Source organism: Chrysoperla carnea, chromosome 1 (assembly GCF_905475395.1).
Source record: "Chrysoperla carnea chromosome 1, inChrCarn1.1, whole genome shotgun sequence".
Lineage (NCBI taxonomy): Eukaryota > Metazoa > Arthropoda > Insecta > Neuroptera > Chrysopidae > Chrysoperla > Chrysoperla carnea.
In genome coordinates, this window is record NC_058337.1 from 95937954 (window position 1) to 96082132 (window position 144179).

Genomic DNA, 144179 nt, shown 5'->3' on the forward strand with positions numbered 1-144179 from the left:
TCGAAAGTAAACGGGGAGGGATGGGACTGTGATTAATTTTGTAGTTTGGTATTCCCAATAGTGCACTTCACTGGGCAATTTCAGATTTTAAAACAAAGATTACCGCGTTATATCTTTCACTAATTCTCTGGTCGACACATTCATTTGTCTGAATTGTTTGGTGTGGAACGCTAACCGATTTGAAAAAAAATACAGCCCAAGATATTCGATGATAATGTAGCTTTCAAAAGGTTAAAGAATTTTTAAAATCGGTTAACTAGGTTTCGAGTTTTATAGTTCGAGTTCCTCTTCCTATAGTTGCTCTCCTAGGGCAACTATATTCCTAAGATTGTCCATCTTCTCTCTTTTTTTAATTTAGTTTTTTTTTTGCTAGAACCAATTGAGAAGTAAATTGACACAACTGATGACAAGTTTATAAAATTTAATTTTTTACTTTAGAGAATTTATGGCATTTTGTAGTTAAATGGGCCTTTAATTGTTCCAGCACCTTACGTGGAGTTGAAAAAATTTGTATGTGAATTCCGAGGGTTTTTCGGTCGTTTTATAAATGCTTTCCTTTTTTTCCAAAAAACGATGAGGCCAAAATCTCATTTCAAAAAAATAATAATAAAAAAACATTAAATTATGGGGGAATATGACTTTAGTGATGGAGCTCTAATGCTCATGAGTTTTTTAATGATAAGTAACATTTATTTTAATAAAATTCATTAGTTATCACATGGGCATTGATTATTGATGACTGTAACAGATGTTTAGATAAATAATGTTTACATGTTGAATTTATAAAACCTAAGAAATGATTAATGAAATTTGTATTCTTGTTTAACCGGAAGGAAAACAAATTAAAATTTGTATGAAGGACAAACAAACAAGTGAACATCAAAAAAGTCATTCTTCATAATAGAAATATAGAAAAAGCATGTCACAATAACATAAAAAAATTATTATTGACATAAATTTTATGAATTTTTTTTGTAAAATATATGCATATCGTGTTCAAATACATATAATAAGGCCAATAAGGCAATTTTAAGTGACCACCAAGTGTGTTTGTGGTAATATTTAACAATAATTCGTCATGGATTTACAATAAACATACAAACTATTTTTTTCTTTTATTGTTAAAAAAAAATAAACATTTTTATAGACAAAAATAAGTATTATTTTGTACAAACAGGACACATACATGAATGCCAAATCAACTACCTATGAATAAGGCACCTTATAAAAACATTAACTTTTTGAGCTTATTATCTTCAATAACAAAAACATTTCATTTTCAAAACATTATAAAGAAAATTTTTTTATTTATTTATGCCGGCTCCACAATACATCGTATAGGGTCTATAATCAAATATTTTGAGATATGTGAGAATTTCACCATTTTTCTATCACGAGTTTATTTAATTTACTGAGTATGACTTATAATAAGCTAACGAAAGTACATGAACAGGCCGGAAAATTTCCGAAGGTAAAATTTTTTGCTTAAACTTTTACATTCGTGATCAATTTGAAAAAACTTCCAAAATTCGTCATTCTGTAGGGTTAAAAGTTAAAAATTAAGACATTTTTGAATTTTCAACAAAATCAAAAATTATATTTCAAAATATTACCTACATAAAACAAAATATCTTCGTTCAGACTGTTCAAGAACTACATGTGTCTCAGCCATTATTTACCTACTAACCTTGTGTATTATTTTATAATGCATGTTAGCTTGTACCATGGTGTTCCAAATAAGCTTAAGTTCTTAGCCTTTTATTATAGTCTAAATATCATAAATCACATAAAAAATGTATTATAAAAGAATAGAATGCCTTGTTTATTGTTGTTGAAATATCTAGTTGACTTTTGAAGAAATATGACTTTTATTGTTCAAGTTATCTTGTACTTACACCTACGTAATCGAAGTTCCTCACAAGAAATCGTCTTGTAAAAGTAGAATTTTAAAGTTTCTTATACATTGTATGGCAAGGGAGAGTTTAATTCCTGAAAATAAATTTTGCATAATATGTGATTTTGCATGGAATTTCTTTTGGATATCGCTATGTCAGTATCGGTGTGATCGCCTTTCTGTATAAAGTATTGAGAGAACAGTAACATTAGCAATAGTTGTGGCGGACGAGACAATGCAGTATGGGTGTCAGGCCCATACCGGCTGGCGATACCCAAAATACTTCTGGTGGATAGGCCTATTCAATACTTTACTATTACTTATGCTAACGTAGATACTATATATATATATATATATATCTGTATCTATGCCATATTGAAGGAAACACCATTTATTCATTCTACAAGATTTGGGTACCATGTTATAAGATTGTAATAAACTATTAACTACAATTAAATGTACTTTGAATCTCCACCGATTGCACCTGAGAGCGCTGTCTTTGACCTGTAGTACAGTTCACTCTAATAAACAGCATCGCATAATACATGTGATTGAAACATTGAAAACCCTACACGTTTCTATTATAGGAATGCTCTTCTATGACCGGCAGATTCAACTGGTACTTTTATTGATTCGAGGTAAATGAGACTTCTTTTACAATTTATCTAATAACACTGAAACCCTCTCAAAATCCTCTCTGATGTATGTGCGTGTACTTTTGTGTGCATTACATAATACAAGAAAAAAGTAACTACCTTCAAATCAAGTCTGCCTTAAGAAACAGTGTGAATTAAATTTTCGTTAGAAAATCTATCTTATAGTTATCTTGTGCTCATAAAAATCTCAGCCACTTATCTTGAACAGTTTGAAAGTAGCTTGAGGGTTGCTAAACTTTTTCCCGTCACTGTACATAAAACTCCAAATTTTTCCAGATTATAGTTCATAATTCTTTTATCCTTTCCAACATAAGTTGTAACTATCTTACAATTATGGACGTTCAAGCCAGTGTAATATATTTATGACAGTACCATAAATGTTTACTTAATTTTTATAGACTTCACACTAAATTAACAAAAATATACTTAAAAAATGGTCTCAGTAGTTGGTGTGTATATATTGTTTACGATTACAATCAATCCTTCTAAAAGTCAGTGACATAGCTCACAACCTATATATTTCTTTTATATTTTAGTAGGTACTCTAGTCCATAAAAAAATAAAAACTATTCAAAAACTTTATTAGTATGTTCACATCAAAAAAGGCGATCTTGTTACAAACTTGGATACATTCTTGGAGCGTATTTGTCAAAACAATTGAACTTTTTTCGTTGATCTTAATAACAATCAATCAGTCGAGTTGGCTATTTCGTTCTTATCCAAGCGACGACAATGCCTGGATTCGAGCCCGGAACCTCTCAGGCAGTAGTCAAACGATTAAAGGCGATTGCGTCTTTACTCACTGTCCCACTTAACCGGTGAAGAAAGAAGACTTCAGTGTTTAGCCGTCTATATTTCGATATTCTAAATTACTTACCAGGATGCTGAAGATTCGACTGATTACGGGGTGACTTCCTCTGCTGACGATAGGTGAAGAAAGATATGTGGTATTATTTGACTATTTCGTATCTACAATTCACTCAGTTGAACGACAACGTCACTTGGCGCATAGGATACTGAATGTTTTGAGAAATGTGATTTAGGTCCCTAGAAAATAATTGCGGGGAAGGATCAAACATATTTTTGGGAAATTAAAATGTTCTAAAAAAAATACTATACTCCATTATTAAGATTTAATTAATGGTCTTAATTTAGTAGTAAAAGAAAATTCGTAGCGCAGGAGCTACGTTAGCTAAGCGATTTCCTTCAGAGATTGGAAAAATAACACATTTTTCTTAAAATCGAATATTTTAAAGTTATTAAAGGATTCATTCACGAACTGTCCATTTTGTCACTATAACCAATTTGTTATTATAAATGATGTTGTTATTTCCGTTTTTGACTGTAAGTAATCCTAAAACAAAATATTTATGTCGATGAGAAGATAGTTTTACTTAAAATATTATGTTGCCGAGATACTTCAAATGAGTTATTTGGAAACTTTATAGAATGCTTCCTTAAAATTTCAAATGTATAAATATTCGTAAACTTGTTTTGGTTTGCGGAGACCTAAAAAAAAATATTATTTCGATGTTCTCAAAAAGAAAATATCGATTTAAAAAAAACTTAGTTGTATAGACAAGTAGTATACTTGAAGTAAAATAGAATAAATTAGAATTTGTGTCTTCGATTTTCGAGATGAAAATAAACTCTATTTCATAAATGAAAAAAGTATCAACAAAAAATAACACGACCATCGACTACCTAACAAACCATAAAATAAGTAACCACATACGTGTTGAAATTCAAAAATATAATACCTAATTTAAAATCTATTTTTAATATTTAAAAAAAATATTTACAAAATTTTGCCTAAAGTGAAATCGGCATTGATTTTTAATTTCATGGTATGATTATTTTTTAATAACATAATTATAAATATGTAAATCCGGTTCTGTAAAATTACCTTCCAGGCTTATGGACATTATTATTATTATTTTTATGGTGGTATTACTTACATATCAAAATATATGTTGTATTTTTTTTCAAAATTGTTTTATTATTTTATTCAAATGTTGCTTCCAGTCAAATTATTAGTAAAACATTTAACACACAGCAACAACACAGAACATTTTAAATGATTCTTAAATATATGTTATTATGCTAATTATTTATTTATGAAACATTTGGTCGTTTATTTCATGGACTATTGACAGATTGTATTAGTATTAGGTACATAAGATTCTTTTATTTCATAGACTATAATAAGACTAACTGTAGCATATCCATAAACTATACTGCTGCAGTTAAGGTAGTTGTTCTCTTCCAGAAGTCCATTCTGAAATTATTGCCATATTATACGTTTATACATAACTAAAGCTATGAACAAAGTTACTGTTACTGTACTATTATTACCATACTATCTCACGCAAGACTTATTCTTAGTACACCTATATACTAGGATGAATACACACATACTTCCTTCCATTAAAAATATTCCTCTAAATTTAATAATTAATTTACTGTTTTAGGAAAACTAAATGGTGAATGATTTTCTTTTTAATGATTTTCCAAATATTATTTGATTGTCAATACGGTCTCCTTCACTGGAAAATATTAAAAAGATTGCCATGTTCGCACGCTTCTATCTTCGTGTGTTAAAAATGTCATTTTTAATTGCAATTATCTCATGTTAGGCGTGGTCTTACGTAACAGCATGTATACTCAATGTCACAAAAAATGCTCGTTTTAAAACATTCTAAGTGTTACTATTATAACATAACATATGATGCGTACGCTTAGAATGTTTTAACTGTGGCACTTTTTCTGACAGTGAGTGTACATAAGACTTTTAATTACTTACTTTTATTATAAATTTTGAAGAGGATCCGATAAATTTTAAAGCCCTTGAAAAGCTCGTTTGAAAAATTCTTCAAATTTGACTTGCATGACCACATTACCTTTAGTTAATATAGGCTTGTACTGTATAACCAAACACTCTCTTACTTAGATCCTAAATTAATAAGAAAGTTTATATCGCACCAAAGACGTAATTCCCGTTTACACTTTTCAGTATATTTTACCGAAAATTTATTGACATTTGATTTGTGTGGGGAAAATAAAACCTTTTTTGATTAAATCGTTGATATATTTTAAATTAATAAGAGAGTTTATATCGCACGAAATCATATCAATCTCTGACCAACATTGTAACATAGGTGAATTGGGATGAATGATCTCTCATAGGAATGTCATTTATTAATAGGATTCCTTATAGTTCTATAAATATCACCAGCTAATTTCCCCAAGCATTGCAAAAACTTTCCAAAGTGGTTCGCTCATAATACGGATGCCTATCGTAATAATATTGGGAAGACCATCAATAGATGTGCTATATAAACAGTTTTTTCGATAACGACTAGCTAATTAATTAATTTTTTGAAAAAATGATTCCAATAGAAGCTAGTAGAAACTTCATGCAGAATAGTTTTCTCCTTTGAAGTGAAATAACCATTTCTCTGCCTCTTATCAGTAACGAAAATTTTAATTGAATTTCACGCCAAAGACAAAACTCTCAAAAACTTCTTTGACATATACACAACCTCTATACAGATTTTTTACCCTGTGGCTCTATTTGGAGAGGCTGAAAAAGTGATCAAAGCGTTATATACCGCAGAAATACATGCAATTTTTCATTAAATGTGGGAGAGGAATTGATACATTGAAGTTCTCAAAATTCACTATTTTACAATAACTTTACACACATTTAATCTTGAAGCTGAATTTGAGGAGACTCTGGAAGTACGCAGGCTTAAAAACTGCGAAAATCCATTATAATTTACCAAAAAAGAGGGAAGTAGTTTGGAAGTTAACTTCTTAAATAGCCCCTTTATATATAGTTAGTATATCGGGTTTTTAAGCTTGGCATTATCCAAGGACTAATTCCGTTAATAATTAAAATAAAAATTATATTTTTGGAATGATTTTCTTAGAGGCTACAAATATAGAGTATCGAATGCCTATCTTGCTTTTAACATTTCCTATTTAAGATAGGGTTTAAAAATGAACATTGTTAGCAAACCATAAATTTAGATTATTTACAACATTTATTAAGGATTTTACAATTTAGTTTGCGAAAAACAAAATTTTAACCTAATTTTTTACAAAGACCTTGAATTGTTTAACCAAAGTACTACTTTAAAGTCGTAGCCTCCTAAAATATCGTTAAATTTAAAACCGTATCAAAAGACTCTATAAAATACGATTCCATTTAAAATAAGCAAGTTAGTGTCATTTACGGGAGAACCATAAACGATATTCAAACTTTTTCCTTTTTTTTATCAATTATATTTCCAGCCTGAAAATGAAATTTGCATTTGAATTATTAACCGAATTATCCTACGGACAATGAATCGATAGCAGCCGGCTTATATAAATGACATTCAAACCACAAGGGCTACCGCCTAAATACTTTGTAAAAGTCCTTTTTTGGCAAACCATTCTCACTTTATAGGTAATGTCGCTTGCTCCAACGTATATCGTAGGGGTAGAAAATAGAACAACGTATATCGTAGGGGTAGAAAAATCATTTTATATTACTGTGACAGGTTAGAAAGCTATAGCAAAACAATTTTGTTTACATGAAGGCAGTTTTACGGAAATACCTATTTGGCTTGAAGATCGGAAAGGTAAGATAAAAAATAAAAACTAAAGTAATTTTTATCATTTTTTTCTTTAATTAATTTTTTTGTTGTTGACAGAAATGAGATATTTTTTGTAACTATATAATAATAATAATAATAATAATATGAGTTTCACAATTATACAATTCATTTATTTTTTATTTACTAACAAATCTATTATTTATTTATTTATTTATATAATATTTACATAAACGATTAAATAGAGAAGAAAATTACATACAATCACATTATTATATAAAAATCAATCCCTTACAAAAAGAGATGAATTATATTATATACTTCTATATATTTAATATAGTACTAATTTCTTGTATCTTTGTGTAATTTATGTTCAAATGTCTCCTATATATTCATTGGTTTTTAGAACGTGTAATGGGCATTTTAACTTCCCAAAAATTGATGAAGATGCGCACTAGTGCAGATTCAACATTTTCCAGACAACAAAAACCTTTTTTGTTTTAGTAAACTAGTTAATCGCTAAAATCAAACTTTTCGAAGTTTTCAAGGCTGTACTTGTAATAAACCATAGTACAAGAGACAGTATAAGGTCAAATTTCACTTATCTGATGAGACAGATTTTCTGTGAAATTATATTGATTTTTTAAGATTTGTATCATAGTTGCATGAATATTTTTGATTTAATTAATTTTAATCAATTTTCTCCATGAACGGTTTTTATCTTTCTTCTGGTACCAATTTTGATTGTTTAAGAACCCGTGTAGATTTTATACCATATGAACTGGTAAGAAAATATAGATAGCTACACCGATCTGTTAACCAATCGAAATTGGTAGTATAAGAAGGATAATTTAATGGAAAAATTGATTAAAGTTAATTTAATTAAAGTAGCGATGAACACTTTTCGATCGAAAAACTGTGGTAAGAGTGCTGAAAAATGAATAAAATTTCATAAAAAATATGTTCCATCATGGTATCTGTGAAGATCGACCTTATACCGTCTCTTAGACCACCACTCTATTGGATTGTGTATTGATTATTGCATTACTCACTTGTACAAAATTGTAATCATCATTTCTCATTTCTGCACAATTTAATCAGAAAAACTTTTCTGTTTGCACTTGTACAAGTTAGTATATTTGATGTACTAAAAGTGCCCATTTGGTCAAAATATTTTTTGCTCACTTAATGGAAGAGTTTTATTACCACGCATGTGCCAAACTAAAACCAAACATACGAAAAAGATTGTAGCAACGTATTTTTTCTAATGTTATTGAAGATAAAAATTATATGAAATATTTTGAGACACAATATTTTCACGAAACATATTTTACTCCTAAAATACTTGTGTTTTTTTTTTCAGTTCAATTCAAAAGTATTTCTTCTGAAGTAAAACCGGCCGAATTTTATTTTCAAAATGATCGATATATTCCTACGAAGAAGCTAAACGAAAAACGTTAGCAAGGCCAAATAAAAATACTAAACAATTAACTACGATTATATTTCAAACAATATCCGGCTTTAATGACCAAGTTCCTCATATGATTATTTAAATCGACCTAATATTAAAATGGTATGGAAAAAATTAATTAAAATAAATATGACATAACATTTATTACAATACAATAATTATTTAAATTATTATGGACAGAAAAAATAAAAAACAGCTTCTCCCTATAAATTTTTATAATACTATGTACACGACTTTAGAGATTAATTCTTTTTTTATTTATATACAAATTAATATTAATTTAATTAAATTAACACCATATAATTATATAATTTGATTTATTATAAAGTTTATACAAGACGCCGCTGTATCACACCGTCTGTTCTTCAAAAATAATTCATATTCAAGGTAAACCTGCATTTGAAAATTAGGATCAATTAAAAATGTTTATTTACACTGTGTTCACCGAGAGAGTTGTTTGACAATAATTAAAATATTTAAGAAATACTTAATACTGATCATTAATAATTGTTTGTCGTTTGATAAGTCGTTATAATTATTTGATTAAATATTCGAGCAAGATTTAAGTCTAACCCCTGACGGATAAAAATAGTTTTCAACAGAACTCATAGGCATTGAGTTTTAAAACTGCACCTATTTTAAGTTGCGAGGAGTTATGAGGCAACAACCAAATTATTTCTTTTTCATGATAAACGTCAAAATAACTTTATAAAACAAAGAAACTCCTTCTATCAAAGAAAGTAAGAAAGTGGAAAAAAGAGTGAAAAAAATGATTCATCTTTCGGTGAACACAGTATATATATTATTTCAGAGACCATAAAAAAAATTAATTTTGCTCAAGGAATGACTTTTTTTTGTGTATTTACAGTTCTATTTAAGTCTAAATTGAGAAACTTCTTTGGTTTTTCTTTTTTTTTTTTTTAAATTAATAAAATAATTTATGAAATTAACAAAATATCACAATAAAAATTAAGAAACAAATTCCATTTCAGCCACATTGAATTTATTTAACGCTTAATAAATAGTTGTTTTAGCAATGAATGTGTTAACGTGGTCTGGGACTTCCTGATCCGCCACCTGGTGGTGACATTTGCCTTGACTGGGCTTGGGCTAGTGAATACGGACTATATCTATGCATAGAACTAGGAAACACTGCTTTTGGCATTCGTAAATCATTTGAACCCATCATGTTTGATGGAGATGGGGAACCAGATGAATTTGGTGTTGATACAGGAGGTGGAGGAGGCGGCGGTGGTGGCCCTAGTAATCCGGGTGGAAGACCAGATGAAGGTGCGGCACCCCAAGGCCCGCCAGGTCCTGGCGGTTGTTCGTTAGGTGGATGATTCCATAAATGTGGAGGTGGTCTAGGTGGTTGTTGGCCAGACGCCGCAGCTACCGCAGCTGCTGCAGCCATATTGTATAAATGTTGATTTTGTGCAGCTGCACCAGAACTTATAAGCATTGCATGTAGTTCTGCTGGTGAATAACCACTTGCGGTTCCAGCGCGACCCCATAACTGTAAATGTGCACGAGCTTTTTCCATCATAGCAGCAGAAAATAATGAATTTGCCGCATTGTTGTTTTCATTGTCTAATGGATCGGTTGAATATAACCGTAAAGGTGATCGCAAGAAATGTTGATCCATAAAAAAACCATCCATTGGATCTCTGAAACAAAAAAATAAAATTATTATGTTTTGTTTAAATAATGCCAAATTCAGAAAAAACTCAAAATTTAAATTGTTTAATAAAGTAGTAAGAAATTTATTTTCAAACATTCTTTGGCGATTATCGATAAATGAAATATCTAAGTTCCTAATTCAGTACATTCAAAGGACTTATAGGTTTTTTGAAATGATTTAAAATATTTTCCAGTTTGTTTTTATTTATTACGAACTAATTATAAGTCTCAACTTGACTTTAACATTAACTTAAAATTATCATAAATTATCAAGAAGACTGATCTTTCATGATAAGAAGCTCTCTAGTCGCTTCAACCTTTTTTTAACTACATTTAAATTCTTTTCTTTTAAGTTAAAACGTGTTAAAAATGTTTCTTTTATATTATATACGAAGATTGATCTACAATCAGATTACAAAAGGAGTTTAACACTATTACAGCACACTTAGTGGTTATATTAATTTTGTAGTTGAGAGTATTAACTGCAAATATATTTAAAAAAAAAAGCAGCCATCTAATTTTATATGCAGGAGCTATTATAATATTTTATAGTTTAACTTTGTGTGCAAGGCCATTCTAATGCATGCGATTATAGCTATCACACATTATAAAAAACTCATGAGTATCAGGGATTCATCAAAAAGTTTTTTTGAACCAGGTCTTCTTGAAGCTATCATTTGATTTGAAACTTTAATTTTAGGTTAAGAGAATTTACTGTTCTTCCAGACTAACGACTGCAAGAATAATACAGGGAAAAAGTTTTCCAGGCAAAAGTTATTTGTTTTTCAGGAAAAATAAGAGTCTATATCCCTATCCCTATCTTAATATATATATTTCTTGTGTGTGTCTGTATGTGACTGAACTCCTCCTAGACGGCTGGACCGATTTCGATGAAATTTTTTGTGTGAGTTCAAGGGGATTGGAGAATGGTTTAGATTTACCATTCGGTCCACTACAACTGTTTTTAAGGGTTCCACACCAAAAAAGTTAAATCTCATTAAATGGTGGGAGCGCATATAAATCATATCACATTATGTATACTATGTGTACTATGTATTTTTAATAGTATTCAGGTATTGTCAATAGGCATTTATTAGAGCCATATGCGATATCACATTATGTATACTATGTGTACTATGTATTTTTAATAGTATTCAGGTATTGTCAATAGGCATTTATTAGAGCCATATGCGAGCGCAGCGAGCTCTACTATCAAAGGTCAGGCCAAAGGTCGAAGGTCAGGCCACTCCAATAAATAGGAGTTAAATTGGGGTTTAGCGGGATGGGTTTAGCGGACAGGCTAAACGTAGTATAGGTATTCATGAATTGGAGTTACGTTTTTACGGGACAACGTCCGTCGGGGCCGCTAGTCCCTATATATTATAAATGTGAAAGTAAGCATGTTAGTTTGTTTGTTTGTTTATTTGTTTGTTATGCTTTCACGCTAAAACTAGTAAATGGTTTTTAATGAAACTGTACAGCAATATAGCTGATATATCAGAATAACACATGAACTATAATTTATAAAGAAATATTTTTAACCATATGATCATCATTTTTAACCATAAATTAAAGAATTCTGTGAAAATTTAAAAAAGCTAATGTCAAACAAATCATGGCCAACTAATCTCAATGAATTATGACTATTTTACAATTAACAAAATTGAAAACTGTGTATATCAAGAGAAGGTGAAGCGGCGGGTATCAATCTAGTAAAGAATATTATTTTGGTAATTTGATGCTTATAAATTTTCGTGATGGAAAGTTTTAACCTGTGTATAGCTGAAATAAGGTGCAAACAATTGAGATCTAAAAAAACATTTATAAAGAAGTTGCTCCAAAGGCCAAATCTTTTTTTTTTTTTCAAGAAGTCTGCTCTTGGTTTTTTAACCCCCGAAGCAATATTTTTACGGGGTATTATAAGTTCAACCGCTTTGTGTGTCTGTGTGCCTAAACGAATATACCGATATGGATTATTTTGTTTCGTTTGAAAGATAATTGAATGCGGAGTGTTTTTAGCTATGTTTCAAGGGCGAGTTTAGGGTTCCGTACCCGGAAAAACTACAAAAATTGTCGATAATCCCCAATATCGATTCAGTTTGGAGAAGGCTCTTAGGAAAAAGGTAATTTAATGGATAGTGTTCTTAGATACGTTTCAAGTACGTGTTTAGGGTTCCGTACCAGAAAAAATTTCTCGGGGGTTTCTTAAATTTCGTAAGTTCACTTTTTTATATAGTAAGTCACAGTTGAATGTCACAATACTAAGTTTCACTTAGAACGACCATATTGTAAATTACTTAATGATTATTACAAACGATATTTTATGTTTTAAAATATGCCGGTAAAACAGGTAAAATATACAAGAACAACACACAGCATACATAACATTATATTATATATTAAGTATTATATATAGCAAGAGCAATTGGTTGAGTTAATTAATCAACTCAATTACAATAATTATAGGTTATTTAAAAAAAGAAGTGTTAAAATTTATGAATAAATAATATATTTATATATATATATATATATATATATATATATATATATATATATATATATATATATATATATATATATATACCTCTAACATAAAAAATAATATAAAATGAAATAATTTGTTCTATGAATATTTAAATAAAAAAAGTCAGACTACATAATTTAATTTACACAAAATTGATTATAGCAATATTATTTTTGTGTGAACATTTACATATTCCGGAAAAGAGCAATCCTAATTTAATTTGTAGGTACCTCATATTTCTTCCTTGAAGACAAAAAGAGTTAATCATGAACAGACTTTATATGTTAAAATGTATTATAATAAGTCTAGGTGCTGGCCTGCATATGTTGTCAATAATATGAGTTCATCTATTCGTTGTGTGCGTAGTCATGGTAGGGACAATAAAATCGATGCTAGCGCTTCCAGTGAAAAATTTTGGCGTTAAAGGGGGCTGTTATTACTAATTTGCAGTTCTTTACATGTTAATGTTATAGAAATGTCAAATTAAAATTATTGTAAAACACGAATTAATTAAACTTAATGCATTAAAAATTGTGAAAATAAGAAATCAAATTGCACAAATATTATTTTTCAAATGTAAATTATCATAATTATTTATTTAAATTTGTGAGACAATAATATTAAATTTTCAATGTAAGTCTTAAATGCAATCCATACAATTATATATGCATCCATACAATTCTATAATTAAAGTAGTGTATCGTTACCATGGAAACGAAACTCACGCACGGAGCGAATAGAAATTATTGTGATATTTCATTGTGTTCAGCCTGATAGCTCTGTTTCCTCTATGAAACGTCTCATAGAAATTCTCGAAAGCGGACTAGCAAAATCGATGCAATATCGGCCTTTTCGTTTTTATAACCGACTAGCTGTAAACTATTCACCCTGCTGGGAAACATACCCACTTTAAGCCCCTCTACCGATATCCTCTTGCATAGGGGTTACAGTTTTGTAATAATTATACCACTTGGGTATATTTGAAATTATTCGATTATTCATCCACACTCCATCTTTACACCCCTTCCCTCCGAAGGTTAAACATAGATAAAACAATCCTTGAAGGTAGTCATTATATCTCGTCAATATTTGAGCTTCGTCAATGCACAACTTTTTACGTTTTTGAAGCACATCCCTTTCAACTTTTTATTTCAACCCGTACTCTACTATATTATGCATGTATGATACATTAAAACCTTCCTCTTGAATAACTCTATCTATTAGAAAACTGCATCAATATCCGTTGCGTAGTTTTAAAAATCTAAGCATACATAGGAATTATGGAAAGACAAACGGAAGGGACTTTGTTTTATACTATGTATTGATAATTAAATAAAGTATTATAGAAGCATGATTATTACGTTTACCAAGATTATATTTAGATTTTTTTTTTCGATCGATGATCTTCCTAAGTATCAAAAAAAAAACTATAAATATGTATCAATAACAACGAGCACTGGAAGTAAATCTTGTATTTAAAATGTACAATTCAGTTCCGCTGTCACTTACTTTTATAAAATATTAACTATATTTTTATTGTTCTAAATTGTAGATTATTCTTGTGTCTTTAGATTTGAGCTGATAATTAATAATTAATAATTAAATTGCAGTGCACCAAGCAATTAAACTTCAGTAGCCAACCAACAATTTCGATTTTATTTTCTATAAAAAAAAGTTTATACACTTTTTGACACCCTTTGACAGCCAAACCCGTTGAAATTTAATTTTTAGAACATCATTTATAAGAAACCCTATAAGAAAGACTAATGTATTTTTGGGCCTTTTTAACTTTTTTGATGTCAATTCTCGAAATATGAAGAAAAGTACACGCGGAGATAACAGAGTTACAATATAGAACCACTGCAAGTAATCGAAGTTTAAATAGCCGTATACAGTGCTTCAATTATTGTACATTTCGAGAGCTCAGTTGAATCGGTATTCCACTTATTGTGTAGAATTCGCTCGATTGTACTTTTCTTTAATATAATCTTTATATCTAGATTGATGCCAAATATGTTAAAATATTTCAGACGACATATTACTTGGTAAAGGTGTTGGTATTAGACCATTGGAAATGTAGGATATATATTTACGCAACAAGTTATTTTGTTTGATATACAACACTGTCAGGAAATTCATCTTAGACCATTTTGATCCTAAGCCGATGTATATGGAGGCTACTACGGAAACATAAAATGTATCAAAGATTAAGGAAATATTCCATAATTTTTCTATAATTCCTTTATCCTTAGAGAATGTATGAATTCTATTATAATTTATTTAATTTTTTTTTTATTTTCAACACCACTTCAACAGTTATTTATATTACTGGCTTCCATAAAGACCAGGTTCTGGAGGTAGCCGTGGAAATAAAAAAGCAATCTTACAGAACCATTGAGCTATCACTAAATCGAATTTAAACATAGTACATGGTTAATTGTTTTTGTGTTATAAGTTAGATATTTCTATTGTAAACTCGACATCGACTTTTTTCGATCAAAAAATTTTCTTTACTTTGTAGAAGGAAGCGCAATGAAAAACAATTCAGCCTAATAACACCAAAAATGGCATTTTTATTTTAATAGATCTATTTATGATATCAAATGCGTATAAATCACGTATTAATTTTCAATATTGAAATTAATATTACTTCGATATTACAAAATATTAAAATTAGGTACCATGTTTCATTGTCGGTATATTTTTTTTTTTTAAATATTTATTTCGTTTCAATACATTTTTGTTGTTGATTATTAAATATATTCTGTTTATAGTGTTTTAATAGGTGTATAATTAAATACGAAACAACGTACAAAAAAAAAAATTTATCATGAAATCATAATATACACAAAATTATATACCTTTTAGTAACTAATAACTTTAATCAGTGGTTTTCAAACAACAATGATTGTTGAAGTCAATAGTAGTATTATCATATGTGGATTGTATATATACGTTGGTACTATGTAGATTTGACTATAATAATTTACTATCCTAAAGGGATATATCATCAACATTTTTATATTAATATTATTACAGGGTGTCTCTAAATGGCTTGTACAACGCTCTACTAGATATAAAAAAGCTCAAAATAAGTGTATTTTGAAATCGTTTTATATACCTTAACTACATAGTTTAAAACAAAGTCGCTTCCCGCTGTCAGTCAGTATGTCCCAATGTATGCTTAGATCTTCGAAACTACGCAACGGATTTTGATACGGTTTTTTTAAATAGATATAGTGATTCAAGTGGCTGGTATATATGTATACATGCAAATGTGATGTCGTAAATAAACACATTTTTGTATGTAAAGACATTCTGTAGAATATTTAGTATAAGCAAAGCACCCGTGCGAAGTCTTTTATTCAAATGAATGGCAGACTGTAAAAAGTTTTTCTCTGTGTTTCATACATTTTTATGTTGCTTGTAGTTGTATAAATGCCCCCTTTCATTGCTAGGCTTTAAAATATTAATGATATTGTTCTGTCACGAGCTGACCGTCTATTACCTAAAACACTTAAACATCCTAGCCTGGGTTTTTCTAAATATAAAAGAGGAGAGAAGTATATACTTAACTTCTCCGATAAAATTGGGAGTAAGAAATCAAAATAAATAATTCTTTCATATGCGTGCGTTAATAATGCTCTTATTCCACTTGTATCGAAAAATGATATGCATTATCCTGTTGGGAGTCAAGGCACGAAATATTAAGTATTGATTTTAATTTCTCATATACAATTTTATAAAACTAGCGAAATTTTATCAACTTTTTTTTGAACTATTCCCTTTTTTTGGACTTTTATTCACTTGGTTATTCGAAATTTCATTCCGGCAATTAATTATATTGTACTGTCTACTTTTATAGAATAACCTAGGTTAGGTTTGGTTAGGTAAGAGTGGTTGTCCTAGGATGAGACACACCAAGAACTTCGATACTTGTTCCCGAAGAGAATAGAACGTAGTCGCAAGATCCGTGCATGACCAGATGCATCTCATTCCACTGTGAGACCAGATTTATCTTGAGAGCCGCACCTGTAACGCATTTCTCTACAAAGAGGTTTACCATAACCTAATTAATTAAGAACCCGAGTCAAAGCTCAATATACCTCTGTTTCACAAAGTTGAAAGTACTCAATTTTTTCACCTTAACCCTAATACATACGTGTGTTTATTTCACTTACCCAGTTTGTGTATTTCTGCGTTGTAAGTTTAGCAACTCCTACTCCGATCTTCCGGACGCATCAAGCTTAAAGCTTTTTTGGGGAGCTTATATTGCTCTTATCTTTTTTTATCTTTATTCATGATATTTTTTAAAATTTGTTTTTTGGTAAATAATTTATTTAGGATTATATTACATGTTATAAGTAACAGTCGCTGCCAATGTCAAAAGTAATAATTTACATATATAAAAAATAGAGATCGTTCGATACACCATAGCCATTTATACAAGAATCCTGTTACAATTAAATGTTAAAACAAAACTAGTTATTTATGATATTCAATTTAAACATAATTTTAAAAGTCGATACTTTTCAATTGAAATAATATGATAATTTTCACATCATTCAAGAAAAAATATAATGATTCTATTGAACGAAATGAAACATAAGAACGATCTAATACTTTGATACTTTTAAAACAAAATACAAAAAAAAATGGAAGAGAAATCAGTACTTCAGTAAGTAACTTCAGAAGAAAACTTTATGTACATATTAAAACGAGTAAGAAATAATTAGATTATAATTATGCTAAACAAAGATGAAAAAAAAATATAATCATTTTTACCACACACAGACACGATTATTATTATTTGAAAGGCGGTGAAAAAATATCTGAATTCTTAAATAAAAAAATAAAGATAAAAAATCATTATATGAAACACTCATATGACATCCATGTAGAAAGCGATATATCGAGTAATAAATATACCTTATAAAATTAAAACCGTCCCTGAATACCATAACTACATTTATATTTTATAATTTTTCCACTACTTAAAAAGCAAAGTTTTATGAATAGTTTTATAGTTCAACATCAAACTTCAAGTGGAAAAAATTTTTATTCGGCGTGTATTTAAAATGAGCTGTACTTTTCCGTCGAAACATACAAAACTACATTACAGGCTTGATGAAAGGAATGAAATCATGGCAGTAGCCTATTTCCCGACTATAATTATTAACTTACTTTAGCCTATACCTCTGCAGCCAATGACTTTTGAAATATCATGTAAAAAAATATGACTGAAAATATGGTTTTTAACGCTAACATATTTACAAAATTATATTATTGACTGTGTAATTTTATAAACATATACCTTTTAATCCTTTTATTCGATATTTAATCCGTCAGCACTCGCGTTATGAGATTTGAGCTCACACTGGATTTAAAACACAAATAACTTATTTTTAAAATAGTGTGTGTGGTTGCAACTTTTTCTTTCTTAAAATTTTATCCTTTTTTAAAAACATCTTTTTTTCAAGCCCTTCAGAAATTGTTAAAATTTCTCTCACCATGAAAGTAAAAGTGTAAGCAAAAAAAATATTTTCTTCGGAAATTTTTGGACCTGTTCGTGTAAGTTCTTTCGTTAATTTAATAATATCTGGATGACCGAGCTTCGCTCGGTTATTCGCCAATGGATGTCAGCAAGAGTCATATTTTTCACTTTCATCATTTTTCACTCAAACGCCTCCTTTTTGTTATGTTATAATTTGCATTGTATTTCATTAACTACGTTATACACCAACAGATGTCTGATGAATTTTTCATGAAAAGACGGATAAAACGACATTTCTGATAAATGAAATTACCTAGCTAGATCGACTTATCGCCCCAAAAAACCCCTACATACTCATTTTCATGAAAATCGTTGGAGCCATTTCCAAGATCCTTGATATATATATATATATATATATATATATATATAAGAATTGCTCGTTTAAATATATAAGATACTCAGTAAATTCAGTTAGTTTGATATACTTGTTATAGAAATTTGATGAAATTAGTTAAAATGAATTTAATTATATAAATTATGTCCCGGTTCTAATGTTTTCACTCTCAAACATCATTCAATCACGTAATCAAACAATTTTTAATTAGCTAGGGCATTAAACAAAATAAATTGACACAAAAATCATGAAGATGTTATGATTTACAAAGTTAAACAATATTTAACGCACGTAATATATTACGCTTGTGCAGAACGCGTAAGAACCTCTCATCACGTTACTTAAGACTATCGAATGCTTCACGCGAGGACTGATGGATTAAAATAAATTCCACAAGCATATTAATAATCCTGAATCGGCCAAATTGATTGAAAATTCGCTGTGCAAATCCTGATCGGGAAAACACAAATCTTAATTGGCAAGAAGAAAATGATTCTACAGATTTAATTTTTATTCAAAACATTAATAAGGCTTGATTCATTGTCATATTCCTTCAAAAAGACATTCGTTCACAAAACTCTTGCTACTAAAACAAAGTACCTTGCACATAGAAGTGAATATATTAACAGCAACATACACACATGCACACTTAAGCCAGGTTATTATCAAGTCAGAGAGCTGCTAGCCTAGCTAGCTAGCTGACTGAGTGAAGAGTATAAGGAAGGTGTGAGAAAACTATGTTTAGTATCATTAAATCGTCAGCGGATCATCATCGAAGACAACGATTGCGTTAAATTATAGAGCGGTATATGTTTCAACACACATACATTCACAAAAAAAAAATACAAAACAAAATCTTTTTCTCTGTTTAAAAGTGTTTTAAGATGTAGGTACATCGTACATAAACACAGAAGAATAACACTTTAGGTGTTGTAAACATCATATTAAATACAATACTATTTAAAAAAATAATTGCCGATATATTATTGATTATTATTACACGCAAATATTAATTAAATTATGGTACTTTGTTGCTGTGTTTACCCGCATAAATGTACCCTACTATCTAGGCGATGTGATGCATATCAAATTTTGGGCTTAAATGTGTGTGACATGCTGGAAAATTAATTACGGCCTTTATACTTAAATTTTTTTGATTGCTTCAAAAGACGTTCGTTATCGAGCCAAAACATCGAGCGAAATCTATGAAAAATCAAATAAAAAGAAAGTAAAATAACACTCGGTGGCGTCGTTACCTGCAATTGCCATAGAGATTGCATAAAAAGAGTTGTTTTGCCAGATAAGATAGAAAATACTCTTGAATTGCTTATATTTTTTATGTTTATCAATCAAGTTAAATTTTTATTTGTCATCTATTATCGAACATTTTCATTTGACATCAGGAAAAAAGGCATATTATAGTAACTTCACAGACCGATTGATCTTAACAGAAACAATGGAATGGCAGAATACCGGTTACCCTTTTGAATACCTACAACAAAGCAGAGATAGTTCGTAATTCGAAATGCGAATTTTATTAACGGTAAGAAATTTTTTGTGCGTATCACTATGTCAGTAACGGTATGAACACCATTCTGTATTGGTTTGAACGCAATACTGTATACAGTTTTGAGGGAAAAGTAACATTAGCAACAGTCTTGGCGGACGAGTCAATGCAGTTTGGGCGTCAGGAATAATACTGGTTAGTGATACCTGCAATACTTCTGATGGGTAGTCCTATTCAATTCTGAAATATTATTTTTATGTTTGATTTTTGCATAATTTATTAAGTTATATTGAGCAGAAATAGTTTGAGTTGTTTGTTCTTGGATAACAAATACCGTATTTCCATTTAATATTATTTTTTATTCGTAATAGAATATAGAACTGTCTCTATCCCTATATTATATTATACATGTAAAAGTAAGGATGTTTATTTGTTTCTTTGTTTGTTACGCTTTCACGCAAAATTTACCCAATGGGTTTAAATGAAACTGTACAACAATATAGCTCATACATCAGAATAGTAAATAAGCTATAATTTATAAACATATAATCTGACATTTTACTGCTCCATCTATGGTCATCATTTTGAACCATAAATTAAAAATTTCTGTAATAATTTTAAATAGTTAATGTAAAACAGTTCATGGCCATCGTTTCTGAAATACACAATGAGTTATGACTTTTTTTCACTTTAAAAATTGAATCTAAAGTATAGCTTTGAAAATATTATATTCAATTATAGGTCATTAGTTCACTTTTCATTAAGATTCACGATAAGTTGTTTTTCGTCAAAATCAAATTTATAAAGGGATAAAATATTTTATATTAAAATTTATTTGATTATTGTTTGGCCTTCATTTATACACCTGTATTATTTTAGTTGTTTTTTTAAGATTTTTAACCTTGTTTTTAAAATTATATTTACTATAATACTCCACATAATTTAATTAAAATATCAACACTTATTTGAAATCAAATTAAGTCCCCTACCACAAAACCATCAACAACAACAAAAAAAAACCATAGCAGTACTACAAAATATTAATATCCAAAAAAAATGTCGGCATCTTTATAACTTACAGCTACTATAATTTTACATAAATAATTCTAACGTAGATAAATTTTGTAATAATAATACGAAAAAACACTATTAATTAATATTATATCATAATTATACTGTCTTTGTTTCACACACATGTTTAGTGTACATTTTAAATACTTTAAGAAACAAAGAGATCAAAAAATATAATATTATGAAAGTTTTGCATTCCTTTTTTTACGTGTATCATAAGTTAAATGAAATTAAGTTTGTTCTTTCTCATTTAAAAATCATAAACCTGCAAAAACATTAATATGGGGATATTATTAATTTAGGTACGCTACGTTTTTCTTTTCATTTTCAAAGGGAAATTCTTTTTTCCTACGGGAAATGTCTTCAATTGAATATGGATTCGGATTAGAAGCAGTTTTCTCTGAGCAAAATATCTATCTTAGCTGAAACACTGAAAGCGAATGTTTGTTTTTGCTGTTAACATTTTTCCACCAGTGAGTTTCTTGTAGAAAATTTGCCTTTACATTTCAAAAAAGCGCTTCTGCTCTCTATCTTCACCTTCAATTTTTATCCATCTAGAAAAAGTAGGCAGTCAATTGTTTATTTACACTTTCAAATTGAAAAAAATACGTTGTAATGCAGAGAATGATCTTTCTGACGTTATAGAGAGGATAAAAAAGCAAGAAAAACAAGTGAAATCTAACAATTGACTGAGTTAATTGTTGAAAAACCATGTATAGTCAGTGTTGATTACGCAATCGTTTGTTTATTTAAGTCAGGAAAGAAAAGAAAGGAAGTCACTCTTACATACAAAGTTATAAGAGTTTCTTAGTTCTCACTTCTTAGTGGATATAGTAATAAACAAACAATCATATACATAATATATGAAGCGTATAAATTTAAAATATATACAATACCTGTATACATACTATATAATGTTCCTAACCTAAGCTGTGTTCTCGCGGGTAGACAGTGAGGTCTACGAAAAAATGTTTCACACAAAAGTTGTTTACTTTTTTATAAGGAACATTACATTTAAACTTTTGTTCTATCTATTACGGTTTACAAAATGGGTCCTACGTACCCAAGACCCAATTGACCTAAATAGGTCAATTGGGTCTTGTTTGTTGTTGTTTATGCAAAATTGCTCATTTAGGAACTCGACCTCACTTTTTTCTTCCTTATCACCCTATAATCTGTCGCATCGTATTTTTGAAATTCGTTATGGTATTGTTTTGTCATCATAATTGCAAATACATATCAAAATTTCAAACCGATAGAGAAAAATAAATTCAATAATTTGTTTTCAATTGAAGTAAAAAGCATATTGCAAAGAACAAACTTATATGAATGTTAGTAACATATAGAGTATAAATCTTCAAACGAAACAGCATTGATGTATTATATTGGTAGGCAGAAAAGACCTTAAACGAAATGTAAAGAATATGCCTTGAAGCAACAGGCGGACCCAAATATGTGTTACTCTGTTATTAACATAATACCGCGGCGTGAAAAAAAACTCCTTTAGCGTGATTTTGTCGGTCAAAATATTATTATACATGGTATATGTATAGGTACTTTCAATTTTTTTATGTTTTTTTTGTTTTTTGTTTTTAATATAGAATGTAATATATATTTAAAATTTTCACAGGTGAGTAAGCGAAGACAGATTCATCTTTTTACATTTTGAAGTAACCTATAATACTACGTATTATTTTTGAATTTTGTTTTTGTGTTTATTGATAAATTACGGTATTATTCCTTAATTATATAATTAGTTTTTTTTGTGTTGTTTTTTTAATTTTTATTTTTTTAACGCCCATTTTTTTTACCGAAAGGTATGCTCTCTTTTTAAGTTTTTGCGGATTAATGTAACGATAATTTTGTTAATAGGGAAAAGAAATTATAAAATACAAATAAAGAAAAGTAATTATGATTAATTTCGAAGTATAAAACATTTGATCCGTAATTTTTGTCTCATTAGCGCTTATAAGTTTTTTATACTTCTCCTGGAAAACTTTATCAGTATTAATATTATTTTTGTAAAATATATTTCTTTCGCCTCAGAGTTTGATCGTTTCATGAAAATAAAGTTAATCTAGAGCGATATATTTTCAATTAAGCTTGATTTTCAAATTTTATGAGTTTGTAAAGTAAAGTTATACTACCTATACCATTCATTAAATATGCTAAAAAGTGAATTTTTAGTTTGTAGTAAATTTAACACATAGTTTTAACGACTCGGAATAAAGTTTTCCCATTTGACTATCTAGGCGGACTACACAGTTATCGTTAGACACCTTTATAAACACTCCCAAACCATAATTCTACAGGAGTTTCATAAAAACTTTAACGACTAATAATAAATCATATAAGATTCGTTTTACGTGCATTTCAAATCAGAAAGTTGCTTCTAAATTTTCTTATTGGAAAAAATAAATATTTCCCTAGCTACGAAATAACTCAAATTTCAAACAAATACAAAGGTAATTACTAGCCACAAAGGTATCACAATTTTAAAATATCATAAAGAACGTTTTTGATTATTATTAATGTAATTTACTTATTAGGTAGCTATTATTATGCCAATTCCAAAATACTAATGGTTTTTTTAGTTTAAGATTTAAACACTTTTGAAAATATTAAACAAAATATAAATCATTTAACTTAAGTAACTTATCATTTAGTAAAACTAAAGGCTTAGTCACATATACCATGTTCAAAATAAGAGAGTCACTTTATGATAACAAATCAATTTAAAAGGATCGCAATTAGCCCTCTAAATGTTAAGATCAATTTAATCTTTTTTTTGCCAGAGAGAGAAGAGTGAGGGATCAGGATATTATACCTCTTTAGCCCCATTTGACCCGTTGTATTCTTTTTTTTATTGAAAACAAATTCATTTGTATCACTTTCTTGGTATTATTATAATGATTTTTAAAAGCATTATAAAATGATATAAAAGGTCAATCATTGTAGCTCAGTTGGGAAAGCATAATTAATTTCGTACCCAGTATGCCTAGGATAGCTGGTTCGATTCCCACCGCCAAAAGAAAATATAAATTTAATCATTGATAGTGATGAGCAGATGATGTAGTGAGGACCGGAAATTATCAGCGGAGTAGATGTTGAAGCACATACATGCCATATCACAATGGGTCCTTTGGCCCAAATGTATCCCTCGTGGACAGCCATTATAATCTAGCCAAATCTGTGTTAAAAAGAATCTTAAGGATGCCGGATCCTTTGAAATCGTCTTATTTCGTCTTGTTCCAAAAAAATATTCATTATAAAAATAGGAAATAATAAAGTTTAAACAATTTTTTATTAATTTTCAAATAGAATATTAGTCTGCTTAAATCATTAACATGCTCTATGCTGTATCAATTCAAATCTTTATCAGGTTTCAACACATTTTCTAAAATTTTATACTAAAAAAAAAAAAAAGAAAAGATTTTTACCCATAATTTACACGAAATTTATGGATTAACTCTAACTACCAATTTTACGTAAGCTGTCTGTTTTAAATATCTTTAAGGGTACCTGTTTATAGTGTGTAGTTCCCTTTATTTGTAAAGAACGTATAAGCTATTAAGATGACCATATAATAGAAGCCGAACATGAAACAGTATAAAATAAAATTTGAGATAAATTGTTTTTGACTTCTATAATTAGTTCGAAACTGTTTAAATACCTTGAAATATAATTTCATAAAAAATAAAACAATCTTTAATATAACATTCTCCATGATTTATTAAATTGTTTATGCAAAATAGCTATTAGTTACGCGTACAATGTTAGGGAGAAAGCTTTGATGGGCTATAATTATAAACAAATATTGCAAAAATTAAAGTCTGTAAATAATTGGGTCGATATTACGGACTAATACTTCAATAAAATTAACTTTGTAATTTTCCAGCTGTGACAATTTATAGGCAACTTTCTTTAGAGTGTCAGATATAAGTATAGCTATCTTTATGAGATTGATACAGTTTAGACCAGAAGGTTTGTTGTAGTTTTAAAGGTTCACTTAAAACTACGAGGGATCATTTTACTTTGAGAAATCATTTTATAACACTTTGCCCTGCCACTGAATGTACTGTTGTAGAATCTTTTAAGAGAGCTTTTTATTTCTTATGAATATAAAAAAATCAGAAGTAATGAAACTTACCTATCAAAATCAGTCAGTCTTGATGAATCACGGAAGCCCTTTGCGAATGGATTTGAATCAATTTTTAATTTAGTAATTAATTGATTTTGATATGCAGTGACTGCTGTGAATACAGTCTCAGGAAATATAAATGTACGATACTCTTCTGCTTCTAAATCGGTGATTGGATGTGTATTTGATGAATGCTCCCGCCATTTTACTAAATGTATTCTAGGTTGGTAGCGATGCATTGAATTCAAAACAATCTGAAACAATATTAGAAATATTTTTATTGAATAATATTATTTAAAAAAAAAAATATATATATAAAGCGTTATCGATTTAATTTTTATTGTTTATGAACAATTAGCCATACAATAAATGGATAAGTTATATATAATTATTATGTTTAACTCCTCCCCCTCAGTCATGATATAGCTGCATTTATTATTATTGGGAAAATTGTTTAACCGTGAAAAATTATAACACAGCTAGAAAAATTTTCACATGAAACACTCATTCTACGTCTCTCATTAATCTACAATTTTTCTCATGACAAATATATTAAACAAATAACTAAGAAAATTCAAATTTTGTGTTTCCATTCTTTTTAGAAATACATTAAAAAAGTAGCCCTTTTTGTCTTTTTTAAATATTTATACACATACTACGAAATTTTTGGATTTGATTCTCAGAAAATGTGAATAATTGTTTAACACCAATCATTTCTGACAAAAATCTATTTATCTTTTCTTGCCGACAAGTAGACAATTTCTAACTAAACGCGGATTTTCGTAATATAGAATTTTATTTTCTAAGTGTTGTATTTTTATTGTTTCAAGGTCTCATAATGGTAAGAACTTGCGGACAGAGGTAATAAAGTATACCGAAAATTATTTTTAATTACTGCAACACATACAGTCAGCAATTATAAAAATAATACGTATTGTAACTTGTCAATACGTTAATTATCGTATTTTTATTGCGATATGTATGTTTTTTTTCTACATTTTCTTCCCATTATTTTATTGGCACGTGCATTAATATAACACCCATTAATTTTCTATTTTATGGAAAAAAAATTTTTTTACAAAAAATAAGATATCATGAAAACATCCTTTGGTACATGAAGCACTTTTTGAGGGACCAAAAATCATGGCCTCATCAAAAAACTGGCATCATCGTGTGTTTGTAATTGAGCTCTTCCTAAACGGATGAACCGATTTTGATATAATTCTTTGTGTGTATTCAAGTGGATGCAAGGATGGTTTAGATTCACAATGGTGGATGAGGGTTTCAGTCCACTACAAAATGTTTGAAAGGGTTTCATACGAAAAAATTAAAACCTTAAATAACTGGTGGAAACGCATATAAATAATATTACTCTATTACATCTTACTATTCAAATGTATTTATTTGCGCTCCCACCATATTTATCTAGAATTGACAACAGCTATTTGAAGAGAGTTAAAGTGTTATTTATTATTATTCAGGTATTGTGAATAGGCCAAGGGCCAAAGGCCAGTTATACCATAGTGTTAAGTTTTCACTTCCGTCGACAATCCCCATATTTATAAAAAAAAAAACGTGTTTGTATAAATATTATTATTGCATTAATTATGCCAATAAATACAACTAGCTTACAAAAAGCTCTCTAAAGCTAAAACGGCATTATCCAGTTCATTAATATATACGCTGGACGAAATAATAACTTTTTTATATGGGTAAGTACGTACTAAAAAATGGGTCAAATTTTGTATGATGGATTGGAATATTATGGTCTTATAGCACACTCAAATCGTTGATTAAGTTGTAAAAGTATACTAATCGTATAAAAATCAAATAAATTGTATTAAAAGAAATAGTGTAGGATGTAATGACGCTTTCCTATAGAAAATTGTCTACTAATATAATTTTATCGCCGCTGATCGCAATTATTAGCATAATTTAGATTCCACAATACCTACAGTATTTTATAATATATGGGTAACAAATCATTGAATATTCTCGATATCTATAATAAAGTCCGAAAGAGATATTTGTTTAAGTTCATGCCAACTCTTGTAATAATGATAATAGCTATTCAACTTCATTTCAATACAAGTGAACCGTTTTAGATTGGACTTAGCTTGACTGAACTAAAATATGTATCACATATGCAAATAAAAGAAAAATTATGTTGGACAACTACAAACTTGTCACCATATAAAAAAATTTATAAACACGAAGTGAGTAGTATGTTTTTATCGTGCATATTTGAAATAATACAGATTATAAATGATAAGTAAGTAAAGTATTGTTTAATATACATACAGTAAAGTTTTTACTTCAATTATTTCAGTTAAATTGTGGTTAGACTTACAGTTACGCATAAAGGATTACGCAGCAAATACCAACGCTTTCATTCCAGTTTTTTGACCTAACTAAGCTCTGTTAAAAAAGAGCAATACTTAATTTCATATTTAGATACCAGTTATGCCTTGGCCGAGGCAAGTAAATGCCCTCATTTTACTTGAGTACTGAGTCCTCATTTCACTTGAGCACATTTTTGATGTCAACAGCTCTGGAGGCCCACATGGTGATTATATCAAGAATTTTTTTTTTTAAGTTCAATTCTTCCTAAGGGCTGGCTAAGGCTATTTTCAATAAACACAGCAGATATTTCGCAAAGTTCAGAAGGATTTCTAAGAACTCATAATTGGAAAGACAGGTTTAAACTCTTAAAGAGAAGTTCAAAAGAATAATGGACGAGGAAAAACTCTAATACGAATGCATGGACTTTTGGTTCACCATTATTCTTCACATATTTTGTCATTTTTAAAGTTAGTTTTAAGAACCTTGAGTTACGTCGTTTATTGAAACTTTGTAAGTAAATGAAGTAAAATTTTATATGGCCCCAAAAGTTTTAAAAACAGCACCATATACTGTTATAATTTGTGTGTTTAAAAATCACACAGAGTATCTAAAATAGGAGAAACTATCATAAAAAAAACCAAAAAATGCGTGACTGTCCGTAGATTATAATGTAGTAGATTATTATTTGTCCGTGTGCGTCAATCATTTAATGGGCTTTTATTTTCTAGCTAGCATATATAGTCTACAACTTATATCACTTCAACTTCCATATTTGTCACCACATACATATTTTTTGTATTTGTAAGATTTCTTTAATAATACTAGTGCTTCTGGTTGTAATGGATAGCGATTGTAATTTGAAAGGTTGAAATTTCAGCTAGTGTTGACTAGTGTTGTAAAAACATTAAAAAATTACTATATTATCAAAAAAGAATTTTAGCTAGCCGTACAGCTCGAGAATAGATTGAGGTGCAAATATTTCTGGATTGTTTTTAAATTGCCTTTTATTCAAGTTACCTCGCATTTTAGTTTAATTTGAGGAATTTTTTATTTCTAAAAAATATTGATTTGTCCTAGGTATACAGGGTACTTGACTAATTTTGAGCTCTTCGATTTAAGATATGCGTGAAACTTGAAAACAAGTTTAATCGAGGAAAATGTTTCAAATGAAAAATGTTAATTTCAAAGGCACACATCTTATGAGGGTATTGAATTCAGTATAAGTTTTCCGGTTCAATTAAAACCTTCCTTTAATTGATAACTGGCAAACATTATACGAACACAAATAACAATTTGGCTTATTTTTTATCAGAAAAATGTTGATATACATTGGCTGCAAGATGTAATTTTAAAATATATATTCCCTCCAAAATTAATGTACCTACAAAATATATTATCAAATTATCACTAACTATTAACGTTTTGTAAACTAGTGGCTGGCTAAAAAAAGCTTTCTCCTATTTAAAGAACAAAACAAATAAAAGAGAAGATGATAATTTTTTCCCCAAGCTCAGATTTAAAGAGTATTTAATGATGCTAAATTGTTTAACAGCACTCAAAATAAGCCGTAAAAAAAAATTGCACAACAACCTTCTTTAAAAACTTAAAACTAACAAAAATTCGTTTTAAGATAAAAAATTGCTAAATTGAATCTGTTAGAAACTAGGAAAAGTAATTAAAACAAGAATAATGAAGTAAAAATAACTAAGTAATGAACATTAAAGGTCAATTTCAATGACTTATGGGAGTAAAGAACTGCAGTATTATCCTACCTAATGTGAATTAACATCATGACATGCTATTGGAGAGTAGGTAGAATTTTATATAAAAGTTGCAAAAAGGAAAAAATTTATATAAAAATTGAAATGTACAGAAAAATCATGTTGTATGACCGGACATTTATTAAACGAAATAGGTGGGGGTGCACTAATATATTATCCTACACACAAACATAATCTATATCATAACACGTAAGTATTTACAAAAAGTACTGTGTGTCCTAAATTAATGTGTACCTATTACATACGCATTATTAATAACTGAAGTATTCCCAAAGGATCAATTGGAAGGAAACAAAAGTTATACATATGCCACAAAGTTAAATATAAAAGTAACTGTAAAGTAAAAGTAAGAGGAACTGGAAAAAATTCAATAATTGAATTTTATATTTAACTATTACAGAATTGCAGTAAAGAAAGCATTAATTTTTTTTATATTTACATATTTGGATACATTAACAAAAGACTTTCAGGCATTCGACTATCCTTACGCTAAAATTAAACATCAAATGTTTGCCTATATAAACGTCAAAATAAATCTTAAATTTTCGAATCCAAATTTTGTAAGATAATTGAAATCTAATTTACAATAAAAACATTAGGGTTTTTTTAATGAATTTCTTTTTTTTTTAATGAAAACTCTCATTCAAATCTTCTTTATTTGATACTCTTGTAATACCGATTATGTTTACAGAGGTGTATTTGGTACTTCCTGTAAGAAAAATAATGTTAATAGTTTGAGGCTGATTATATATTTTTTATTTTACTACATTTAAACATTGTGTTAGAATTTTTAACATGCTCGATGAAATGTCAAATTTAATTTGGTTTTATACATATATTTTTATTAATTAATTTTTTTTTTCATATATTTTCTATACCTATGCATGTAGAAAATTAGTTATGTAGGTATATATCTGGTAAATAAAATACCTTCTGATAATTATCAAATCGAGCATTCAAAACTTTTCAAAAAAATATTGAAAGATCAAATCTTTCAACTACGACAAAACTTGTCAACAGGGGAAGCAATTAGATTATTTTATATTGACTTGAATCTTGAATCTCACATAAGATAATCAAAATTCTGGAATGTGTTTCAATTCAATTAACAATAATTTTAATTACAGTTAATTTTTTGAATGGTTATTGCTTCGACAAGACTATCTGAATACATTTTTTTAGTAAATTCTATTTTTTATAATGCCATGAAGAACAACCTATGATCTCAGAACAATTGACGATAATCTTTACGAAAAACTATACATTTGTTTGTTTGTAATCTACTATCTTCAAAAACGAGTTAGAAAGCTAAAATTTAGCAGCTTATTGAAAATAAAAAAAGACCTGTTGTACCCGACTAATTAAGGATGTATGAGCACGGTCGTAGGAACCCAAATTAAAAAAATTTATATTTTCAATTTTGATGGTGAATTATGTTATAACTTGGCAATATAAGACGAAAAGTAATAATAAAACTTTTCGAAACCTGGAGTAATTTTCCAAATATCGAAAAATTTTTTTAAATATTTAGCTTTCAATATTTCAAAAACCAAGGCAGATATTGAAAAACTTTATTGTTATTTTTCGTCTACATTCATAAAGTTATAACAAAATTTATCATCAAAGTAGAAAATAAGGTACCAATAATTCCAGTCACCAGTCTAAGCTTGCCTTGGTCCAAGTACTACTTTAAAGGGCTTTTTAACACGATTTGAGTTATTCGCTTTAAATTTCCAAGAAAACATTTTCTCCATCTTTGAAATAACTTTCATAAGCCATTTACTATAAAATATCTAGATCGAGGAGTGTACTATTAATTCTTCAACGGGGTTTTGGCCTATAAATTCTTAACATGTTATTAGGTTGTAGTAAGAAAGAGTAAGCTAATATCCGTTACAATAGGTAAAAAAAGATGTATACATTAATAATAAAATAAACGATTGTTCTTCACACATTTATGAAAGCCTCCTCATCATGTTCGTTGTAGGTATATATATATATATATATATATATATATATATATATATATATATATATATATATATATATATATATACATGAAGATAAAATAATAACTAGGTGTAGGAAATATGGCAGAGGTCGTCCATTGTGCTAGTGTGAACGACCAATCATTATCACGTCGCCAGGAGATGTGGTTACCATAGAAACCCAGAGTTACTAGCTCTTCTATGTACTATATGTATATACACATAGTAAAATATAACGATATAGCTCCCTGTGTAAATGTCTCCTCTCCTCTATTCTATATCTAATGTAGCGACGACGCTTTCACATTTACGATAACAGCACAGACGTGTTTGTTATATAGACAATCAACCAACCCGGGCGGTGGCTTTTTTTTCTATGTATAAAAATGCAAAACAAATGTGTTTTTCTTTTTATGTAATTTTTTTGTTGTCTTCAGTAAGATACTAACAAACAAAAAAATGTAATAAAATTTCACAACATAATTCCATACCATTTCTGAATTACGTTTCATGTCATAAAATTCTTTATGATTGTGACTATTATTCGGTGTTTACTTAACTGCCATGGCATTTGACACTGAAGTATTTTATAATTTGTGTTTTATTTATTTTAATTATCTATTTGAAGCGATAGACCTCCTTAGAATTTGGAAATCAAAAAATTTTTCAATAAAAAGAATCGATTATTTAATAATATGAAAAATATTCAATAATAAGATCTGATTTTTCTCTAATACTTAATATATTGTTATTATCATCAGTATTTAATACGGCTCTATTATGACCCACACAAAAAAAAAAGATGGTCAGTCATGAAGACTGTCGACGGAAGTGAAACATAAAACTTTGGAATAACTGATTTCTTCAATTTTTTAATCAACTGTGGTATAAATAATGAGAATTTTAAAGAATTTTAAAGTTTGTAAATTGAAATTATTAACGTTTGTATAAAAAAACTATTATAAATAATTTTAAAAAATCCACAACGGACAGTGTTTTCAAGCGGTCACCCATCTATCACTTCACTAAGTTTGCTCAATGTTGCTTACCATCAGTGATCGGGAGAAAATCGTAGTTTTCAATGTGTATGTATAGAGCGTGTCGATGAAGCTAGTTCCATGATTTTTGTTCATGGCCGCAGAAACGATGCAATGAAGTTCGAAAAAATTGAACAGTAAGTCAGATTTGAAAGCAGCTATCGGCATTCGATTCGTTAGGGCGTCAGGAAATTTTGTGACCTCAATTGATTTACAAGAAATTGAAAATATTCAATTGGCATAAATAATATGCTTTTTATAATTGCATTTTAAATTAATCGTAAATATAATAAATTCACAATTCGGTTGGCAATGATTCCACAGCGATGGCAATGATTCCAAAATTTTAAGTCGGGGGGTTATTGAGGTCACTGAAGACCAATACCGCGACAGAAATTATCTCTGAGGGTACCAAGGCTACCTCCCCCAGGGTATTTCGGTGACCGTGCGTACCACGGGTATCTGGTACATAGTGTTCGATTCTATCGTGACATTCGTGTTCAGCACCCCAAAAACCTCCAAGCAACGAGTTTAGACCGATTATTTAACGAATTAACCGAAAACTCGGGATACTGTTTACCCTGGGTACGAGGTTGACCAACGAGATCAACTTTGAAGCAATATTCGTGTTCAGCGACCCTTTCAAGTTTGGAATCATTTTCATCACTATTAACCGAATTGTGAATTTATTATATTTACTTGATTATCTCAAAACTCTCTCTGAAAATCGCATTCAAATCCGACTTACTGTTCAACTTTTTAGAAATTTGACCGTTTTTAGCGTTTTTTTACTGCGAATATCACACAAAAGTGCTCAACGTGTCTAAAGAAGTTTTTACTTCAAAAAAACGATATAAAAACCACATACGACATAGTTGTTGTTTTATGAAACCAAGAGAAATATTTGCATCTATGAGAAATTATGTCATCATTTTAATAATTTCGGTTTCGTAAGTAAATATTACTTGATTACTTGATGAAATATTCAAGTTAATTTTTTTGCATGTATGATTATTTAAAATGTATAAGAAATGTATAAGAGATGTATTTATATTCGCGCAAGAGATATTGAAAAACTATGTTTTTTTGCATAAATAAATATTAGTATGTAAAACCGTTAACATTTGAAAATGTTAAAAACAAATTTCAGGTTCATGTATTTAATTGACTTTGAATAATTAGCACATTATGTAAATCGTAAATAATAATTATTATAAAATAGTATATGTTTCTTTCTCTCTCGTTCTCTCTTTTTAATATACACACATATATAGGTAATACTGTGTGAAATTTAAATTTCACTCATATATATTTTATAAATTTATAAAATACACGAAATATTTGTTAGTTTGTGTGTGTTCGATTAATAGTGATAAACGCACGCCCACAATTAATCAAAACTGTATATTACTTCTACTATATGGGTAGATACTAACACCATCACATAATATGTACAACAGTTTATTAATGTTACTTTTCTAGACTTTAAAATTATTATTTATAGACATCCATATTTTATTTAATATTATAGGTACATGCCGTGTTCACTTAGTGAAGTTGTGCATTTCATGAAAAACACATTTTGTTCTGTTGATGTAATATCATTTCTTTTCACCATTTCTATATAATGTCCATTTCATGAAAAAGACTAAAATAACCATTGATTTGGTTATTTTGGGAAAAATCCCGAATTCCACCCTCTCAATTTTTTCTTTTTATTTTTTGACTCCGTTTATTAGCTTGGTATGTATCTAAGTAATCTTTCAACGTGATTTTCACTCATTTCAAAATCTCAGATTATATTGAAACTGTGCACATTTATAAAAGACTGACGACAATACAAACAATTTATTAAGTTTGTCCGGTCTTAATCAGGATTTCAGGATTCCATATATGAAAATATATATATTTATTTGCGCTCCCACCATATTTGTATATTGTTTAAATAAGTGAAAACAAACAATTGACTGAGTTAATTGTTGAAATATTCTGTATAGAAAGTGTTAAATATCAGTGCTTGCAATATTTTTTTTATAAATTAAGAGAGTTTAAAATACCAACACAATAGTGGCGGCATTTCAGCCGCTATTTTTTTGGCTTTTTTTCAAATTTCGAAAGTATTTTTATTTAGTAGATCTAGAATTTTTCGAGAATATAGAATTTTTTGAAAATGTTTCACAAGACCACTAGTTGAAGTTACCTGGAAATTTTCAACTCTCTATCTTTTACAGTTTTGGAGAAAATGGATACCAAAATTTTGTCTTAGTTTGCGCCTGCACGGATAAACAGGCACGTTTACGAGAAAATGATAAAAACACGCTTTAGTAATTAACAGAACTCAAAAGTTGGGAATAATTTAGTTAGTTCCAAAAAAAAAAAGGAGCGATTAAGAAAAAAAATCATTTTATTGTAAAACAGCGCGGGATGTTGTTAGATTTCAATTATTGAAAAAATTTTATTGACAGATAAGTATTGGGAAAAGTATAGTCACTATAAAATATCTCAAAAAGTACCTGACGTTTTAATTATGGAAAGTTATCTGAAATTATAAACTTATTCAACAATTTGACGACAACAATCATTTCCTAGATTAAAAGGTTTTTTGTGATACAATAACTGGAAACTATACAGTGCCTCAAGATAGTGAAAAGTTATTAAACTTAAAGAACAAGAAATAAACAAATATTGAGCGTATTGCAAAAATTTTTCCTGCTATATGGGTGAATAAATTCCCTTAATATAATATTCGAATGAGGCTGTTTATTACCAATCATTGAAAGGGAGTTTTCAAGGTGAAAAAATGCGATGGTCTATTGTTATCCCAAAGTCAATATAATTTTGGACTATTTTTGTCTAAATCTAACGATTCCCAATAAATTTACATACTTGATTAATTTTCTATTAATTAGCACCTTTTTTCAAAGAAGTGCGTTGACATTGAAAACCGTTGTGAAGACTAAAAGAAAACATAAATACAAATTTAAAAAACATATTGGATATTGGAAAACTGAAACCATTATTATTTCAAACGTTATTGATTACTCACAGAAAAAAAAATCTATTTAAACATAAAATAATATAATAAATTTAGTAATAATGTGTGATATTAAACAGTCACAGGCAGTATATACTTTACAATTCAAAATTGTGTATTTCACATACTAAACTAAATAAAATTACACAATGTATTTTATTGAAACACTTAACACGTTTTTGACAACAATATGATTGTTATAATATATATATGGAAAGCATTTTGTTATTTCTTTAATATCTAAATCGATTTGATATTTATTGTATACCTTACCTATAATCAAAATGAAATTATCATTTCCTTTTAACATGAAACATCTTAATTTACACAAATTTATATGGAAAAAAAACAACCGAATTAAACAACTCATTTAGTTTATATTTGATCATTTCTACATAAAAAAATTAACTAGTTCCCTTATTTTTATAGTTTTACCAAGACGTAAAACATGTTAAAAAATCAATGGTATACTACTCTTTAAAGTTAAGAACTATTACACACTGCTTTTTAGTAATTTTATGAAAACATTCTGTTTATATCTTACAGTTTTCTTTAAATTTAAGTCCTTTTTCTTTACGTCAAACAGTTGACAGTGCAATTTTATTAGAGATTGAACAAACCGCAGTATTAAGCATCAAATAAATTATATCACTAGGATGAAAACATTTTAGTTTTCGTCAAACCAACTCATCAATCTTTTGCAAATTGATTATCTATCATTATTTCATAAGTTTCCATATAATATCTCGGATTGGATTGAAAAATTATAGAACGCCAAATCAACTATCGGCTCAATTTTTGGGGGAATAAAAATACAGTATTTCTTTTTTATAAGGGGTGCTTTCATGATCAAACATAAGTCTTTGTTCTAAACGGATTTACATAACTTTTGTAGTACATTCTCGTTTTTTGTTGAAAAAACCTCTGCCTGACCATGCAAAACTCAACAACAACCAAAATACGAAAGAGTACACGTGCAAAAGTTTAATCTGGAGAATATTGTGTTCCATGTTTGAAGTTTATCAAAGGACTCATAGGTATATCAGATCCGCAATTGATGTATCTATGAAGCCATAAGGAAAAAAATTTTATGGAAAAGATTGTAAATTTGTCAAAACCTATTACTTGAGACATTTATTCAATATATTTCCAACAATATTAGTTGACTGATATCGAATTTGCTACATTACACATAAAAATGTAAAAATAGAGTTGATACCATAACAAAATTTGTAACTTAACTTAAAATTATTTAAAAAACAAACAAGTTGTAAGCATTCGAAGATTGTTGCCGGTCTTTTTAAAGTAAAACATAGTTTTTTATGTAATCTCTATGGGGATACCGTACAATGCCATCACTAATCTAAATCTTCCTCTTTGATTAAGTAGGAGTGCATACATTGTATACTTCAAAGATTTTCAAAAACCAGCTTCATTTTTCTATCTGCGCAGTGAGAATTATTCTCCCGAAGTGATTAAAAAAAAAATAGTCGTCATCCCCAATGCACCAAAATTGTCAAATCTGAACTATGTCTTTAATTTAAAATAAACGGTTATGACTACCCAACATAAACTACTTATATCCATCTCAGTATATACAATGTCTTTAAATAACTTACTCTGTTAATTATTATATATTTTGCTTATAAAGCTTATACTACATCTAACTAGCAAAGAGAAAATAATGTATAATTACACAACATTATTATTCACGTGTACAAAAAATATTAAATATATTTTTTTAATATAAACACATATTTTATAATATTTATTTTAGTGCCATTTTAACCAAATTTTTAATAAAAACTGTCATCTCAAATATTAAAATTAGCTTTTTTATTTATATATAAAAAAATTCCATTAAAAAATGGAAGAAAAAAAAAAGAGAAACAAAAATTTGTATTTCTTTCAAAAGAAAAATATCAAATTATGAATGTACAATGTGTTTATAAAAACTATTGAATGAATACGAGTGAGTGATGTGTATAATAATATAAGTATGAAAGAGTGAATAGGTAATATGCATCATATTTGTTAATTTCAAAAACACACTGTATATAGTATGTGGATATATTTTTATGAAGAATTTTTAAAGGTTATTTGACAAGAGTTGATCATTCAACGCCATGGGATATCCAACAAACTAAATACTCTTAAAAATCAGTGACACTAAAGTCAAGTCATTCCATTCATATATGACCAAAGAGTATTTAATACATAAAAAAATACATAAGACCTGCTGTTTAAAAACCCCCCATTGAGGTCCAAGCTTCTCCATAAATTCTTCTCATATTAATACTGAAGTATGTTCAAGTAGTTGTTTAAATATACAAGGTGTTCTATAATTGATTGCAAAACTCTTGACTTCCTAAATAAGCTTATAGAAACATACGAAAAAGCTCTTAACAAAATTTCGAATTGAGGCTTTATTTCCGAGAAAGTTTACCAAATCAATGAATAAATTTATCCACAGACTGAAATAGAAGAATGTCTTTATCGTGACTGAGTGGGGTTTAATAAAAATTAAAAAAAGAGAAATAAAAAATTTTTTAGTTAAATTCAACGATAAGGATAACAACAACAAGACAACAATTGCTGTCTTGCTGTCTTTATCATTTAATTAGCAACTTCTCTGTCCTACTTTTAAATTTTTACTAAACCTACCCAGTAATTACCATGGTATGTAATTACATGCATAGGTTACTGGGAAGGATTTAATAAAAATTTAAAAAAGTGAGATAGATCACATGATAATTAAATTCAACGATAAAGTCTCTATCATTGGGTAAATTTATAAATTGATTTGGTTAATTGTATCGGAAATGAGGCCTCTATATGCCTCCTTAAAAGCATATTTAGGTTACGTGAGGTTATATTGGCTGTCCACGAAGAGCACACATAATTTCATTTATCAGCTCCTCATTTATTTTCAGAAGCTGAGTGCACCTCCTTCATGGACATACCATTCTCTACACCAGCTACATCGAACTCAAAAATTCTAAAAACACTCGCTCAAAGAAATAAACATATAGTTGTAGAAGGAATTGCCACAAACAAAGCAACATGAGCCCCTCATATACATTACTCGAACCAATCTAAATAATATTTTATATTCAAATCATATAATAAAAATTCTTTCTACCATTTAAAAAAAAAAAAATCAAATAAATAAATAATAATTATTATAATTATGATTGGTTAATTAATTTTAATGTTTATATTGTGATGAAAATTTTTATCTATTAATTATTAATATATAAATTTAATATAATAAAAAATATTTTTTGTTATTTATATAAAGTATCTTAATGAAAGAAAACTGGTTTTAAATATCAAGATTTAAGTAATTATTATTTAGTGGTATATAGAATGACAATATTACGAATTAAATGACAACTAAATTTTAATTAGACTCTTCAGTTTTTTATAAATTTAATGATTACATCTGAAGAACCAAATTTTTTATATGCATTTTAATGATAAATTAATTTATCAAAATTTATAATTAATAAGCCATTATACATTTCGAAGATATTTCACCGGTCAACTGTAAGTATATCACGTTTTTGTTATTGATAATAACGTAGTAATAAATTTTATTATGGAAGCAAAGAAATCTCTGTAGAGTGTAAACCTCTGTAGTAAATATGCCAATTATGCTTTAAATTTCTTTTTACAAAAATTTTGTTGCCCTCACCTCCCCCCTCCCTTTTCCGAGGATTGTTCGTTCATGAATGGTAATATTTTTCCGTGTGTCGATACTCGGCGAACCAAATATACTATACAAAATACTCATATGAGTGATTTCTTTTAAGCCCATCTTAAGGGCATAAACGAAGTAGCCTTAAAAGATTTAGAAAGAGATTATGAAAATGTGATACGATTGATATGTTCAATACGTTTTTTTTATTAATTGAATTTATATTTGGTTTTTGGTAGTACATACTATAATACAATAAATAATTAACATATAATTTTATTATTTTTCGAACTTTCGTTCATTCCCAAGAGATTATAGTAATTTATGTCAATTTAATGGTTTTCCTTGCTTTGTTATGTTGCCTGCCTGCCTAAAAAATATCTATTTTTCTGGTTAGCTATGATACATTTGCCAAATAGCAAAATTTGTCATCCAATTTTTTTTTCTATTATTTGAATTTATTTGAAATGTGATAATTTTGTCGATTATACTTTTTTTTCGATTAAAAAACATAAAAATTCATTTCGATGTAATCAACAGTTGATATAAAATATAAACATAAGAATTATTAATAAACACCTGGTAATAAATAATGAAAAATACGGTTTGTATATAAATTTTCTGGTTCATGACATAATCTGTTAAAACCACCGATATTGGTGGACATTTTTTAAGTTGTTGACAATAAATGGTTTCAAATTTAAAATCATTTGTATACACAAATGACAAATGAAGTATTTCCTGATTCAGTTAAAATAATATACCGTAGGTACTAACTACGGATTTTTTTTTTTACTTAATATTAGGTACCGATACGATAGGAATCTATACGACAAAAAAATGAAGGTATTTAAAATTTTCAAATAGTTTACGTGTGTTATTTAATATTTTGTATTTACTACTGATTTTATTTTTAGATAAAATGTATTATTAAAATGGAGATAAATTGCGTTCATGTAAATTTAGACATAATTTTTAAAAAAATATTCAAGCACACACTAAATTAAAAAACTATAGGTACTATAAATTTTTTAGTACATACAAATTTCTTTGACCTAAAACGTTGATGGAACGATTTGTTGTGAGCATGATACTTAGAAAGGAAACCATTAACTTTATTATTGTTTTTACAGCTTTATTTTTAACGAATATATCTAAATCAGCCATGGGCGAGTTATTTTAAATCAAAGCCACCATTGCTATAACTTTATTGGGTGCCATAAACTTTATTGCTGTCCCTTCATCCAAGACCGCATTGCTCATGGAGGAGGAAGCGAGACGGGTGTACGACCCGTCTACCTATCTCAATTTCTCTTATAGAAATGAGATAGGTAGAAAAAAAATGTTGTCTCTCTGTTCTACTCGTATTTTTGGTTGTCACTGCTTAGATTGTAATTGTCTTACACGTATTTTAGATACATAAGGATGACTGTCTTCTCTAAGCCACGTTTGCCCATGGCTGATCTAACAGGAACAATAAGATAGTGACCATTGAATCTTTAAATATCGAATATTCAGGAAAAAGAAGTAATTATTACAACACAAGTTAAAACTTAATTCGGATGGAAATGATGTATCAACAAATTTCAAATATTCGCAAATTTTTTACCGTGAGCATAAAAATTCAATCAAAAACGGACACGTAAGTACATACAAACATTTTTTTAAATCGTTTAGATTTACGAAAACGTAGAAATAATATTTAAATTTAGATTTTTGGGACAACCACAATAACTTTATCGTAAAGTTAAAAATTGTTGATAATTTGAAAGCTGTTTGCAGTAATTTTAGCAAATTTTTATGTTTCTTTTTTTTAGGATTTTAATCTTTTTGATTTTTTAGTACTTTCTTATCGTAGAGTTTATAAATTTTATGTTTATGATTTTTTTTTGTGTAATAAATTTTTTTCGTGACTTAAATCATTAAGTTTATGATAAATATTAGGTAATCATTAAATTTTTCTGTTTCTTTCTATACAAATTAATTTTTTTCTGTTACTTACCTCATAGAAAATTTGTTACCTAATTATAGAAACAATATATTTATTGTTGAAATTATTGTGGGTGTCACTGATTAAAAAAATCGTGTTACCTTACAAAACGCAAAAATTTTTTAACAAATTTTCATTCTGAATTATTGTTTTTGTAACCCCTGTATACCCCTCAAATTTCTATAGTTATTTTCTTGAAAATTTTAGCAGCAAATTACTAAACGAACTGAGTAAAGCAGTCTATTCTACAACTCATTACTGTGACGGTAAAGAGAATAAAAAACATTTATTATTGATTATTATGCAATAATAGTTACTATTTTAAAATATTTTCCTTGAAAGTTGAAAATTTTATCATGATTTGAGGAAAAATCTTACTTTCAATACGAAAAAAATGTATTTTTCGATTGTTTCGTCGTTACACGCAAGAGTGGGGGTAAGAAATCCATAATCCTGAATTGCACGGGTCAGAAGTATAAAATTAAAAAATTTTTTAGTATATGAATGTGGTAATTTGTTTACTGGAGGAATGTGGTTTTGTTTCAGCATTTTGAGAAAACGGAACCCTAAAAATTATTCTTTATTTAGCATCAAAATGACAAGGTATTTAGCGTGTTGACAAGATACAGGTACATATATAATATAAAATATGATTATTTATTTAAATCGCCCGCATATGAGACGTCAATCACAAATATTCGATTTTTTTCACATGCAAAAAACTTTTTAATCAATCATCAATTTCAAAATATTTGAAATTCTTTCTTGTGAAGATATTTATCAATGAATTATTATTATTTCTTTGATGAAAATATTTCCGAAAGGATTAATCATCTGCTGCAAAAGTTAGAAGTAAATAAATTGTTTTATTTGTCAATAAAATGCGCAAATTATCTGAGTTCAAGATTTCACAATAACATAACACAATTCACGGTCGTTTTGAGTGGGAAATTTCTCGATTACAACTCCAAAGGCATTTTGTAAACATGTGGGTTAAATTTCAGGTCATTATGCATTTGTGAGTTATCGTATTGATGAGTATAGACACACAGGCAAAAGGACAAACTCAAAATAAGGTGATTTTATGACAATCTTTATCAAATTTTGTTTCGCCGATCAGTCAAGTGTTGGAAACTTCAGATTAAAATTTGTTTCTGATATATTTCAAAATATGCATTGTACAAGAAACAATAGGGAATCGGACTAAATTTTGTTTATCACTTCAGATAAAATTATTTACTAGTATGCGAGATATGAACGTTTAAAATTCCTAATTAAACAAAGAGGAAGATACCCACTAGTGACGTCATACGTATGGCCATAGAGATAACATATAAAACTTTGTTTTGGTAAGAGGAGATTGCAACCTTTGAATGCAATCTTTGATTGCTTATAGCTTCTTCGCATTTTAATCAATTTTAATTTCATTTTCAAGTCTAGTTTTACATTTTTATGGGTAATATGGCCAATTCGTCATCAGGATTATCCCCTATTTTAAATATTTTAGAAAAGACTTTTTTTGGACTGTAATTATTGAATTTTACATCCAGTTATTAGCTAAACTATCGAAAATATTCATTATACATTAATTTTTCTCTACTTATATTCTTTCCAAGCGAAACAAACACACATACAATCTAAAAATCATTTTATGTTCATACAATCCAAAGTGTCATATTCCATACATAAAATTTTATTTAAGATTTAAAAGTAAAAATATTTAAATGCTTATTTGAATATTTCAAATATTTCAAGTTCGACCCCCGACTGTTCTAAAACAGTTTTGACATTGATTTTATTTCAACAAGAACTTCGAAATTTAATAATAATAAAAGAATAACAATAAAATTTTTTTGAAGAACCACATTCTTCAAAAATGAGAAACAAGTACTAAAAATTTATCAAATATAAATAATAATAAAAAATCATTCAACCGAAATTTAAATCTATCAACGCTCCTTCTTCATCATCATCATCATATCTCTCGTGTATCATCTCATCAACAACAAACGACACGAATGAAAGAATCCGTTTTTATATTTTTAGCGAATTTCTTGTTCAAAGATAATGAGCCATTGGCTTTGTATCGAATTTTATAAGTTTAGTGGCCAAAATTTATATCCTTCACACAATTTAAGGTATTTTTTTATTATCACTATCAGAAAAGAATTTTAATTGTATCCTTTAATTATTTTGCTTCAGAGTGTATGATCATTGCAGCTTCAAAAATGCTTGATTTTCGGCTTATACTTAGTCGGAGTGCTCATAAATTAAATTTTAAGTGACAGACAAACAAAGATACAGCAGAGGCTTAGAATTTCGTCTGTTACTTTTCGGGTACGGAACCCTAAAAATAATCTACGCTTTTCTACTTTAAATTTAAAATATTTTTTAATACATGTTTTAAAAAGAATTCTATCATAAAAAATTGCTTCTGAAAATTTATTCCCTTAATAGTGTGTATGTATTTGATATGAAATTATAATTCACCATTCGTAAAAAATTCGAAAACCGAATCAATCTATGTTTCTCGTTTACAAGCTCATAGACAAACTTTACGTTCTGAACACGGTATTCAAATTTCAAACAGACAGATGGACAAATGAAAATGTACTAATTACGTGATTTGATGAAAACCAATAACAAAATTTTGTGTCATCAATATTCCAAAGCGTTATAACCTTTGAACTAAATTTTATATAGGGAGGGCAGGTTAATAACTGAAGTTTCAAAGTTTTAAAATAATTTATAGTTATAAATATTACAAATAATTCGCTTGACTTACGCAGCACCTACCTAACGAATTTTTTGTTTTTGTACATGTCATTTAGTCAAGTTACATCAATTAGTCATAAAGTTGTTTATTTATATAATTTTTTTTAAACAAAATGTATTAAATTACAACAGGGTCGACATCATCATAGTCATTGGAATATTGTTTTACTCGCAGGTACAATACTTTTCTTCGATGAACGTCATGGTATTTCCTTTTCTAAAAGTCGTTTGTTAACAGTTAATTAATTACTTTTGAAGAGGCGCCACATTTATTCTGAATTTAATTAAATTTCTGCATATCGTTAACCTAGTGAAAGTTGAAATTAATAAATCTTGTATATTTGTGTACAGTAGCATATCACATTATTATTTAAATCAAGGCAGAGATAAATTGTATCATGAGACAGTCAAGGTTTAATATTATTTATGATTAGCAATGTTGTAGAAAATCAATTTTACTTGGCTATAATTATCCTAAATTCTAATACTCAAACTTTGATTACAGTTGGCATTAATAGTGAATCAACAGCTTCAAATTTACAAGTTGTAGCAATTATTGTTAAGTTATCACCAAATCGTTATTTTCACGCTTTCGAATATCATATGAAAATCTTTAATTAATTATTCTATAAAATTTTAAGGCATTCTATCTTCGTATCATGTTTTGTTTTTTGTTAACTTCCCAGTGTAGGAAGTAGTAATAATAGTAATGGGTCCGATTTTCGAAATCGAAATTTTCAACATATCTTTACGTTTCATATTCAGAACAAGGCATTAACACCAATTTGGAGAAGAAGAACGTGTGTGTGTGTGTTTATGTGAGTGTGAGTGTACGTATCTTTGTGGTAATTCTTTCCTGATCGATATCACTCGAAAAAACAATTATATCGACTTTGAGATTGAAGTGTCGATCGAAGCATATTAAAGGCAATATGAACCGAAAAAATTTCATAACAATTTTTTATAACTATTTATTATGGTCGGAAGTAATTCATGTGGATCTCAAGGATTGCACCAGACTCTCAGACCCACTTTGCGATTGTAATACCTCCCAGTAACGAGTCAAGCCTGCAGTACCAGAAGTCACCTGGCCTCTGCATATCGAATTACTTTTGCATTTATCACCGAAACTAGAGTGTTGTGATTGAATTTATTGATAATGACAGTTTTCGAAGATGATACTATTGAGTTCATAGAAAATAAAGATTTTTTTCACAAATAGATTTTCAAGAACAAATAGTATAATTAATTTTAAAAGAAATATTTGTAACCTTTCGAATCACTTACCTGTCCATTTTTATCCATTTCATTATTTGTTAATTTCACTTTCTCAAATGATACAACTTGTTTCCGTAGTTGTTCCCCACTGAATGGTGAATCTGGATGCGCATATAAACGACATGGTGCTGGAGGATCTGCTTTACCTGCCACCAACCACGATGATCGATGATATGCATAACGATATCGTTTACTATCGACAGGTACAATATCTAATAACACGGCATATCGTTGTTCTGGTCGGATACCAGTGAATGATACACGTAATGTCGGAAACATCCGCCTGCAACAAAAACAAATAAGATGCACAGTTGTTAATAATATTTTACAACAAAAACACGCTTAGAAATTTCATAGAAAGCAAGGGAAAATTCTTTGTAAATATGGATACCATCTAATATAATGATATAGAATGATTCTATAGCCTGAAGGGATTTCTTTTTCACAGTTTGAATCAGTAAATGAGCTAGAGGTTAAAACGCGGATAATTCAAAAAGTGACAAATATAGTAGATTTACCAATTTAAACACCGCAAATTCTACGATGTTAGGAATTTTCATATTGTTACGATAATTATGTCTTTTCAAGAGTATTGGATATTATTTATGTGATAATTGGGGTTACGTAATTTTATTCCTTAATCAGGGGTGGACTATAGATAAGCTATGCCAAGAACGCCATGGCGTAGGGACGGCAATATATTGTTCTTTTACAAACATTACGTAAAAGATCTTTTCCTGGAACCAGAAAAATGAAGGTGAAAGAAGTCCGAACAAATTTTTAGGAAAAAGGTTCCCCATACGATAAAGTGATCGCAGGTAGATGTACAAAGACTAAGACCCTGTTTACAGTCTGTGGTCTCCACCAAAATTGAATTCTAGATTCATGGATGGGCAATAAACTTTGACGAAGGGACGGAGTAATAGAAAGTCCGCCTCTGTCCTTAATAATAATAATAATACAAATGAAAATGCAGAAAGATTGTAACCAGAAATACAACGGGTTTTAAATGGGTATAGATATAAAATAAATGATTATGTTGTCAACAACTTAAACAAATAAATAAAATTAGTCCAAAACCCATAAAAAAATCCAATCAAAAATAATAACGATTTTTTGTTTCGTCCATTTACAAATTTGAATATCGTAAAAACAAACATATTTTATTCAACATCATAAAAAATATTTTACACAAAAAATAAATAAACTTAATTTGTTTAGCTAAAAAAAAGGCTTAAATAACTTTTATAGACAAGTTTCAAATAACACTTTTTAAATTTGACTTCATGTCTAACAGCAACGATGTAAAAATTTCAACATAAATTTTAAAAAATATATTATATACGTGTAAAGTAATTTCATTCTGTAAGTACTTTCATGTATTTTCTGTATGGGTCGTGAGAAATAAGCAAAAAATTCGAGCGTGATACGTCAAGATTTTAATACTAGACAAAGATACTGTCTACAAGGCTGTTTTGCTTCAAAATCCGTTCTCGTAATTTCAATCAGTCATATTATAATTTTTTTACAACTACGAAAGCGTATATATCCCCGCCGATGAAGGATAGCAGAACGAATTTGATGCTAGATAGGTCAATCGCTATTTATCAGTTCATGATTCTTGATGCAGCAATGCCGTATAAACCTCTTCGGAATTAGTTCAATTTTAAGGATCTATTTCTCCCCCCAAGTCTTGGCTACGAGCTCGCGTGATGGTGAATCTCGAAGCATCCACATTTTCCTGTTCATCCAAAACATCGTCGCCCCCACCCCCTAAAGACCATATATTTTGCATTTTAACTAGTAATTATATAATGCAAACTGTGAACTACCCGCTTCGCTGGGCAACTTCAATTTTAAATACAAAGATTATTGTGTATCTTCACTTCATATGACGTTACTTAACCTCTTTTCGTTTAACCTCTAAAATCAGTGTGTCTCTAATATATTATATATGTAATAAATAAAAACCTGCCTCTTGAAATCACTCTATAACTCCATCAAAATCCGTTGCGTAGTTTTAAAGATGTAAGCATACATAGAAGGACAGGCAGCGGAAAGCGACTTTGTTTGATACTATGTATTAAAGTAGCTTCTTTATTAAAAAATTTCCATGCGCGTATCCTCTTTTAACCCCCTCGCATCTACAAGCATGTCCCTACTTTGGCTTACGGATAATCTGCCTCTATGTGCGTCTCACAGTCCACAATATTTACCGTTTAAAATTCTAAGGCCTATCATTCAGACTAGTCTCTCTTATACATAGGTGTTTGTTCGAATCGAATCGAACTATTTACTTAGGCAGCACTGTCATCACAGTCTAAATAAATTGCCTTTGAAATCCAATCAGAAATAAAGAATTAATCAATTTTTTATTTGAGAAATAAAGCTATCAGTAAGAATTAATCTAAATTAAATTTGAAAGGATATCAATTTAGATAATATAATTTTTTACAACAAACAAATATAATAATAATTTTATGTTTGATTACTGATGTTAAAAAAATCAACAATGACTAAAGACTATCCTATGGTGTTTGTGACATTTGATTAATGGGACATCTCATTACCCTATCACAAAGTTCATTCTTGACCTTTCGTCATTCTCTACTGTATTATAAAATGCATGTAAATTGATCTTCACCAACTGAATAAGAAATATTAATAAAGAATACATATTTTGTTTAAAGTAAAAATTATCTTAAATGTCGTCTACTTGATAAAATTTTAAAATATACCGTCACATAAAAATATGCTTTTAACCAGTTTTTAAATGTCATTTCAACTGGTCTAAGAGACCATATAAAGTCGATCTTCACTAATCTGGTAGCCAGATGAGACTTAAACACTCTTATCATAGTTTTTCCATCGAAAAATGTTCAAGGCCATGCTTAATTAAACCTATTTTTGCCATGAACGGTTTTTTTCAGGCAAACCTATAGTATTATTTTCGTAATTAAATGATCATTCTTCTAATATCAATTTCGATTAGTTAACAAATCGGTGTATTTACCTATATTGACTTACTTGTTCATATGATATGAACACATCTTCACCGATCCGTTAACCATTCAAAATTGGTTTCAGAAGAAAGGCAATTTAATTACGAAAATAGTGATATAGGCTAGCCTTTCGTGGAAATATAAAGATTGAAGAAGAAGAAATTGATTTGAATAAAAATGACCATGAACACTTTTCGATAGAACTATGATAAGAGTGTTTAAAAATTAATAAAATTTCATAACATACGTCTCAGATGGGTGAAGATCGACCTTATACCGTTACTTGTACTAAACAGAATGATCAACAATGACTCGTATGATATTTTAAGATTGGAAAATCCTCTTTGAACTTTGATTAAAACGTAATTTTTCTTTAGCATTTAATTAAGTTTTGTAAATTCTCCAATGGATATCAAATTCTTTTTGAGACCGTTTCAACAAAATGCGATTTCCTTTTAACTAATGACTTGAGCAGGACCATTGATACGTCGAATTTATTGAATACCATATTGTATTCGAAAAAGTAATTTTGGGGTAAGATTTTGATTCTGGAGCCCATTACAAATTTTTCCATATTGAAAAGTAAAACTTGGCAAGCTGGATTGAAGCTAGCACCATATCAGAGACAATCTCATATTTCCATATTTCACTGAAATAACGGTACAAAAATTACCTATACTGATATCTACAAAATTTTGCACTAATTATGCTTCAATCCTGTGGTTTTAAAATAAAGACAATGGTACACTTAAACACGTTTAATTAAAGAGAGATAAATGATGTTGTAAACATGTTTCTTATAAAAGGAATACGAAATATCTTTAATACAACTTATAAGAAATCAATTAAATTTCACATGTATTGATTGATTTATTTAAATATAAAAATTTAAATAATTAATTAAGTCATTAAGAATTTAAAGAAAAAAAAAACGAAGTATTCGAGATGAATTAAACCATAATAATTTATTTAAAAAATATGGAAATTGAATACACTAAATCCTCACTTGTTTTAAAAACATATCATACAACAACAGGCTGTTTTTTTATACTAAAAGAACGTAAGTTACTTGTTTCTTTATAAAAAAAAAAACAAGTAAATGATATACAGCTACTGTTAAATAAACAATTATCGTTTGTAACCTAAGATAAACGTAAAATGAAAAGAGATATAAAACAGTTTTTAAAAACGTATAAAAAACAGTTCTTCTTACGTTATGTGTACCTATGTAACTTTAAACGAAATATTTTTAAAGGATTTATATTATACAGGTGTAATTATTAATACATTGTTAGTATGACATTTTTAACTGTATAAAATATATTAGTTAAATATGTGGAATGCGTCATTAACATTGTAAAAATTTCATGTGGGATTCGAATGTTTGATATCTATAAAATGTACTTTGATAATCTTTTTAAACGATAATAGTACATATGTTTCCTTTCAGAGAGGTAAGAACAGAAATTCGAAATATATGGTCAAAAATTTTTCATTTCGATATAAGCTTTTAAACTCTGAAACTATCAAGTCAGTGTTTCAGTGTTTATATTCTTTTTATCTCACAATTAATCAAAACAAATTATTTAATTTGAAGTATTTGAGTATTTTTATAAGAAAAAGCTCTTTTATTCGAACCATTTTATTTTACAGGGATCTTTTCAGATAAGGATGTACTTGTTATATAGAGCCTAAGCCTAAATTTTGTTTTCATAAAACAATTCCATAATAATCAATGATGAATGGATATATAATGATATATTATCAGCAATCGAACACATGATACAAAATAGCATTGTTATTCCCACTACTTCATTTCATAATTTGAGTGCATCGAAAATTTATTTACATTCAAACAAAATTATTACATTAAAAAATTATGAAAAATAACCGTTAGATAAAAAATACGTATTTGTTCTAAATATTCTTCAAGAAAAGTCGAGCTCATACAGTTGGGAAAATAAACCAAACTTGTTTTTTAGAAAAACATCAACCAGAATGAAAAAAAAAACACTTTTCTTCATTGTTTTGAATTTGAAACTTTCTCAACTTTTATAAAACGATACATCCCGTAAGTTATAGCCAAGTCCAACTCATTCAAAGAAAAAGTTAGTTTTTAACCTCTAACACCAATTTTTTCGTTTCTGTAAGATTTATACAAAAAGAACAAGTATTGTAATGAAGAATTGAATATAAAAACAAGATTTTAATTTATTTCGTGGTACGGAACCCTTATACACTTTAACACATAATAAAAACTGTGTAGAATGTAAACCGTTTATAGAGATCTTATATTTCCAAAGTGAATTATCAATATACATTCAATATTTTAAGTTTAAAAATCCGCAATCATTTAATGATTGCCCGTGTAGCTCTGAAAATCAGATTGTGATTGACCTGATTAAATTTTACGTGGTATTCTATCACTCATCAGGAGATTTGGTGTCAATCACTTTCTCTTTATAAGAGCGCAAAAAAGACTTTCATGGCCAGGAGCATATGCAATTTCAAAAGACTAATAGGTGGTTCCAATATGAATATTTTCCAAATTTGCTTATTTTGCTTTTATGGTGTTAAAAATAAATATATTTTGACTAAAAACAGCCATTTGATTATAAATTGAATAAAATCGAAAAACTTATTTACTTGACCAGAAAAGTACATATAATAGTGCAACTACGATGGATAATGCAAGTACTATGAATGATGTCCATGAATAGTCATGTGGTATGAATATGATAAATTCTGGTACGCTGTTTTTTTTTATATTTCATCATATGAACATTTTTTACATTTAAACTTTTGTTCTATCTCTAACGGGTTACAAGATGGATCCTACGGACCCATAGGTCAAGACCCAATTGAGCTATGTTGCTCATTTACGAACTCACCTCACTTTTTACGTCCTGAGTACGCTGTAAAAATTTCAGCTTGATATATTTTTTCGTTTTTGAGTTATCGAGTTGACAGTCGGACGGAGTTACGGACGGACAACCGGAAATGGATTTTATGAACACCTACACCAAAATTTTGTTGATAGCATCAATATTTTTAAGCGTTACAAACTTGGGACTAAACTTAGTATACCTTGCATATTACATATATGCATGGTATAAAAACATCTTATAAAAGAATGCCTCTATAAACTATTTTTACTGTACAAAAATTGTTTATATTTTATTTATTTTTTGTCTTGTTGTCAAGTTGACCCTATGCTTTTAACAAACATATTAAATAATAAATTCAATTTTAATATTAATTATTATGACGTGTGTTTAAGAATATTTATGTATACATCAGCTGGTTTCATGTTTGTTTGCATGGACAGCGCAGCGCAGGCATTAAAAGTATAAATTGAAAATATTATATAGGTATACGAAGTAATTATTAAAGAATTATGAAAAAAATTATTAAAATGAGTATTTTTTTAGTATTAACAAAAAGGGAAGTGGAAATATGAATTAATTGACTTAACTTTGTGTTACCATTCTGTTCAATAAAATTAAACCAACTTGAAGATGGCCGGTTAAGAAAATCCAAATTCAGTCGTAGGATGATTTAAAGGACCATTAATCCTAGCCGGACCTCTGTCATTAAAGCATAAGCCTCGTAAAATTTCGACTGAATACAGAAACATTTTCCATATGGAACTTTATAACCATTTAAACTTGTTTATTGAATTCCTTGATATTAAAAAAAGTTCCTGAAAACTATTATTAGTAATTTGTACTGCAAAATATTACAATAGACTAAAGCTTATCTAATCTGATCAGTAAGCATAGCAATTCAATTCTCAAAACGTCATTTTTTAAATATACGAGACTTAGATGGCTTAGGTGTCTTTTTTGAATCATTTATCGATTAGACGACTTGATCAGCACTCTTTTCTCAACTTGGTAACGTCAATTTCAAGTTGGGTTGCAAAAAAGTCATTCCGGAACATTTTGAAAAATAATCAATAATCATGCGGGACATGACATTAGTTAAGCGGGGCAAAAAATAATGATAAAAGAATTTATATTATTTTGTCAGGTCTTCAGATGAAATGATCTAGATATTGGAACGTTCCCACCAATTTTGGTAGGATTGGCAGCTCTAATTTCAAGGTATTTTATGTGGTGGATATTCCAGTAATTCCAGTAGAGATTTAGAAACATCAGACTCAGAATTTTGTTCAAAATGTGTCCAATATTTTGAATGGAACTACATTTTAATAAGTAACTGAAATTTTAAGTAAAATTAATAGCAAATAATAAATTATGCATTAAATTGATTAGTTCAAAAGCATGTAGTATACTAAGTCCTTTTCCATTTACTGATTTTAATATTTTTATTTAATAAATTGAAGGTAATTTATTTTGATTTTATCACAAAATTGAGCATAATTTTATTTCAAAATGTCTTTTGTTCTGCTTTCATTATATTTACGCCTTGAAATACTAATTTGAAACATTTAATATTAAAACATTAATCTCGATTCAAATTTTTAAACGAAAGTATCTAGACATATAGATTATTTATTTTGTAAGATGTTCTGAAAATTTAAAAATAGTAAAAGTAGTGATTTAAATATTTTATGAACACCTATACCAAAATTTTATTCGCTCCATCAATATTTTTAAGCGTTACTAACTTGGGACTAAACTTAATATAGGTACCTTGAAATATTTCATATACCAAGGGTATACATGGTATAAAAAGAAAGTTTGCTGAAATATCACTAGAGTCAATTACCTACACATCGTATACGACAAAAGTTCATAATATTTTCTTGGATTAGTATTTGTGTTAAAAATTTTATAAATTCTTAATTGACTGTTTTAAAAATACACAAAATGTATTGAAAAAATTTATAAAAAAGAAAAATGAAAGTAATAAAAAATATAATTTAAAAGACAGGTAACCGGAAAAATAATTTATAAATTAAAATGTTAATAAAGATATTAAATTAGTGAATATATAATATTCACATATTTTGTTTTAAGTTTATTAAAAAATATTATTATTTTAAAAAAAGGGAGAGCCTATACAAACGCACAAACAGACACACACTGCTACTCAGTATATAAATATTGTAATTTGTGAGCGCCGTAGACACAAATCATATTTTTACAACTTTTTATGTCATTTTTATAGAATTTTTACAATCGTTTAAAAAAAAGTGTATTGTTTAGTTTATAATAAAAAATAAATGAAATATGCCCCCCAAAAGAGATACCACTTATGAGCAAACTGAATTAAAATTTTATTGAAGATTAATTTTTATGCTTTACCGTTGAGCAAGGCCCGATACATGTGCAGGCTTCGATACTCATGCGATGAAAACGTTTGTATAAAGCAAATCATTTTTGCTTAAGCGTACAAACTGAGTTCTACATGCAATATTCAATAATGTGTGGCGGTATCGAATACAAAGTTTTGTATTGAGACGTTTTGAATGAACATATTAAACCAATATAACAGCTATTTACCAAATAACTGCTATTTCTTTTTATTATTGTTATACAGGGTGTTTTTTAATTGATACTGGAAAATTATACGGCGTGATAAAGCTCATCAAGAATTACGAAAAAGCTCCTTACTAAATTTAGATCTGATATGTACTTTTCACGATATTGTTAATTGAAAAATCAATAAATCAATCTAATGATGGAGCACTGGAGCAATTATGGAGTCAAGAATCGGTCCCCCTTGCTTAAGAAATAAACCTATATAAATAATAATGTTTTTCCGGCTAGAAAAAGAAAGATGCATATGTATGTGTAGACAGAATCTACAATTTCTCTATAACTTAGATTTCTTTCGAACGGGCTATAGATAGATACTAGTCTACTTAAAACTTAAATTTTGTAACTCACACAATATTTATACCAGGCTACTTATTGATTTAATTTCTTTTATAAATTTTTTATTCGATAATATAATTTATTATTCTTATATAATTTATTAATAAAGAATGTAGATTGTAATAATTTAATTACCTTTCAAATTAAATCAACTTGCAATTTAAAAAAAATTAAATAAACAAACCTTAAGAATATAAATTAATTAAATATAAATTCATATCAATCAATAAGAAAAAAGTGCGTAATTGAAACAAAGAATTTATAATAAATGTCATTATATTCTATATTTATTTAAACGCTAGCGTGGTATTTTTGTTGAGTTTCTTTCACGTGAATATGTATAAACATGGCATAATGTCTTTGTTCATCCACCCATGCTTGATACAAAAACTACATCTTTAGTAACAGAGATACCAAGAGTAAATTTACTTTCGAATTGAGTACCTAATATGTTCTATCAATCTGTGGTCAAGATTTTACTACCAGGTTTGTCTGAAAGTATGTATGATTTGTTCCAAAAATATAACAACTATCTTTATATTTTGCTCGAAAGATTGTTCCGGTCATGAAAATCATGATATCTAGATCAAAATCCATTGCAATCTAAATCAATAGTTACTCATTGATTCCTGCTCAACGGTTTCTGCAACAAAATCGGGAATAGAGCAACTAATTAATTAGCATTGGGTTCAGTAGTTGGTTTTTTATTAAAAATAGATAAATTACTTCCTAAGTAAGAACCGCGTCATTCACGTGAAAATTAATATAAAGTAAGTGTTTGACTAGTCTTATCATCTTATTTATTAACACTTATAAATGAATAAATATTAAAAATGATACATAGTATGAGAGCTGACAACGTTACGAAAAAGTTTATTTCAAGATGGCTGCAATTTAGATTCTATTTTTCTTATTGAAATTAGGTCCGAATAAAGTATTTCTGAAACTTGGTTAAGCAAAATTTTCTAATCTTAACCTTTTATTTTAATTTGACTGACAAAAATTCAATTGCTTTACTAGGACACGTTCAGCAACCTTTCTCAGGTACAAGACATACTTCATTCCTACCTAAGTTCAAAGACTAGAAAAATCCAAAATTGAGACATCTTCAAATCCACTCTCGAAAAGGTTGCCAGCTCTCATACCAATAGATTATAAGTAAAAGATATAATGTATCTCAAGAATGTTATATGTAATATACAAGTATATGTATATTAAAAGGGGTACATCCTTTTCCGGTTTCATGTGGCGGTCGGTCAATAAGAAATAGTGGCGTTTTATATTAAAGCGCGATTATCATTTTTTTTTTAACTACATTATATTATTTATAAATGCTTATCAATTAAAATCATCTAATAATTATTATCAATTTTTAAAAATATTATCAGAATATCACTTTATCATATCTAAACAATATGTTTCATTTAAACTAAACATAAATATTTTTTTCTTGTAATTTGATAGGAATGCATAATTTACATAATTTTGTTTTTTTATTTTATTTTACTTTAAAAATAGTTATAAAAGTATAATTTTAATTTTTAGAAAAAATGTATAAAAAAATATATTTCATATATAAAAAAGATTATTAAAATTTAAAACATTAGTATTTGAATGATTCACGTTTCGCTTCTAAAAAACTCTAAAAAACTTCTCCTTTTAGAGAAATGTAGATAGCTAAATTCAAATTATTGTTAAGATGAAAGCATCTCGCGCTTTTAAAATCATACGCTTTAAAGTAAATTTTACAATAAATTTAATTTTCATTTTTACCTTTTAGTCTATATTTAAATAAAAATGGATATTCTTAGTTTCATATCAAACTATTTTTAATTTATAATATAATTTAACACCGCTCCCACCAAAGAAATATAATTACCATGAGTATTTCTTCCCGACACCTCCACCATAACACTTTTAAGTGTTAACAAATTTCTAATAAGGTATACAATATCTTCTTAAAAATCATTAAAAAATAGCACTCTTGCGTATCTTAATGAATAATTTATAGAATTGTCTATTATTTTTACACCTATTTTACGTGTTAAATGTAATTTGACGAAAAATTCCTTTCCACCGTTTTCGAAGGCTTAAAACAAATCATGGACAAAGACTGTTCAGTACATTAATTTTTACAAACATTGGGGGAAAGAATTTAACAGGGTACGGGAGATATTAAAATGAATAATAGTTTTATACTTGTGTTTCTGATAATATATAAAAAAAAATGGTTAAAACATCAATATACGTAAATTATACAATGGGTTTGTAAAAGTTATCGGGTATTTAACTACCAGAAGACCAATTAATATTGTCCCAACATTTTGGTCTAGAATCGTTGTTTGAAAATCTTATTTTCACGTGTAGATCTGTTTTTAACACACTGTAGAACAGGGATTGTGTAGCAAAATTCTTGATAAATAACGCATTTCATAATGTACGGGGATAATAACTAAATTTTTCTTCAGGTGAAGAATAGTGGACCAACAGAAAAGTGAGGTTGGATTTTGAAAATCTTTAGAAGTAGTCAAAATATAAACATTTAAAACTCCTAGTTAAACAAAGAGGAAGATATAGAATAGTGACGTCTTTGCACGCTATCGCAATAGAGGATACATACAAAACTCTGCTTTTCAAGGCAGAGACGGGTACAATCTTTGAATTCTTAAAACGTTTTTTAATCAATTTTAATTAAAGTTTCAAATTTTGTTATGGTATCAAGTCCACTCTTACATTTTTATGTAAATTATGCAGAAATGGGTAATTATTGGCCTTGATGAATAACTGATACTCTATTCTATATTTCGAGGCAATATATCTGAGGAACAAGAGATGAAATTTCAGGTTACTTGGTAAAAAAATTGGACTTACCTACCAGGCAATTTCGAAAGTGAGATTGAGATAATTGTATTACTTATCACACGTAAAATATAGTGCGGGAATAATTAGAAAGCTTTTATTTTTGTAGGAAAATGATTTTTAAGGATCATTTCTCGATAGCAAACTCGGTACTATTGTTACTACAAACGCTTAAAAACTGCAAAATATAATTGGTTCATGTTGTATATACATAAAAAAAATTTTGTGTACATAAAACCGTGGATCATTCTGTAAAATAATAAACTAATTTTATTCTAATCGTAAAAAAATTACTTGTGTTTTTAACTTGTCGATTTATATAATAATAGTTATTGCCTCAATCGATCGATACATTAATGCCGATTCGAGGCAATATATATAGTATACAATATTAATAATAATATTATAATAAAAGGCGGGTAATTTAAAAAGCAATAACTCAACAAGTAGTGTGAAATTTTATGTATAATACCAATACATATACATTGGTACTACATCATATAATATACATACATATAAGATCAGTAAGGTAATTGTCGCTATTAATGGACGAATAATAATCGCTTTAAGGGCTATAGCGGTAACATTTAATAACAGGGCACTTGGTTGGCAGGTATATCAATTCAAAACAGGTAATATCAACGCTTTACACTTATTATTATTCTATTGCTTCACTTATGTTTTTCTTATAAACTTATATAATTTATTCGTAGAGATGGATTTTTTATATCTCTTTATAAAAAATTACAACCGTATTAATGTAATATACAAGTTATGGATTCGGTGTCCAAAAAGGTGAATGTGATTTATATATTTTGAGGTCCTAGCCATGTATAATATAAATAAAAATATTAACACATTATGTCAAAAGAACAAGTGAAAACAAACAATTGACTGAGTTAATTGTTGAAATACCATGTATAGACAGTGTTGTTAACTCTATCACATTACACATACATACAAGTCCCCTCGAGTAAACAGTGATGTTTACAAAAAAATGTTTAAAACAAAAGTTGTTTTTATTTTTTGATGAGGAACATTTTTTACATTTAAACTTTTTTTCTATCTCTAACGGTTAAGAAGATGGGTCCTACGGACCCAAGACCCAATTGATCATGTTGCTCATTAACGAACTCGACTTTACGACCTGAATGCGCTTGATATCTTTTTTCGTTTTTGAGTTATCAAGTTGACAGACGGACGAACGGACAACCGAAAATGGACTAATGATTCTATGAACACGTATACCAAATTTTTTTTCGTAGCATCAATATTTTTAAGCGTTATAAACTTGGGACAAAACTTAATATACTATGTATAATTCAAATATACATGGCATAAAAATCAATGTGACAATTGAAAATTCAATGTGACAATTGTTTAAAGATATTGTATCATCGAATATATTGAATCAGGTTCCAGGTTTAAAGTTGGTGACAATCATTTTTCATTTACCAAGACTTTTATACTAACTTAAGAAAAAGTGTGTCAATTTAATTAGATTTAAATTAAACTATGCGCAACTAATAAAATATAATAAAAATTTCAAAATATTTGAATCAGAGTTAAACATACAACTAAATTATACACACAAATATAACAAAAATTTTCTAACGGATATGTAGAACATAAACCAAAAAACCATTAAATTATTTGATTATAAGATAAAAGCAGACACAAAAATGATGATTACAGTTTTATGAATTATATTTCAAGTTTATTTCAGTTGTTTAAGCAGATGTTTAAAAAAAAACTTAATTTTTTATTGTATTTAAACTTATTATATTTATTATGTTCACTTAAAACCTACTGAATATATTTATAATCGAAAATTTTTTATGCGTTAGCTACATTATACCTGTCATTTGATGAATTTTTGACAACCGAGAATATATTTTTGTAACATAGTAATATGTACAGAACGTTTCAAAAATAATTATGTATTTATTAAGTATTTGTACGTCACTGATAAAGTATTTTAGAAGTCAAATACTTGTTATAATTTTTAAAGAATTTAATTTTTTGGCTACTTTTGGTTTTTACTGAATGAATTGTAATATTAGGTAAAAAGGATATACTTCTGATTTAGTAGTCAACCCAATATGTGCGTACATTACGTTTGATTTGTTCAGGATATTTATTATGACCTAACATAAAAATTTCATTGTACTAACTTTAAATTATCTCTGTTATCTTTAACTTCTGACAACTTTCATAACTCAAATATTTTCAATGATAAAACATATAAAATTTTGGCAAAAAATAGATATTGACAATTATAATAATATTTTCGCATTTTCTCAAAATTATGGCAAGCTCAATTGATTGAAAAAATTTTAGTTTCATAGGTTACCTATTTGAGAATAGTCGGTTGTGGTGTCGTTTTTTTTGTTGCACTTTTTTTGGATCTAACTCGCAGTAAGGAAACAAAACAGGATGACGTGCTAAAAGGAACATTGTTCCAAAAACTGACACAACAACATTTTCAGAACACTTTGTACACCCTTTAAAGCTGCTTTTTATACCACGATGATCATTCATCAAAAAACATTATATAAATTATGCATATATTTAATTTTTTTTTAAAGGGCTGCTTTTACAATATTAATAACTCCAATATAACCTTTTTCATTTATTTTTTTTAATTTGATGTTATCTTGACTTAAATGGAAATAAATATGAGTCCATTTAAGACGTAATTAATTTCTTTTTATAAAACAATATTTTTTGCCAAATAACGCATGTAATTTTAAAACAAACAAATTTTATCATGAGAAATTAATTAAATGAAACAAAAAAAAAAAGAAATGTTTTAGGCAATTTGATCGATGTTAAAATGTTTTTAATTACAATTCACAGATGTTTAAAGCTATGTCTAATTTTTAAGTCGAAATGCATTTATACGCAGATAATAATTAATAAAATTAATTAATAATATGAATGAATTGTTTCGTTCATTTATTATATTAACAAAAGGGCGCCCAATATTTTGACTGATGGACGCTATTTTTGTTTTGCTAACAATTATTTGCTATAAATCAGTTCATTATTGATTTAAGTCGATACTTTAAAATAAGAAATAATTTTACTTTTTACAGTAGGTTTTATTTTTTGCAAGAATGTTATAAACGGAGATTAATTCTAAATTAATCAAGTAAAATCGCTATATATTATAAATGTGAAAGTAAGCATGTTTGTTTGTTTGTTACGCTTTCACACTAAAACTAGCGAATTTTTTATGTAACTGTACAGCAATATAGCTGATATATCAGAATAACACATCAGCTATAATTGATAAAGATATATTTTAAAAGAGTAAAAAAATAAAATTCAATTTAGTTTGACATTTACCATTTTTAAATTTTTACAGAAATCTTTAATTTATGGTTCAAAATGATAATTATAGATGGAGCAGATCTATGATCATCATTTTGAACCATAAATTAAAGAATTTTGTAAAAATTGAAAATAGTAAATGTCAAACAAATCATGACCAACTATTCTGATATACTCAATGAATTATGACTATTTTACATTTAACAAAATTGAAAACTGTGTATATCAAGAGAGGGTGGAGGCTATAAAGTGGTGGTTTTTACTTTGAAGCCCAGTGAAGCAGGTGGGTATCAATCCAGTTTTTGTATAAATAGGTAGGTATAGGTAAATTTGTTCCATGAAACATTTTCAATGTTTCATGCAAATAAATGGGACACATTTTAAAAATTATTAATTCTAAATTTATGTAAATAAAAGTTATCACATATAAAATAAATAAAGAAATTAATTCTTCGCCGTTAACAATATTTTTTTAATTAACACAGTGTACTCAATAATAACACCTATCAAATTTTAATAAACAACATATTCACACATTCAAACATACACACGCGCTCATCTAAAAAACCAATTTTTATTTAATGGTGAAAAACTTAGTGATGAAAATTGATATATTTGATCAATTAATCATAATTTTTTTTCTGAATAAACTCTTTATCCTTGTTTAATTATATTTTATAAATAAAGATACGAAATATTATAGTCATATTAATTAATTTTTGAAAGCCAAACTGGTGTATATATTATGTAGTACATTTGCAGTTAATAGCATATTAGCACGACATCTGTGAGCCCATTATAAATACATGTTGTTGTTACATCTAAAGCTGTACTCAACTCACGTGACATGACAATATTATCTGAAAATATACTCTTTAAGTATTTATTAATTTTGGCATTATTAATAATGATTATTCTGATTTATTCATATAATTTAATTAATAATATTGAATATCTGACTGTAGTTTTCAATTAGGATTCACTTTTCTGAATAAATCTTGTCGAAAGTTTAAAACAGGTACTTTACTCTAGGACGAAATTTACATTTTTCCGTAAGCCTCGTATACGAATGCTAAAAATTGGCATCTGATTTTTTCATATATAAAGTGTGTTCTTGGTCGCATATAGGACTTTTTTCATAAAACAAGTAATAAAACTGTTTTCCATATGGAATTGACTTAAATTGACACACGGTATATGATGAAATTTATATTAAATTTCCCTTATGAATATTGAGTATCTGAACCGAAGTCTATGTAGGCTATTTAAAGGCAATTTGATGTAACTGGAAAAGTCGCATGCTTCGTTATACCTACCAATGTGATTATTACTACATTTTCTCCTTAAAATTCCTTTTTCTATATTGTATTGCCAGTTAAGTCATTACGGCTCTCTCTATATATTTTTCTCTATTTATAATGTCCTTTCTTTAAAAACTCTTTTCTTGAGTGCTTCAGTTACATTCCATTAAAATCTTTTAAACTTCAGAACTTTTCTTACTGTTACATTCCGTTCACTAGACAGTTATTACAACGAAATTACAAGTAGAAAAATTTACTACAATAACACTATTGTTATTAATTTACAAACTAGTTCGGTCAGAAATGAAAACCAGTTACTTTATATAAATCGATTAATGAGTACTACGTAAAATTTGAAATGATTATTTCAGATCATTAACCCTGTTCCTTCGATTAAAATACTAGTATGTAGGACTAGCTCGACCCGTAAAGAATTCTGTTGTAGTTTACCCCTGTCTAAAAGCAGACTAGATGAATAATTTACTTTACTTTTATTTATAGGCAACTTTATTACAGAAATGATATACAAATTACACAATGAACAAAATTAAATCTTAATATTACATCTATAGCCTGTTTTTTTCCTAAGCGGTATATTTTTACATCGCGTTGTCTATTTTTCATCAGTAGGCAACACGATAAGCTTGAAAATAAGGGGTAAATCATGGAATTTGATAAAGGAATAAGAAAGGCATGGAGAGGAAAACAGACTATAGAAATAATTTATACATGTTGATAATTATCTATAATAAATAAATAATTATACAATTTGTCCGCCCCATTGAACGCACAATGTCAAAATGATAAATTTATAATAAATAAAATCGATTTAAAATAAAATTATATTCATTATAAATAGTTTTATTAAAGTCATATGGATAAAATCGATTCATATATAAAATATTATTTAAAAAAAAAAAACCGCACAAGGTGGCCAAGCTATTTTGTATGATAATAATTGATAACAAATAAAAACAAAGAAAAGGATCTGTGCTTAGAACTGTTTAGTCAAAATGATTTCTTCCCCCTCTCTGGATAAAAGTTTTAAGCAAAGCTTTAATTTTTAATGAACTGAAAGCGAGAAAATGATTATTATTCTTAATTACATTCGCGTCACTATAAACTTAAATGCTGAAGGCTTTCAAGTTGGAATTGATTTTTATATCCACAATGCATGAAGCTGTTAAATATAATCATATATTGACAAATCAGTAAAAACTCATTTTCGACCCTCGAGTACTGGTTAGTTCAATTTATTTTAAGTTTGACTTTTGCTATATTCTTCAGAACTCTATCATTTATTTCCGTGACATATTACCAAAACTTCGACGAAACCACAAAATATTTTTCAAATTTTGATAAGAAAGCATGAATCATGCAAACGTTGAAAATAAAACTAACTCTATTGTGACTTCTGTATTTTATAAAAATTAACTCAGAAAGTGCAAATTTTTTATAAATTAAAATCGTAAATTATTTCGTATATGACATAGGATCCGGAAAGTAGAAACTATTTCATCTAAAGAAAACTATATAGGTCAATATATTTTTTACAACTTTTCAATTTTACTTTACTTTTTAATTTTTAACGTATTATATCAAATTTTAAGTTTTTTTCTCGGTTCTGATAAAATTGAGGTTTAACAAAGAAACAAAAATTTGAAAAAATTTAAGAAAGAGGAGAACTTAATGTCCACACTGTATGCATTAATTTTAAGTAGCTAAAGACTAACTGACGTAGTTACAATAAAATAATGCACCTGCGACTAAACTGAGCTACTCAAACACCACACTGTTTGTTGTTCAGTCATCTTATTACACTTGTATATAATATATGCGTTTGGTTAGATCAAACGCAAAAGATATTTCAAAAATAGATATAAGTTTTAAATTTCAGCTTCAAAAAAAATAAATAAATAAAATAGGAAGAAAACAGGTGTTAAGACAGATTAAAATGTATAAAGCGATTTAAAGATGAATTAGAATAATCATAAAAATAAATAAATAACATTATTCTTCATAACAAGATGTAAAAATATTAAATAATAAATTGTGAAATCAAACGATTAAAAAGGATTAAAACTACGTTAACTGAATACCTAATATTTGAATGTTTGTTCTACTTTTTGGGGGTCATCATTTTCAAAAATTGAATAATATAAAAAAATTAACTTTTGTTGTACTTATTGCTCTTCGCTTGTAAATGCTTTTAGGCTTTCTAGATGGAAATTTTAAACGCGTCGTTTTGCATATGTGTAAAAATTATGAAAAACGACTTATAGGAACATCCCACTGAGCCGAGTATAAATTTTTTAAACAACATTGATTACTCCCACTCCTGCGTTATTGTATTTTAGTAGCAGAAGTATGTCAATTGTCAAGCCGATACATTTATTGACATAAGATAACAATTGAAGACATTAGAAATGATAACCTCTCATCCACATTCTTGATTTGGTGAGTATACTCACCGAATATTCTCGCCAAAGTAAGCCAAAGTAAAGCACTCATTACCACACTTTCGTCATATTTCGAAAGTCCTTCATTTCTATGGTCGACAAAAGCTACTGATCGAAACCTAATATCAGGAATATCAGGGTCTTTTAGCGAAATTGGGTAAGGCGAAGAAACAACAAGCGTGGCATGAGAATTAGCACCTTCATATTCTCGTTCCTTATCCGATTTTGTGATACTTTGCGGGATTGTGAATGAGGCTTAAGGTATGTTCGTAGCCCATAACAGAGGTTTGTCTTACAAATAATTTATCTATAAATAAATATAAATGTAATTGGAAAGCTCGCTCCTTTCAGTTAGGTGATGTTAATAATGACTTAGACCGTGAGATACCACGGTTTTCTTTAAAATGATGAATACATACTTGAAACTTCGTGAGTGGCCTCCATTTGACGAGTCTATTTAACTTACTTCTACGATTTTTTTTCGAAAAGGCTGCATTTTCAAATGAGAATGATGATGTATTCTGATGAATTCGACTTATCGTTTTATAAAAAAAAAAGACCATCTACGTATTCAAAAAGAAAAATGCTAAAATACGGCATGTTCGAGTTGGTATACAAGCTAATCGGTGCTGCATTTGTGTCGAACAAAATGTCATATTGTTTAACAATTATTAATGTTATCAAGTCATAGTGTTCGACAATACCTTGCTGTGTTTTTCAGAACGATAACTCAAAAATGACGTCATCACACTCATTTGAAAGCGCAGTCTTTTCGAAAAAATCATAGAGGAAAGTTTACACTCGTCAAAAGGAAGCCACTCACGTTTCTTTCAAGTTTCAAGTAGTATTTATCATTTAAAAAACGCAGCATGTCTCATGATCTAGTTAATTAAGTAAGAGATATTAATATCAAAATTCCGCGAATAAGTATTTAATTTTGCTAACAATACAAAAATATCGTTTTTTAATGGCATCCAATGAAAAAGAAAACCGTTAAAAAGATCTTTTTAAGGAACTTCTTATAATTTGTTCAATTGTTTCCGTTTTATATAAATAATATAGATTTCTGTAATATATATCCAAAAAGGTGTGTATATTAGATAAATAATTTAACCAACCAGTCAAGATTATACAATTTTTTGTTGTAATCTATGACTAAATTATCTTGGTTATGCCCCTACTCTCTACTACCGATTTTACTTTTTCGATTTATACAAATGATTATACAAATATTTATTTATTTCAAAAGCGGGTAGTTTTTTTTTTTGTTATAACATAGACATACAGAGCAATATATTACAAGGAAATCGAGGGGCGTGTCACCCTCTTGTTGAAACCACCGGTATATATATGTATATAAACTCACAAATATACGTTTAAGGGTGAATATACATTTATATATGATTGTGTAGAAATTTATTCGAGAATTCGAAGTCACAGTGTTGTAGCATTTGTGTATACATTACTTATATTTTGTTATGTCAGAATGGATACCAGTAATGTTTGTATCCTATTCTATCTAACATGTTTTCCAATATATGTTTCACTTCTCCATTTGTATGTTACGTAAAACAGATTGTTAAAACGTGTGCTCAATCGATCCAGAACGGAAAACTACTTACCACATTGTGAAGTAAATGTTTTATAAATTTGAAGTTATAGAAGAAAATTTTAGATTACCATTTGCTTTTCTAATTAGCCAGATTTTTTACATTTGATGGCTTGAGATCAGTTCAGTTGGGTTTTAGGCATAATTTTTACAATATTAAATATGTTTTAATTAGCTTCTCTTAGCTTTTCTCGTTATTCCATCGGTTTGTAACCTATTCTATCTATTCTAAACGAGTAATACTTAAAATATAAATACAGGGAAATGAAAACTGTCCTCAGTTTAATCAATGGGAAGAAATTCCGATCAACAAAAAATATTTGATGTTAGCGATCATAAATTAAAATTACACTTTTTTAAGGCATACGCTTACAATTTTGAGTAAAAAATTCGTATATTAACAACAGTTTAAAAATATTACAAACTATAATTGAGTTTCACTCGCATTATTGCAAGTTAAACGGGTGGTCTTTTAACGACCTTAAAAATATATTATATTAGTGTTCAACGGTTGAGTTAAAGACATGGCAATATATTTTACTACATTCTTGTAGACATTTTTTGAAAAGACATTAAGTTATATAGTTAATGTACATCTTAAAAGTTTCATGGTGTTCGTAAAAATATTACCTACTTAACAAATTTCCACGAGTCTCTAAGCAAAAGACGACTTTTTCCGATTCTAGAGACATGCATTTTCATACATTAGTTAATAGCTTAGTATGTACTAGAGCCGCTATGTACCACAGAGTCTGAACAGGTAGAGTGTGGCGGACATGTTTCCCTTTTCTTTAATTGTTTTTTACAGGCAAGTATATTTTATTAAATTATACTTGATACAAATAGACGATTGAATTTATTGATATTACCATCATATTAATATGATCTGTTATGGTTCCATACTCTTTCATTTTAAAAGACCATAAATAGCATAAATATTCTAGGAAGTTTGCGATTAGTAAATCAAAATAACTGTATACAAATCACACCAGCACCATTAAAATATCAAAGACATTTAACTGAAAAAGTGATTAGAATATAACGTGTAAATTAATTTTTCATTTATGTCATAATTTTCACAAATTTAAGAAATTCGGTTCATGTTATTAGGCAATAAAAGTTAAAAGAAATTTCGACGCGTTTTTCTTTATATATGATAATCAAAATTCTTTAACCTTTTAACAAAGTAATATATATATACCAGGTATAATTTGATTATCTAAATGGTTAACACCAAACAAAGTTCTTTTGATTCCTGATAACACAGTTCTTTTATAAAAAATTTATCACATATTAAATTCGAGAACTACTTAAATTATATAAAAATTACTTTATCGAAACTATTGCTTTACACGGAATTGGAAAATTCCTTACTATTACTACTTCAGTAACGCGTATAGTTACGCGGTAACTGAACAAAACCTCTATAAATTATAAATGCGAAAGTAAGCATGTTTGTTTGTTTGTTTGTTTGTTATGCTTTCACGCCTAAACTAGCGAATGGTTTTTAATAAAACTGTACTGCAATATAGCTCACATATCATAATAACACATGAACTATAATTTATAAAGATATATTAAAAAAATAAAATAATAATAATAAAAAATTTATTTTAATTTGACATTTGATATTACCATAAATTACAGAATTCTGTGAAAATCCAATCAAAATGCCATCTTCTCTGATATACTCAATGAATAATTAATATTATAGATTTAAAAAATAGAAAAGCATACATATATTTTACCTGTGTAAAAAAATACTTGCCATTATTTCGAGTGTTATAGAAAGGGGATAAGAGAGAGCAATGTTTATCAATCTTTACTTTTAAACCCAGCGAAGCGGGTGGGTATCACTCTAGTTTCTTCATATAATGAAATAACAAAACAAGCACCTATTCTCTCAATTGGGATTTTGAAGAAAAAAAAATTCGCTTTTTTGACAAAAATGGAAAGATCACATATAAAAACAAAACTGTTTTTATTTTTTCATGATTTTAAAGTAACAGAAATATTTAAAATAATTAAAAGAACTTTGAAAAGAGAGAAAAAAAGAAAACGCCCGAGAAAAAAAATGTTCGTAAAAGATAGTGTAACGTCATAACGTTAATTAATAATTGTATATAGTGTATACCATTTAACTAACATTATTACGTCACAACGATGTTTTACGAACATTTGAACAGTTCTTTTAAAACTGTCTGTAACTTTAAAATTATCATGAAAAAATAATAACAGTCTTTTTATGAAACTTATATTTATTTATGATCTTTCCATTTTTGACAAAAAATAAAAAAAATCCCAATTGCTGTAAAAATATTGTTTGTTTGACAGAATGTAAAATATTGTTATTACCGCTAGTATTTGCATAGATAATAGGTTTTAAAATGAATTTTTTGAAATCTGACAAATACTAATAAATTATTTATTCAACAAAAAAAACCGAAAAAGTTTATTCTTCTAGCTGTTGTCGCGTGATTGAAACCGATTTGGAATAGCTTTGTTTTATGACATCACATATATGATAAACACTTGATCAATATTATTCACAAGTACCATAAACTAGTGTTCAATTTAAACCACTAAACTTGATTGCACCACTAGAATATTTTACATATGTGTCCTGCACCTAACTTGACGAACTTCATATTTAAAATTATTATCAGAATGCTTCATGATTGAATATCCACGATATTTGAAGTGCTTATTTCATTTTGAATTATTCGGTTCAGCTAAAACGTTTTTCAAAACAATACATAATCCTATAAAATATACTACATATTTTAGTTTTCGTACAGAATCCTGTCCCATAAAGTACCAATTTTATCAACAATCCAACATACATCCATAACAACTTTATTGAACTGTAGAAGCTGTGAAAACCGATTGCAAGTATAAATTCTTCGACTTACCATACTATAACATAGTCAATACTATTCGTATCTCTTTTTAACCACAAAAACATATTTATAACACATAAAATAGAAGAAGATAGTTATAGAGATACAATATTGGTGTTGTGTTGAAAAGTGAGTAAAATTGATTGAATGAATAGAATGTGAAAATGTGATAGAAAATTGTTTTTCACATTTACCAACAATAAAACCGATTGCAAGTGAACCCAATATCTAAAAGCTTTACTGTATATATATTTATAGTGAAGTAACTAATTAGAAACCAACGCCTTCGTAATTCCTATACCCCATTTAAAATAATTGACTTATTTACTAGTAAGGAGGAAAATAGAAAGATCTTTCGAACTGTTAAGACAATATTCTATAAACTTTTCAAATTGTCTACTAAATCAAATTGTACTTTGGAAAAGTTTTATCTATTCTACAAGGGTCGTTACATACATACCTACATCTTTCTATCCCCTTTCGTTTTGTTGCTTATTCTTATATTGGTATACGTCTTCGATAAATCTTTTATGAATGCAATACCAAAGTACACATATCAACCCCTTATGATTATTTTAAGGGTGTTACAAAAAGCTCTATTTGATTTATTAGTGATGTGTATGTACGATGGAGAAAAAAAACTTCTAATTCTAAATACTTTTATATCATTTATAAGGGGTTTTTTTTTATAAGATTGTATATTTAGATATTTTATTAAGTAATATTTTATTTGTGTAATAACGCCCATCTTATAAATATTATTAGATATAATTTTTATAAAAAGTGTTATCTTTATATTTTTTATTTATATTCCTCATCTATTTTGAGCTATTTAACTCGATTTCATCTATTTGATGAGTAGTTTTGTAAAAATCAACAAAACAAACTTAAATCAACACATGATATGCGAAAATGTAGATAAAGACGATTTATGATTAATATTAGTTAAATTTAATGAGTGGTTTTTCTTACATTGAATATTGCAACTACTTTTCTGACGGAAAGTTTAAAACAAAAATTTTATGCTGAACTAGCTGAGCTTAAAAGTAGGAAATAATTTCTATAATCTCGAAATAAAAATTGATTGAAAAAAATGGTTGATTGTTAAAAAAGCGTGGGGTGCTAGTCAAGAAGTCATTATAAAATATCTTTAAAAGTACCAAACGCTTTTTTTCGATAAAATGACTTTTTTCTTAATCACTTCATTTTTTTTAGTACCTACTTATAGAAATTATTTTCTACTTTTTAGTTCAGTTAGTTATAAAAGCGTTTTTTTAAGTATTTTTAAACTATTATTGATTTTCTACTTTTTACTGTTTAGCTACTGTTATCTGCGCTTCCACCAGAATTATATGAATTATTTATATTCTAAAATCGTTAATCCTGCAGATCCTGACCAGGATACCCGACAAAACTTATGAAATTATTGTATTTTCGTCAACCCTAGTAGCTCAGCTGGTTATAACTTAATCATTTCCGCCGTCATAACAAAAATTCATTTAATTAATATTTTTGATAGGCTAGTGTAGTATATCGTACATGCATGAAGGAGGTGCACTCTGTCTCAGAAACTAATTGAGGAGCTGATAAATGAAATTACCAGAGGAAGAGGTGATAAAACACATATATAGCATATAAGTGTCTAAGCGTCAATAACCTAAGTGTGTCCTTCGTGGATAGCGAAGGTAACTTAATCTAACCTAACCATGGGCATCGGTATTTGATAAGTGTGCGAAGTTTCAATTCAAACCGTTCCGATTTTGAAATGAGTGAAAATCATAAACAGAGATTCCGTTTCATTGATACATACCAAGTTAATAAATGCTTGTTTATAAAACTTGCTTCGCTATTATTGACAAAAAGAAATTTGTTTACCAACTCAATTGGAAAATTTACTGATAGTAAACTCTATAAGACTTCAATTTCATCTCATTGAATCTAAAATCCATGTTTCTTAACCAAAGCGTTCAAGATAATGAACAATAAACCATATGGTTCACATCGTCAACTACCCAGAACATTAAAATTATAAAAATCTCTGCAAAATTTCGATTTTTTAAATTTTGTTGCTGTACGAATTTATCAATTGTTCTTGCACCCTCTGCTTCATTTCCAACGCATCGAGTCTAGCACAGCTGTTTTGATTCACATTAATCTAAATTGAATGTGCTAAAGACTATCCCATAATTATGAATTTTTTATGTTATTGGAATGCTCTTTCGTAAATATTATACTATGCGTCTAAAATTCAACAGCAAACATTAAAATGTAAAAAAGGAATAAAAATAATTGCAATTAAATTAAATATTAAATACATATTTTGACATTTATAGTTGACTGTGTTGATATACCAAATAATAAATATTTTTTATTTTGTCTGTTTTATAGTAATAATGTCTCTCCTTATACTTTGTGAAAAAGCATCATCCCAGTTAATTATATTGTCGTTTTAGTTTTTGTATAATTTTGGCCAAAAGCCCAAAAATATAATATATGTTATGATGGTGTGGTGTGTATATAAACAAAGTGGGTGGGCTTTACCAACTTACTGAAAACTTTTGCATTCAAATAAAACAGTTGTGAAAAACATATGTGAAACAATAAAATTTTATATACATTTAATTTTGCATGTATGCAAGAAATTTTTCATTCTCAAAACATTTTTTAAATGAATTTTAATTATTTATTCCGAAAGAAAACAATATTATTAAATTATTTGTGTCTATCGTTCTTGCATACTTGCATCTAAGAATTCTCATTTTTAAACCGACTTCAAACTAAAATGGAGGAGGTTATCAATTCGAATGTTTTTTTTTGTTTTTTGAATGTATGCTACCTCAGAACTTTCGACTGGGTGAACCGATTTTGATGATTCTTTATCTATTTGAAAGCTGGTGCATGTGACCCCTTTTTATTTTGGTCCAGTTATGACAACAGTATCCATGAAAAAACTATTAAAGTCTTTAATTTGCATTAAGTATGCACTACAAGAGGACGAATAACTCATTATTACGCCAACCGATTTCGATGATTCTTTTTTTAGTGACAAATAAGTTAGTGTACTTCAGATTCAATAAAATCACAAAATAAAAAAATCTTTTTACAAAAAGGAAACTTACTTTAAAAGAAAAACTTTTCCAAAACAAATTAATATGCACTAAAAAGTAAAAAAATAACCTTACAAATTCACAATAATTATCATGATGATACTTTGTTTCGGATCTCTAAGAGACTGCAGTGGGTCGATCTAGACAACAGATCTACCTTGACGACTTCATCTATAGGCTCACATTAAAACTCACAGGAATGCAACAACGACAAAAAGTGAGTGGGTGTCGGAAATATATTCATAAAAATTAATCTTTCATTATTATAAAATAAACAATCAATTTTTCTTGAAAATCAATAAATTATTAATGCTAATTAGTACATAAATTTTAAATGGTATGACATTATTGTCAGTAAGAAAAAAAAATAACAGTGTTATAAAAATTTAACACTTTATAAAATAAACAAGAAATTTTGAGGAAAAAAAGAACCAGTGTGTAAGAATTGGTTTTTTTAACAAATCATAAATTATTAGTTGAGCAATAAATTAGTTAAAATAGCATCGAAAAAAAAATTTGTAAGGTATCACACACTGGAATAGTGTGAACAATTAAATAAAACATATTATTTGAATCCAATAGATAGATCTTTTTGTGTGTCTGACTACCTAACCATATAAAAAAAAACTACTATTATTAATTTTGTTTTATACCTACACACTATTACTACAGGATGATCTACATAATGTGAATACTTAGTACATCTAAAATATTCAAAATGGTTTAGGCAGGTATAGTTTTTAGATCACACGATCACACATTCATTAAACAAAACTTTTTGGAAATTACTCGTCAAAATTACATTTTAGTGCTACAATAAAATTCATAATGTATTAACTTTTTCAATATTGACTTAAAATGGTCATTTGAACACTCTGTGTGAATTTCAGCTTTTATACTTTAAAATGAGAGAGCTCGGGTACTGCGCCCCTGATTACCTGCTACCTACCGAAGGAACCGTTAGTCAAGGTTTGTAGCCCCCAAAGATTGGTCCCTACACCAGTGAGAATACGCAAAAAAAAATTCAGCTTTTATACTTTAACGCATGTCTGGCAGGCGCTGGCTCACTCTATTCTAAAAAAGTTTAGAGTTCGAAAATCGATAAAATTATAGGAAAATAGAAAAAGCTTCGACCACATATAACATACAAAAAACAAAAGCTATGTATGTTTAACGGAGGTGTGAGTTAAAACCTCCTCCCATGCGAATCTGATTGTTCTGTTCATACATAAAAATTTCCCACTTGAAACTGTTGCACTAATTGAGACTGTAAAACAAGAACATCGATCATACTTCGATTATTGATTGAATTTTGAGTAACAATAAGTAAAATGTATCCCAATCGATGATCATGTTATTTCAATTTAATGCAATTCAACTTTGCATTTATTTTAAATAATACAAATTGTACAGAACATGTTATAAAAAGAGAGGAGAAATGAGAGCAAGGAGGAGGTATGCAGTTATGGCTGACATTGTTAGGAACTATCCCGGTATTAACCATTGTGCAAACCTAATGGAAAATCATAGAAAATCATATTTGGGATAGCTGACACTTGAAACAAAAGATCAAATGCCTCCCGAGTATCACTCATAGTGTGATTTGGTTAAGGATTTGGAATACACGGGGTACTTACATGAAGTTCCTACAGCAAAATCTCTGTTTTGTTCGTTTTGAATCATTCAAGAGAAAAGATTCCTTAAAGTTAACATACCCACCCTGTACATATATATCTGACTTATAGCAATGTTTAGATTAGCCATTGTATTATTATATGTATAACGAACAAAGTGTCATATCAATGTGGGTGGCTGGCTGACTTAAGGACAACTAGTATATAATATATAATATATAATATATAATATATAAATCCAGTAATGTATTTAATATAAACAGTTAGTAAGTAACGTTAAAGTCTCAAAGATATGTGTGCACTACAGGGGTCACTAGATATATAATATTTCTATCTTAAATTTCATATATTGTTTGGTATTTTATTATTATTACAAGTTTAAGTATGTGTTATTTATACCTAGTTATGAAAAATTTGTCTAACGTTATTAATTTGTTTGAAATAACATATACATATTGGATATATTTTACCTCTATATACAAATTGAATCATGGTATGGATCCCTGATATCATATTTAATTTTCGTAGATTGATTTCAAATATATGCATTATTCTTGTCTGGTGAATTACCTTTTTTGTTGTTTTTGAGCTTTCGATGACAAAAGCGCCGATCCAAATAGAATGCCAATCAATCAAGTCTTGTTTAAGACTTATGAAAATATGATTTGAATAATTTTACTTGCTTTGTTTTGCAACAAATTTTGGGAATTCTCTCACGCTTGATTTCAAATTGCCATAATACTGCCAATCTGCGAAGTCACTATTTTTCCATAAAAGTACCCGTTGTAACAATAAAATCGCACTTGAGTTTATCCAGCTAGGATTTACCTTTGTTTCCGGTTTACTTCAACCCTACAATCCTCTTTTCCAGTTGATGATAAATAACTAGAAAATAATATTATAATAAAAAATGGATGCTTTGGCGTATCGTTACTTCCAAGTGGCTAGATCCACTTTTTTCCAGATTTCTACATAACATCCGAAAATGATAGAAAATGCTCCACATCGGCTCAGGAGCTTAGCTTATTTACTAGGAGGCAGGAATTTAGGGTTTATAGATTTTTTACGTACCATATCCTAGACCGATATTATTTATGCTAAATTATGACATGTTATACTGTGTACAGTTGTCAAAGAAGATGTAACACCCAAGCAAGGTTTTTTTTTTTCATTTAACAACCACCATTTTTTCTGTATAATTACCTATTAGTATACGCAATATTTTAAAATTGTCACTTATGCCAAATAAAATACCACAGCACTTTTGTCATCAATGTGTCGCATTTAAGATGAAGGCACATATTCGTTGTTTATAGGAATATCGATTTGAAATTTTGCACAGTCATTATGTGAAACATACCTATGCTCTCCTTAAAGTTTTCATAGCCCCACCATAGATTCATAGATCCTGGTTAGTTATCACTTTTTCTACTCATAAATCGCTTTATGGGCGTAAATCGAAAAGACTCTAGTTCCCATGAATATGATTTTGTTGAGTACAAAAACACAAGCAAAAATTTTCCACCGGTTCCCATAAAAGTCAACTGACATGTAATCGACACCTGGATAAAATGCCTTACTTCCTCGATTTACTGAATAAAATTTTATTTTGAGTAGATTGAACGTAAACGCAAATGTTTTTAGTCTTCAACTAATTTATAAAAATTAATACGAATATTAAAATAATAGAAAATGTTTATTGATACAGATAAATGTATTTACATTTATAATAAGCAGGTGGAGCTTATAATATGATTATAGTAGAGTTTAGTATACCTACAATATAGCAAAAGTTGAACATGTAAAACCAAATGAATCGAATGATATTTGTATTTCTACGTCATCATCATAACATAACATACAATAAAAACGTAGGACCACACCCACATTATAGCACTCCAGTACACAAATATTGTTATTATTATTTATTTTGGTAGTACTTATAATGTGTTGTATAAATATTTGTGTATTATAGGTTGTATTTTATTTATTATCAATATCAAGAAATTATTTTTATTATTAGACCGTGAGCTCATAATAAAGCGAAATTTGCATTATTCTTTTTGTTTAACTCTTTTAAGTTAGAGTTTTAAGGTTTTGGTCCCACTATAGCCATAGTGAAAGAAAATTCTAAATTTGTTTATACATATTAAAGATATTATAATTACCATAAAAATTGACCGAAATAGAAATCATTTGCCCGTCTCTGACTCGAGATAAACTTCATTAAAGTTTGAATCATGAACACGTATTAGAGTTTGTATCTTTCAGAAGTTTTTAATTCTAGATAAAAAACTGATACAGGGTTTAAAAAAGTAACTGTTGATGTATTTTTCTGGGTTAAATAAAAGAAAAAACCAAAATTATAGATCGCTGGGCTATTAAGAAATTTTAACTGAATAAAGTTCAACAATTTTATTATTGAACAGAAATAACTGTAGTTAGTATATTAAAGTTGAAGAGAAACAACTAGATTAACTGAATGTTAAACTCATCGTTCAATGTATATGGTAGGTATTGAAACAGTAGCAAGGTACAATATAGATAAAAATAATACACTATTCGAGCATAATCCAAAATTTTATTCAATATTTTAGGCATACAGCAGCCTTAATGTCTATGTTTGCTCGATTATTCTGGTTACGAAAACTATAGACCAGGTTGAAAAGTCCAATCTTTTTTGTTATCAAAAGCTTTGTTTTAAGACATATGACAGACATAATAATTTAACGAAAAATGTGTAAATCGAAATATCCAATTAACATATCTTCTATATTTAAAACAGGTAAAGCTTCAATTTTCTATACCAAACAAAAAAACAACCCTTATGAGTTCTCAGAAAAGACAGTTGTGGATATTTTGCTTCATCATGATAAATTTTCAAAATTAAGTATCCAAAAATAAGTAAATAGATATCTATCCAAAAAAAGATTCAAGTGAAAGCTTCACAACTTGATGCAAATAAATAAGATGATAGATTACAAAGATATTTTTATTTATTCAAATTTTTTTTAGGAGAAAAAAAAATGTTGGTGGTCTTGTTTTGTCGAAAACATTTACCATTTGCTTGATGTAATTTGAACAATAGATAGAGTAACAAAATGTGACATACCCAAGCACAGCATGTAGCGTTCAAATATAGTCTGACATTTGTACTTAAGCAGAAACGTCACATAAAACAATTGTCATTTAATCATCTTTTTCGTCTCAAACATATGTTTATTTAATTGATTGTTTATTATTATTTTTAATGGTAAAATAAGAGATTATTATCAATTTGTAATTTTATTTTTTTATCGATGACAGTATAGTCAAAGACCACCCAGTAATTCCATTTATGACAGAAGAAGAAATCTGTTATAGTGTACAGAAGTTAGCCAATATACTGATTGCCATTGACGGAAGAGAATTTTACAAATTCCAAATATGTGAACATTTAACTAACAGATACTGCTACGAATTTGAATATGATTATTCTGATTTTTGTTCTTAAATTATTCAAATTCGTACTCAGTAAATTAAAGAATATTTAACGCGCGAATCTCTCATCACGGGACTAAAGAAAATTTTCGGTTATCAGAACATTGAATCATTCATCCATTTAAATGTTTGTAATTTACCATTTGTACTTAAATTTTTAAATGATAGATCTGCTCTCATAGTCGTAAATTCCACGGCTTTATTCTGAACCTGATTTGACAAAACATTCAGAAATACAATGAAGAGTGCGCTTAGTTTTTGATCAAAACGATCCCATAATTAAATTACATAAAAATAAAAATAAAAATATAGGCACTTTGAAATTAATATTCAGTCATAGAGTACGAGAATTTCAAAAATGAAATTAAAAATTTAATTTGTAATATAATTGGGGTTGCCTATATAATATAATATATAATAAAAATTTAAAGCTATTATATTACATGTATTTTAAAATTTTATAGCAATCAAATTGGTGACAACAACAACTGATTTGTACCTACTTTCAAAACTTGAATTCATGTTTTATTTAAATTTATAATCGACATTAAAAATATATTTTAGATTTTTTTTTATTTAAGGAACTGGTGTATTTTATAAAATGCCATTTTACTTTTTTACATGTACTGAGTATTCGTCCGTAAATATCCATATTATACAAGGTAACACATCAAACAATGTATTCATGTGAACACGATCCGTAAGATCCATTACTTTTCAGGTAACACACGAAAAGTGTAAAAAAATTCATCTCTTTTCGTATTATCCAAAATATGAGAAATCTTGGTGCAAAATTTCAACTAGCCCCTTCCCTTTTTCTGACATCTGTGAAACCTCCAACAACTTAATAGCTTTTCTTACTTCAATCTTCAACCTCTGATGCTTTTAAACGGGTTTCAGCTTCCTAGGCAATTTTATTTTGAAGACATTTTACTAAAATAGTACTATTTGTCGCTATATAGGAATGGTGATGAAATTGTCTCACTGCTTTAACCATTTACATAATATGTTATTTAGGTACATGAAAAGTCCCCAAAAAGGAAGTTCATTCTATAAACTCAATTATTACCCAATGTACGATACAAGGCAAGTGTTTCTTGTTTGACGATCTTGTTAACGTTAAACGAGTTGTAGGTATGTGCTACGGTCAAGTGTTATGGATCATAAATTTTATTATATCAATAAACAAAATGTATACTTAAATATCATATACCTACCTAATATGTGAAGCAATAAAAACTCTGACCAAATTAAAAAAAAAAAAAAAAATTAATTTAATTAAATTCTAAGTCCTTTCTATTCAGACACTTTTTTAGCTTGCATTAGCCCATTAAGAAGTAATTTGATATAAAGACACAGTTCGAGATGATAATAGTGTACCTAAGAAATGTTTGGTGATATGCATAGTTTATAAAATTCGCATTAAAGATCAAACATTTTATCTAATAACATTATTAAGCAGATAATACCAAGAATTGGCGACAATGAAAATTATAACTATTAACTAATAACAATATTTTAATATCGAATTTTATTAGTCATAAATTAATTTTATGTATTTTTTAATTCCAAGTTATAATATGATTAATTATAAATACATTTTGTATTTATGTAATATAAACAAGGTATGCTAAGTTTAGTCCCAAGTTTTGATACCCTTTATACATATATTTAATAAATATCAAAGTATTCTAAGTTTAGTCCCGTCTAAAAATATTGATACTACGAACAAAGTTTTGGTATAGGGGTTCATAAAATCACCAAATAATTCAATTGCCAGTTGTTCACCTGTCCGTCTGTCTGTCTGTCTGTGGGCATGGACCACTCTAAAACGAAAAGAGAACGTAAAAAGTGTGGCTTAGTTCGTAAATGAGTAACATAGGTCAGCTGGAATCTATGTTGCTCTTTTATGTCCTACGGACCTATCTTCTACAAAATGTTCCTTATAAAAAATAAACAACTTTTGTTTGAAACAAGCTTTCGTTACGTCACTGTATATCCGTGAGGGCGCCAATTAAATAATTGTGTTGGTTATTTAAAACCTTCTAATTTATAAAAATATAATACAAGCACTGATGTTCAACACTTTCTATACAGGGTATTTTAACAATTAACTCAGTCAACAGTTTGTTTTCACTTGTTTATTTTATCATTTTCATCTTTGATACTATAATTAATTCAGAAATTCAAAAAGACACAGTTATCCCAATTTTTCAAGTTTTCACTTCTTTCTCATGACTGTCTATAATTTTTTTTTTTGAATAACGAAGGGTAAGAAACACAGAAAATTATTTCCTACTTTTTAATTAAGTATTTCTTATTACTAAATAATTTATGGAAAATTATATTTAATTAGATGAAATAGCTGTCAAGACTAGACAAAGTATTTAATGAATGAAGTTCGTCTTTAAATAAAATAACATTTATTTTACAGTTTATAAAAAAAAACATGACAACAAACAACTTCAACCATGAGCTTGTATTATAAATTTTAATATAATTCTGTAAACAATGCACAAAATATAATATTCCATAATAATAATTTTGATATTAAAAACCCTCATAAAGTGACTGTTTTTTTATTTTTTTAAAAACGTTATGATTATTGTTATACATGTTATACAATTGGATTTTACATATATAGAGTGTCTCTCATTAGTCACCTATTGTATTGGATGACTTTTGTGTGTGAATGCTTACTTACTTACTACATCAGCAAACAACACTATACAACAAAATACTTTTTTTTAAATGAAAATTGTATTTTGCTACCAGCGTTTTGTTATTTAATTCAAGTATTCAATGAATAACATATTCATTGTAAGTATGAAAAAAAATATATATTTCAATTTGAATAGATTGCCCACTCAACAAAATTTATAATTTTATTCAAATATTTTATTTATTTTTAGTGTGCGTTCTTTAGCGTATTTATTATTTAAATTGCACCTACATCATATTCGCGATCGCAAGATACGGTGGCGCCGCGCAGGGAGTATTAGTGAAACTATTATAGAGGATTTTGAGTTTTGACAGCTATACAAGTGCTGAATGTTTTTTTTTGTTGAGATGGAAATTATCAAAAATGAAAAACGTTGTGGTGTTCCCCAGTGTGGGAAAACAAGATCTACAGGCTCACTTGTCGCACAATGTCGCAAAAACATGCTTGCACTTGCTTCCGGCGCCCGCTTTGCAAGAACAATAGCATTCGATTTTTTTGTTGTCATTGGCTACAAACACTTTGATTTAGATCTCATGAGGTTTCTCGGTGATGTTCGACGTTTGCAAACATGAAGATTTGATTAATAAACAATTATTTTGCTTCGATTGGATACCACAGAAAAACAAGTTTTTGGAACGAGAAAGCGCCTCTCCTTCCATCAACGGCCTTACTGATCCACCAAGTAGATAAAATATATCACCAATATTAATATCCAGGGCTTTCTCCATGTTAAAAAAACAAATAAACAAAAAAAAATGCAAAAATTTATTTTGACAACTTGGACGAAAATCCTCTATATCGGCCATATTGCATTCACACCAGAGCCATCTCTAGGTAATTTCGTTCGCCAATACATCAACGAACTACAGAAAAAACAAAATAGTTCGACTTAACATCGCCTCTATTCGCTATTTGTTGATCGCAGAACATAGTAGTATCGGTACCAAATGAAGCAATTTTCTAGAAAGAAACTATCTTTCTTTTGTATAAAAGAAATATTTGTATCCACGATCACTTATATGGTGTGCATGTAAGCAGCCTCAAATCTTCAACTCAATCAGCTGAGGATAACTGCTTTGAAGCCGATGCTTAAATTTTTCGGAGAAAATGACCTCTTTATGTAATTCGCTTCTGGTGTAGGAGTGAGACACCAAGAAGTGTGACATTCATATTATCATCTGTATTAATCTGTACCGCGCAAAACTGACGCCATGGCGCTTAAACTTGCTTTTACATATAGGAACCTATTTTCACCATGATTCCTGGTGGGTCTTTTCACCCGAAACCATTAGCTTGGACTTGTAGTCTAATACATACATACAAATATTACAAGATAAATAAAACTGTGCAACAAATTTGTGGAACACTCAGTAATAAGGATATTTTAAAATATATTAACAACAAATTTAGCCATATTTCCAAGTACTTACATAAAGTAAACCATATAGTTTAGTTGTCTTACACAATGAATTGAAGAATATAAAATTAAACGACCTTTGTGGTAATATTGCTGCCGTTTAAGCGCCATTAAATTTATGTATGAGTGAATTCATACCACAGCCACATACATACAATTCTTCTACACAATAATAATGCATTATAAAGCGCAACGCTCTTGTATGAAAGCATAAAATAAATAATACAATAGCCTGCAAATATATGCAACAAAGTTTATTTTCATATTACCTATATGAGTCATACATCTTTTCTCAATCGCAATGTATTATAAATGCGAAAGTAAGGATGTTTGTTTGTTTGTTTCTTTGTCTATTTGTTTGTTTGTTACGCTTTCACGCTAAAACTAGCGAATTGTTTTTAATGAAACTGTACAGCAATATAGCTCTTACATCAGAATAACACATGAGCTATAATTTAAAAAGATATATTAAAAAAAAAAAAAATTAAATTAAATTTGACATTACCATTATTTTTTTTACTAAAAATGGTCAATATAAAAATTTCATGGCCATCTTTTCTTTCCTATACTCAATGAATTATGACTATTTTACATTTAAAAAAACAGAAAACGTATATATATTTTACCTGTGTAAAACAACCCCTATCATTATTTCGATTGTTATAAAAAGGGGATAAGTGAAAGCAAGAGAGGTGGAGGCTATAATACGGTAGTCTTTATCAATATTTACTTTTAAATCCAGCGAAGCGGGTTGGTATCACGCTAGTATACGTATATACATTATACATACACATCTACAAGTGATTTAAGTCACTTTTAGAGTCACTTTTATAATTATAAGTAAATATGATATTTTTTGCAAAACATAAATCAAAAATGAAAAAAAAAAAACTATATATATTTTTATGTGTTATTTTATTACTTTTTAGTGTAAATCGAATTTTTTTTTAGTAATAGTTACATATACAAATTTTTGTTTTATGTTCAAATCAAGCTTTTGAAAGGCTTAACAAAAATTGTCAATACGTCAATATTTCATTCGTTTTGTTTACTGATTTCAAGGTACACGAATAAATTAGCTAATAAATAATAAAATAATACACCAAAAAAATTGAAGTTAATTAAAATCTTTTGTTATGTTTTTCAAAAGAGTTGTTTTGTGGAAATGTATTAAATCATAAAATCGACGTGATTTAAATTCTTATTGAATCTAATGTGTAATTAAAAAAATTAGTAGATAAAAGGTTTTATATTTTCAGTCATGAAAAATTTTGTGTTAAAAAATTACAACGACAATAATGTATTTACAAAGATTTTAATTAAATCGTGCTTACGCCCTTCATAGATTAAAAAAATGTCTCATTTTTTGTCCAATAATGGTTGTGAATGTATTAAGTATTTTCTTTACACTTTAAACAACCCTTATGGGTACACTTATTATTGCACATCCGAACCGGATATTGCTCTATCATCGACTAATCTATATATAAAAAAAGAGAGTGTTTGTTTGTATGTCCCCGATTTTCCCTAAAACTAACCATTGACCTTCGTAGGGGATTATGTCATTGAAAAGCCCTTAGGCTCCCATTGTGAATAAGGGAGTTTGGTGGGGGTGGAATTAAAAATGATCTAGGAATTCATAGAAAATAGATTAAAAAAATAGTTCTAATAGTACAATAGGCCCCACTGTCAATAGTACAATTTTCACTAAATGGCGCTACTGGCGCAAATGTCTTTCGATTTTTCTCGAAAATTCTGGAATGTTCCATGGATTTCTATCGAATTTTCTAGAACTTTCTCGAATATTCTCGAATGTTGTATGGATTTTTATTGAATTTTATCAAACTTTCTCGAACAATCTGGAATGTTCCATGGGTTTCTGTCGAATTTTCTAGAATTTTCTCGAACATTCTGGAATGTTCTATGGATTTCTATCGAATTTTCTAGAATTTTCTCGAACATTCTGGCATGTTCTATGGATTTCTATCGAATTTTCTAGAACTTTCTCGAATATTCTGGAATGTTCCACGGGTTTCTATCGATCTTTCCCTTACTTTTCCGTACACACAGAGAGTGTAGACATAATATTGGGATCGGCCAGAAAAATCTTACTGTTCCGTACACACAGAGGGAATTAAAAAAAAAGTCTTTCATTTAACAATTTTGATATTTAAATGTGCAAAAACAACCCAGCGAAGCGGGTTTAACAGCTAGTATAATTTCTACAACAAAAAAGTGGTTATAATACAAGTAAAGAAACAACAGATTCTCTTGAATAAACGCAATGACTATAATCAAGTAAATAAGTTTTTAGCCTCTTAAAAATTTTCTTCAGTCTGTGGTTTATTTTCAATAAAACTAGTGTTCATGTAACTTTTAAGAAAGTTAAGATCACATTCTGTCAAATGATAACATTTTCCAATCCTTGAAAGTATTTATTATCATTTAAATTTGTTTTTGAAAAACTAAATTAGTATGTATGCACATTTGTCTGTACGTATGTCTGTCTATAAGCTACAGGCTGCTGTCAATTTGCATGATCATCGAATATTTTATTAAATATTAATTCGCCGTTTTAATTTTTAATATACTAGCTTGTTACCCTCCGTTCTTCTCCCTTGCTCTGACGTATCCCACTTCCATAACACTCGAAATTGTGATAAGGATTGTTTTACACAGGTAAAAGTAAAATAGTCATAAAATTCATTGAGTATATTAGAACAGATAGCCATGCATTGTTTTTTTTTTTGCCATTTTACATTTTAAAGTTTTTACAGAAATCTTTGATTTATAGTTCAAAATGATGCTCATAAATGGTGAATTAAATGTCAGACTAAAATATTTTCTAATTTCTTTTTTTTTTAATTATATCTTCTGAAAGTATAGCTCATGAGTTATTCTGATATATTAGCTATATTATTGTTAAGTTACATTTAAATCCATTCATTTGTTTTTGCTTAAAACATCCTTACTTTCACATTAATAATATATAAGGATAGAGATAGGGATACAAAGTAATTATTTTTACAAATGTACGACCAATTTCAGGATTGTGCTCATATAAATCAAGGCATCTCATTAGTACCATCTTCAAAGCATTCCTCAGTGACCATTTTGACAGCGATCAAAGGAATTAGTTCGAAGGAATTTCCTCTGACTTTTCGCCAGTTTTAGAGGGTTATTTCAGCTATAACTTGGCGGATGTTAGATTTAGGTTCTCCAACGTTGCAGATTTGTTTAAATAGACGTTGCCTCCACTTTTTGCACAATGTCCTTATAATTTTGAAGGAAAATTATTAAGGTATTTTAAAATTATTATTTGAAGGAGTTTCAACAATTGATACAAATGTTGTCGAGATCAGAGTACCAACTATATAACGGTCTATTAAACATTCTATACATCATGTATCTATTAAAGAAATGTGTGAAATAAAAAAAAATCAAGTATTACGTAGGTTGTTGATATTTGAATTATGTTACATCTTACAAGTTGTCAACATTTTTTTGACATAAATTTCTCAACAAAAGCGGATTATTATTTGTGGTCTATTGTTAAAAATTAAAAAAAAAATATTATATAGATATACATACCTATAGGTATATCGTCTTTGAATGCGTCTTACAAGAACCGAAAATTAAGTCGGATTATCAAAATGATGAACTTGATGAAGGCTGAAAAGTTACTGATAAAACCCACTTTGAATATCCATTGTTATGTAAGAACTTTTAATTTTGAAAGTCACTTGTGCTATGGATATTAAAATTATATGTCAATTTAAAGATATTTGGGTCACTTAAGAATCAATCATAATTAGGACATTTTTGTCAAAAATTACGAGGCTAGTTCTTATGTAGACATAATTTTTTGTTCTTAATCAAGCTACACATCCAATACAGGATCAATAGACAGTTATTGATGTAGAGAGGCACATATTGATATAGGAAGATTAAAATTAATATTTCTAAAGAAATTCCTATTGACTTTATTAAAGTTTATAAATATGGAAATATTTTCGAAATATAAAATGGTATAGTTTTGCAAAAAACATGAAAATAGTAGAATAAATCATTTATATTAAACTAGCTGGGAACTACCCGCTTTGCTGGGCAACATCCCCACTTGCACCCCTCCCTCCACATTTCCTTGCGTTGGATAACAGTTTTGTAATGTACACGTCATGCTCTTTTATTTGATACCCCACTTAGGTATATTTGTAAATATTCGATATTTCCTTCCCACTTTCTCGCTACACCTTTCTACCCTCCGAAGGTTAAAAAAATTTCTAAATGTAATTTAAAACATTCTGACCAAGTTTTGAACTATTAAAAGCCATAATTGAAAAATATGAATTTTTTTTTCATGAACACCCCCGCAACCCCCCTTGTGGGTGGAATTTCGTAAAATCCGTTCTTAACTGACTTTTACTTGGCAAAAGGAATATTCCTGCCAAATTTCAAGTCTCTAGGTCTTATAGTTCCAGAGATATCGTGATGAGTGACTATCTATATCTATAGAAAGTCTCCTATATATTTATAGATTTTAGATTCCTTTCACAAAAATTAGAAAAAAAGCAAATAAATTATTTTCTTTTTCGAGGTTTACTTATAATGCTGCAATGTTTTTTATTTAAAAAATTTAAGATCATAATAGATCATCAAAAGAAAAAGTCTATGACAATATGTCTTTATCCGATCTTGAGTGAGTTTTAAAAAAATACTTTTAAATGATAATTTGTACCATAGCAATAGAAGTGACAATAATTTCGCTTATCAACAGCACTTACTAAGCATTTTTTCACCCACCTCTCATTGTATGCAAAAAATGACAACAAATGATTCAGTTACAAGCTATACAGACATGTCGCCAGTACGAATAACCTCGGATAATAACTATCTACTCGATTTTTTATTCAATAAAAATCATTGACAAACATCGATTAGTTTTACGAAAACTTAATGATTATATAAGAAACAATTGAATTTTTTTTCTAAAGTCATTCTAACCATTGTTCCAAAAACCATTGAAAATGTTTTTTAAAGTTTGATATAAAATTTCCATTTTTTCAGTATTACCTACGTAAGTATAATAGTATCTATACTGAGCGATCTTCAGTAGAATATTCGATTTTAAGAAAAATGTGTTATTTTTCCAATTCTGAGGGAATTCTCTGAGCTTATGCAGCTAGTACGCAACCAAATTTTTATTTTCATTTGTTAATCAATTAAACTGTAAGAATAGCTGCGTGGCAATTTTCAAGGTCTCACATAAGAGAAGCCTCATTGTTGGGAACTTTCAAAGAAGAAAAAGTTTTTATATAAAATAAACCGCAATACGATATTATCAAAAAATGAACCCGAATTGAACTGTGATTTTATCGAACTGATTCGATATAGTTATTTAATTTTATTAATATTATATTAATTTATTTTGTTAATAATCTCGCAAACTAGGCCTCAGATTCAAAATTGGTAAATAAATTTTTCCTTCGCCTTTATGAGCTTATTCTGTAAGTCGAATACTGGAACGATCTGCAGTCAATAACAGAACACCCTGTATATAGACTGGGAACTTCACACTTTACAATCAATATAAAACTACCATGGCTTGAAAATTGTTGTTAAAGTGCTGGCTTTATATGTGTTTTTGATAGGACACTTCTTCCTATAACTTACATTAAATTTAATTTAAAAAATTTTATTATCTTTATATAAACTTCAATTTCCTGAATTGTCTGATTAAATCTAAAATAATAAAATTAAAAAATTTGATATACTTCATAAACTAGCAAAAATGGTAACATTAAACCAAATTAAATTATCCAAAAATTAAAATAATTGAATTGATAATAATAAAATAGACGCCACAGAAATATGTCATTCTCAAAACAATCATTTTATTATTATAAAGATATATTTAAGCAAAAGCGTGATTGTTTTAAATAATATTAATATTTTAATTCATATTAAATTTCGATATTTTAAAAATATTCAATTTTCAAATAAAATTATATTTTAATAAATATATTAAAAGTAAATTCAAAATAATTTCATTAACACAATGAGACAAAAGAATTATTAACAAAAATAAAAAAATATAATTGACATTTTACGTTATAATAAAAATTTAAATTTAAAAAATAAAATATAGCAAATAATATAAAAAATTAATTAAAATTTTATTATTTGTCAATTACTGATATGTAGGTATTAAGGTAGGTAGGTACATTATGTTTTGTTAACCATTTTATTCATTCATTGTCCATCTATTACGTCCATCCGTCACAATTATTGACAAATAATAAATATTCATTCTTTTGTGGTCTAAGTTTTATTGGGTGTATTTTTTATTAATATTTAATTTGCGGTTGTGGTAGGTATTTTTGTATACAATGTGTCTCTATATCATATCAAACAAAACTCAACCAAATGTCACAATAAAAAAAAGCCAAAAAAAAAAAACAGTGGAATTACTCTGTCAATTGTTTTTTATATTATATGTCATTTGTTTATTGAAAGGCTTAAAAGTAGAAATATTTAAGTGGCACCAAATATTTTTATACCACGTATATATGTAACATATATCAAGGTATACTAAGTTTAGTCCCAAGTTAGTAACACTTAATAATATTGATGCTGCGAACAATATGTTGGTATAGGTGCTCATAAAATCACCTAATAAGTCCATTTCCGATTGTCCGCCTGTATGTCTGCCATCAGTCTGTCAATGTGTCATCACAATAACTTAAAAACGGAAAGAGATATCTAGTTGAAATTTTTATAGCGTGCTTGTTTGTTCCATCTTGTAAACAGTTAGATATAGAAGAAAAGTTTAAATGTAAAAATGTTTCTTATAAAAAAAATAAACAACTTTTGTTTGAAACATTTTTTCGTAAACATCACTGTTTTCCCGCGAATTGTATAGTATGTATTATATGGGAATATCAGTTATGTATGTGTGACAGGTATGTATGTGTAATGTGACAGTGAAATCAACACTGTCAGTACATGGTATTTCAACAGTTAACTCAGTCAGTTGTTTGTTTTCACTTGTTTTATATCATGGTGGATTATTCCATCATATTCCATCATGGTGGCGTTGTAGTATATAAGAGATAATAAATTTAGTTGAACGTTTGATTTTTTTCAAAAAATAGTAAAATAGATAATAGTTTAAAAACTTTTGTAACTAGCTGAACAAAAGAATAGAAAATAATTTATAAAAGTTCAAAAAAGCAAAAAATAGAGTAATAAAGAAAAAAATTATTTTATGGTAAAAAAGCGTGGGGTGCCAGGTTTCACCAAGTCATTATAAAATATCTGAAAAAGAAACCCACGCTTTTTTACCATAAAATAATTTTTTTCTTGGTCAGTCTACTTTTTTTAAACATATATATATTATTTACTACTTTTTAGTTTAGCTACTAGTTACAAAGGCGTGATTTTTCAGGTTTTTTTAAACAATTTCTTCTTCTTGTTAGTTACCTATTCAAAAATATGTTTTAAATTTAACTTGCACCTCCACCATTTTGCTATTTGCTAAATTAGTCATGAAGATTCTGATCAAATTAATCGGACAAACGACGTTGGCTGGTGATAAGGGTGAAAATTGTGTACAAAGATTTCGTTGCATAGGTATATGGTGAATAAAAGCGAGTTCAAAATTTATCTAATTCTTCAATTTTACTAAATTTCTGTCAAGTATAATGGTATAGGTAGTAAATAAGTCTATTATTTGCAAACATATTTCAAAACCCAAAAATAAGGCCACACAAGTTTGAACATCACTGGTATACACGACAATTGTTATCCAAAACATATGCCAAAGGTAAACTTACAAGTGAGAAGAATTAATATAATATAAACCCCACATGAAAACACAAACACAAAACGATATATAGACACCATTTTAGAATATATACTCTGACGAGCAAATTGCGTGACTTCAAACAAGACTGGCGACAATTTTAACAAAAAAAAAAAAAAAAAGAAAAAAAAATAAACAAATACCTAATGGACTCATCAAATAAAATTGAAAAAAAAAGATAATGTTATTTGGTATATGAGTAGATTAAAGAAAGATAGGTATTATTATATTGGTGGCTATGTTAACTGTTAATAATATTTGAAATGTTTATAATAATATTGTGATGCATTTTGGTTGCATCCGTTTTTACTCGGTTTAACTTCAATGCATTTTTAACTATTTTTATTACATATTTAAAGGCTTTATTTCTGCTTTATATGAATCTTGATAATTATTTATAGTTATATCACATATTGTTGCATAATTCTACTGAAACCTGGAGGAAAAATTTATTTTCCAATAAAAGTTGTGTACTCTGTAAAACAGTTTAAGCTAAAATATTTTATTTCTGTAAAAATAGTATAGGTAATATTTTCAGAGACATTTGTAAGTTATAATATTTCATTGATTATCTTTGCCTAGAAAATCATTTATACATGGTGTTCCATAATTGACTAGAAACCTCTCCACTTTCTGAACATGCTGCAGACTCTTTTCTAATTGGGATCTGAGGCATAATTTCGGAGATGATTAACCAAATCGATTAATAGCAAGTAAAATTTACAAAATTTGAAAAAACGCCAACAAATTTTTCAGGCACGGAACCATAAACCCGCACTTGAAACGTATCTAAGAACATTCTCCATTAAATTGCCTCAGTCCTTAGAGTCATCTCGAAACTGAACCGATTTTGGGGATCATTTAATTTTTTTCGGGTACGGAACCCTAAACTCGCACTTGAAACAAAGCTTAGAACATTCCCCATTAAATTACGTTTCAAAAGAAACAAAATAATCAAAATCGGTTTCATCCGTTTAGGCACTACGATGCCACAGGCAGACAAACTGACACACAGAGAGAAGGACACACATAGCGTTCAAACTTATAACACCCTTCTTTTATTTGGGGATTTAAAAAACATAAATCCTTCCAGTAACAGACCACATAAACAGAGGATGTGTATTATCATAGCATGGAGGAGTGATCTAAACGCAAAATAATTAATTATTTCACTTGCTTTCATTATTTTTATTAAATAAGCAGTTTCGTTCTTGGAGAGGATAAAGATAGCAAATGTTTGTATTTTATATGATATAAACTGCCAAATATATTTTATTCTTGTAGAAATTTTGCGTTTAGGTCACCCCTCCACACTTTGATAATACATAATATATCTGGTATTGGAAGAATTTATGTATTTTTTATTAATTGATGTGGTAAATTATCTCGGATATTAGGCCATAGATCCAAATTTGGTAAAAAAGCTTTTTATTTCTTTTTTTTTTTTAGTTTTACTTTACAGTTTTACTTTTTTAGTTTTAGTTTGACATATTTTAGAATTCGCTATGCAATTCATTTTTTTTCTTAATATTATACTGCAAGTATTGTTTTAAATAAAGCATAAAATGTAAGTATAATTTTTTCTAATATATAAACAAAACGGCTTGTCGAAAGAACATTCTATCTTTTTTAACAGCACCTAATTTGATGACAATCATAATAATAAAAAGTGAAAAAAAAACATGAATTTAATATTTTATTCATTTATATTTCATTTCCCACGAAGTATTGTATACGGTGTTCTATACCATGTTGTGTGTATGAAGTATGTATAGAAAATTATATGTTTAGTTTTTTTGTTGACAGAAAAACCAAATGTCTATATACCAACAATGTATTATACACCTTAAAGGCACAATAACTGTGTAGCTCAATGTAACTAGTAGTTAGCTCATTGTCGCCTAAATAAAAGTAATATTTATTATATGGATCATTCCATGTCAACTATTGTACAGGATGGTTCAAGTTATAACAGTAGTACATCATTAAATGGTAGATAACGTTAAAAAATAAAAATTTCTTAGTACACTTACATAGCGTGGATAGCGTCCTTTCCTAGACACAATAACTCCAATTCGTCAAAAACTATACTAAACCCCGCTAAACCCAACCACTGAACACAAACATTTATTCCATCTCTTGGCCAGATAAACGTCACTCGGGTTGGTTTGGGTGTTTGGTCCAAAAGACTAGTTATTTTTTTATTTTTCTGTTGTGGTTAGAAAATAAAACAGAGAAGAATCAAACGTGAATATGACAATATCAACTTTATTTTTTTACAAAAATTAATATTTCTACCGAGCTAAAAAGCCCGATCATCTCTTTTTATGTGAAGTTATCATGATAACCTGGCATATTAGTACATATAGAGGTACATATTAATATAATATAATATAGTATGCATAAATATGCAAGCGGTTTAATACGTAGGGGAAGATGTAGAACCTGGAATCAAAATTTATGTATTTTTATAGCCATGCATTTAATGCATATGCCCGTGGTACATTAATAAGCATGTGTCAATGGTACATTAGTTCAAGAAACATCATTCGAGTATTGGAAACTTTACCTCCTCAAAATTTAACGTTGAGTTTAAAAGTGAAATTTGGTATAACAACTGGCTCACTAATAACCAATGATTTACGTTGCGTATAATTTATAAAACAATATGCAATGGTCAGTTTGTAGAGAGACCGATCAGCCGGGTCAAAAATTGTTACTTTTTTAGCAAAAGCTTTTACTTTTAGTTTATTCGAAAACAACCACAAACAAAACCACATTGATAATCAACATTCTGCTTACCTGCATTTTCATGAAATACTATTTCAATACAAATGCTGCCCAGTAAAGGCAGTACAGACATGACTCTAAGTACTACATCTTACCCTATATATTATTAGTTAAAAATTAATATTTAAATATACCTGTATTATGTTGACTTGAACAATTTAAATTAATTAACTATTTATACATTTTATGAGACTGCATATAACATATAGCTAGCTGTCTATTTAACTGCAAGTTGCCCACTGTTCGAACATGCAAATTAAATCTCAATAAATTTTTCGTGCATAGATATATTTCTTCATTTCTAATTTTAATGTTTTCCTCTTTAGAAGATTTTTTTTACGACAAAGAGTAAAAACTTATAGATTTATATAGATAATTACCCCGGACACCTGCCTAGCCGCTAGGCAGTCATTGTTGAAGTGTTTGCCTGCAGCGCTCCAATGTTTTTAAGAGTTTTCGATTCTTTATATCTGCAATTGAGCCATCAATTTTTTTAGCTAAGGGAATGAAATTTTAAAAAGACACTGTCCATAATGGTTTTGAATAGCGGCTGGTTGGGTCATCGCGATCACGTATGCATAGATATCCGTAGTTAACGATTGTATCTTTTATAACATTCCAATGTGTTGCTTAGCATGCATTTAAATATATTTTATTAAAGTCACAAGAGAATATATTAGAAAATCGTTGTAACTTTGCTATTGAACTTTGTCATACGATCCCCTTAATTGCTTGGCCTCATAAAATTTTTATAGTAAGCTATTGTTTGAGATAATTTTTCAATCAAAATTATAAAAGCACGTTTTAAAGTAACTAAGCGTTGGGGATGAGTTTTAAAAAACATTTTTTATTTAAATTATGGTTTTGGTTTGGTCAAATACTCTTTTTTATTAATACATCATCTCTCATCATAATTTAAAATAAACACGCATGTTACAAGATAATATAAAAATATAACCTATACAGTGTGTCAATTAAACTACCGGTAAATCGTAGGTAGATATTAACTGTTCAAAAAAATCATATGATTATTCAGTAATTATTTCGCATGTAAGAATCACATACTACAGAATACGTTTATATACAAAAATATATTTATTTACGACTCACATTAGAAGCCTCTAAAATTATCAGTGTTTCTCTACTATATTATGCATGTTATATGCATATAAACCTTCCTCTTGATCAAAATCCTTTTCGTAGTTTTAAAGATCTAAGCATACCTAGGGACAGACAGATAGAAAGCGACTTTGTTTTATACTATGTAGAGTTCTCTTTAGGTTGTGAAATTTAAGGTAAATTTGTATGTCCTTATTTTACAAATATGCTGTTCGTAAGGTCTGGTATTTTTTTGTACTCTGTATATTCATAAACACATATTTATTAAAGATTCAATATAATAATTAATAAAATTATGATTATTTATCTCTATTGTACTTATATTCAAATAAATTTTCTATTTCTTTTTCGATGCACATCAGTTGGTATTTAAATACACATATTTAATTTTTAATTATTACTACATATTACAGTCTAATTATTAACTAGGTATCCCTAACGATGATCATCTTTTTTTATATATTTTTTATATGACATTTTAATTAATCCACATATTATGAATTTAAATGATACATTAAAAATCTTTTAATAAAAAAAACTTTTATTATTGGTCGTAAATTCATGCCACACAACAAAACATATAATGCCTATAATCATAAAAAAAGTCTGACTAATTGGTGATATAAATAAGAAAACGGCTCATCAAAAATGATTTAACCAAAAAATATATTATTTATGTTGTTATTATGAATATCAGTGTGAATTCTCACGAATTCATCAAATTTATTTACTGTGTAAAATTAAATTTAATTAGAAATTTAATTTTCTCTGCTTTTTGGAAGAATTGAATTGTGGGAGAAAAAAAAGTTATGAATATTTCGTTATGATGATGATAAAATGAGCAAATAATAGCAGTCAGTATGTTAGGGATAAATTGTTATTTCCTGCAAATTATTATTTTTACAGATTGTTACCGTTTATTTTCAAATAAATGTTTTATATAAAAGTTGTTTATTAGCTTTTTGATTGTTTTCATTCTGATAGTACAAATTACAAATTTTATTTTACGTTTATATTTTGAAGTGTTTATAAAGCACTTCTTTTTCGTAGTCTTTCATTATGTGTGTAGAAATTTTAGCAGTTTCTATCGCTTAAGGATCCATCATCAAATCTACCTAAATCTGTAAAATATCTACTTAAAGCCATAGAAGAATCAAAAATAACATTGAAGGAGCTAATTGTGAGAATGACTAGATCCGTCCCTATGTATAAAACGGAATCCATGTAGATTAATCTTTTTCGGCTGTCATAGCCCATTTTCATCGATTTATTCGAAAAAGTTATCTTGGAATTGCTTGAAAATCTTAAATCTTTAAATTATTTACGGAAAATTGGAAATAATTGTGTAAAATTTCCTGCACAAGAATTTGACTTTATCATGACCGATTGTTTTTAGGTTTCAAAAGAATGCAGTTTTAAGAAAACTGAGGAATCACCTTTATTGAAAGTGGCTACGATAAAAGACTACCCAAGCTTTATATAACGTTATATGTAAGATTTATATAATTCGGACTGTATTGCTTTTTTGACACAGAAGATACTGCAAAAGCTGTCGACGATAAAACTATTGAAATACTAAATAAAAATGAAATATTAAATACTAGACAGGGAATGATTATGAGCCATCATAAAAATTTTCTCTCTATTATTACACCTATATAATAATAATTTTTTTTAAATATGATAGTTTGTATGTTATAACAACATATGTTTTACCATTATATGTTGGTACCACTTCAAATGTATACTGACTGCCTGTATACAGAAAATTACCGATAATATTAAAATAATTACTACCAACTGTTGAGAGCTAAATTATATTATTATCAGTATAAAATAAATGGCGACAAATTATTTGTATTAAAAAAATTAAATAATAAAATAAAAATAAAATAATTTAAAAAGCTAAATCAGATAAACTACTACTTTTTATTATAATGCGTGGACAAAATAATATCTAGATTTGTAGATTTAGGAGAACTGGTTTTTCACATCGTCAAGTCTGCTGTCACAACACCACGTAATATTCATAGAATGGTGCATTTTTGTTTTCGAGCCTTCTAATAAATTGTGTACTTTTATTTAAACCTTTGTCATTTATCATTGAAATTTGATTGATTAAAATTATCATTTTGGAAATTGCAATTGATCATAAACCAAAAAGGATATGAGGGCGTTAAACGGCCAACACATACAGTACAATTCATTAAGATTCTTATAAAAAACAGTTGATAAAAAATGAAATTAAGGTTGAAATCGGCCAAGAAATACGGATGTTATATGTTTGCCTCACTGTTTCCATAAACTACTCCATACTAGATTCTGTTTTGCTAGAAAGAGATACAAGGAAGTCTTTGATGGCTTTTAGCTTGGTTGTTTTTGTAATTTATCCTATCATTAATTTTTATGAAAACCAAGTGATTCTAAAGTTTAAATCGGCTATCAATTTTAAGAAGACAATTAAATCAAGTCATTGTATTAATCGCTTCAAAATCAACTTTACAATCAAAAATTTCAAAAATAAATGCAATAAATGATGTGGTAACACAATAATTTAAAATGTAATATAACCCATAAACATACTTGAGTCAAACCGTCAATCATGGTTACACATTGGCGTGTATGCGTTAACAGCCATTATCAGAAAATTTGACGTGGTGTAAGTTGAATGCTATACAATTATGAAGTTTATAATGCTTTGTAAAGCGTTTCTATAAATTAGGTGATATATTATTTTCCGATCATACTAAATTTCAGATCAATTACCTACTTTCTAATTAGGATAATTGCTGCAAAAAATATGTTATTAAGTACTTTCATTTTCTGTTTCATATCGCATTTTATAATTTTGTTTACTAGATAACGTCAGCGTTATATTTATAAGATAATAGTTTGTATCTGTTTTTGAGGAAAAGCCACAAAAAAATTATGACAATTAAGAAATTCAATATTAATATGTGTGACTTTATTGCTCAGCTAAAGTTCATTAAAAATACAAGTGAGCTATAGTTAAAAACAAATTTAGATCACGTTAAAATACACAGGATAGTGATTTTTTGGTTTTCCGCTTGTTCTGTGTAGATTATCCCATAAGCCTCGGAAACAGAATTTCTTATTCATCTTTTTTTTTTTGCTTATTTACAGGAAAGTTTTATTTTAACATAATTTTGAAATATTAACAAAAACTTATTACGGTTATCGCGATATCGGTTTCACAGTAAATACACATAAATTTTCAATATTATTATTCTTAGAATATTATTTTTTTTAAATTACTCTTATTTTTTTAAATTCCTATTTTTTTCTAATATAATTTTATATATAAAAATAACGCACAGTAATTTTATCCGTCAATTTAATAAAATGTAGTTTTGACATGAAGAAAGAAGAGTTTGTTGCTTATGCTTGGCTTGAATTCGTTAAAATAATAATTCTCAGTACCTTCTACCTATGGATATAATAATATTATAAATATTATAAAATATACGTTTATATACAAAATATGTCGCATACCTTTCATAAGTTGTCTGTCATCCTCTTTTTAAAATGTTTGTCAGGGGATTAGAGTTTCACGACAGAGAGCCGTCAACACAATCACCTGGTGCGATGCAATCATATTATTGTATATTTTGTGTGTGTAGGTATATTATCATAAATATATGAACGCAGTTTTGGTTTATTCCAATGAAAAATAAATTCTTATTACTTTAATTATTTTAGTGTTCATGCTTAGATTTAATATACACCAAGAGCCAAGCTCCGAGCGCGCATATGCCAATAAGGTAAGATATTACAAAAATTCGACTAAAACGCAGTGTCCTTTCTTTAATTAAATATTGAATTGATCACAGCCCACAACAAATTCGCATTTAAGACAAAAGCTATTTTGTTTTATATACAAAAAAATAAATACAAAATTACAATTTACATTATTTAAAACAATAAGATAATAAACAATATTTATATTAAGTTACAATATTGATGAATATTATTTATTTTTAAAGTGGTTCAAAACGTTACAAACACTTTTAATTTAATTTAAAATTATTATACAATAATTTAAATAAAAATACTTTTTAACAAGCTTCTATTGTACTAAAAAGTAAAAAATAATTTTTCCTAAAGGTACTCGTGCTTGACTATTTGTAAAAGCTGGAGGAGGGATTGATTTTTTCCTTTTTACCATACTAAAAGTTGTTCCTTAAAAAGTATTTTTTATCTAAATTTTTAAGTTAAATGAAATTTTAAAAAAAATCTAAAAAATCAAACCAAGATCATTTTTGCCCGAAGCAAATTGTCTTAATCTGAAATATTGATGTATGGTAATATTATTTAACACAATACTATCTTACGAGAAACTTGCGTAGTATGAGTACATCTAATGTTTCAATGGACTGTTTGTTTCTTTGTAGTGTTCATGTCTTATTTATATTCCCTTTGTTTATGTAATAAACCTATATCTTTAATTTAGCTCAAAGCTTGGAATACTTAAAAATATTGATGATAAAAAAATTTTTTGGTATAAGTGTTTATATAATGTTCAATTTATTAACAAATACCCTTGCTTCTCCCGCAGGAGTAATTTTCATTTTTTTTCGAAACAATTAATGACAGAAAGTTGTAAATTAGAAGGTAGGTAATTAGCTATAAACAGCTACCTTCGCTGGGCAACTGTTAAAGAATGTTTATGCAAAATTTGAAGTAGATTGGTTCAAGGTATCACGTTGTCTCATTCAAACATTCTCTCGTTTTTCATCCCCTTGGGAGTAGAATTTCGTATCGGATACCTGCGACATACAAATAGCACACCCTTCAAGTTTCAACCCCTACGATCAGCGGCTTAGATCGTGCGTTGATCCGCTAATCAGTCTGTCAGTCAGTCATTCAGAGCAAAGCATTTTATATGCATATAGATAACTAATTTAAATTTGTTTGAAAATAGTATTTAACTTTCAATATAAACCATATATACAAACCATAGACTTATATTTCCATACATAGAATTATATTAATAAAATAGTGTGCTATGACCATGGAAAATTAAATACTTAAATATAACTCATGCGCGGTGCGAGTATAGTATTCAACCTAGAACAATCTAGGTACATAATAAATAATATAAAATATGTATTCTTGTAAAACGTAACACAATAAATTTGAATATTTGATTGTTATTGTTATGATTATTGTAGTTATGATGTCAAAGATAAATAATATCACAATATACATATAAAATATATTTATTTACTATAAGTGAGTGAGTGCTCTTAAGAAGCCTAAAGCTACTTTTTTTATTCTAAGGTAATACCAACTTATATTGTATTATGTTATAGGTATACCGTGAATCTACACTTCAAACATTATAACATTAACAATGTTTTCAAAAATCTTCAATGTACCCTTACATGGGGATATGGGGGTATTTTTGAGATATGAAAAATTCTTTTGAACTATTTATATAACTTGAGAACGGATGGAACGATTTCCCTAATTCTATTTTTGTTGTGTTAATTATTGTCAGAAAAGGGTCTTATGAAAGAAAATATTGAAGGAAGTTGAGTGGAAAACTAGAAAATTTAAGACATTAAAAATTTAATATTAAATGCAATAAATGGTGGAAGCGCACAAAATTAATGCATTATACTACCTTGCTATGTAGGTATGTATTTATTTGCGCTCCCACCATATTTATCTTGAATGAATTGTGAACAGCTATTTGCATAATATTGAGGTATAATTTATTATTATTCATCTATTGTGAATAGGTATTTATTACAGCTATATGCGAGCGAAGGCCGAAGACTTGCTCAAGAGGTAGTAGTAAAATTTATGTTTGGCGGGCGGGCTAAGCAAAGGGTAAACTTAACGGAGATAGCGAACAGGCTTATCACAGTACAGCTAATAATTAATTGGAATTGCAGGTTAGTTAAAATTAATAATCGCTATTCAATACCTACATTTTAATAGATTGTAAGTGAAACGAAGTTCACTGGATCATCTAGGTAATGATAAATATATAAAATTTTAATTCACCTCAATATCTAGATGAATATTTTTTCTGTCTATGTATTTTCACTACTGGCATCTTAGTGATAATCACTATGAATTAGTTAATCGTAATTATTCTCATGATAAATATATTTTTGACACCTAATTAGGTATGAGGAGCTATTTAGGATTATATTTACGATCAGCTAATTTTTGCTAATGATGACCATATTGTAATCTAAATACATATTGATTAAAAAAAATTATCCAAATTTGAAAATTAGTATATTATGTGAGACAACTGATTAACTGATATTTTCTTCATTTTTACCAATCTGAACTGAAATAATCATCCCGGTGATGAAGAAGTTAGAATAAGTTTTGTCCATGCTCTAATATTTCTACTGTAGATAGATAGATACATAAACAAAGTATTTATCATTTTTCCGTGCAGTTGCAGTGGTTAATATTTAAGTACATTCATATTCTTTGCATGGTTGAATTTTGATATCATATTATATTATGAACTGAATAAAGTAAGTAGTAAATATTTGTAACTAAATAATATTTAAGATATTTTTATGTATATTATTTTTATTTATTTGTTTGCTAACATCATACTGTTTGTTTGTGCTGCAATACAAGTAGAATCATTTCTGCGAACTCTTTATCAGTAACTAGGTAATCGAACATTGCTTAACAACTTGATGCTTAATCTAGATTAAATGCATTTGGTGATAATTTTCAACTTTCTTTGTTTTAACCGAAGAAAAATGTTTCTTATTTTCATCCAATCGTAATTGGTAATAATAATTTTTAACTGTCATATTAATAGGTTTACCTGTTGTTCAGTAGCCAATCATCGTTGCATCTAAACAGTCATGTCCATACTGTACAATCTATCATTGAATAAATTCTTTAACATAAACCACCTAGAAGTACTATATAGTACTTCTATATGTACTATAATCCGTAAAATAGAGAGTTTTAGACTTTTTTGGAAAAAAAAATTCTTCTTCCAGATGCCAATTGAATTTAAATGAAAGACTTCTGTAAAATTATTGTCTCTTATTCTTTTTGTGTGTAAAATTCAGTATTTTTGTTTTTATCATAGCAGTATCAGCGTTAGAAAAAAATTCTCCGTGTAGTCATAAAACTAAATAATTTATTGATCTACTCTATTATGAAACATTATTGTTAACAAAAGTAGAATTTGTACTTTTAATAAGGTATAATAAACTTTTAATTTAATTCAAATATGTTAGACATAAAAATACTAAACAGCAAACATAATTTATGCTAAGTGATAACTTAATAACTAAACTTAAGTTTGTATATTTAATTTAATTATGTCATAATGTAAAACGATGCCAAGGAGACAAATAAACAAAAGGTATTGGAACAAAAAATGATCGTAGTGGAGATATCTCCCCGTAAATCACTTTTAACAATTTTTACGTTACCTAAGACAAAAGTCTTTGATTTAGGGCATTTTAAAATAGGTATTCGGGTCCTGAAAAATAATATTTTAAAACTATACGTAAAATTGTAAAATCGATTAACGCTAAAACAATTCCTCTATGACTATAGATTCTATAAACAATATTGGTCACTTCTCTCTACTGCATCGTTTTAACTTGGTTCCAAATGAGTATCAAAGCGGGATAGTTTTAGTAGTAGCTATGTGACGGGCTATTTTCAAACAATGGCAAAAACATTTGTTTATTGAATTGCGACTACTATGCGGTATTTAAAGGAGTGAGTATCTACAATCCAAGTTTTGATACAAGTTATTATTCTCAAAAAATTGGTAATGGATTTTAAAATAATAAAGCAATAAAATTAAAATATCGAAACAGACAAAGCTTTGATATGTATTTTATCAGTTCTTTCTGCAAATGTTTTTTATTTATCCGTAAAATAGTATATTGAAAAATAAGAAAAGTTCTAAAACAAAAACTAAGTAATAACTAGAGAAATGATTTTTTTTAATTTTAGTTTTTTCTACGAAGTGATAAAAACACAATTTTGAACGGTAGCGTAAAAATATTTCACCTAACAATAGAGAAATCAATTGAAACATTCCATTTAAGACTAAAGAATTACAAAATTGGCACGAATTATAAATATGTATGCTTAAAAGAAATGTGAAATATCCTTTGACATCTATGTAAAGAAAAGATGTTCATTCTTGCATTACCATGTTAAGACTGCTAGAAGATTGCATAAAAGACTACTAAAATTGCTTGCAAAGCTACGATTTATTCATTTATTTGTACGTAATATCCGGAATAAAAATCGCTCAAAATTATTTTGCCATTGTTTATTCAAATGTCTTTCAGCGACGACGAATTGTCTTTCAATTTTTCTGTATACAGTGTTTTGTAAATCATTTCTAATACATCATCAATGTGTGTAGGAGAGTACATATTCATTTAGCAATGTGTTTAAGAAAGATAATTTTAGATGCCTACTCACATGCAGTACAATGGTAGCATGCAAACACCAGACATCTAATAGTATCTTTCTTAAACACATTGATTAATCTATATGTACTTTCTAATTAAATATTTAAAAATCGCACATTTTAAAAGATATCAATCGTGTTTACTACGTAATTTTACTCTATATATAGAGGTAAAACATTAATATATCTTCACAATTCAACGTTTTTGTTACGAAATTATTTAAATAATAAACGAATCTGTTATTTTTTGCTCTTTGCAATAAATAAAAATTGAATCGTAAATTAACTTTGTAACCGAATCGTTCTTTATATATGTATAGTGTTGAGCTATTGTTTCTGATTATTCAATATTAATCATTTTTTACCCATACATTTATATTATGATTGCTACTGTATAGACTGTGAAATCAAAGACTTATAAGATTATAGAGTTTATTGTTTCACGAAATACTTAATTGTATTTTGTATTTACAATTTTTTTTGTGTAGGTGGTAGCCATTTATTATCAGTTTCAAAGAAATTCATAAAATATCAATTTCGATTCGGTTACAACAAAACAAATAATTCATTGGTTATTACCAGAAAGACAGAAATTATTTTGATACAACATTCAATTACGAAGTTATTGATCTGCTTTCTAAAGATTAAACTGCCTACGGAAGTGAAAACTTAAAACTTACGAATAACTGTGTTTTTTTTAAAATTAATTATAGTATAAATAATTAAAATTTCAAATTTGTAAATTGAAATTATTAAAGTGTGTAAAAGCTATTCTAAATAATAAAAAAGAAGCAACAACACACATTGTTTTCAAGCGATCGCAAATCCTAGAATTTAGTGTGCTCAATGTTGTTTAACTTCAATGATCGGGCTAGAACTGTAGTTTTCAATGTGGTTAGTATGTAGTGTCCGACCGAAGCATTGGCTTCGGCTTCGGCCACCTTCGGCCAAAAAAACCACCTTCGGTCAAACATTCAGCTTCTGCCTGAATTCAGGCCGAAGCCGAAACTTTGGCCGAAAGTTCTTAGCAAACGTCGGAATCGAACGAATTGTTCTAAATGTTATTATTTTGAAATAAATTTCAAGGTAATTCTTTTAATCATCTTTAGATTGACTTCTAGATCAACTTCTCAAGATCATAACCTCTAAAACAACTTCTAGAGATCAACTTTAATATTAAAGTTTTAAAATCATGTTTTTATAACTTCAGCTTCGGCTCGGCTTCGGCTTCGGCCGAAGGTTGTGGCGATAGTCGATTAATCGGCTTCGGCTTCGGCCAAAAATCGACATCGTCGACAAGTCGGACACTATTAGTATGGTTATTTGGAAAGTTAAGCTTCTTCTTATTTGTCGATTTTTGTCTTTTCGCCTCACCTTCTGTTTCTCATGGCAAACATATCCTATTGTAAATTATTTAGAAAGTTCTTTTGGGAGTGTGGGAGTGCATCTGCTTATTTTCACAAAGAAACCTACCATCTAACCATTTTTTTACAGTGGAGTAATCATCTAACCACGACATTTGCCTTTCTTGTCTTTTATCTCTGTTAAGTGACTGCTGGATGGCGTTTAATTTCCTGTTCTTCAATTGCTGACTTGTATGAAACAAATCTCAATTTAGTCACAACTCTACTTTGTAAGTCGATGAAAAATTAAAAAAATTACTGATTGCTTCTATTATTTCATCACTTTTGCTTGCTCTTATACCTGCTTCTCTTTATGCCATACCCGTCTGTGTACTCACAAGTTAGTTTTAACGGATTAATTTTGTATTTGCTATATTTGAATGGTCATAAATGATGCCTGACGACATCAGTGAACAAAAGGGCGCTATATTAAACTCATGTAAAATATAATATACACATATGCATATACATATTTACCGTCCAGACATACATATATAAATGTGTTGCACGAGTGTTGATATAATATTATAGTTATTTTCCAGTTCATGCTATTTATACAGATGGCGACACTATAATATAAAGTGTAACGGCGGCAGCACTGAATATTTCTTCTCTATATTTTAATAATGTTTTACCTTTTACTATTATTATTATTATGATTATGTTGTTTGCTGGTATTCAATATAGACCATATTGTTAATCATGTTAGTGGTGTCAAGTGTTAACCAAGTGTCATTTCTATAAATGGAAGAGAAAGTACCGCGACAGGATTTTAATACCCGATTAGTTTTCATATGCGGTTTTAAAGCTACACGGTAAGAAATGCATGGCGTTTACTACAATGCTGGTATGGTATAAAGACAGATACATATAGTATCTATGTTAGTATAATTAATATAACGAAATTGAATAAGGCTATCCACAAAAATTATTGTTGGTATCGCCAATCAGTATGGACTTGACGTCCATATTGCATTGACTCATCCGCCATAACTATTGCTAATGAACTATAACCTCAATACAGTTAACAGTGTGGTATTCCACAACAAATTTCTTATTTTTAAAAGCTGTTATATTTTCAAAAATTGTGTAAGATGAACTTAAAATTTTAATATTGTGGGTTGAACTTAACTGAAAAATAAAGAGAGACTTTTAAAATGAACTTATGAAATTCAGATCCATTCTTGTTAAAATATTTGAGCACCTTTTTTGTTATATATTATAGAATTAAATTTGACAGGAGTCCCCTGAAAGAAGAATCATTTAAATGTAAAAGCTTAAAAGGAGAAATATTTAAAAATGTTTTATTTTATTATTTTAACGACATTCTAGAAAAATTCTAAAATTATAGAAAAATTTTCAATAGCTGAACTATTTATAGGTTTTAATGAAGTAGGAAAATTGTGCGGTAGATATATTTTTTCATTTTTGTCGAAGGTCGATATTCAATTAACACGAAAGGTTCAATTTACACTTTAAAGTTTTTTAATGATTAATTAAAAAATAAATATTTAAACATTAAAAAAATTAATGAATAAATAATACAAATAAAATTTTACAACAACAAAAGAAAATAATGCACCGAAACCTCAATTATTTTAAAACAAAAAAAAAAATAAATAAATAATGCACATAATTATTTAAATTAATAAATTAAAAACAAGCGTGTTAATTTTCGGAACTTTTTAAAAAATTATGATTGAAATAAATTATTTATATAAAAGTAAAAATAACGGCTATATAAAAATATTATTAAAAAAAAAACAATAAAATACACGGTCACTTCATTTTTGATAAGAAAAAAATCTCTGACGCAAACATCTAATTACCTAAACTATAATTATTTTTTATAATATTTTATTTTTTATTTTTATATGCTTTTAACTTTTTTTTTTCTAATTTTGTTATATCAATCATTTTCATATCGGGATGCTCAGATACCTAAGTCTAAAAATTTATGAAGAGGTTAATTTATATCAAAAAATAATCAATTTTCGCAGCTTTTTACACTAAGCTCGTCTCTACAGCACCTCCAAATTGAGGTAGAAGGTCCTTAAAAATAACTCACTTCTGAGATAGATATTCATCTCAGAAGTGAGTTATTTTAATGGAATGTCTTTTGGTAGTGAAAGATATTTAATAATAAATAATAAGCATTTAATTGGGAGGATTTTTCTAATAAAAAATTCTATTGGGATGTATTCCGTTCAACTGTTATTAGGAATATGTGATCTTTTCTTCTCCAAATCACCATATACTAAGTATAAGTATCCACACTAAGTGAAAATAAGTGGAGGAACAAATAACGAAATTGATGGAAATAGAATAAGAAAATATATACGTTTGAGTATTTCTTTGACTAATTGTAAGAGATATGGACAAGGGCAGATAGTATGTATTATTGTATGGCTTAGCGTTGTATTAATTGAAATGCAAGAAAGTTTTTTATTGATTGAGACCATTTTTTATTATACAACAAAGTACATTTTGTCGAATTCAAGGTAGGTATATAATGAAATTTCATTTTTAAATATATGAAATCATGAACATAACGCAACGAGCCTAATTTTTTTTTTGCGAACTAATTTTAAATTTAAATTCAAAATAACGTATAAATTCATATTTATTTTTTATAAATTTACATTTTGTAAATGGTTACATTCAACATTAGCATCGTATCAAATATAAATCCTATCTAGGGCGGCAACTCTTACCATGATTGGTGGTACACCGATAACTATTTTATTTTTTTCGCTGTTTTTATTTTCAATCCAAAAGTTTTTTGAATCAACCTGGGGCTCCACACAGGAGCCTTGCATCAAAAACTTTATTCCGGTACCCCTTCTATTCTTTTCTTAGCCCTCGTAAATCTACTTTGGGCTCCACATGGGAATCTTTTTATGAATTTTTGGTGAAAACACCTAGCCTACTTTTCCTTCCAGGAAACTATTACTTCAACAAAATTGTATTGTAAAATATAATCCTTTATAAATAAGCATAACAAAAATTATCATCAAAAACTATTTTTATACCCTATATAATCCAAAATGATTTGTTAGATAAATGATAAATTTGATTTAATTTATATTTCCCTCTAAAATTCACTGTCTAAAAAGAAATAAAAATTGTTTCACCGGAAAATTATCTAATCAAAAATTTATGTTGCATAAAATAAAATCAATTCCCCCAATAATTTCCACATAAATAAAAACAACTAAAAAGTACTATACTAGACTAGTAACAAACAAGATGTCATTTATATATAAATACAAATATCCAAAATCAAATCATATAAGCTGTGATTACTTACACTGAAACAACCACTCATTGTATTTATTTGAGGGTGTTTTAGTGAACCCTTAATCGAATTTTGACAAACAATTATATTATAAATAAACCTACTTGTAAGATCAACTTCCACTTTGGTACAAGATATGCTATATAAATATTACATCGAATATATTACACATATATCGTACAAGCTTAACAAATTCAATTAGTCATGTATAGCTCGTTCTATGTGCATGCTATGGATAGGGTGATCCCTTACTAAAAATATTATCCCTTGTGTGATAGCAATAAAACTAATCACTTAGGTTATTTATAGGAGTTTAAGTATCTGCTCATAATTGTAATATGCGTATATATGTAGAAAATTTTCGATTATTTTTTCCTTTCAGGTTTTTTTTTTCCTTTTAAGTTTGTTTTTAATTGAATTATAATACAAATTTTTCAATAGAGACAATTGAATGAATTTTATTGTTTCGATTAAGTTTGGAAAATATTGTAGGCGTTATATATTAATTCGGCGTAAGGCGTTAAAAAGAACAATTGGGTTTTATCAATGATTATAAAAAAACATGAAATTCAACGCTCGCCCCAAATAACTTTAGATCTAATGCGAATACCACATCATGTGCTACAATGTATTCGCACCGTGCATGAGTTTTATTACAGGAGTTTCCATTGTAATGACACGTTACTTTAGTATTATAATTTATGGGCAAATATAAGTCTATGGTTCAATACTATTTTCTGAGAAATGTAAATAAGTTATTATTTTTTTACTTAAATTTATGTATACATAAATATTATTAATATCTAATGCAGCAAGTTTAATTAATTTTTCATTATTAAATAATTTTTATTTGATAGTTATTATACCAATTATATGTAAACAATTGAAAATTAGCCTTTTTTTAAATAAAATGCGTGCGTTATTGCCTATTTCTTCCACCTACATTGCACAGAACGAATATTAAAACAACGTGAAAACGGTAGGCTGAATTTGGCATATAAAAACAATTGTTTAAATTTATAGCTGATTTTTTTATGTATGCATGACTTTTGTATCACTTGCACAAAGATGAAAATCGCATAAAACTTAAATGGAAAATAAATTTAATATCTTGACCCTGCAATAGGCTGGTAAATATATAAGCTTATGTTAAATTGTAGCTAATTATGGAGTATATAATGAACATCAGTTAATTTAATTGGAAACTTTTCAAGAATTTTTTTTCGAAACGACTATACATCGTCTAGCGAAACAAATATTTCAATGGCATGAATTGATTGAATATTAATTCTATTAATATCGAGATCAAATTCTGTGCCATGTCTAACTAACGAATACTGAGTATTTAATTGTTTGCTTGTTTTTATTAGGTGGAGAGTTAAACCACAGGAACACGCCTATAAGAAACTTTGAAAATATATATTTGTATGGATTGCATTTATGACTTACATTGAAAATATAATATTATTGTCTCACAAATTAAAATAAATAATTATGATACTTAACATTTGAAAAATAATATTTGTACAATTTGATTTCCTATTTTCACAATTTTTAATGCATTAAGTTTAATTAATTAGTGTTTTTCAATAAATTTAGTTTGACATTTACTATAACATTAACATGTGAAGAATTGCAAATTAGTCATAACAGCCTCCTTTAACGCCAATATTTTTCACTGGAAGCGCTGGCATCGATTTTATTGTCCCTACTATGACTACGTACACAACGAATACCGTATGTGAACTGCTCATATACCGAACAGTAAGTTTATTTACAGTTATCTCTTGGTAAATTTTGTTTTTTGCAATATTGTTATTTACCTAATGACAAATAGCATTTTCTCTAACTTATAGCATTTTTTGTATATAAAATTACACTTGTTACCCTTGAATCAGAATGATTATTTCCCAATAATAAAAATTCTCACGAATTCAAACAATAAGGACAATCATTTTAGGATTCCATTCAGCAACAATATATATCGACAAATTATGATGATTTCCCCAAAAAAAAAATAATAAAAAAATAAATATCAATTTTCATAGTTGTCAAATAGTAAATTGTTACAACAAAATAATATCAAAAAGATAAAGTTTTTCCCACAATATTATATAATCGGTATCTATATATTTTTGGGTAAAAATTATTAATTGAAAATTCAATATCTTCATTGGTATAATAATAATAATAATAATAATAGTAACACTTGTTCAATTATTTGTTACATAGTTGGTAATAATAATAATCGAACTTACATAACATAATCAAACAACTCTGCCACCCTCTCTCACAAAATAATTATTGATTTCAAATGTCACCCTAATAAACATAACACGAATTGTGAGTATAACATTGTAGTGTCATAAATCCCTTGAAACCAAACTCAACAAAATCACTTTGCCAATAAAATTGATATTACTAACACAAATTGTGTAGTATTATTTGAATTGTATTCAATAATTGGAATATAAAGATATATCGAATAATTTTGGATAATGTATATCTGTGAACTGTATTCAGGTTGTTGTCTGGTAGTGGGAATAGTGTCAGAAATTGTAATTTTTATTTATACGTCCTTGTCACACGTTATCGTTCTGATTTGTTTGCAAGCTTCGAGGTACATCCAAAAAAAGTGCATGACGACAAAAAAAACGACACCAAAAACCGACATGTAGGAGGTTACCTACAAAATGATGACTTTTTCAATCGATTCAGGTACCCATTAATTTTGAGGAAATTTAAAAATATTTTTATAATTTGTCAATTTGTATTTTTTATCAAAATTTTATCTTTAATCCTTCAAAAAATAGAGTCGTGAAAGTCAGCAGAAGTTAAACATAACAGAGATTTCAAGTAAGTACAAAAAATATCCTGATCGAATCAAAAGTAATGTACGCACATATCGGCTTGACCACTAAATCAAAAGTATCTCTTTTTTAATCTATAATACAATTATTTCATACGCAGTTAAAACTTAAAGTAGCATAAAATTAAACTATTTAAAGAATCAAGTAAGTATTTATTTTCAGAAAAATATATTGTAAATAAAAAAGTTAGCGCTACATTTATAATGTACCAAGGCACGAAAGGAATATAGTTCCTACCGGGTGTTACATGACACCTTTTATTTTTTTTTTTAATTCTAGAAAAACAATAACCTTCAGATATTTTTAAATCATTGTTCATTGATTCATTGAACACTAATGTATTTGTTCTGAGTTAAAAAACAAACAAAACACCAAAAAAAAAACAAAATTATTTACCGTTTCATCATTTATATATAATAACGAAAAGTAAATCGGTTTTATTGTTGAAAGAAAAACGGCAATAGTTGTAGTATTGGTGGTTGAAGAGAAATATCCATATTAACAAAAGTTAGTAATAAAACATTTTTTGACTATAAGCATGTATTTGGTTTATTACAAAATTGGAAGAACTTAAGTATAAGGATTAAAATTCAGCAGCAACAAAATTGTAAAAGGTGAAGTTTTGTTTGGGTAGAAATTCATAAGGATATTGTTGATATAATTATTTAAAAAAAAAAAGATATTGAGAACATTTTGCAGTAAAAATCGAAAAATCAGGCGTCTTTAATAGATTTAATTATAATAAAACGCACCATAGTTGATAGCAACCCTTTTTCATGTCAAAATTTTGTAAAATCCGTTTTTATTTTCTATATGATTGTAGGTAGAAGTAGCTATAAAAACCAATTGCAGTACCTAAAATTTTAATTTTTTGAATAAAAACTTTTGTTTTTGTTTGCCTTTTTGTTAATTTTTATGCATTATCTAATAATTTTTTGCGGTTTCTATACAACTGCAACATTTGTGAATAATGCTATCAATATTCAAGGCTGTTTAACGGCGCGACACATGGTAATATAAAAATTTAAATAAAAGTGATAAAGAATTAAATAAATAAAAGTAACAATCAAACCACAAAAGAATTGTATACAAAGAAAGCAAAAAACTTCACAAACCTTCCAGTTTTAGTAATAATCATTTCCGTTCCTAAATCATGAAATTTGTCCCATAAATCTTTTGTCTCCAAATGGCATTCAGTACTTAATAACTCCTCACAATTACATCGGACTTTAACTTTTGAATGATGTTTACTGCTGCTACCGTGTCCACTTGGTCCACCATTACCCCCTCCATTATTATTTGTACCGGTTGTACTACTACCCGAAGATGATGAAGTCGAACCATTTGTAACACTTCCAGATTTTTCATTATCGGTTAGTGATAATTCCGGACTATCATCACGTTCCGTAACATCGGGTACATCTGAACCACATTCAGAATTCATGGCAGGTGAACGTCGCAATGCATTACCATTGTGCATTGAATTGTTATTGTTATTATGTAATAAATGATGATTTGCCTTATAAATTTTACCGGTTCGATGGTGTAATTTATAAGGTAATGACGTTTCACTGTATGTATTTATTGTTTCACTATCTGAACATTCTTCGACATCAACTTCTATGTCATCATCGTCATCGTCGTTTTCAATTTTACATGATGCTGGTTCAATTATCATGCCTGGTGAACTTTGTCGGGATAATGAATCTGCAAAAAAATTAAAAACAAATTCAATTTATTAATACCATTTTATAACTTAAAACTGATCGGAACGTTGCGGAAATAAAATTTCGAATTGGATACAGATATAAAATTACACAGCTATTTTCCGAAAATATCTGAAACTTTAAATAGGATTTGATTACGGTTTCGGACAGATTTTTATTTCGAATATCCAATAGTTTTGGTCGTGGTTACGGAGCTCCATAACATTCCTACTGGACTTAAAGTTAAAAGTTGTTAATCATTTCCCCATATATTTTTATTTTAACGAAAATTTTAATAATCTATACTACTATAATAAAGCTAAAGTGTTTTTTTTTATTTGTTAAATGCGTTAATCTTTGAAACAACCAGTCAGATTCGAACAAAAATTTTGGACATGATAGCCAGATTTATTTGGGATAACATGAGTTGTATTTTATTTTCAAAAACATTAGATAATCTTACGAAAATTGCCATAACCCAAGCCGAACATTTGTCCAAAAATTTACCCATATTAAAATCATTATAATAGATAAACTCAAAAACTACATAACCGTTTAAAAAAATTGTTTCACTTATCGGCAGGGTGCATTGTAGCTGGAGAAGACAGGTAAATCGACCGTAGTGCTGTTAACTTATATTTGCTATAAACCATGCGTTTTTTTCATAAAATATGATACTTTGAACTGTTTACATGTAATTGATAAAGAAATGTCAAATAAAAATTATTGAAAAATAGCAATTAATCTTGTTACATTAAAAATTGTGAAAATAAAAGACGAAATTGCATAAATATCAAATATTTAAAATGTAAATTAACCTTATTACTTATTTAAATTTGTTAGAAAATAGTATTAAATTTTAAATGTAAAACATATATACAACTATATTAATAAAGTAAGTATGGTAACTCCCTGAATAAAACTCATGCACGGAGCCATTATAAAGCTGCATTATCAGCGAATATCATATTTATATTTTACTATACATTTTCTTTTCAAAAAAGTTTTGCTCCGCATCGAGAAATTAAAACACCAAGGATAAGTAAGAGTAAGAGAAGTGAACGCTATGTCGCACTAGTCTTTGTTTAAAATAATTATTTTAATTTGTAAAAATATAAAGTAAAATAAATAATAGAAGAAGAATATAATAAAACACAATATGGTTGATTACTATAATGGTTACAATAAATCCTTATTTGAAACAGTAAAATCGGGTGCTAATCCAAAGATATTTCAGAATCTAACATGTAAATCCAATTATTATATTTAAATCCGAATTTTCTATGTGTAAGATAGGTATTTGTTAACAAAAGTACTTTAACAAAATGCTGCTATAACAAAAGCGCCTTTTCTCGTAGGTAAGTATTTTAATACCTGACACATATTATTATACAGATCATATAAGTATAATTTCATTTCTATTCTAATTTTCCATACATCGCCATTTTTTTCATTTTGATAACAGCTATTTAGAGTCAAGTTATTTAATTTTCATGCGCATGTCTCATTTTGTTATGTAAACTTTAAAAGCATGCTTTGCGAAAAACTTACTATATTTCGGAATCTACTAAAAAAAGATAGTGTTTCTCATTTAAGATTTTAAAGTTAACAGCTGTCTCGCTCAGGGTAAAGTAGAAGGGGCTCTTCTTTCATTTAATTCGATAATTTTTTCGTTCATTAAAGTCTTTTTCATGCGGTATTCAAACGGTTCCACTAACACCTTTTTATTAGGTTGGTTGTAATAAAATACATCTATGTAATAGAATCCTTGAACTTGAATTTCACACACTTTAAAGCCTCGGATTGAATTGGAACAACACAAACTTATCAAGGACCGATAAAATTACAATAATTTAATAAGTTTATACGGCTATCCCAATCAGTATCTTCAGGATTAACGACTTACAAAAAAGTCTATGATGGTGGAAGCGCAGATAACAATCCATAATTTAAATAAGTAATTGTTTAAAAACTAAAAAACATGCGTTAAGTAGAGAGATGATAGTTTAAAAAAAAAATTAATATCCAAATATGAATAATCAACAGATATTATGGGTCAGGCATTAGATGTTTGTATGTATAAGCTATATTAATTAAATGTGTAATATATCAATTTGTGTATATATATTATATATATAGTAGTTTGAGATTGGTAATTTGAGATGCATCAACTAGGATTATAAAATGTTATTCGGTTTGGAACGGTTTTAGACACATAAATACTACTAGGAGATAGAGATATACATATTATAATAGGTAGAGATATGTACAGAAAGAGAACGTTTTTAAATACTATGGTATTAATGTTAAATCCATCAAATTTTGTTTTGTAATTTCAATTATATATTTTCAACTAGGTATATGATTCTCAACACCTATTTTCATAATTTTCCTCATTCTTCTCGCGTAATGCGTGTATCAAACATTCTTATTCGCAACGGGCATGGGTTTTATTTCAGGAGTTTCCATAGTAACGACACATTTTATTACTTTAATTTTTAACCGATGTATACATAAGTCTAAAGTTTGTATAAATGGTAGTCAATGAAAATTTAATACAGTTTTCTAACAAATATAATCAATATTTCGTCTTTTATTTTCACAATTTCTAATGCAACAAGTTTAATTAGTTTTATCAATTTTTATTTGACATTTTTTTATTAAATTACATGTAAACAATTGAAAAATAATTGGAATGATGAACAAATTATTCAGGTGAAAAATTCCCACTGCATGTACAGAAATCCAAGTTGATTTTGAAAAAGTACGCAAAATATGAATGCTTTATATTCATAATTAAACAAAGAAGAAGATACTTTAAAATGTGACGTCATTGGTTAGTATCGCCATAGAGATTACATACAAAACTCTGTTTTGCAAGAAAGAGACGGACAACAATCTTTGAATGCTAATATTTTCTTCGTTTTTTAATCAATCTTGATTTAAGTTACAAATTTTCTTATGGTATCATGTTTACTTTTACATTTTTGTAGGTAATGTGGCAAAGATATTAGTCATCAACCCAACGGTCATATTTTATATAAACGTGTGATTTGTTGCGAATTTCATTACAGAGTAGCGCTGCGATCGATTCAGTTGTCCTCTCCACCCACTTTGAACACAACGAATACTTAATTTTTTTTTATCAAATTTTTTTAATTCAAATATTAGGTAATAAGCCACATCAACTAATACAGGAAATAGTTCATTGTAAATCAAAAATTGGCATGAAATAAAATATATTTTCCTTCGTTACGTAAATTGCTTCCCTCCCGTTACTGCTATTTTAAGAAGACAAATTTAACACTTCTTCTAAAAATTCTCTAGATTTAAAACTAAACTACAGGTTCTTTAAAGATTATTAACACGTATTATACCTAATATAAAAATATTTTTCAATGCACTTAACGCCCGTTTTATACTATAAAGCACATCCAAAGCATTTTCGAAAGAAAGATCTCAAAGGTGTGAGTTTTCGCGAGAAACATTTGTTTATAGCAAGTTAAATAAATCCAATTTGAAAAATTTCGCAACACTATATATTTCAGTGGCTTATGTTACAAAAACATTTTACCAGTGTTAAATTTTTAATAGTTCTTAATTTTGATAGGATCGAAAATTTATGTTAGAAAATTAAATTCGTTGAATTTTTTAAACAAATTTAATTTAAGTACGTTGTATTTTACCTTTATGATAACAAATTATTGGGGAAAGCTTTTTCTAATTTGCAATGGAAAGTCGAAATCCTTGAAATAATTAATTACGGATTAGAAGCCTTTTCTTTTGGTACATCTTTTAATTTTTATGATTACCTTACTAAGTTGATAAATTTTAACTTGATAAAAATTTATAAAACCCGCATAGCTTTTATCATAGAAATAGGTATAACAACACAAATTTCATAAATTTACTCACGATATCCTACATTTTCCTATGTGTATGGCTAGGACTTTTTGAAAAATTGATTCTTTTTAAATTTGTTGAGGCTCATGTCTGGTTTATGAATTTTAGAACTAGAAATCGGTGTGATACATAAAAAAAGCTAGTTTTTAAACCTAACAACATCTAAGAATAAATACCATAAAAATTTTGTTATGAGACTTACGTATTGTGTCTGATGGCGTCGGTGAAGCAGTTGTTGTTAATGCTGCTCGACATGTTTGTGCTGGCACCGCGACGCGAGCTGTAGCATCACGCGCCATAATGGCTGCTATAGAAAAGTCCGTCGCACGAGTTTTCGCCGTCGGTACGACTAAACCAACAGATCGATCTTCATGCATTGTTCCTAATAACATCATTCGCGTTATGTCCTCAAATCAAACCAAAATAAAATCACAAAATAAATAAAACACAAAATAAATTAGTCACAAAAAACACAAAAAAGGCATTAAAAGAAAATTAAGAATTAAATTCGAAGGTGTAGTACATTTTTTTATAATTATTCACATGAAAATAATTATCACAATAATTTTCATTTCTTGCACTGTAGAATACTTTTTTTTTTGTTCTTTCACGAAAATTCCGCACTTTTATTTAATGTTTATTCGGTTAAATTTAACCGGATACTTTTCACACTGGCAGTATATTGTACACATTACATAAGAATAAAGTTTACTATTCGAAATTTCCAAATGAGTTTTTCCGAAAAGAATTAATTAATCGTCACATAAATTAATTTTTCAAAAAAAAAAAAAAAAATTAAGGGGCTGCTTTATGCCTTGTGTTGTATACTACAGCAATATCACCTCAATAGAACTAAACTGGGGTCCAGTTTTCAACCTGCTCAATGCATAATAATTCTCCCCCCTGATACAACACACTGATACTCACTCAGTTTTACATGTTTGGGGCGGAGTGTATACAGACATGAACCGGATTGTTTTAGGCGGAGCGTACATAAGCAATAAGGTGTGGTCTAATACATTCAAGTTATATAGAACAATTCTCATGATTTTACTCACACTCTTCTAACTAAAATTCTACTCAGCTTTTATTTTTCCCCCACCAATTCTTTTAGCTGTTTACTTGTTGTTAGCTTAAACTGCTTGTGTTTTGTTTTTTAATCGTTTTTCACTCATTCTTTTTTTTTTTCTTGTTGATGTACATGTTTCCATTGTATTTTGTTTCTTTATTAAATATATTTAATTTTTTTTTCCAAATTTTCTTCTGTAGTTATTTTTCCCTCTTTTCATTGTGTTTAACATTTTAATTTGTTTACTCTATTAATTAATAGTCAATATTCATAAATCTTATTTGTATTAACAAATATATTTCTGTACAATTTCTAATATTTTTTAGCTCAACCGATTCGCACCGTACGGTTTTTTAGTTTTTTTGGAAGCATTTCCATGGTAACGAAACACAACTTTAATTATAGAATTGTATGGATGCATATATAATTGTATGGATTGAATTAATGACTTACATTGAAAATTTAATATTATTGTCTCACAAATTTAAAAAAATAATTATGATAATTTACATTTGAAAAATAATATTTGTACAATTTGATTTCTTAGTTTCACAATTTTTAATTAATTAGTGTTTTTCAATAATTTTCATTTGACATTTTCTATAACATTAACATGTAAAGAATTGCAAATTAGTCATAACAGCCTCCTTTAACGCCAAAATTTATAACTGGAAGCGCTGGCATCGATTTTATTGTCCCTTGCATGACTGCGCACAAAACGAATAGAAGTAGAAAATGATCCAAGTGAATGTTAATCTAGAAACATTGGGCGCAAACGTCTTTGATAGGGATGTCAAATCATTTTATGCAAAAAGCAGCTTAAGAAATCTGAAAGTTTTTATTTTATCCATTTTTAACATGCTTTTATTAACTTGTCTTATGTATCTATTGATGTAACGGAATCTTTCAACGTGATTTTCACACACTTTAAAACGTTGGATTGAATTTAAACTTGCACACACTTATTAAGAACCGATGACAATGCAAAAATTTATTAAATTTGTCCGATCAAGATCTTCAAAATTAACGATTTCCATATCTGAAACTATGTATATATATTTGCGCTTCCACCATATTTATACTATATTTTTGATAAATATAATAAATCAATAAATTATTGGTCCAGTGTGATATTTTGTATTGGGCAAGAACCAAATCATAATAATTGATACTAAATTTTCTCTCATCTCTGAGCAAAAGTTGTCATTACATCCGCAATATAAACGCATTGCAACCAGTTCCACACCTCTCTCCATTCTTATAGCCAAATACATTTCGATCAAAAATACCTGGCTATTATGCCAATCCTGTATTGGGATTGGACAAAATTTGTTTTCGACAAACGTAAATATCATTTGCAATGCATATATGTGCAATAATAGATTTACCTTTTGCTGCCGATCTGAACTTCTAAGACATCTGGGACACTTTAAAATGGAATGCAAATGTTGATTACTTAACTTCTCTACTAGTTTCACCCACTTATCGATTTCAGCTTACTATGCACCAGTACCTACTTATACTTAAGTTTTTCAGAAAATTATGTAATCAAGAAAACTATGGTTTTAGCCGTGCATCGAATATTGCGTTTATAACAAACGAGTTTTTTATTTTATTTTTTTTAATTTAAGTAAAAAGGTGCGGTTTTTTTATTTTCTGTCAATGACTTTTCTTTCAACAAACAACGCGTTAAGAAAAAAAAAATTTAAAAATCGAAAAAACTTTCTATTAGCTCATTATTCGGACTATTATTAACATCGTAATTTTCTTGATTGTAACTTTATTGACCCTCTCAAAAGTAGACTTGATACTGGACTGCCCACAGTCGAATATCCCCAAAACTCGCCATGGTTCTGTCGAAGCGGTTCAAAACTCTTTTTGTATTATGTAGTTTTCAACTCCGACAAAGAGGAGGTGTGTTATTTATAAGTTTAAGTCTGTCTGTGGCATCGTAGCTAAACGGCTGAATCTATTTACAAAGAGTGTTTTTATGTTTGTTCCAAGTGCGAGTTTAGGGTTCCATACTCAAAAAGAACAACAAAGGAGGAGATGATCTTTATACGTAGTAGATTTTCTTCAATAAAGCTAATAACACTTGCGATCAAATAACCTTCCAAGCAGAACAAAACAAATCAAAATCGGGTCATCCGACCAGCAACTACGATGCCAAAACGACTCGATCACTCCTAACTTTATGTTAAACATGAAATTTCTCAGTTAGTATCAATTTATCGGAAACACTTTTATAAAAAAAAGTTTTAAGTTTTGTATATACAATGTAAATAAATAAATAAATTATTATAAAATTTTTAATAGACCTTTGTATTGTTTACGTGCAGCTAGAATTTTAAAATATATGTTGAAGAATAAAAAATCATTTTTTAGTACGGCTACATTTTTTGTCGTTGCAATAGGTAATGCAAGTGCCTTTAAGCTTTTTATACAACTTTATTGCATTAATTAGTCATTTAATGACCAATAAATAATTATCAATTATGTATATACCACCCTCAAAGAATATAATATATTACACATTTATGTTTTATGTGTAAATATGATGTGTGGTCTTTGTGAACTGTCTACAAGTTATTACCTCAAACAAAAACAAAAAAAGAATCAATTATACACAAACCATTAAATGAACGAACACATACGGTACCAACCTATAGAGTTTAGTCCTTTAAAAGTGTAGTCAACATAGTGCAGTTTCTTAATCAAAAGTATGTAATATGTACTTCATTCGGTCGTGGAACCTCCTTTAGTAACGAAGTTCCTTTATATCCAAAACTAGTTATGCATATGCTTCGTCAAATAACTAGTTTTGGATGTAAATAGAACAAAAATGCAAAATTCGTGTACTATAATAAATAAAAATAATATAACGTAGGTGAACACATCGTGGTTACCATGAAAATGACAAACAGAGACACACACACAAAATAAACCGCACACTGTAACGTGATGAATTCAGCCAGTTTGTCCACCCATGAAGAAACTTCGTTCCAAAAATATTTATTATACTATGCGAATAAAAACCAACATATCACTCTTGTTTTCCGTACATAGCGCGAGAGCTATAAATGATTAACTCAAATAATGACGATGTTTTGTGAAAATTCCCACCCGAAATGATTTTCATTTCAGTTTCCATGGTAATGGCACACTAGTTTAATAATATTATTTTTTTTTGACAACATGAAATCATTTTCGAACTATTCCAATAACACGAAAATTCCAATAACACGATAATTATTTTCTTTATATTTACTTGCATGTAAATTATCAGTATGTAACACTCTTTTATATGAAACACAACTTAGAATAGACTTAAGGAACCGTACTTAGGTTTTAAAATTTATTTATATACATATATGTTATGTAATATGTCAATAAATTCGTTGTAATATATGCTACCTACCTGATACACATTCTGAAGCATATAACACGTATTTGCATTATACATTTACCATGCTTATTTATTATTTCTAAAATTGAGCTCATTCCATTTTATAAAATATGAAATCCAAAATTTACGAAAATAAATAAGAGGATCCCTATCGTCTGAACTTCATACAAATTGTTTTGTTTCTCTTATTGTTATTTGCTGACAATCGTTTGGCTGAAAAATTTCACCTGCGGAGAAAATGCATCTGGTATCGTATTTTACATTTTCAATAATCATGTGCAATAATATCTAACACAATAACATTCAGAAGAAAATTTGACTTTTTTTCTCTTTATTGTAGAAAAGAAAAAGGAAGTCAGTCATTGAGACTCTGGAAAAACTGGCTTTTGGCGTGGCTGGAGCTTTTGGAACTAGAACTCACTGCGCTCGCATAAAGCCCAAATATATACCTATTCACAATACCTGAATAATAATAAATAATACCTCAATACTATTCAAATAGCGATTCACAAATTTAAATAAATATGGTGGAAGCGCAAATAAATACATTTGAATATTAAGATGGATTGTAATATATTATTATTTGCGCTTCCAACATTTATTTTATGGCTTATAATTTTTTGGTGCGGAATCCTCAAAAACATTTTGTGGTAGACCTAATTGTGAATCTAAACCATCCTCGTTTCCATTTGAACATACACACACAAATTTTATCAAAATCAGTCCACCCGTATAGGAGAAGTTGATTCAGAAACTAAGTTAAAGTATATAAATGAAGTGTGTGTAGTTTAGGGGGAATAGGTCCAAAGCTTTTCGAGAAATTTTGTCTACCGATTAAAAAAAAAAAAAACATGAATAATGCCTAAATGGCTTTGTGACCATCAGAGGGATTGAACGACCACAGACTCGTTTGTCTATAACTCGGAAAGACTCCCTACAAAACACCTCAATTTTTCGAGAATATTTCTTTTAAATTGTATAGTATCAGCAAAAATAAGGGTCGATGTTCTGAACCTTTTTCTCCATAACCCAGGAACTGCCTTAAGGTAGTACCAGCATGAAATCACTTTTCGACAGATTTGGCCGAATTTTTTTTCTCGGGATTATAATAGCTTTATTTATGAATTCCTAAAATTTCATAATTTTTGACCGTTTAGATCGCGAGATATTTAAAGACAAAGTTCGCGATTTTGAGGGTGATGTCCCATTTAAAGCATGTAAAATGTCCGGTCTCTCCAACTATTTTTTATGATATTATTATATATCAATATATAGATAGAAAAAAATGTTTATACAATACAATTCTAAAAAAAAAATTTAGAAATTAATTTTCACTTTCGAGATATTAATTTTGACGTAAATTGATCGAAATTGGGACGTTGGCATAATTATTTCCCATTTTAAACGGTCAAAATTTCTGAAACTTTGGGAATTAATAGTAAGCATTATTAAATTCTTAAATTTAATTTTTCGTTCAATTCTGTCGAAAAAAAAATTGTACCATTGCTTTAACATAGAAACTGCAAATACCATGCTGGAACATCCTTAAATGGAATTATATTATTAATTTAGACACATGTAGAGGAGTATGTACTTATCTATCTATATATATGTTTGCAAAATAACACAAAAATGATACTTTAATTTTTTTTTTTTTTGGACTGCATGTGTTTTTAGAGGTTGGACATTTTTGTTAGACCATCAATCATTTTACAAGAGAGAGTTATTAGTGGCGACACGCATCAATACTGTGGACAACTTTAACGTATAAATATTATTTATAAATATGGTATTCAAAAATTTGTTATAAAATACTAGACCTCACACATACTTGAAAGTAATCTTTTTTCTTAACATTATTAGGTATTTACGAGATAGAAGTACCTATGCAAAAACATGTATAGGCTGATCTTTAAGTATCCTATGCATATATCATTTTAAGTTATATTGATTGTAATTAAGGTGGTCTCGCTATGGGCATATAGACAGGAAATTCTAAATTTGTGTATTCTTATTTAGAATATAGTGATACATTTACCATAAAAATTTGAAGTCGAATGATTGTCCTTAACTCGAGATAAGTTCATTTAATTTTCGGATAACTAACATGGAGCACAATAGAAAAGTTTGTGTTTTGTTGTGTTTTTAACTCAAATTACTAGATTTAAGATATTTCCAAAAAACTAACTGAACATGTGTCATGGAACTGATTCATGTATTTGTTCTAAGTTTAAAAAAAAATCAAATTTATTGATCGCTTCATTCTTGAGATATAATTACTTAAAGTTATTTAAATTTATTGTATTGTAATTACAGATTTTTATTACCATATAGAATACACGTCAGATATTCTGGTTGAAGAGTCGTTCCAAAGATAATTGAATAAGGGTCTCAACAAACATTTGATCTATACTATACACAAGAGAAATTTACAAAAAACCCCGACACATTTTTCTGCTATGGAACTCTAAACTCGCGTATGAAACATATTTAAGAACACTCTTCATTAAATTGTCTTTTTGCTTAAAGCCTTTTCCAAACTGAGCTTTGGAAGATCATCGCCAATTTTTAGATTTTTTGGGTAGAGAACGGACATCCTGTATTGTAAAGTGTCCGACAAAAAACTTATGATTAATTGAAATTTCAATTTACTTATCTTATATAACACGAATACTGTTATAATCCCTACCTATATATAAATAATAATAACAATAATAATAATATGAAAGTTATACACTGAATTAATTTTTAAAGTAAGTAAATATAACAAAAAAAGAACTTACTTACTTTTAAGTGCGCAAAGTATCGTATGGAGACATGGCGCCCGTTTTTATTTTAACTTATAATAATAATAATAGTAATACATACATACTTCATATGTATATCTACTACATACGTTTATGTATGGATATATATGTAGAGTCTGTATTGTGCCTTTGAGGCAAGCATTTATATTGCAACATGAAACAGCAACTATACTGAACCATAGTATTGAAGGCAGATTTTTAACACAAAATTTTAAACAGCTGTATCTGTGCGAAAAATTATCGAATTTGGAACAACAATAACTCGTTTGGAAACTTGTATTTTCTTATTTTGGAATCTATTGCTCGACCAACCCGAAACAACTCGACCGAATGTTATGAAATTTTTCGGATTATATTACCATTAATACGCTTCAATAGGCATCGATAACATTATTTATTCACGCGATATTAACCAGAAAAGAATATCATATCATTTTTTGTTCGCACGATGTCGATTAGGAAACAATTTTAAAAGAAACGCCCCGTTTCGAAACGACCCAACCAAAGATTATGAAATATTGCCGTTAATACGCTTCCATCATGATCGCAACGAAGTCGATATCATGTTTTGTTCGCGTGATATCGATGACGAAAAAAATTACCACACAGAAACACATACACATACATACTTCTTCTCCAGATTAACGTTAATGCCTTTTCCTAAACATGAAACGTGATGATATGTTGAAAATTTTCGATTTCGAAAATCGGACCCATTACAACAACTTCCTATACTGGGAAGTTAATAATGTTTATTGTAATCACTGGTACGAAACTCTCACCTATATACTATAGGTTTCAATAGTGGTTGTATGTTTCCAAACATGGTGGTCTTGTGTGTAAAATAAAACTGTATTCAATAGAAGTTATTCCGTGAAGGCGAGAATTGAATATTCCTAATAATATACTTTATTTAAACGTGTTATTATTAGTGTTATTGTGTATAGTTATTGTTATTATTATATTATACCTTTAATGTATATATTTGTATATTTGGCTTATGACACTATAATTTACTATAACTGTATGCATACAAAATTCGTTACGAAGTAGCAGCATAAACTATGCAAATTTTATCGTCTGAATATTTAAAAGATTTTATTTTTAGTGATTGGGAAATGAAAAAATTGAATATCTTAATAGCATATGTTGGACCGAAAACGTGGTCGGATGGTAAATTGAGATAAAATTAATTCAATCTAATTTTATTAATATTATTTTGAAATTCTAAAATTTGTTTTTCAGCTCTTCTCAACCTCATTCCTTACAAAAAAACTATCCTCGGGAAGGGTCTGGAGAGACCTTTGAGCTCTACACAAAAAACTTCCCAGCATAATAAATCGACATAAAAAATTAAAAAATAAAATAAAATAAATAAAAATTTAATGTTTTCGATTCATATTGCCGTTAATACGCTTCGATCGACACCTCAACGAAGTCGATATAATTTTTTGTTCACGCGATATGTTTAAATGTTTACATTTAATTAATTACAGTGGTACGATGAATATCACGGAAGTGCTGGGATTTATTCAACGGACCAAATATTAAAAACGCAATTTACTTGTAGATGTAGCTTGATGCAATATAAAAATGACCTTGAAAACGACACAGTTTAGGATTCTTAACGATACGGAAATTTTATGTAATAGTAACACGAAATACTACGCGAATGTATGAAGGTAATCGGAAAAAATAGACCGAAATTTTATAGACCTGGAGTATTGTTGCAATTACCAGTTGACTGGGTTGAGTTTGTCGATAATAGAGGAGTTGCTTGGCTTCTAAAGTTTTTAGCCCTTGCGTTCCAAAATGGAACACTATTACAGAAATATTTTTAGGTCTATTTTTTCCGGGTTATTTTTTTCGGTCTTTTTCAGAATTCAGATACCTAGCTTTACAATATAAATCGAGATAGAAAAAGAGAGAGTTACGCTATAATTCGGCTCAGTCAAATCAGGATGCAATATAATAATTATAAGGATAAATAAATATAAATTACGAGGAAAATTTTTCGACAAGTGAAAACGAAGATGTTGGTCACTCTATGTTTCCCCGTCTCAATTTTTTATGAACTAATTGTTGTTAATAAGTCTTGCATTAGCGTATAGTTAATATTTTAAGCTATCTAGTTTTAAATTTTCGGACAAAATCCAAGTTTTTCATTGTTTTTTTTTTTTCTTTTATATGTTTTTGCATGTCCTCAAAGGATTATGATCACACACATTATCATTTAACATAGGGGGGGGGGGCTTTACATGTTCAAAAAAGTAGCGGGAAACAAATGGATACCCAACCCCTACCCATTGAATCTTCCATACACTGCGTAAGTCTATAATTACGGGGAAAAATCACTAAAAACTATAAATGAGTGTGATCATAATCCAAAAATATTAGAATCTCATGTAAAAACATCGATATCATAGAAACTTTTTTTATAGTGACCCTCGAAAACCAGTAGCTTTTCGACTTATTAGAAAATGTCTGAATCTTTCAGCAGTATACTCTAGGTGAGCCCCATGCAAAAGCCAGATAGCAAAAAAAATTTAGCTGTGTTGTGAGTAACGAACTGTACGATATTTTAAATAACTATATCATTTTCTGTAAAATATTTGCTCATTGCATATTTTGAGAAAAGTAAGCGATTTTTTGTTTATTGTAACAGATATTTATTATTGTAGACAAGCCCACCTAGGTGACAAGGATAATTGTCTATTATGTCATTGATAACTATTCCTTTAAAATGTTTTCAAAATTAACAAACAATAGCAGAATATAAAGAGGTAAAAGAAGGCAATGTAACAGCACGTTCGCTCTGTAATGTTTTTGTAAAATTTATGACTTCAATTGTGAAAGTAAATAAGTGTCGTTTTTTTTTAAAATATTTTTTTGATAAATATAACATAGAAATATTGAGATTTCTGAAAATAAATTTACAGCAAAATGAAGTTTAAAGTACCAGGTGTTGCAATTAAGACTTGTGCCATTTAAGATGATCGTTAATGTTTCTAATATGTGAAAAGTTGTTAACACGTAAAATACTGTTTGATAACATTTTAGAATCTCTAAACGTTGATCATACATGCGAATTATTATATCGTCTGTAAAATTATCATATCGTAAGATGTTTCTTTGTTCTTCATAGAAGGAAAGTATACATTTAGAGATGTATACTTTTTGAAATTGCAAAGTTTTTCGTATTCAGTTCAGAAGATAATCGTTTGTTATATCTGCTCTCTTATATATACTAAAATTTTCTATAATATGTATTAGTTTATATCCTTGACTATACCATGTATATATGAATTATATCAAGGTATACTAAGTTTAGTCCCAAGTTTGTAACGCTTAAAAATATTGATGTCAAGAACAAAATTTTGATATATTTGTTCATAAAATCACCTAAAGACTCCATTCCGGTTGTCTGTCGGTCCGTCTTACACGATTACTCAAAAACGAAAAGAGATATCAAGCAAAAATATAGCGTGCTTAAGACATAAAAAGTGAGGTCGTGTTTGTAAATGAGCAATTTAGGTTAATTGGGTCTTGGGGTTCGTAGGAGCCGTCTTGTAAACCGTTAGAGATAGACCTAAAGTTTAATTATAAAAATGTTTCCAACAAAAAAATAATAATAATAAACAACTTTTTAAACTTTTGTTTGAAACTTTTTTTCGTAAACATCACTGTTTATCCGTGAGGGTGCAAATTTTGTATGCATTATGAGTTTGTTTATTACTATGTACAATGAGGAAGTGACAAGAAAGATTACTCGTATTACTTTTTGTAGAAGAGTGAATACCTTTTTTTTAATTACATGACGAAAACATGGTATTTCAACAATTAATTCAGTCAATTGTTTGTTTTCACTTGTTTTATTCTTAAAATTAATAAAAGCTGGAAAACTAGAATTATGAATACTCTAAAATGAAATTAGTTAACGGAAAAACTGTTTTTTTTCATGCACATATTCTTTGCCTCGTAAACAATACACTTATTTTAGTTATTATTTTAACTTTATGGGTATAGTCTTCAAACAACAGACAATTAACTTCCTGATTAAGGACTCATACATTTCCGGGTAAATAATATTTGCGCAAACAAACAGATAATAAATTTTTATCCGTTGCAAAATGGAAAGCGAAGTAATCTCGAAATCGTAAAAGACAAATAAACTAACAAGCTTGAATCACATATCCTATGAATACATCCTAATGTTGAAATCCTTCAATATTCGAAGATTTGAGAGACTGTTTGCCCCGTGTGGAGACATATCTTGATCATATATCAAGGTTTTATAATCTAAATGTATTCATACGATCCATCTTTTTCAACCTGATTCTTGGTGGCTCATTTCATCCGAAAAATTTTTGCATTGTATTTGGATCAATATATTTGTCACAGACTATTTTTTTTTCAGGGAAAATTTTGTTTTTAGATTAACTTTGCTTAGGTTAGAATTATTGCCATGGGTTGTTTTTACCAAGAAATATTTATTTATTGGATTGTTATTGTTGGAGTTGGTATTGCTGAGTTATTTTTGCAAACGGTACTTTTAATTAATTAGTTATATGACCGGTCACCTTACCTTATCCGCTAATTCAAATTAAATTTATTTTACATAAACAGCATAAAGGGTTCTTATTTTGAGTTTTATTATCATCAACTTTTACGACATAATTGACATTTTTTTAATGATGTTCAAATTACGTAATAAATATAAAAAACATAAACATAGTACCTACTACCTATGGAACACTCATACAATTTACATGGAACATTTTGTGATAGTGATGTATATAAATATAAATATATGTTTAACACCACCAAGTAAGCGAATCGAATTATAATTTAATACGCTCTTCATTTTACCATTAAAGATTTCAAAGTTGGTTATAAGGGCATTAAATTGTGAAATTTTTATTTACACTTTTTTTTTAAATATACATAAATCATCAAGGAATTTTTTTTATATTAGTATTTTATGAAAATTATTCATGTTATTGAAATTTTTTAATTTAATTTACTGAAAGGAATGTTTTTCGAACTAAGCATACAAAATACTATTAGAAAATGCTATAAAACTTTCAAAATAGATTGAAAACGAAGAAAAGGTTTTGCGATAGATGTTTAAAATCGAGAAACGAAATCTCTTCCTTTCTGGACTAGAGCTATAAATTCGTGAGCAATTCATCTATACCTTAATGCCTTAATTTAATTAATAAGTTTACTTCAATTTCATATTGGATATTGATTGGACATTATACCTATCCGAAAAGATATGAATAGTGTTTACTTACTTTGACATTAAGCAATATGTCTGAATAATTTCAAACTCTGGTTGGCTTTGCCTGTGGTTCAAAATAAGTGGTTGTGTTTCACACATGTATATCAAAAATATTCGAAAATTATTCAGTCACAATTATAATCCTACTTAATATTGAAATACCTAAAAGTCATTCCTAACTATAAGGGTACAACATTTTAGGAACTCCATACGAGCAATAAATAATTCGACGATATACTGCTAAGCACTTTTTGATGCACCTTAAGCGCGAAGTTATTGATTTCTGTACTTTAAGAACACTGAACACTAGTAAATTAACAAAATTTTATATTCCTGCAAAAATTAGACTTAATTTATAAAACAAGCAAAACTATCAAATTATTACTTTTGTAAAAGATTTTTTCATATCTATGTTTCTTACAAATACTTCCACGACTATTAAATGTACATAATGAACAGCCTGTTCAGGTCCACAATTTAACTAAAAGTAATGATACCGAAAATTAGGTATTTTTCTTTTAAACTCTAGTTTATTTGTCTAGAATTAATAAACTTGCTTAAAACTCGAGAAAACGCAACCTTTCCTATGCTCTCCATGTTAATTATCCTTTTCATTGCATTTTTCTGAAGTTAGAGACGGTCAATCGACTTGTCATGGTAGTATACACAAATTTAGAATTTTCTGTCCATAAGCCAATAGCAAGACAACAGTAAAGAAGTTGTAGAAGCATTCTTCATCTGAAAATGAGCTGGCATAAAGAAACATGAAAACATTCAAACTTTCTAACAGTCGTTAGCACGAACTTCTAAAAGACGTATTTTAGTTCCATCTTTATTCTTTCCTTCAATACAAACAATACTTTAAATAGGTAATATTATGACAATTTACCGTCTATTTTTGGGCACATTAAGAATTTCAAATTACCTTGATTTCTTGTACATGTATGATGGAATTTGTTTGTAATACAATGTATGGCTGAGTTTATTATTTGAACAAAAAGGGCGTACGACAGTTTTCTATTATACTAACAAACAAACAACTCAGTATGATACACATATTATTTATATCTTTTTTTACCAAAAATTATTGTCGTTAATGCTCTATTTGGGTGGGCTCGAAGCATATAATATGTACATACCAGTACAAAAGTGAAGTTTTTACTCGAGTTTAGCATAAGAAACAGACATTCTTCTGAAATCTTCCAATTTTTTGGAAGTTTGCAATTTATTTAACGCCGAATGAGAAACATTTAATTTAGTTTTCTTAGTTGAATAAATCTAGCGAATTTTGATAATAAATTCGATAAATGTTTGTAAATAGCAAATTTTTTTTAAAACTTCTTTTATTGTAAAAATACAAAAATGGAGTTTTCCGGTTCCGTTTACCTCTGCTTTGTTTTCTTTAGTTACTATCAAATCTTGCCTGCTATCGAATCCTAAACATTTCAAAAGTTTTTCTTGAGATTTTGAGGTTATTTTGCTGTTTTCAGGGCTCGACAGTAGGCAAGATCGATGTAGAAATTCTTAACTAACAATTCATCTTTTTATTCATCTCAATCGATAAATAGAAGCAGAGATATTGAAGAAAATGTCTCTAAAGAAAACAATGTAGAGATAAAACTGCGTGCAAGGTTGTGCGGATCGTTCCAGAACCGGAAAACTCTTTTTCTGTATTTTTTATAACAAAAGGAACCAATTTTTTTTAAATTTACCATTTGCAAAAGCTTATGGAAATCATTATCAAAATTTGCTAGATTTATGCTACTATTTTAGAAAATTTCATTAACAGTGTTTTGGTTTGCTGATTTTAGACCATATACGAGTGTTTCATAAGCAAGCACAAGTGGCTAACTTTATTAAAATGTGGCTTATTTTTTAATATATTAGCTATGAAATAATACCTTTTTTATTTTCCAAACCTCTTATAAACTGAGTAGGGAACTTTCTGAGATACGCTGCCTTTTACAATCTCTCTATTCTGTTGTAAACGTTGTGTGACATTAAAATACGATAAAAAAGGAAGTTTTGTGACCAATATTCAATTTATATATTGAATAGAAAACAATATACTGAATGCAGGATTACATATGATATATACATATTTGAGAACCACTTTGATGGAGTTCGTTATTGTCTAATTCCATATTTTTGTGGACTCGCTGGATAAAAGCATCAATTTTTGTAGAGTTCTAGTTAAATATTTTACTTTCAATTGTTGATTGGAATCAGATCTTTTCTTACCTACCACCGGTTTTATAGGGAAAATTTTGAAAGTAAGTATATTATCAATGTATTGACTTTTAATGTGTATATGCTTTTCAGAACAGAAATCCTGAAATCTATGCGATTTTTATAGATCATTTAAAGGCTTCATACGTTAAGAAAAACCAAAAAAAATGGCAAAAACATTCCTTCCAAGAACGTTCCAAACTTCAATCACCACATAAAATTTTTTCTGTAAAACAAATATTTTTAGAAATACTTATAATAATTGAATTTCGTAGATTTATTTTATATTATAATAAATATTTGAGTATATTTATCCCAGGATTTTTTATATTGATAGCCAAGTTTAGCTCCCAAGCTACGAATCTTGGAAATGGAAAGTTATTTTCATCATCTTGGAAGTTGTTACCAGAAAGTCGCTCTCACATGAATAGTTTGATTAGACATGTTTTTCGTGAAAAACCCCCTTCAACATCTAGAAATTTTCGCTGGTTTATAAATATGAAATACGAATCATCCTTTGACCCTTTTTTTATTTTAAATATTAAAAAAAAATAGACACAGTTATTAACTTTGAAAAATTATTTTATACATATATACATTTACTAGCTGTTTCCCGCCCGCTTTGCGTGGCGTAAAATATACCCGCTTTGCTGGGCAACATCCCCACTTGCACCCCTCCCTCCACATTTCCTTGCGTTGGATAACAGTTTTGTAATGTACACGTCATGCTCTTTTATTTGATACCCCACTTAGGTATATTTGTAAATATTCGATATTTCCTTCCCACTTTCTCGCTACACCTTTCTACCCACCGAAGGTAAAAAAAATTTCTAAATGTAATTTAAAACATTCTGACCAAGTTTTGAACTATTAAAAGCCATAATTTAAAAATATGAATTTTTTAGTCATGAACACCCCCGCAACCCCCCTTGTGGGTAGAATTTCGTAAAATCCGTTCTTAGCTGACCTCTACTTGGCAAAAGGAATATTCCTGCCAAATTTCAAGTCTCTAGGTCTTATAGTTCCAGAGATATCGTGATGAGTGACTATCTATCTATATCTATAGAAAGTCTCCTATATATATAAGAATTATAACAATTATTATATATCCATTTATATAATGAAAATAATGTTTTAGTTTGTAAGATGAAAATGATAGCCTCTTTTTAAGAATTAGCCTTTGTTACTAAATTATAAGTAACGTAGAATTATATCGACTCGTTTCTAGATCATAAAATACATTTTATACGGAAACTTGACAATACCCACAATGATAATTTAAAGAAACACCAACCAACCGTTAGATTTCAGGGATGGTTAAAATATTAATTTTATCGGAGTGTTTTTTCGATTTGTGAAGGGAGTAAGTTACATTGCAAATATTTTTTCCGTGTTTTGTCATTTTAGGAATTCCACGCCCAATGCAAATCTTCCTAGCATGTATGGAACAAAAAGGATATTTTTGGAGTTTTTTTCCATTTTCCAAGAGCGTAGAAAAAATTAACGTTTTTCAACAAAATTTTTCGAAGGATTATATTTAATTTCACGTCATTTAGAAAAAAGATTTCTATCATGTATAGAACTGAATATCGTAATTTAGGGAGCTTTTCGGAGGAATTGCAATAAAAAAATTGAAGTTTTCCGATTTTGTCCCGAAAGTTTTTAGGGTTTCTGCGTCCAATTCAAAAAACCGAATTTGTCCATCATATCTAAAAGCTTGTGTTTAAAGGGAGTCTATAAAACTTAAAAAACGTTTTTAAATATCGTGATAACATTTCAGGGCTTAAGCTATATTTAATGGTAATAAATAAGTCATTCAGTACGAAAGAAGGTTGCCACTATAATAAACCTTGTGTAATTTTTCTGATTGCTTCGTGTCTACCTTGATGACTCTGATACATCTTTATCAAACTTCAATGGTCTGGTCTAGTATTCTTGCTGTTCAAGCTAGCTAGCCTTTTTGTAGTATCTGCAATAGTCCCTTGCAGGTACCTCTCTGGTAATACGTACACTTGTTGAGATGTTCAATAAATATACACCGAATATTCTTATCTACAAAACTTCTCGATTATCAAATCACTATGACTCGTTATACTTCGCCTTTTCACAGGCCAGAGGTTCCTGTGAAAAATCGTTGGTTCAAGCTCTCGTAAGCACTTCAAATTACCCAGCGAAGTAAATTTAAATAAAAATATAATAATTACTAAGCCCTGTCTCATCGTTAAAGAAATATAAATGTATTTGTTTTAAAAAGGCATCAAGAAGTATATATAAGAATGCAGCGACCATTATTATTGTTGTTATCGTAAACGTTCAAACATTAAAATGGTTCATGAAATGTTCATATAATATATAAATGTTGAGAGGATGGTAAGAGAAAGTGTAATGGTCTCAATGGAGTGATGGTGATGGGTGTAAGAGGATGGTGATAGAGAAGAGGTGTTGTTGTAAGCTAGTCTACGACACTGTAGTAAAAGCAAATTCTATTTTGAGATAATATCTCTTAGTTTTATTCTCGAATGAAAACTTTCTACTTGGTATGGTTTATATACTAATGCCTTGCTATATACAGAGTTTTAATGATACAGACATTTATCTTATATGCGAAATGATAACAGATGATTTGACGCCGTTGAGAAAATTATCCTGATCTTACTTATTATAAAGTTAGTTTATATTAGGAGTGTTATTATTATCCTTTTCTTTATATTATCTTTTGCAACTAACTTAGTAGTATTATTATCAAGTTGTATAACTTACTATATTGTGTGTGTGGGTACAAAGTATACTGTAAACTAACTAGTTATGTAAGTCTACAGAATCCACTGTATTCATTACAGTATCTTATAAGATAAATAAATTATGCGCAAGAGTGACGACATCTGTGAGTAAATTAAACGAAGCTATCATAAATTAAAGTCGATAAAGATGGTAATTGAGAAAAACAACAAAACAGTTCTACAGCCAAGCGTAGGTTTAGTGAGTCATTTTAGAAAGGCTGAAGATTTTTAGTTGCTAGACAGCATCAATCGTAAGTATATTCCGCGTTCTCTTGGCAAAGTGCTTCCTCTCTAATAGAATTTCAAAGATGTCATTCTCAAGTTTAAACTGTTTCCAGAAAAGGCAGAACCGATGTCAATCGACCGGTATTCCAGAATAATAAAGTCGTTTTGAAATCGTCTACAACAGTAGTAAGAGGGGAAACACTCAATCCAGAAGGCTTGGACTTGAATCCGTTAGGTACCAAGTATTCGTAGAAATATGTGCAGCAGGTATTCTTCATATATATACATACTCCTTGATTTTGCCAAAAGAACAGCGAAAGCCCAACAAAAGTTACCATTTGCTTCTATTTCATCCTAGAAAGAGGAATAGGCGTTACCACAAAAAAATTTCATTTTTGAATGCGATAATTATAATATAAATATCAAAAACCTAAAAAAGTAGGTTATAGACTATATTTGTACTACAAATACATATCATTTATTTTCTATCCTTTCATATTTTTTTTTTATTAAATAATAAAAATAGTATAAATTTGAAGTTCAGCTTTAATCATAAAATGCCTCTAAAATCCTGAATAAGGCCTATGAATTGGAATATATAAAGAGTAATTTTATAAAAAAGTTTTTGAATATAGGCAAGTTGCTTACACAAATCTGTTAAAAATAGACTAAAAATTTACTTATAAAGAAACTTAGAACTTGTGAAGAAACATACATGTGAGCTGCAAGGTCAAATCATTTTGAGGGTTTTACTGCCATTTTGTGGTTAAAATAATAATAAAATTATACTTGAACTATATATTTGTATCATTTTCTTTTCATAATTTCATTTTATATCCGATATTTAAAATATTAAAATCAAAATCCTAAAAAATCAGCGCCGGACGTATGGCTTAAAATTAAAGTTTCTAGTCATTTCATGCGCCTGTCGGTATCATTATCGTGGAAGCTAAGCTTACACAAAAATTTAAAAACCATATAACTGTTTTTCGCAAAGTTTTATTTTTTTATTGTAGATTTTAAAGTGTCGAATTGAAAAACATCATAAAACCATTGTAAGTTTGACAATCGAATAAATTACCACAGCAGACATATGATATACCCAACATTAATTTAAAAGCTTATTACTTAAGTTTTTAAATGTGAAGAACGTTCGTAATATGTGAGTAGTATAAATATTATAATCCATTTAGGGGATGATTTTAACATGAAATATTTAACAATAGACGCGTACATACATATCCCTTAAAACGTCAAGTACTAAAAATTACATATAAATACCAGATAAATAGTTGGGCAAAACCGCTACAAAAGTTATAAATCTTACAGCAAAAAAATAAATAAATAAGTAGGTACAAAATATACACCAGGTGACATTAATCTTAACAAAAAGTTAAAAAAAGATGTATTCATCTATATCCGTCTTCGTTTATGGAAGGAAGGAATATGTTAATCCTTAGGGAACACCTTTTAATACTTTTGTTATATGTTTTGACATATTCCATCATACATCTATTTATTTAATTTGAAAGTAAATTTTCTGAAAGGTAAAATTTAAATTCAATTGTTTTGTTAGTATTACCTACGTCAGTTTTTTTTTTTTTTTTTTTTGTGGTCGGTTAACGCCTTTTTGTCATACCAATATTTGTGGTTGTTATTGTACAATAAGTCACTTTTTGTTGTATTCAAAATTAAGGGAAATAATTTTTTGGTTTGACTTTTATTATTATGTTTTGTAAAGAGGGATTTTTTTTTGGTATGTGTATAAATATTTTTATACAAAATGTTGAAAATTGGATTATCGATAATAATCTGCATGTAATCTGTATTTTCTTTTGATGGAAATAAATTTTGATTTGAAGTGATTTATTTCTGTTGAGTATGCAAATTATTGGGATGATACCTAATAATCTCCTCTTATTTATTGCTTCAATGGATTTTAATATTTGTAAATAAACTTTCAAGAAAAGTTAAAAATTCTAATTTTAGAATATTTGAGTAGATACAAATTTTAAATGTGATTACCTTCGCCATTCTTATTAGATGAAAAATGTTCTATTAAAAGAAATAAGCTACAAAAGTTGTACAATTGTAGTTTGACGGGAAATGTGGTTGCAGGTTTCAATCTTACATTCCTAAAAGTCCTCAAACATAGTCGTTCAGAGCTTTTGCGTTTCAAATGAAAAAATTCTAAAATAAACCTTAAATATGACAAAGAATTCCGTTACCAAATAGAAAAAAATGGATCGTTTGCGGTTTTATCATTGTCGCACTTTCCTTTTTTCAATTTTGATTAAATTTATAACTTTATAACAACGAAAAATATTAAATTTTAAATTTATAACGACTTTAAAAGTAAAATTAAAGCCTTTCAGTTACTTTTTTCTTTTTTGGATAGTTCGTGGTAAATAAATGCCAAGTTCAACGCAATTTAAGAAGCCTCCCAGATTTTAAAACATCGCGACCTTAAAAACAATCTGTTTTCTACTATTAGGCTACTAAACTCTAAAAAGTGGTACCGATCTTTCTTGTAGGAAACCAGAACCATAATCGAATGAAAATGGTGGATGCCGTAGAATACTGAAACCCAACTTGAGTATTAAACTTCCTATAGAAGAAGAAACACCTATAGAATGAATGTTGCATTATCAGCAAGTAACATGGACAATGTTTTATTTTCGAAAAAATTACGATTTTATACCAAAAGCTAAAACACATTAAACAGTGAAACCGTCTCTTTGGAGCTCACTACCAAACCGATTATAAAAATTATTTCACCCATAGAATGCTACATTATCAGCAAATAACAAGGTTCGAGAAATAATTTATAGGATATGAACTAAAATGTATAAAATCTGAGTTCTAGTTTCGAAAAACTAAAACTTTTTCCTTTGAAGGTAATGGTAGTCACATCAAAGTGATTTCCAACCAGACAAAAATTACTGAAGATATTATAGTGATAAATTTTAAAATAATCACTATGTATATAGAGGTCATATAAGCTTTCAAAATAATTTATAACTAAATCATTTATGAAAAAATAATATTTTTATTAAATAAACAATTTATTTATATAATCTTGACTTTGTTAAGTTCAAATGTATATAATTTTAATTTAAAACAAAAATTTGTAATCGTAAAAAGTGTTGTGTGTATATGACGTATCAACCTACCGCAGTTAAGTAACTTTTGTAACATGACATGAAGTAACTTAAGCACCTAAACACATTGCACATTTGTAGAGGGTGTCCCATTGCGTAAATTGAATTTAATGAAAATAAAACATACCGACATATTACATTTCCAAAAGTTTCGTTTTCAAAATCTCTTGAAAAAAATTTGATTTGAAAATTACCATCTCGGATATAAGCCAGTCGTTGCATAATAATATCAATTGGGTCGTTGTGGATTATAAAAAAATAAAGCTTGCAATTATCTATAAATCTCAGTAAACTGAACTCAAAGATTTCAAAGAACTTTCAAATTCTAAATGGTTACGTACAAAAAATTGCGCTAAAACGTTTGTTTGAAACTTTTTTTTATTTATTGCATGGTTTTCATGCCCAATCGGTAGGTGGCAAAGCTATGCGGTTGATCTCTTAAGGAGATAAAGCACACCTCATAAGCATTCTTAGTAATAACGACTTATAAACACCTCAGGTATGGTAAGAATCTCAAGAAACTCAAAAAAATATTCGACACAGTTTCATTCAAACTCTGACGTGTAACCGGTAAGGTCTGTTTATTCATTAGTAGCTATTTATAGATGTACTAGCACCAGGGAAAGTTTGGATATAAGGCTTGATATTTTTTATATGAAGTTGGACTAGTTCTAAATCAATTCTGAAAAATTTAGGGGAGGCTGTCCGATTTTTAAATAAGTAAATGACTTCAAAGTAGGCATATTTAACATTAGTCTTATGGTAAAACGGAAGATGGGTTATATGTTTTCATAAATTTTTTCAAAACTAGTCGGATGAAATTAAAAGAAAAAATAATTAAATTTATTAAGGTTTTAATAAATTATTGAAAACAAAAAAAACTCGTTGTGCCCGACTAATTAAGAACATATGAGCACGGTAGTGGGGACGCCAATTTAAAAAATTATATATTTTGAATTTTGATGGTGAATTATGTTATAATTTGACAATATATATAAGACGAAATGTAATAAAATCGAAAGCAAGCTGGATATCGAAAAATTTTATCCTAATTTCTCATGAAGTTATAACAAAATTCACCATCGAAGTTGAAAATAAGGTACAAATAATTAAAACCACAAGTCTAAACTTTTTGTGAAGGCCTCAAACACAGATTTTTATGACAACGTTTTCAAGATACAGGGTGTGATCTCGAGGTAGAAGATATCAAAGTAAGAGATACTCTTAAGCAGTACACTATTTTTTAGACTATAAGATTTTATTTAATAGACTTAACATTTTTAAGCATTTAATAGATTTAACATTTTTAAGCATTTAACAGCTAGTGAGAAGCTTTATAATGCAAGTATCATTTCAGGTATAATTTATTTTATTAAAAACATAAAAGACAGCAGCAGGTATATTTTTGAGAGTCCAGTTCAGTTGACACATTGAGTTGAGCATTATAATATGATTTGTTTCAATACATTAAATATATTCATAAAGAGATTATTTTTAAAATATTTATCAATCTACACAAAACAGTTATCAATTTAGTAAATCTTATCAACATTTCATATGTGTTAGGTGTTTTTGTTACAGGTGTTTTAAATTCATTCAGTTTTCTTCATAGTTTATTTGTTTTGATAGTTTGTTTATATTTTACTATCTACTATGTATCACATAGTATGGACACTGTCGACGGTTTTTTAAGCTTTGAACCTCTACTCGAGATATAGGTCGCTTCTTTTGTTTCTTGGGCCCCACGCCGCGAAGGGCACTTTTGGGGTGGAGAAGAAGCACTATGTTCGTGTAACCATCACTGAGTGACGGTCAAAACTAAGCGCTAAGAATAATAAGTTAATGTAATGGGGTCGATTTTGAAAATCCCCAGTTTTAAATATTTCTGCGCCGTTTCTAGCCCGCAATATCCAAATCAAACCTTTTCAATGTGATGTCTGTGTGTGTATCGCCTCGATTATCTCGCGAACCAGTTTTTTTCAGCATAATTAGTTGAGCCGTTTTTTAATGGCAATAAAAAAACAGGAAAAAATGGAATAAACAGAATCTAAAAAATGGATAAAACCCATTATCTATGGAAATAATGATCGTTCCAGCATCAGCTGCAGTACATGTTCGAAGAATAATCTATGAAGGCTAACAAGACCATTTTTTAATATTATTCCCCCCTCTGGGAAGTTAGTCGTGTGGACTACAGGCTATTTTTTAAGCACTAATCTTTCTCGCAACTCTCAGCTTTAATTTCAGAATAGGTTACTCTGATTATTTTTATATCATAGCTTAAAGTTATTAGTAAATTATTACCAGGAAATATTATGAGCTTCATTTCTTCAGTAGCTTTTCCTGCATGGTGAATTACTATGCTGTGTGAATTTCTTGAATGTATCTAATAATCTCATTCTGGTAGATAATTTACTAATGTCTATTTCCAAAAATACTTATGTGCTTTATATGTTTTTGGTTCTATTACAAAAAATTTAAAAGTTGTCATGTTTTCCACTAAATTATAAAACTGTACTTAAATTTCAAAACATGACATCTTGAAAATATTTCTAATTTAAAATTGAAAAATTTTTTTTTATTTTTTGAAATATGTAACTCACTAACTTATTTACCTCTATATAAAGACATAAGTGTAATAAGTTTGTTAAATTGAGGATTTTTTATACGCTATATTTTCAAATATTTGGCCCTAATTTTAGGATTTTGTTCTTCCTATAAAGATATTCAAAAGAAGCTGTTAATTTTTGTATGTACCTCGATATATACAGTAGAATATCAATAAGTTAAAACCAAGGTAAATGTTTAATAATTTGAGTTAAAGAGTGTTTAACTTACTGAGAGTTTAAGTTAAGGAGTTTAAGCAAGGAGGACTTTGACCCCCTTCGAAACCTCGGGTTAATTAGAAATTTGGCATATCTTACTTATCAAGGATCGATGGCCATACAATAATTTAATTTTATTCGATTATCCTGATCAGGATAATAAAGTCTATTTGATTGTCGTGACTAGGATTTTCAGTATTTACTATAGGTAAATATATACAAAATATATACATTTATTTGCGCTCCCACCATATTTTTACAGATTTTTCAGTGTAAAAAACTAAAAATCACATAAAAAACGTAAAAAAGCGTAGGGTGCTTTTAAAGATATTTTATAATGACTTTACTTTTACCAATATCTATATGTTTATAAAATACTTTCAATAATTGAAATTTAGCACTCCACGCTTTTTTACGATAAAATGCGCCTTCTATTTTAATTTGAAGAAATTATTTTCTACCTTTTTAGCTCAGCTAGTTCCAATACATAGTGAGATCTATTTAGGTTCTTTGTTTATTTATTTATATATTTTGTTACGTATATGTATTGTTATTTATTATATACCCAAGGGTTAAGATATGACTTAATTTAAGTCATTGTCAGAACATTATTTTAAGTTACTGAGGTCCAATGACGAAATTATTGGACTTATTCGTTTAAGTTATAGAGGTTTTGTATTTTAAGTAAAAGAAGTTTTATTTTTCGAGATTCTATTGTACATAGAAGTCATGTTGACAATATCATAAGATTTTTAAAATACATATATAAAGGCCATATTAAATTTTGTATGTATACAACATGCACCTACTTAGGTACTACTTATATAATAACTGTGCACTATAAAGTGTATAAGTATATAATATAGATAGGTGTATAATATGTATATTGTATAATGTATATATAGGTACCTATACAATACACACCTCGGGTGGTATCTGATGACGTGATAAAGACTTGTTTACATATCTCATATAACGTGATTAATTGTTTTCTGCAACACTGCCTAGTGACTACTTATTACTTTTCTCTTATTGTATGGTATGTGTATAAATGCATGTACAGGACAGTACGTTTACTTCTAAACGGAATTATCTCTATGTTTAGAAAAAGTGGAAGCGGTAGGAAGTTAACACATATAATTTTTATACATATGTAACTGTATATAAAAGATATCCCAAATAATTTGAGTGTTTACCAATTTGCATGGTAAAGAATTGAAAATAAAACAGGTGAAAACAAATAATTGACTATGTTAATTGTTGAAATACTCTGTATAGAAAGTGTTCAAAGCCAGTGCTTGCATTCTTCTTTTATAAATTCGATAAGTTTAAAAAACCAACACTATTATGTTGTTTTCGAAAACTTTCGAAAGTATTTTCTACAAGACTACTCGTTAGAGCTACCTGCAAATTTTTAACTCCCTACATTTTATAGTTTTGGAAAAAATGGACACCAAATTTTATCCTAATTTGCACCCTCACGGGTAAGCAACGACGTTTACAAAAAAATGTTTCAAACAAAGTTGTTTATTTTTTAATAAGAAACATTTTTTTTATATTTAAACATTTGTTCTATCTCTAATGGTTTAAAAAAAGGTTCCTATGGACCTAAGAGAAAAATGGCTTATGTTGCTTATTTAGAAACTTAGCCTCACTTTTTACTTTCTGAGCTTGATGTCTCTTTCCGTTCTTTAGTTATATACAATTAAAAAACCTGCGTGTGTAAGAGCTTTCAATTAACGTCAATAACTTTAGGGGAGTTATTTAAAATATTGCGTAGTAAACTTTGACACAGCTAATTTTACAAAACTAAATAAATCAAAAATGTGTCAACTCTTTAACCTATGTTACTGCCACTCAGACAAAACAATCATATTTAGGCTCGTTACCATCAAATTGGTGCTGTAGTGACTCTGTGCGCAAGTTAATTTATAGGTAAACGCAGAAGTAAACGATTTGTATATTTATATATACTACGTTATAAAACCTTATATATTTAATATTATTTAAATACACAATGATCTAAGTAACACAAACTTTACACAACTTCGACTTTAGCTCTTAGTTTCTATTTGAATTGATTGAAGCATAAAATGCTTCTCTTCAAGTATCATAAAAACTAGTATAATAAAATAAACGGTTTTTTAGTCTTAGAGCCCGGAAAACGTAACTAGAAGGAAACAGGTGGTGGTAGGTAAAAGCCAAGTAAAACAAGAGTATCAAATATTTTGTATCTTACATTAGTAAATTGCTCACAGAGTTTCAAGAGCCAACACTTTCGTTAAATGTTTTAACAATCTAAATTATTTATTGAATAATTTGGAGGTTAAAATGAAAATTTCCATCTCTTATAACACTAACACTTTATAATATTAGCCCTTCCTGGTTACTATCCATATAAGAAATACCAAGTTGGCCAATAAAGGTCCAAATTTGAGATGAGATTCTTCTGAACTATGCTAAGTTTACAAACGAAGATCCAACCTTGGATTAATATTAAATGATAACATCGAGTACCAAGTCATCGAGTTTGGTACCGTCGTACTAAAAATATATAACAGGTCTTCACACAAATTTATGTGTCCAATTTTTCAAGCAAGGACATCTAGCCTTCGCCCAAGTATTCTTCGCCCACTTTATTCCGTCAATAATCTGAAAAATGTCTTATCGTTTTGAAAGTATTGAATTTGTTTAATCAAGACTTGATTTATTAGCCTCGGTCAAGGCTTTGTTTATAAGAATCATTGTAGCTTGAGGAAATTCTGGAATACTCAGGTAGAATTGCTTGATACTGGCGCAAACTCAATTCGATCGTGAAGCTTGTAGTTTCTTACATGGTAGCTGTTTTACAACAACAAACATATTAGCTTGTTTAAAAGTATTAAATGAAATCCTCATACCAAATAATGACATTTCTAAATCAGCTTGTATTACAAAAGTATCACCTATCTCCTGTTATTCCACCATGATAATACAACTATTATTGTTATAGCTAGCCTATAATGTTATAGGTATTATAGAACAGATCAGAACAGAACAGAACAGAAAGCTGTTGTAAAACTTAAACACATTGAATTACAGGCAGCTAAACACAGCAGGCGGCCACTGTACACTGTAACAAGCAACCATTCACTTTTTATTTTTATTTTTATATTATAATCATAATAATATTAAATATAAACCTTTATATTTATATATTTTATTAAAAACCATACATTATTTACAATAAAATTATTATAAATATTTGTAAATACACTCACTCACTCTATTTTTATATACATTGTGTTTATTAAGTCAATTTAATATCAATAAAGAAACATAACATTCATTAGAGATAAATAGAAACTAGTAGACCCGTGAGCAATTCTACAGTGCGCATTTATAGATCATGAGACTATTTTTCATCATTAGCCGGCATGATAAGCTTTAAAATGAGGGACAAATCTTGGAGCCCACACTAGCTAACGTTAGATTTACGCTAAAGTTGTTGAAAGCAAATTGAACACTGTAAAATAATTTATATTTTTTTAAAGTTGATGTGAAATTTTCAATAATACTCCTCAGTTCAAATGAGATTTTATGTGATTTTTATTGAACCCCTCTACCAATATTAGTTCAGGTGACTAATGGATACATATACAGTGTAATCGTATCAAAAGTATCCACCCTTAATAACTCATGACCTGATATGATTATTGTTTTGAGTGAAAACAAGTCGATTTAGGTATCGACGGGAAAGTTCAAAAATGGTACCTAGAAAATTTTAGATTTCATTCCTTCACCCCCACCCATTACAACTTTGAAAATTTAAATGAGTAGTTTATTTTAAGAAACAATCGATCGATTTTATTACTTTTATCGTGGTTAAAGAGATAATTTTATGCCCTTTCAAATGGGGTATTACAAAGTAGTAACTGTTATTTGAAATTTAAAAGTTTGACGGGGGGGGGAGTGTTGCTTGAAGGAATTAAACCTAAAATTATTTTAGGCATTATATACACATACTGTTACTCGTAGAGCGCGATGATACGTTGTCACAGTGACGATTGACATTCGCACACCCATAACTCAAAAACGTTTGCATTTGGATTGTGTGCCCTTAAAGACTTTTGATCCGGATGATAAGATATACAAAATCTGGCATTATGAGCAAATTCTATCGAAACCCAATTTCTTTATAACCAAAACAACAAGAATGCTTTTAAAATTTACAATTAATGAAAAGAAAACAATTTAAATAAAAAATTCGTTTAGTTAAGATTATTTGTATTATAAAATATTCCCGTGTGAGAATGAATGAAAATTATGGAATAATTAAGCTTATTGTAAAACCTGGACACTGTGTTCCTTAAATCCACTTGTGATGTGATGTGTTCACAATACCTACCTGCATTATGGAATAATAAGTACACACATAGAACGGATATCCAGCATATACTTACGCTTTGGCCAAAAATAAATAAAAATACACCACATTCTTCGTAAAAAGAATAAAATTTTGCACGGACAATACATGGAACTCCTGTCTGGTGCACTTGGTGGCTTGGGCTATACTAAGGAAGTGAAATTGAATAATGCCGCACGATCTTCCAGCCAGAAAATTAAACATTTAGCTTTTTTCCCTTTTTTTAATGGTCCCGCTCACTAAAATATATACTTTTACTTAAAGAATTAAAAAATTACCGAACAGGAAAATTACGAGCAGCTGCGCAACACAAAGTTCTAGGCTTTTAACTTTTTATTTAAATAAATTTCTTTAAGGTAGTTCCAGCATGAAATCACTTTTCGACAGATTTGGCCGAATTTTTTTTCTCGGGTTTATAATAGCTTTATTTATGAATTCCTAAAATTTCATAATTTTTGGCCGTTTAGATCGCGAGATATTTAAAGAAAAAGTTCGCGATTTCGAGGGTCATGTCCCATTTAAAGCATGTAAAATGTCCGGTCTCTCCAACTATTTTTTATGATATTATTATATATTGAAGAAAAAGTAGAAAAAAATGTTTATACAATAAAATTCTAAAAAAAAAATTTAGAAATTAATTTTCACTTTCGAGATATTAATTTTGACGTAAATTGATCGAAATTGGGACGTTGGCATAATTATTTCCCATTTTAAACGGTCAAAATTTCTGAAACTTTGGGAATTAATAGTAAGCATTATTAAATTCTTAAATTTAATTTTTCGTTAAATTATGTCGAAAAAAATTTTAACCATAGCTTTAGCATAGGAACTGCAGATACCATGCTGGAAATACCTTAAAATCGCAATCTCTTTAAAAATATTAATAAGATGTTTCAAACAAGTTATAATAAATGATTTTAAGAAAAAAGTGTCCATAAAAGTTCAAAATAATGTATATACAATTTATAATCCAGTATTTGAATGAATAAAACAAAATGATAATTATATAAAATTTACAGTAAAATTGTATTTTAAATTTAACCAATAAATGGTCGTAATCTATTGGAATGGTGCACTTAAATATTTTGATATAATTGTAAATTTGATAAAAAATGGTTGAAATCGTATAAATATTGGTTTTTTATTATTTCTTTATATTTTTTTTAGATAAAATCCAAAATTTGATAATAAATGTTTTAATTAAACGCAATAAGTTCAAAAGTGTAAAATGTATATTATTCTACTATAGTTTAACCACCGTATTGTTTCAATTTAACAGCTTAATGTCCCTCAAATGAGCTAACCATTAATACTTATATATTGTTACAGTATGGAGTTAACGAGCTAAAGTATTCAATGTAGTAGAGAGCCTTACCTATTTTCTTATACACACAAATGTAGTTTTTATTCGTACAGTTACGAAACAGTGCAGCTTTGTACTGAAATTTTACTAATATTTTGCAAAAAACAACAATACTGAATAGAATTTTTAAGGATTTTAGGGAATAATATAATTATTAATAAAAAATAATGTAAGCAAAGAATGTAA

General features: G+C 28.3%; 1 protein-coding gene across 1 annotated transcript; it reads right to left on the minus strand.

Annotated features, from left to right (window-relative positions):
* Positions 1 to 9661: 9661 nt before the first annotated feature.
* LOC123301576 (T-box protein H15-like) lies at positions 9662 to 114890 on the minus strand. Its single transcript, XM_044884394.1, has 5 exons — positions 114642 to 114890; positions 109946 to 110537; positions 45369 to 45642; positions 25443 to 25687; positions 9662 to 10289 (listed from the first exon to the last, which is right to left on the minus strand). Exons 1-5 carry the CDS (start codon positions 114832 to 114834, stop codon positions 9668 to 9670), a joined length of 1926 nt encoding a protein of 641 aa, XP_044740329.1. The 5' UTR covers positions 114835 to 114890; the 3' UTR covers positions 9662 to 9667.
* Between the last annotated feature and the right edge of the window lie 29289 nt (positions 114891 to 144179).

Excerpts from the sequence above, each read along its gene's own strand:
- LOC123301576 (XM_044884394.1), bottom strand. The coding sequence starts at position 114,834 with ATGATGTTATTAGGAACAATGCATGAAGATCGATCTGTTGGTTTAGTC. Across the intron at positions 110,538-114,641 it reads GACGCCATCAGACACAATAC|ATTCATTATCCCGACAAAGT; the intron begins GTAAGTCTCATA and ends ATTTTTTTGCAG. Across the intron at positions 45,643-109,945 it reads ATTATTACTAAAACTGGAAG|GCGGATGTTTCCGACATTAC; the intron begins GTTTGTGAAGTT and ends TTTTTGTTGCAG.